Consider the following 131,689-nt stretch of genomic DNA (forward strand, 5'->3'; position numbering starts at 1 on the left):
ATAAGCAACCAAAATAGGAACTAAAGCAGGTTTCTTGCCACACAACCTTTCATCTTTGCTGCAATGAGATGGACTTTTAAGCTGGATGATAACTTATTTTGCATCAGTCTGGGGGTCCAGCCTAAAATGAAGAATAGAAAACACCTTTGGTGTTTCACAGAATCACAGAATTTCTAGGTTGGAAGAGATGATCTTGATCTTGAGGTGATCATCGAGTCCAACCTCTGATCTAACGCTAACAGTCCTCCACTAAACCATATCCCTAAGCTCTATGTAGGGCTCTATGTAAGCTCTTTGTAAGCTCTACATAGAGCTTAGGGATATGGTTTAGTGGAGGACTGTTAGACCTCCATGTAGAGCTTGGAGACCTCCTTGTAAGACCTCCATGTAGAGCATGGACCATGTAGAGCTTAGGGATATGGTTTAGTGGGGACTGTTAGCGTTAGGTCAGAGGTTGGACTCGATGATCTTGAGGTCTCTTCCGACCTAGAAATTCTGTGATTCTGTGATTCTGTGATTCTGTGATTCTACATCTAAACGTCTTTTAAAGACCTCCAGGGATGGTGACTCCACCACTTCCCTGGGCAGCCCATTCCAATGTCTTCCAACCCTTTCAGTAAAGAAGTTCCTCCTAACATCCAACCTAAAACTCCCCTAGCGCAACTTTAACCCCTTCCCCCTCGTCCTGTCACCAGGCACATGGGAGAACAGACCAACCCCCACCTCGCTACAGCCTCCTTTAAGGTACCTGTAGAGAGCAATAAGGTTGCCTTTGAGCCTCCTTTCCTCCAGGCTGAACAAGCCCAGCTCCCTCAGCTGCTCCTCGTAAGACTTGTTTTCCAGACCCCTCACCAGCTTTGTCGCCCTTCTCTGCACCCGCTCAAGCACCTCGATGTCCTTCTTGTAGCGAGGGGCCCAAAACTGAACACAGTACTCGAGGTGCGGCCTCACCAGAGCCGAGTACAGGGGGACGATCACTTCCCTAGCCCTGCTGGCCACACTGCTTCTTATACAAGCCAGGATGCTGTTGGCCGTCTTGGCCACCTGAGCACACTGCTGGCTCATATTCAGCCAACTATCAACCAATACTCCCAGGTCCTTCTCTGCCAGGCAGCTTTCCCAGTCTGTAGCTCTGCTTGGGGTTATTGCACCCCAGGTGCAGGACCCAGCACTTGGCCTTGTTGAACTTCATGCAGTTGACCTCAGCCCATTGGTCCAGCCTATCCAGATCCTCCTGCAGAGCCTTCCTACCCTCGAGCAGATCGACACACACACCTAACTTGGTGTCATCTGCACACTTACTGAGGGTGCACTCAATGAACTCATCCAGATCATTGATGAAGATATTAAAGAGGACCGGCCCCAGCACCGAGCCCTGGGGAACGCCACTAGTGACTGGCCTCCAACTGGATTTGACTCCATTCACCACGAGTGTCTCTGGTGCCTCTATTGCACCCATGCTCCAATCCTTCTGTTTCAGGAATTTGTCATGAAATATGTTAAAGAGTTAAAGACACCTTTGCACCTACAAGGATTTTGTCAATGACAAGCATAGAACTGATTATTACTTCAAAGTCTTTGAAGTCTCTCTTTTTTCTTTTTTCTTTCTTTTTTCTTTCTTTCTTTTTTTTTTTTTTTCTTTTTGACTATTAAGCTTGTTACTTAGACTTCTAAAATAGACTGACTAGACCTTACTGACTAAAAAAATCATTTTGACTCCAATGGAATTATTTTCCTTTGAATCAGTGCCACAGAATTGGTCTGGCATTAAGATCTGTGGAAATTCCAGATAGCACACTTATCTGTCCTCCCCTCCTGACAGCTACTAATACCATTTTCTTTTTCTAGAGGATCAGCAGTTTAACTTAGTAGGGCACAGCACTGGTTTCTGTAAGATGTGCATAAGCTACAGGATATTTAAAAACATAAAATAAACAATCCAAAACAAAACAAAAAACAAAACAATAAAAATGACCTTAACTTCAAATGACCTTAACAGTCACAAGAACAAATTTTCCCTGGGATATTCTAAAATAGTGTTCTTTTTTCTTTCTGTGGAGAAGTTACACATCCATCTTGACCAAATCATATCACTGCTAGGTTTCAAATTATGAACTTATATGGTTACAAATTTTCTGTCTCTGAATTGAAAATAAATGTAACATTGCATAGTTTTCAACTTCTGCTCTTACTACACCTTAAGAAACATTTTTAGGATTAAATATTGCATAACAAAATCATCCATGTCACCTGTCTGTGTAACACCCTCTGTGAATGACATGCTGCTGAACTCTTCCCCAGAGGAAACCAAATAGCCTATTTGCTTAGGAATCTCATATATGACTCAATCAGTGACTCCTCTGTGTTGTTCTCTTGACAATTCATTAATTCTAATTAGAAATAAAAGCCTAGAACAGCACACTGGCTCTGCTCAGTTGGTTTATTGATTCAAAAAAAATAAAACAATAACGAATAAAGGAATACATTTTTGTCATTTCTATAGACCCAAGAAACTTCATTGCTTCTAAGGGATGCTGCTCGGTATGGCTGTTCATTAACCCAGATTCAGTACTCTCTTTTCTAAGTTATTAATTTCCCCATTACTTAGGGTAACTGTTTGAAATAGCCCAAATGATTTGTGCTACCAGCCATGAGCACTCAGCCCAGACCTCGAGCTGGTTGTGGGTGACTAAAGTTTGAGGGTTACCAGCAGAATACTCCTCTGATCTCAGTTCAGTACAAGTTTAACATAAATAATAGAAACATTCTCGGACTATGACCTGTACTTCTGGTGTTTATTTTTAATGCAGAAAGAAGTTTGTTTTTTTTTTTTTTTCTGTGCATATCCAGGGAATTCAGAGAAAGTAACACTGAACTATTGAATGCTAGAAAGCAAAAGACAAATGTAAGTGTGAAAAATACTCAGCATACAGGAGATTTGTCAATCTCTAACTCAACTGAAAAGTTCAGTGAAATTCATCTTATTACTGAAAAGTCAGGAATCCGGGAGGGAAAAAAGAAGTATTAGTATGTCCCTTGTAACTAATTTATCTAGCTGAAAATAATAATGATGATGTTGTTATTTTGTCTTGAAAGCTTGGATACCAGCAGAAGATTTTGACTTCAAACAGTCTGAGAAATTGCATATTCAGAGCCAAGAATGGAGGAAGAAAAGTACTCCTACATGAACCCCTATTGGTTAGTGGTTTAGAGTTTGCTAAATCAGAATATATATATGTATATTCTTTTATATATATTTATACATATATATATATATATATATAATATATATTCTTATATATATTCTTTTAAAGTTAGTGCTATCCTGGTTTTTAATGTTAGCCATCTAAAACATTTCAAAGTGCATCAGTCAGGTGGGCTACCCATTAGGGGGTTGACCTAATCAACAAATGTCTATTGGTGCTATGACATCAGTCTGCCATGGCCACCAATATATTTTTAAATAGTGCCTACTTTAAAATGTGTAGCCCTGTTCTCTAAAGAGAAATTACACCTGTTCAGACAGCAGGTAGAGCAAAGAGTACATATGTATTCTCATAAGTAACAAATGATTGTAATTGTAACAAAAATGGGGCAATAAATAAATAAATAAATAAATAAAAGAAAAGACCTAAACTAGAAATAAGTTGTCAGGGCAACCAATTACTCTGCTTTGGGTTTGGGGCCTTGCACAGAAAGCAATGCAAATGGACAGGCACTGGGGAGAGTGGAAGGTTTCAGTCAACCTTCACACCAGGGACATTTTAGCTGGAGTGTGAAGGCTAAAACCAAGGAGCTGCAAGTTAGAAAATAAAAGTCATATGTTTACAGAAATGAAGGTCCAAACTAGACAGCCTTCAACCTTCAACACGGTAATTAATTGCTTCACAGTGCCCAAATTATAAAAACTTGGGGAGAGTATGTAATGGTGAAATAAAGTGCTCTAGCTTGGTGCATTTTTGTTAAAAGCCCCATCTCCAGAGTATTTTCAATTGATTGTAGAAAACACTGTAAGAAGCCAGAGGAGAGGGGAGTAAACTACTGCTGTAGTGCTGTTATCTTTTATCCTGTACCTACTGCAGCAGTTTTCATGCAGCTTCTTCCTTGCACCTGCCACACTGGTCCCCACACCAATTTTGTCACCAGGAGGTCACATTTCAATTTCCTTGCCTTTAGCCCCCAGCACATGTGCAAAAGCTCAGTAGTCCTGTGGGCATATCTCTAGCCTTCTGCACCTATCTCTGCATCTGGAAAACAAACGGATTGCAAGGCTTGGGAAATTGCATCAAAAAGGGCTGCACATTTCTTTTAGCCCTCAGACAGGACTCAGTGGCTCCCACCTTCCCAAAAGCTTTCTGAATGTGGTAGGAGCCTGGCTGGGTGCACTCCTCTATGTAGTGGAGGAAAAAGTTTCCTGTGTATTTGCTATTCAGGCTGTGCCTGTGGGAGTCCTGATAACAGATGTGAAGGAATGAGGGACACCTCCTTCCAAATGCCCCTATTGCCAAGGCCTTCGGGGCATCAGACCCTTCAGCACTCATGGTAAGCGTGTTGGACACATGCGTGCCTGCCCACCCAGGGACAGGACAGCTTGCGAGCCACAGTCACATCCTTCAGTTACATCAGCAAATATTGGTTTTGGGTGGGGAGAGAAATAAGAGATGTAATTCAGAGCCCTGGGGGAAGACAAAGTTTCCTGCTTTGCCACAGGGACTGTGCATGTGCTAGTCCAGCCCACAGCAAAGGCTCTGCCTGAAGGTGCACACAGCTCACAGCAGATCGCAGACCTGAATGGCAAAAAAAAGGGGAATGAGTATACACAGGAATTACATGATCTTTAAGGTCCCTTCCAACCCAAAGCATTCCATGATTAAGGAAAACACGGAGGGTTAATCAAGAATGGAAATCAAGATGGTTTATGTCTCTGATGGTCTGATTCTTGAACATTTACACATGCATGCACACCCCCCCCAAAAACAAAACAAAACAAAACAAAACAAAACAAAAAAAAACAAGCAAAACAAACAAACAAACAAAAAAGGGAGAGCAAGGGAAAAAAAATCTGGAAATGTGTTAATGTCATGACTTTTTATCCACGTGTATGAACATCAGCCCTTACTGAGCTTTGAGCTGAGGATCAGAAAAAATGCTGGTTGCTTGAGTTTTTTTTTGTTGGAAAGACAGGAACCTTGCATTGCACAGGAAACCCTCCCCCACTTGCTGGCTTGGCAAGAAGCAGAGATGCACAACCACAGAAGAGGGTAAACACATTTCTGAAAAGTCTCTTAATTAAAAAGAAGAGAAAAAAAAAAAGGATTGTATATTTCATCCACATGACACTGACACATTCAAATTTGTATTATATGACACATGCTTTGAATATGTACACAAGTGATAAGCATATTAATGAGTCAAGCTTTGACAGGAAAATATATTTCAAAGCTTGGATTTCTTTGACACAGAGTTATTCCACGCTAGAGATAATTAGTGCCGCCTGCTTTCCCCTTGCTCAGAGGAGAAATTTTTCCCTACTATAAAGATTAGTCAGAGCTCTTAAAAATCCTGTTCAGTTAAATCCAACTAGTAAAGAATGGTACAGCACATGTCAAACACCAGACAAAGAGAAAATCAAAATACAAAGTGATTAATTTAAGGAACCCTTTGAAAATCAAATCTGCATTTTGTTTTGAGTATGAAATAGCTCATCATGAATATTTATTTTGATGACTATTTTTACTATTTTTGCTAGACTATGAACTGCATCCAACGTTCACCTCTAAACAGAGATGAGAAAACCAGTTTGGAGAAAGATGTATCTGCAGCTCTGAGCACTCTCTGAATCCTTGCTTATTTACAGGATGAAACCCAGAGCCTGAACTTCAGCATCTATGGCAGGCTTTTTTAGTCCCTATAAAAACTAGATCCACATCTGTTCTTACATGGTGGCTCTTTTAATTACCAAGTGTTACTAGAAGAGTGTATGTTGCTGCAAAAAAGGGGGTTCACTGACCTTTCCACACAGTTGGACCTGTAATCTAGCTGGGGCTTCAGGGTGTGCTGTTTATAAATATGTCTTTAGAGGCTGAGGTGGGGTAGTACCAGCATCTGTTGTCTCCACTATAGTGGTGATGGAGGCGTCCCACGTTTAGCATGATTTTTCTCTATTGCAGCATTGTTGCTCAGGGTGACCACAACAGTGGAGGTCAGATATCTCATTCTGTTATTATTTTTGCAACTCCAGAATGATTGTCATAAGTTTTCTGGCTCATTTTCTGCCGTGCAGACTGGTGGGGCCTGCACTTGGGCTGTTGTGCAAAACCCAGACAGATTGTGACAGAAGACAAGCGCATGTCAGAAACATTTCTGCAGGTCCAGCTGGGAGTAGCTGCAGCTAGCAGAAACGATGTGGCAGAAAGCAGCAGCAAGCCAGGCAATCCTGTGGGAGGGCAAAAGGAGCTGGTCTTTCTCAGTAATTTTAAATCAAGATAACAAAACATATTTCTACAAACATGAGCACGGATTTAATTTACAAGCGGCAGTGATAAAATAAGTAGTTAGTACTTATTAAACTATCCATATCTTTATGATGTGACATCATCGTGTGCAATGGAGCAGTATCTGTTAGTCTGGAGAACACAGAGATGATATTACTTCATAACAAAATGATAGGGAGTTATGGTTTCTTTTATCAGACTTGATCCTCCATAATTATGAAACTTTGCTCATAATCTGAATATGCATAATGCCTTCCTTATTACAAGGTACAGCCTTTTTAGTCCCGTCCCTCCAACCCCCCCCTTTTTGTTTTAAATGGAAAATGAAAGAACAACCAGCATTATTTATTTATTTATTTTTCCCACAGTTGAAGCTTTCCTTTAGCATTTTATAATCTTGCAGCTATTTTCCATTTCTCTGATGGCTTTTCTTTCAGCTGTGTCCTATGGAATGGCTTCTCAAAGGAAAACCCAAGGTCTCCCACTGAAGTTGGCATCAGCCCAGACTGATCTTTCTCCTTCCCATGACTTCTCCCTCTTTTGTCTTTATAATGAATTTGCTAGTGTATCCCAGCCTCTCTGAGTAGTACAACAAAGTAAATGGAGCCAGGACTAATCTGTGAACAATGAGGGTCCCTCAAGGTCCCCATCCCTCATGCCAGGCCTTGTCACCAGCCCAACTGCCTCCCCAAAGTCTTCCTCCCACAGCAGAGAGCAAGCAGGCAGTACTAGCAGCTGCTGGCCACCATGTGCACATTTCTCTAAGCACCTCCTGCCTCTTTAAAACAGGCTGAAATAGAATCCCACGTTAGGTCACCAACAACTATAGTAATCTTTCAGGTTTGCTTCTATTTTTAAAGAGAAGTGTGACTTAACAGGAAATTATGGTAAAATTCTTTCACAGGACTGTTTGGGCTGTCAGGGATCTCAGCGGTCTCTGGTCTAGCCTCTGGCCTCTCAGCAGCCCCTGCCCCTGCACAACTGTCCTAATAGTGAAGAAACATTTTCAATGTGTCTCTATTTTCTCTCAAGCTCCCACTATGCATGGCTGGGAACAGCCCAGATCCCTCCTCTCAAGCAACCCCCACAGGTACCCAGAGGATTCTTCTTGTCAGGGGCCTTGATCTAGAGGTGGTTCAGGGAGTACAGAGAAGCCCTTCTCACAACCTCCTTTCATGCTACAGTATACTGTTGGCTCATTTTGACTTTGCTGTTTACCAGGACCCCAGGATCTTCCTTGCAGAGCTTCTATCCTGTCCCTGGACTACATCTTTGCCAAGGGCTCTTTCTTCCCAGGTGCAGGACTTTGCATTTGTCCCAGATGGATTTCATAATGTTCCCGTCAGCACATTCCTACCTCCAGTCCAGATGCCTCTGAATGGCAGACCTTCCCTTGAAGGTATTGGGTTGTGCACCCCCAATATGAGTTAATCTACAAAGTTGATGAAAGTGCACTCAATCAGCTTTGTTACCTGTCTCCAGGTAAGGTATAACATGTTACCATTTGAGCCCAATCATTCAGCAACTTTTTTTACACAGGTGTCTGTCCATCTAGACATTCACATTCTAATTTGGATGCAAGGCCATTGTGGGAGATAAGAGTTGAATGTCTTGCTAAAGTCAATCCTCACTGTTCTCACTTCACCTACAAGGCAGTTGGGTTACGCAGTCATTTACCAATGAGTTATCATTGGTAAATCTATGCTGGCTGTTCCCAGTCATCTCCTTCTTCATGTGACCAGAAATATGTTCCCAAATTAAATATGTTTAAAATATAACAAGCAACTCTGCCTTACACAAGAAGTAAATGCCTCTGCCTTTTTAGTAAAGCCTTCTAGGAATGCACAGGAGAAAATGGACCTGGACCTGGATAAAAGGGGTTAATAATCAAATCTTGGCAAAACACACATCAAGCAGTAGTGGCCCAAGAGGCAGAAGAACTGTAGCTTTAAATCACTTTTGAAGTATAGCACCTGGAGCGTCAACATCGTAAGCTGCGACCTCAGGAGAAGGGAAGAGCGCCATCTACTGAACCACAAGGCAGGTTTTCTTTTCTTTTCCGTTCTGTGGGTAGAGGTTGTTTATTGTCAAACCAGCACTTACTGGAGAGTTACTGGTCACTGGGTAAGTTACTTAACCTGCATTAACAATAGGCTGGTTCACATCTTGGAGAAGAAATGATTACATACCTCTCAAACCTTTAAGTCCCAGTAGCCAGAAAGAACATCTGAAACCTTTCTTGCTCCTATTATTAACTATATATTTATCTCATTAATCTATCTCATTAAACTTTAAAAAGTAGTTTAAAATAAAAACAAAGGATGTAGTAAAAATAAATAAAAGATCCTTTATTAAAATATAAACAAAGTATATAGTCAAAAATTATCCAAAATCCTATTGATAGTGAGTCAACCAGGAAACGAATCATTCAGGTTGACTTTCTTTCCTCTTACTGTAGTGTGCTCTTTTTCCCATCTCCAGTCCCTTTCTCCTAGAATAAAATAAGCCTCAGGTTTATATTTCTAGACTTTTTTTTTTTTTTTTTTTTTTTTTTTTTTTTTTTGGTCATGGTCTTTTTGATGTTATTTCTTGTGTTGGCTTTTTAAAGCACTTGCTAAATTTGCTTGTAATATGAGGCTACAGCAATCCACCATCCTCCTACACTGCAGTCTGTTCTAGCTTACACCGTACAAAAAATCCTTTGCTGTCACAGGGTGGGAACTGTACTCCGAGACTCCTAAAATAGATACAAAGGGAAAAGAAGAGCTACAAAGGAAAAATAGGAATACAATCTGAAAGCTCAGTTCTACTCTCAAGGCACACTGCATATTCAAACCACCATGTCGCTTAGCAAAATTGCCCTTTAGCTTTACAAGGAAACTCAAAGTCATCTCTCTGTTTTCATTTGGTTTCTGAAAGATCTATCCTTATCAGTGATCCCCTTCTAAACTTTAGCTAAATTACAAAGCACAGCTTTATGAGCTCTGGGAAAACGACTAACATGCAGTCATTTTATTTAAAAAATCTAGCTTGCATGTATTATTTCCATGGTGGAAAGTGTCAATCTCCATAACACAACCATTGCCAAAGACAGTATATTCACATAGAAAGCCCACCTCCATGCTTCCTTAGCTTCTGGTACACTTAGCATTTCACCAACTTTGCATTGTGACTTCTGATTCATTCAAATTATTATGCTAAAGGAGTCAATGTGTGATATCATAAAACTTTTTTTCCTTTCTTTTCCTGGAAGTAATTTCTAAATGAAATTTAAGAATTCCCAGATATAAATTGTATTAACTTTGGAAATATAAAACATATCAGCAACAAACAGCAGAACCACACCCAAATCCTACCTTTCAGAAATAACATTTATGTAATTTCTTTTACAGTTACAGAAACACACCAGATTAATTTATATAGACAAACCAAGAATAAAGCCAGCTGGACAGTTCAAGGATGGACTTTCCATTTCAAATAGTCCATTTCCAATAAATGGACTTTCCATTTCACAAAGATTGCCATAAAATCCAAACACACTTCTCACCCAAGGTAGAATAAACTTCAAGCAAGAAAATATCTCAATAAATGAATTTTCTGAAACCTAAAGTTATCAGTAATTTTATTGTTGATTTGTATATTTTTAAAAGTATATATATATACACACACACATATATATATTGTCTATGAAGTCCATAATATTCTACCAACAATAACACAAACACATTTTGAAAGAGGAAAATGAATTGATGGTGAATTGATGGTGAATCATTTCTATTCTTTTTGTTAAAATCAATGTAGTACAAAATACTATTAAGAAATTATCAACTTTTGACAGAGAAGCAACCCTCTCCAGAGCTGTCTGCAATTGTCGGTGATTTCCCTGGTCATGTCCTGTTGGGTACCACACATTTCTATAGTCCATCTTGCACACAGCAACTCAACTGGCAAAGTGACAGCAAATATGCACTTATTAGGAAAAGTCTTTGAGTGGACCAGCTCTCTGAGCTGATGCACAACACCTGTCCTTACTTATAAACTATTGCACGACGGTTCTAGTGTCACATTCTTCTCTAGATCAGATTGACAAAATTATTCTGTATACTGTGGCACATTGCTTATTTGCAGGATCGCTGGACGTTTTGAATCCCTGCAACTGCAGGTGCCTTTAGGCACTGGTACCATCTGGTCTCCCCAGCTCTCAGCTTGGCACATATTATTTTATTTTTGAAAGACTGAAGTATCAGGTCATGCCTCCGAGCTTCTTGGAAGGAAACGGTGATCTTTATGGGTTGTGATCTGCAGAAGGTCATAATGCACATGTAGACACCCCTCCTGCTTTGCCCTTCTGTAAAATCAGTGAACAAGCAGCAGTTCTACACAGAAATATTTCATGAGACAGTGAAAAGAGGTTTTTGTTTTGCTTTGGTTTTGTTTTTCAATAAAAAGATATGGAGGCAGAAGAATGTATAACCTGTGCTAGAATGTACTACCTATGATGGTTAATACATGAAACTGTTTCATTGCACTACATATGCATCCTTTGGTAAAAACAGTGACTATTAGGCTGCTACATCTTGCACATTAATCTCTGGGGAATAGTGATAAATGCAAGCCACTGAATTGAAAGGTGGAGATTTCCTGCTCATGAAATAACACTCTGGAATAGCTTAGGTCTATGAGATTACAAGGAACTTCTCCAGCTGGTGCAGGTGTAGATCCAGCAATTCTTACTGGAGCTTCAGAGAAGTAGAAGAAAATATTTTCGTAGGCCAAGGGTAGAAGAAGGCAAAGTTTGTTGTCTCAGCTTCCCATTCCTTTGGTAGTTCATCAGTTGTCTTTATTTCCTTGGGCTCATCTACAGCCTTTTGTTTATCAAATCCCAAAACATTCAAACTCTCGATAAACCATTGGTAGTCACGTGGGGGGCAAATGTTGTGTATCAGATTGACAGCTATGTAGCATTTTTCTCTGAATATACTTGAGGTTCTAATTTTACAACATTGCTTGGCTGAATGCCTAGAACTGAGTTCCACAGGGGATGTGAAGAGGTGGAGGAGAACAAGCAGGAAAAAGAAGAAGAAAGAAATATGGTCTCAGGTAAAGTAATTAATCTAACAATAGTTGGCTCTGGCCAGGCTAGGACAAAGCACAGGAGAAGAGGAGCATCCCTTGGCAATGCAGCCTGCTCTTTGAAGATGGGGTGAGCATGCCTGAGCTCTTGTGGAGAGTTTATTTAAGATAGTATATTTAACTTTATATCAAGTCTCTGTATGCTTTGTATTCCTGGAAGACCATTGTATTCTTTTGGAAAGCCCCTGTATCGCATTTAATCATTTGCTGATACAAGTAGGAGAAACTTTAGCAGAGATGGACTCTTGTGGTTACCACTGCTGAAACTCATAGCTAGAAGTGACCACCAGCTCCTAATCTAGGACTTGCCAAGTAGCCCAACTGCACCTCAGAGAAGGTGTAGGCCAAAGACCTGACACTTGGTTGATTCACTCAAAAACTAGGAAGGCACACGTGATATTTTGGTTTCCACAGAATGGGATACCTTTGATTCACTGAAACCAACCTCTCTGTTTTGGCGTCTGCACCAGCTTTCTTCACTCATGGGAAGTTAAGCAGATTTATTTCCCCTAAAAATTCAGTCTTGTTATAGTCTTCTGGATACCTATGAGGTGCCCCAATGCTCTTCATGCTTCAGGCTGAGTAAAACTACTGACTAGATGATGGGATCGAGGTAGCAACTTCAACACTGGGAAAGCTGAAACACACTGAAGTACAAGAAGAAAATTGATATGAACTAAACAAATTGGAGATACTTTTGGAATAAAAAGAAACAAATGCAGTTTAACAAGTGAAAAAATCTACACAAGGAAGAAATTGCCTGAGTACTGGATAGGGAACGTTGGATTAGCAGCTGACCAACAGAAAGCACATCATCCTAGAGCTGACTAACCACAAGTTAAAATGTTATCATCATTCCAGGGAAAAAAAAAAGAAAGGAACATCATTCTGGAATGTTAAAAAGTTGAGTGTTGAGTATATTATCCTAATACAATTCCTTTGCTTTACTCAACACTGGTGAGACACAACTGCAGAACCAAGTCCAATTTTGGTACTTCAGAAAAGCTATTGCTCAATGGGAGAAAATCCACCAAAGAGCAGTGTGAAATATAAAATAAAATTAAAATAAATAAATAAATAAATAAGCAGAAAGGATATGACACAAGTCTTCGTGTACTTCAAAATACAGCAGCTAGAACAAAGGCAATAATTTGCTCACAACATTCACTTTAGAGAAAGCAAATAGTAAACTGAAGACATGAAATCAACATTAAACAAAATATGAGGACTGTGAAGCTCTGAAGTTGATATGGTAATATTATATGCATATTTCTCATTCATATCTCTATTATATGTTCTTCTTTTACAGGTACTGTAGGTCTGTCTTGAAATTTCTTCTGCAGCATTACTTCCCATCTCTTCCACTGACAAGTGCATTGAAAAACTGATCATACAGCCAAAGGAAATGATCATCTGTTTCTGAGCAGTTAGTGTTGTCCTTCACTATATGACTAGGTGAAGTTACAGCACAGCAATGAAGTTCTTACAGTGAGATGATCACTTTCCTGTTCATGGGTACTGTTTTTAAGTTGTTAAATGTGTATCCACAGAGTAGGCAGACAGACACATATGGCATGTCACTGCTAATGTTGCTACTCTTCTTAAAGGTGATTGCCAGGAAGAATTCAGTGAGGTGAGTGATTTGCTTACTGTGAGGAAAAAAAAAAAAAAAAAAAAAAAAAGCTTTGAAAAGGAGGGAAATGCCTTCGCTATTATATCTCTTTGTGAAAAAGGCAGTGATTAGTCTTTGTGGGCAGAAGTGTATGCTAGGTCAGAATAGACAGAAGATGGAAATTGATAGGTGCAATGGCCACATTTTCTTTAGCATCCTCCCAGTCTGTTGTGACCTGCTTTGTTTTTAAACCTTGATTTAGCTGCAGCTGCTTTTCCTCACTGACAGTGGCTTAAAGAAACTGGATCCCTCTGTTACAATGAAGGAATTTACAAAACTGTCCTTGGTTGCCAGTGATCTGAAAATCATAACTATGCTAGAGCCATCATGGATGTTGCAGGATGACATGCCCCAAGATCATCCAGGATGGAGAGGCAATGCAGCATCTCACTCAATTGACTTGTGGCTCTGAGGATTGCAGGGGATGCAAAACCTCATCCTAGGTCCTGTGCTGAACATACAGCAGTCATTTGAGCTGGAAACATATCTTTCTGAGACTGACTTGCCTCAACCAAAGCCATGGATACACAGTTAGCCTGGTCTGTATTGGAGTCTGACTGCTTATGCACCAAATCATACCTTATAAAGTGAGATCTTTTATTGTGGGAAACCCTGCATTCCTACCTGTCCCCCACAATTAGAAACCTGGCTGGTCTGGGTAGGAAATGACCCACAGATTCTTCCCATAGTGATTTACAGCCTATATTCTGATTCCAAAAGCCCTGCCCGTGCTCAGGCACAGAGGAAACAAGGCAAGCTGAGGCAACACAGTTGGAGCAGTGTGCTGGCCTCAGAGGCACCAGCAGGGCCTTGCTGCTGGCAGCACTGTCAGCGAGGGCCCTCGTGGGTTTCACATTCTGCAGAATTTGCAAGTGAAGTGAAGTCATGACTTAATGTGACAGAAGAGAGCTGAATCTAAGGTGGTAACAGCACAAGTGATCCCAGAAATAATTTGTTTTCCTTCTAGGGAAGTAAAAATACCCTTTGTGAGGAAAGGATCTTTAAATGCCGTATTGTGTTTTGAGTACTCTGAAAGATGTAGATCTTCAGGAATGTCTTATGTGCAAAGGGGATAGCACCATCTGGTAAAGAAATGTGACTTTGCCATGAACACATCCCAACAGTACTTCAAAGTAGGAGGAGGTGGTTGCATTCAGCCAGCAAGCCAATCCTTAGAGCAAGCTTTTGTCCTCTTCATGCACTATGTGTAAGCCTTGCACAAAGCTGTGCATTACGAATAATAAAAGAAGTTTGGACTTTCTTATGACATCCAATTTGCAGATATACCACTGTGTTTTAATGGATACCAGCAAAGAGAAATCAGCATGAAATCTCAGTTTTGGAACATGATAGCTAAGATATACAATATATCAAATAAGATTTAAATGTTAATTTCTAACCTTACAAAGGAGTAAAGTGTGAAATAATAATGCTCTGTAGTACCATATGATATCTAGTCTCCAGCCATAGAGGATGACAGGGGAAAAATCTTTCAGCTTTGAAGATCAGGAAGACTCTCTACCCAGGACAAGTGCTACAGTTGTTCCTTTTACTAACAGGAGCAGGGGAGGGTCAGACTGGGTGTCAAGGAAAGGTTCTGCACCCAGAAGGTGGTCAGGCACTGGAACAGGCTCCCCAGGGCAGTGGTCATGGCACCAAGTCTGCCAGAGTTCAAGAAATATTTCGACAATGCTCTCAGATACAGGGGCTGATATTTGGGTGGTTTTGTGTGGAGCCAGGAGTAGGACTTGATGATCAAGGCAATGGCTTCAAGCTGCACCAGGGGAGGTTTAAACTGGTCATCAGGAAGAATTTCTTCACAGACAGTGTGGTCAAGCATTGTAACAGGCTGCTCAGGGAAGTGGTCAGGTCCCCGTTCCTAGAGATATTTAAGAGCTGTATGGGTGTGGTACTAGGGAACATGGCTTAGTTGATGGGATCTGGTAGGTGAGGTTGGTGGTTGGATGTTATGATCTTGAAGGCCTTTTCCAACCTGAATGATTCAATGGTTCTGTTATTTGTGTCCCTTCTAGCTCAGGATATTCTATGATGCTATGATTCTAAGTCCACGAGTCCTGATGAGATGCACCCAAGGGTATTAAGGGAGCTGGCTGATGTCATTGCAAGACCACTCTTGATAATAATTGAAAGATTATTGCAAGTGGGAGCAGTGCTTGAGGACTGGAGGAAAGCAGAAGTCACACTTATCTTCAAAGACAAGCCTTTATGTCCAGACTGGTTGAACATCTTCATTAAGGATCTGGATGAAGTATGCCAAAGGGTCTTGTGGCCATCTGGAGAGACCTCATCAAACTGGAGAAATAGGCTGACAGGAACCTCATGCAATTCAACAAGGTAAAGTGTGGAGTCCTACAAATGGGTAGGAATAACCCCAATCACTAGCACATGCTGGGAGCCACACATCTGTAAAGCAGTCTGTCAGAAAAGGACCTGGAAATCCTGGTAGACACCAAACTGAGCATAAGCCAGCAATGTGGCCTTGCAGCAAAGAAGGCCAGGAGTATCCTGGGCTGTATTAAGCAGAATGTTGCCAGCAGGAAGAGGAAGGCAATCCTTCTCCTCTACCCAGCACTGGTGAGGACACACTTGAAGTGCAGGGTCTACTATATGACTGTTTAAATGCCATCTGTATATGGTCCTGGGCATGGGGCTCTAACTTGCCCTGCGTGAGTAGGGGCTTCAGACCAGACGACATCCTAACTTCAAATATTCTATGATACTGTGATTCTCTAACTTGTATTAGGTAGGGAATAGTTATGTTGTGATGATATAGTGGGGAGCATAATTGAACCCTGAGGATATATAGAAAAAAATAAATAAAAATAAAGGGCAAATTAAAAAAAAATAATACAAACAAACATGCAATTCTACTCCTGTCCTCTGTGTAAGTCCCTATGAATATTTTTGAACTATTTCTTACAGACCAAAAGCCTTTTGTGCTACACATGGTTGAGGCAGAGCGGTAACCTGGGTTGGTTCTCACTAATAGCCCTTTTAAAAAGTATTTTCATGTAAAAGTGAAATAACTTATTAAATTATGTGTTTCAAAATCAGAATGTATACAGATGAAGATGGTCATACACTTGCCCAAGAGCTTGACTCTGATCTGCTTCTTGCTACAGTGAATACAATGTATTACAGACAAGTCTTTGATAAATCATGAAACACTTCATTACGGGTGAGATGGGTGTTACTATTCATTGTAGAATACTTGATTTAAGTATTGATTTCCTGTGCTTGTGTTTTCATGGAGTGCAAAACTCAAGCTGTTTCTTAAGAACAAAAGGCCACAAGGAGTTAAAAGATTTGCTGTTTTAAATTTCCACTAAAACCCGTGAAAGTCACTTGCACTTTCCAGAGTCTGGCCACTGGCAGATCTTCATTTTCCTTTCTGTTAATCCCTCAAACAGTGGCACTGAATCCTAAAAGAAGGATGCAACATGCATTGCCGAATGAACTTTGAACACAGTCTCTTTCACACAGATCATTAGCAGACATGAGAGATTCAATATTAATTTTCACCTAGCAGTAGAAGTACCAGAGCTGCAACTAACATGTGACATCTGAAGAAGTCTCAACTTTTAAACCATCAGCAACAGATTAGCCAAACATCCCCCCTTTTCTTCCATATCAGGAACATTAGCTCTGGATGGAATAATGATCGTAATTTTGGTAGCAGCTGGGACAATTACAGAAAATGAAGGCCACATCCCATCACTCCTAATTCCACAGTAGTGCCTGTTACTGTCAGTTGAAGGTTTCCCTTGATTTCAGAAGCTGAGTATCATCCAAAACTGATGAATAATTACAGCCTTTACTACTGTCCTCTACTCAGTGAAATGATTTAAACTGAAATCCCTGTGATCACTGTTTCATCTAAGGCTTCTGACCAAATGTCATCTGAAATGGCTAGGCAAAGAGCCAGGTTACCAAAGGTAGCATTTGGATGAAGCAATATGTCAGTCTGTATACAGAGAAATTAATTCAGATTGTCAGCTAACCATGTTTTTAATAATGTCCTCAGAGCACTTAGAGTCAAGTTGCTTTTTGAACACTCCCTTTGCCATTCTATCAAGTCATTCAAGTCACTTTTATTATTATTATTTTTTTAATATCTGGAAATGAGTCATATTTCTATTTATCTGGAAATAATGTGAAGGAGGTTAACATACTTGAATTAATGTATGAGATTTCCTCTTACTGACTCTGACCTCTAGAACCCTTTTCAGTTTTGTTTGGTGCACCTGCTCAATAACATTATTTTCAGTCACTGAGTTTCTGTCCAAACATCAAGCTGGATGAATCTAGGCTGCCCCTGCAGGTATCTCCATGGACTTCTGGGAAGGCTCAGGCCACGTTTTTTGTTGTTGTTACTTTTTTATTTTTTTACTTTTTTCACAGCAACATGGGTTAATGCAAACATGTACCTCATTCATATAGTCTGTTGTAAGTGCTTTTCAACCACTCTCTTTTTATCTCTGACGTTTCTGTTGAGAAATACATGTTCCGTCCCTTTCTTGAGTCATCAGTGTTAATCACATTTTTTTGGTAACGCATCTCTGAAAAAGAAACTCACAGATCTTCATGTTATTTCCTGTGGCAGAACATCTGTGGCCCACATAAAATAGTATAATCGTCGGGGAAAGAAAAGTCTGCAGTGAGAATGCGCCAGTTTGAATCACTGTCTGATTAGATGCATTCTCAGCCAAAGAGAACTGGGTTTGGAAACTGTGCAAAACTTTGATGACTGTAGCTCTCTTAAAATTATTTCGACATTTACTACTAGCTGATCTTCAAAGTATAAATAAAATATCAATGCATTTTAAGCAAATCCCTCTGGTCTTGACTCTGTTCTTTCTCTTTCCACCACACACATGCCCATCAAGATCTGGTGATGTCAGAAATACACTCTGTTTACACAACCAACTGAGCAGAACTGCTTGTGTTGCACTTGGGGGTTCATCTCCTCGGCAGGGCAAAAAGTCCCTGATGAAATCTCAGCAGGATGGAGCTCGAAAAGCCAGCTCATGCTAACAGGTCAAAACTCAAAAGCCAAGCTAACGATACTCAGACTCCACGTGTCTCTAAGATGGTCTTAGAGTGGTGTCCATACTGCACTGAGAGCAGCCCAAAATACCAACTGTGCTTGAGTCTGGGGAGGGTAATGGTGGCTGTCGTTGACATTAGATGTAGGAGATGTTTCAGCTAATGTCAAGGGAAGAGGATGTGATATATCTGGACAGGGACAAAAAATGCCACTAAATCTAAACAGAAAAACAAAGTAAGAAATCTGTTGGGCAATTATGTTGCACAGGGGAATCCTGGGTTCTCTTGTTGCAACATTGCTTCATACCTCCAATTTAAATTCCAAATCACAGAAATAGAGCAGATTTCTGAGGGCTGCATCCAGCTGAGCATCAATACCATCAACGGTGCACAGCATCTTTGTCACTGGTCTCAGGGCCTGATCTGTGAAACTTTTTTCTCCTTATGTCCAATCACAATTTTTCTTGTTGCATCTTGTGTTTGTTGCCTCTTGTGTTTGTGCACCTCTGAGTAGACCTTTTCTAATACATAAGGTTGATGAAGACCATCATTAGTTCCTCCCAAAGCCATATCTCCTCCTGGCTGAACAAACCCATTTCTCTCAGCCTCTCTGACACCACATGTTCATGTCTTCCTGTCCAACCCTTTCTTGGTGGCCTTTCTCTAGAGACCAGTGTATTGACATCTCTCCTGTAATAGGGAGGTCCAAAACTGGACACAGTGCTCTAGATGCAGTCTTACAAAATAGATTAGTTACTTCCATCAACATGGCTGTGGTTATTAGTATCTTCATCTAAGTTTCAGAAGAAAATATTTCATGGGTCAGAGCAGGTGCTTGTCTGGCTTCAGCTTCCTGTTTTCTGTGGGTGGGCACAGACACCAAAGCTCTCCTGTGACACCAAGTGTTAGGCTAGGTACTGTCCCATACCATATGTCTGCTCCTTACCAAACTTTTCCCCTCTACCAGCAGACCAAGGTGGGCAGTAACTGGTTATCTCACCCCTTCGTCTTAGGCCCCAGAGCCAGCAGTCACCATACCTGCTTCTTTCTGCAAGAGCTGGAAGCCTGACAAGGACCTAGTTTCAAAGTTCAGGAAAAAAAAAAAAAAAAAAAGGTGGTGGGAGAATGAAGTCTTTCATAAAATTTCCATAGGATTGTTGTCTGTAATACTAGTATTTTTAATCTGTTTGCACACAAGAGAAGGGTGAGGCAGCTGTACGAGTTCAACTAATTGAATGCTTGATGGGAAAACATGAAAGGTATCCTCTCAGTAATCTGCTTATTGAATTTGCATAAGAAAAACCTTCTAAGTAAAGAAATAATCCAGCTTTGCAGTTATCCCTCCATTATTACAGGCAGAAGACGCATGTAACCTCCTGATGGAAACCTGGATAAATCATATAGCCGTCTACTGCCTGCACTTTGCAGCTTCTGCTCCAAAGTTGAGCATGAGATAAAAGATACAATGTCAGTCCTTAAACATAGCTGAAGGATGTCCTGCCCTACCTGGATTTTGGTGCTAGGCATAGTTGGACCTCCTCCACATCCAGTCAGCTCGTGTGGTTCATGAGAAGGTGAGTCAAGACAATCTGCAGGTAAGAGGCTCTGTTAATGCACATGGCACTGATACAGACTCCTCCTCAGGCCCAGCAGAGCTGTAAGGGGTTTTAGCAGGGGTGCTCAGCTCAGAGGGCCCTGGAGGGACTGCTCTGTGAACTCATAATATCACCAGGAGATCTGTAGGCCTTGGCTGCCAAGGGAACAAGCAAATAGTGATGATGGAGGCCTTGAGAGGCCTGAGGGGCATCACAGCAGAGGTCCCAGGGATATAAGTAAAATTCAGTAGCAGACAAGTACAGCTGATGGAAAGGATGCAGCCTTAGCTGAACAGAACTGGTTTTAGAGCATGACAAAGGAAACAAAGAACTTATGTCAAACACATGTATCAAAAACATCCCTCTGTGGTGCAAACACAAAGTAGCTAACAGAAGATACTAAAACCTGGAAAAAAATCATACAGAAAGGGAGGAATGCTTTTGATATTATCATCCTTGTCATGGAGTCCATTCCTGATCAATGCCACTATTGACCTGCAGTTGGTCTCTCTCGCCTTCAGTAGAGACAATGATGCTTTTTAAATTGCCACTTTTACACTACATTGTCAGCAACTTGTATGTGAAGTATACATGTATTTACTCTATGCTTTTGTTGAGCAAATTAGAATTTTAATTCTTATTGATAGGTTGCAGCAGTATGTGTATACATATATGCATATGTGTTTGTGTGTTTTCTGCCACAAACTTTCATGTGCCAGGGTAATAGCTACTGCAGCATGGTCAGAGTAATCTCAGATGTGAGGGACTTGTGTGGGCTGAGGGAAGGCTGGTTTCAGTACTAGAAGGCAACCTTCTTGCTCCTGGTTATTACCTGGTAGGTAATTTGTAAGGAAAACATAAAATTAAATATAGTGCTGTTAGACATTGTGGTGTGGTATGCACTTTACATATATGGTATTCACTTTGAAAAGGAAGCATTTGTTTTCAGGACTGGCCTGAAAAATTCTGACTGATGCCTTGGTTCCAGAGGCTGGAACACCACAGCTTTTCCCCCCAACCTACAATGCAACATGATGTGACACTTTCTTTCCCTTTTCTTTCTACTTCCTCAGCATTGGGTTTGCCTTTACCTTGTTGGGGACAGTGGAAAGAAATAGCCAGGCTGCAGTGGAGATAGCAGAGACAAACCTGGTCAATGGCAGTGATAGAAAATACACTTCAGATAGAAGCAAATTTTACTAAGAGTACCACCCCATTTACTATACATCAAATACAGTCAACTAAAAATAATCCTTATTAAGTTTACATGTACTTCAAGCAGCTGTAGGGCCTTAGTCCCCAGGAGGAATTTGTCACTGTGCAAAGAGAAAACTAATGCATTTGTCTCACATCAGTACCTTCCCAATGGCCATGTCCACAGACCACTGAAGCCAGCAGACCAAGGGTTGCATTGCATCTCTGCACTGGGCCTCTGGCTACTGAAGTCTAAGCAGTCTGTTGGAAAAAAAGAACATCTGAGCCCCCTGAAAGCTGCTTTAATAAAATCTTTTTCAAAATCAGACCATCATATATACCACTTTCTAGTTTGCATTTGACATCTGCACTTCTCATCACCATGACAACGTAGTGATGTGACCTGTCACAGATTCTTATAAAAATTTATAGCAACGTATTTTATCAGCTTGTTAATTCTGAACTAAACCTTTCCAAACAAAGAGAACAGCAAGGCTTCTGTTTGCTAAACTGAAGTGCTAATGCACAGGGCTTCCAGGGTTCACAGTAACCAGAAGCCTGCAACACTTACAGATAAAATGATAATCAGTTTGAACTACTTTCCTTTCCAGGCAGAGAAGTGATGAGCTGTTTTTGCTTTCATTTTCCTTCTCTTTCACTCTATAAAATAATTGCTTTTAGTATTTAACTTTTTTTTCTTATATCAAAAACATTAAAAAGTACTACATGACAACGTGTTGGAAAATATGCATCAATTTAAAAGAAAAACATGCAATTAAATGATTAATAGATTTTAAATATGATTCAACTAGGATTACACAAGTTTTAAAGACTATGAGACAGATTATTCTTTTCCACCTTGAAGCACTATGTGTTATACAGTATAATTTAATGCTCATATTCTGTTTACTTATCTGTTGACTTATATTAAAAAGAGAGCCCATTCCACACAAGAAAACTGACTTCACAGATCAATTTAGCTACCCTCTTGTCCCTAGAATATGTGTTCTTAAAAAGCATCATTTCGACCTGCAAACTTCTTCAAATTTCTGGGCATTGGTGCTCCCTCCAGTAAGCTCCTCAGGTTCCTGCTTGCAGCACTGAAGCCCCACAAAGTCTTCTTCTGAGGGAGGTCACTCCCTCCCTTGTATGGGCCGTGCTGGGGCTGGTAGAGAGCATCCATCATCCTGACATATCTGAAGAATGAAATTGGTGCCATGGTTAGGATATTGTCTTCTTCACTGCCTTAACCACTTATTAGAGGGCTTACCTGAGACAGGAAGATTTGTATTATTCTCTTTGCTGTTTGCATGGTATTAGACTCCATCTCCAGAGGACTAATGGATAAGATAGCTGTGAGATATGCTGGTGTAAGGTTCCTCAAGCCTTGTGGTTCAAACTGCACCATTTTGCATGGGTAAGGAATGGTAAGATTCATTAGCTTGTCTAGATGTCACCTTTCTTACTTGCTGCATTTTATTAAACTAGTTATTAAATTATCCCTATGAATTTAATAAGGAAATAAATGGCCTAGAGAGAAGCATGACTGAAAATTAGACATTTCAATGTCCTGTTGACCTGAAATACTTGTAGGTACGTGCTTCCACTTAGCTAGGTTCTTACACAGAGATGTTCTTGAAAGTATGATGTTGCTGCTTTTCAAAAGGATTGTGGGAGCCACATGTCTGGATCAGATATGAAAGACCAGAAGAACTTCAGGATGGGTTTGACCTAAACTATTCCTTTAACAACCTTGAATCACCAGCCTTTGCAATGACGAGTTACATAAAACCTCAGCTGGGGAGCAGGGAAAATAGTCTTAAAATGTAGCCTGTCAATTCACAGAATTGCAGAAAAATTTAGGTTAGTAGGGCCTTCCGGAGATCATCTGGTCCAATCTCCTGCTGAGTGCTTAACTACTTTTAATGTATGATAACACTAGCACCAAGAAGATCCTAAGGCACACCTATTCTATACAGTGAACTATGGAGGTCTCCCAGTTGGTGCTGTAGTCAAATGGAGCAGCCACCCAACTTCAGCTGTGTTGGCCCAGACCTGAACCACTGGAGTGACACTTGGATTCTGCATTGTTCTGGCATTAACAATTAAAGCTTTAAAGCCCCACCTGGCTAGTCTGCACGAGTAGTACCTAGAACACCTTTGATATCCAAGCCCAGATTCCTTAAAAAGAGCTCTGCTTAGTCTTATCTCCAAATCATTTGAAATTGGTATTAAAGTGTTAAATTAGAATATAATTCTGAGCAAAAATGGATTTATATTCAAGATCAGTGCAGAAATAGTTGGGCTATCCAACTGCTTGGCTACAGCTGTTGTTTAGTAAACAGAATGCAAAACACCTAGTGGGTTTGACAGATGCAAGCCTCCAGCTATTCTGTTGTTCTTCCTTTTTTTTTTTTTTGGTTTTGTTTTGTGTTTCACCTTCAAAAATGTTGCAATACATCCTCAGTGCTGAGATTTTAACATGTGAACTTACATAGCATGCCAGTTAATACGCAGAAATCTTGAGATTTTAGCCAAATCATTCCCATTTCTGTCTGATGAAATACATGGACTAATGCTGAGCAGAACAGGCCAGGCCAGGCCAAGCCCTAGACTCAAGAAGACCAAAATCCTAAACCACACCTTATTTTCAGCCAAATCCCCATGCCTAGTATTTTCTATCAGGTTTTCCTGGCAGTGAAGAGTGAGCCAATAGCAAACTCTTGTCCCAGGGATTTAGATGAATTTTAGGCTTCTTAAATGTGAACCTGAACTGCTGAAGTGCAATCCCACTGATGTTCACAGGAGCCTTTCCATAGAGGTTAACCCAGTGGGCAAAGGAGACCTGATTGGAAATAGCCCTGACTACATGCTCTGAGCAGGAGGGCAGAGCAGATGGGACCTCGGGGCATCCCTTCCCACCCAAATTATTCTGTCATTTTCTGACTCTGTGATTCAAGACTCACAGAACCTGTCAGGCATGGGCCTTTAATCTTTGCTCCCTCATTGTTGTGATCTCACTCTCGATGTGTTGGAAATGCAAGTCATTTTTACTGTCCACCCATCCAATCGAATGATCTAGACAAGGTCAATGCTTTGTTTCCTTTGAATATGCTCAGTGGAATTAATCAGGAAATTTTGTATTTCTGCCCTTTTGTACAATGTTCCTGCAGAGAATCTCAGGATGTCAATTCAGATTTTTCTGAGAAAAAATTCCCTTTGTCAGGCACAGACTTGGAGCCTGATACAGACCTCATTTACTACAATACATTGGGTTCATCCTTAATTTCAGTGTCTGTTTGCCTGAGAACTTTCTGGACATAGTTTCAACACAGATATACTCAGAATGGTGCTGTGTTATCATTATGTTGTGGTTGAATGGCCATACATACTTAAATTAATAGCAAAACTCCCCCATTGACCTGAAGAGATGTAGGATTTTGCATCTTTTGCCTGTTATTTATTGTTGTTAGGAGTCTACTGAAAATAAATCATATCAGACTTGATGAAGCTGTCAGTTTTTGACATTGTCCATATGTGCATGCTCGAAAAAGCTGATACAGAAGTAAGCATCAATACAGAGGAAGTTGATACTCATTTCTCCCACGGCCTGTGCCATGAAGGAACCTCTCCTTCTGGAAGTGGTTGTGGTGCTTGTGATTCACGGGGCTCTCTCTTCAGAGCTATGGGCCTCACTGATCTGATGCAGACACACAAAGCTTCATGTGTGTCTCTTATCCATTCCCATCCTAAATTAATAAGACCTTAATTATAGGGCTAGGGGAACAGCAACTATTTTTGAACAAATTAAAATACTCCATCTTGTGCTTTGTGCTTTTTTCTAAGCAATTGTGTGTTGTTTTGTGTTTGTTTTTTTTTTTTTTCCCTCCTCATTAATGCTTTTCTCTGTGGATGCTAATGACTCACTCAGTAATGATGCCATTGCTTTTAGTTAATCACTGTGTTAGCAGTCACTGCTGGTGTCAAAGCAGAATGAAACCAATGTCATCATCCATCAAGTATAATTCACACAGTGAATGTTAAGCAGTAAAAGCATTTGCAGCAAAAGGTATGTCACAAGGTAGGTTTTTTGTTTTTACCTAGAAACTTTTCTGTTGCAACCACCATACAAAATTCATCATGAACTATTAATATTTGTTCACCATAAATAATAAATTCATCGGCATTTTCTTCTCATGTGCAAAGGGGAACAGTTACACAGTTGGAAAGGAGTCTAAATGAATCAAGTCCCCTATAAAAAAGAAAGGTAATGTACTTAGTTCAATAATTTATCTAAAGATTATATAGGGCATGCAATGAAATAGGTTACTGTAGAAAATTCTGAGGAATTGTGCATTTAAACATTGTTACTGCCAAACTGATGGCTGGAACTAGGGATCCTGGTCTTGATACTGTCAGTTTTTGACAACATTTTAGATATCTATGTTTACAATAATTTACATTTTGTAAAGAGCTTCAGTTCTTTATATTCATGTAAGAATCCAGAATAGAAGAACATCGGTTTCAGATAATAAGAGGCCAGGATAATGCACCTGCCAATTTTGAAAATTTTCTTCATCTATAGCAGAATATGGTGGGGATAACCTGCAGGTACTGCCTAGTCTTACTGTCAGGGTAGACAGAGAATTTGAAACAAAACCATCTGTTTTGCTTGTTATTACTTCTATAGATAGACTGGCAAGAAATCATTGAAAGCAGAGGACAAAAGGCGACTCAGATTCAGCACCAAAAGTACAGGGACATTCAGCATGAAGGAGAAAGTGCAAATAAATAGCAGCCAAAACACTGTTCTGGTGTTCCCCAAATGCTGTGCTACGCCCTTTGAGGGAAAAGAATAGCTGAAGGAGAAGGAAGAGGGACATTTGGGATGTCTGGGGAAGGAATCATTCCATTTGCAACCCGAGATCTGGGAAGTGCCTGGGAGGAAGGAATTTGTTCCTTTGAAAAGAGGCCATAAACAAAACAATTTGAGAAAACACCCATCATCATTTTCTCTTTGTAATATGTGCTCAGGAATTTCAGAGAAGTGCACTTCCAGTGTACTCACAAAGCCCACCAGGTATAAATACTGCCTGTCATGGTATTTTCCTTTTGTTGCATTTTCTGAGCCATTTAAAATCGATCCCTAAAATAAGAAAAGTAAATCCAGCATAAAAGAATCCTGCTTCTTATAACAGGCTGTGTCATTCATTTTAGATTCTGTTCACTTTGCCTCTGCAGATTTGCCATTCTGAATAGTGCTCATTACTGGTTGTTCCAGATTTTATTTTTGTTTTTATCCTCTGCTGCTGTATTTTGGACACTTTATATTAGATTTTTCAAATAAGTCTTCTCCCATTGAAATTTCCCTCTTGTTGACCTCAAACTGAAGAAATAAACAGAATGTCTATGAGTGAGGATACTGGACTGGAGGATAGAGAAATTTCTGAGGTTATTTTTCATTTCAATCAGTATCTCCTCTCAGAGTCTATGAAATGACTTGCATGAACTTCAGTAGTCTTCAGTCTGGGTCTTTACTGAACACCTGCCCTTACAATGATGAAGACAGATGCTATTTGGTTAGTAAAATGATAAAGAACTGTAGTGAAAATAAACCAAGTTCAACACCATTGAATGTTTCTCCTGAAAAAAAAAAAAAAAAAAAAAAAATGGTAATCTAACCTCTCAGCTTAGGAAGAATATCAGCTCGTCAACTTGAATTCATGTTTCCATTATTTTCAGTTGGATTGGAGTAGAAGGTACTAGGAAAGATTATATGAAGGTTCCCTTGAATTTGCTAAAACTATTAGTGGAAGTCACATTTTTTATTCAGTTTTATTTATGGCCCCTATACAGTATCGGATCAAACATGAAAAACATCGTTCATGAAAACACCCTTGTAGAACACAGGTGTATGAGACAAGATCTCAGGTTCACAGAGTAAACAATGCAAGCCATGTCCTCTGACACCTCCTCCAATCTGTAGCACAACGCCTTGCACAGTGAAGTGATTGTCATTCTATGAGACTTGATGCCGTTTAGATGTGCACCATTAACAAAACATAAAACAGTCTCACCAGCCAGACACTGATTCAACCAAAGTTAATGCAATAAAAGTTCCCAGCTTTTGTGGTATTTTCAACGGAAGGCACTAGAGAATTAAAGGTCTTCAGGAAAGAAGGCAACTTATGAAATCTTGCCCAAAACAAAAACAAAAACCAGCAAACAAACAAAAAATAACAAGAAGTTTTGTTCACTGTGGAGCTGCTGGAACAAGCAGAACCTTGTGACTGGCCTTTAAAAATGCGTATATATGGTTTCTGCAACAAGGTAAGTCTTACAAGTTATTGGGTCACTTTAGAATAGTTGAAAGAAAAAATATCCTTTAGAAAGAACAGCTACTATGTGGGTCGTATGAGACACATTTCCTGTCAATTCCTTTATTTTTACTCAGGCTTATTATTTACAGGAGAATTTGGGTCACTAAGGCTTTATTTCCCAAGCATGTTACACCTTTTCACACTCACAGTTCCACTTGATCTGCCTTTGCTGGATCTTATGAACAAATACGTGAAATTCTGCCTCTGTAAACCTGGGTGTGCATTAAGTGATTGGGTTTTCCAGTTCAAATGGGAATGACACTATCCAGGCATTTTGTGTCAGCTCCTATCCATCAGTAAAAGCATTATAGCTTTTCTTCACCACCTGACTCTGGTGCAGTCAATCAACTTCGCTCTCATTTAAGACAAAAAATGTGATCATTAGGACAATAACATAAAAGGTTCGTTCCTGTCTTTGGATTATGATAGCGTGACTGCTGAGGAATTCAAACTAGAAAATTCACAGCTATTTCACTGACGAGGTAGCTGCTTGTTGACATAATTTATTCTGTTTGTGATCTAAATTATTCAAGGATTAAAATAAGGCAGTTTCTTACACTTTTTTTTTTTTTTGCTTGTTTGTTTGTTTGTTTTTTTTTTAGTGCTGTTGCTGTCTTGTTTCTCTTTGCCAAAATCCAAACAAAGGACCCTTTTGAAAAAACACTCTATCACAGAGAATGCAGTATAACGAAAACTAGGCAGGCTTGAGTTGTTGACCTTGCTCTGATGAGGGAAATGAACAGAAACAATTGTCAAAAAAAAAAAAAAAAAAGTTTTGTGCAAACACATTTAGTAAAATAAAGTTTTCAGTGTGCTCTCCACTTGCATAGATCAGCAGTTGGTTGTCCCAAGGACACTTGCCACATTTGCAATTGTTCATGGCCCAGGAGGGAACACACTGATAAGGCACAAGACTAATGGGAAGAGTCAAGGTGAAGGCAGGGAGTGCAGAGAGGTATCGGGATCCAAAGAGACAGGGACTAAATCTGGGCTTTTTTGAAGGGTTTCAGAAAGGGTCAGACTAAATCAGGGGTTTAAAGGCACGGGTTTAAATCCACAGGTAGGCAGTAAGGACTACAGTAAGAGGCCTCCTCTAATCCTGGAAACAAACAGCTTTAATCAAGCCAAAACAAACATTATCCTTGCAGATGAAAACAACCTAAACAATTTGATGATTCATTCAACTAAAACAAAATATGTTGTGTGTAATTAAACTCCTTTCATCTTTTTTCGCTTAATTTTGCTTCCTCTCTATACCAAAAGCTGTTGTTTTGAATGAAGCATCAAACCATTTTAGTCCAACAGCATTAACATGAAGCATTTTGACGTTTCCAAAACAGGTCTCTTGGCTTCCTTCTCTCCTCTTCTTATGCTGGGCAGCAGAGAGTACTAGCAAAACTGACCTACATAAACAAGAGTTCTCTGAGGTGCATCTGAGGATGTACCAAAAGTGAAGCTAGGGATGCTATAGCACTGAGGATTATGTAAATGTATGCACATGATGTATAGATTTAGAGAGGAACTGGAAAGGATTCATTAATTGCTACTATACAGGAATACTACGAATGCAACTTTAAACATCAGATTCCTGAACTGTTGCTTATGAATGTAGAAAGGTTATGCTAAGGAAAGGAAGATGTTTTATTTTGCTGTTTCTTATGCTCTGGCTCCAAGTTACTGTTTTTATAGAGAGCATATAGCAGTCCTGGACAAGAGGAAGGAGAGAAAAACTTCATCTCAACTTCTCAAACTTCATCTCAAACTTCATCTTTTCATCTCAAGTCCAATATTAGTACATCTCAAAACATAAATAAAACCTAAAATTGTTATCTGCGTGTACTGCTATTCTGCATAGCAACACTGTGGAATGCATATTTTAAAGGTATTTCATATTTAACTGTAATTATTAAATCATTGACTCACCTTGAATTATTTAAGATTGCGTATTAAATATGTAAAAATTAAATTATTTAAATTCAAATATTACATTATTAAATATTATGTCAATGCTTCTAAGATTACAGCTTTCTTTTTTTTTTTTTTTTTTTTTTTTTTTTTTTTTTTTTTTCCCCCCCGATAGAATCTCACATTAAGAAATCTGATTTTGTTTCATCTGTTAGTGGGGAAAAAAGCACCTTTCCAACTTTTTCTGTTCTGGTGCCCTCTTGTATCCTGTTATGTTACCACAAGGTCCTCAAAATCCAGGAATTTCTCTGCACAGCAAGAAAACAGGGGAGTGCCTCTTGCCTTCCTTTCTGTCTCATTTGGAACCACACTTACAAAGAGACTGCCCTGCCCTGCCCTGCCCTGCCCTGCCCTCCCCTCACTTCCCCTCCCCTCCCTTCCTCTCCTTTTTTCTTTTCCTTCCTTCCTTCCTTCCTTCCTTCCTTCCTTCCTTCCTTCCTTCCTTCCTTCCTTCCTTCCTTCCTTCCTTCCTTCCTTCCTCCCTCCCTCCCTCCCTCTCTGTCTCTCTCTCTTTCTTTCTTTTTCTTTTTTTTTTCTTTCTTTTTTTCTTTTTCTTGTTTCTCGTTTCTTTTTTTTTTTATTTTTATTTTTTTTCTTTTCCATGTGATTTATGCCTTAATCAAAGAGCTTGTGAATCCCCCACTGTGCTATGGCACAGAGTTTTAGGAGTTGGAAAAATGATAATAGCCTTTCCCTCGCTGACAAATAATGAAGGAACATCACTGTTCTTTATTGCTATAATAAAACCAAGAAAACAACTGATGAGTATAAAATCTTGCATGTGATACACTTTCTTATCTTTAGTGTAAGGTGCACATTTGTGTCATAATTTTATTACTGTTTGATACATGCTTTCTGACTTTCCTCCTTTGTAAATGAGTTGTTTGAGTTAACTCCAGACTTGCATTTTTTTACTTTCATGGCCTTGTTTTGTTTTTCTCATATTTACTCTAATGCACAAAATTACAATTCTGCATATTACTGAATACCTTGCAACACTTCTGCTTTGCTAAAATCAATTCCAAATGGTTTTGGTGCACTACCACATCAAGGTCTAGAAGCTGAGAATAGCTCAGTTGGAAAGGACCTACAAAGATCATCCAGTCCAACTACCTGACCACTTCAGGGCTAACCAGAAGCTAAAGCATATTATTGAGGCCGTAATTCCAAATGCTTCTTGAACACTGACAGGCATGGGGCATCAACCACCTCCCTAGGAAGCCTGTTCCAGTGTGTGACCACCTCACGGTAAAGACATTTTCCCTCAGGCCCAGTGTGACCCTCCCCTGGCACAGCTCTGTGCCGTTCCCACACACCCTGACACCGGTGACCATGGAGCAGAGACCAGCACCTGCCCTGTGCCTCCCCTCCTTGGGAAGCTGCAAAAGCCACGAGGTCGCCTCCTGGCCTCCTCTTCTCCAGAGAGGACAAACCCAGTGCCCTTAAGCTCTCCTCACAGGACATGCCTTCCAGCCCTGTAACCAGCTTTGTTGCCCTCCCCTGGACACTTTCAAGTATCTTAGCATCCGTTCTATATCGTGGAGCCCAGAACCACTCACAATATCCAGAGTGAGGCCATACCTTAACTAAATACAGTGGAAAAATCACCTCTTTTGACTAGCTGGCTGTGTTGTGTTTAATGCACAGCTTTCTTGTGGCTACGGCACTAGTCCCTGTAAACACACTGTGCCTGGATGAATGATCTTCAGAACATACAGAAGTAAAACAGCACTAAAATGCCATCTATCATCTGCTGAGCATTTATGTGACAAGGGCACAGCACTGTGAAAGATGATCTATTCTGAAGCAGAGCATGCATCCAGTTCCAGTCTTTTTAACTATTCTTGGTGACGTAAAAGCCAGCTCCCTTGGAAGTCAATAACTTTTATTGAAGTAGCAGCACTGTAATTATGACAAAGGATGTGATACTAGTATAAATCCCTGTTTTCTGACAATCCCTTACACCCCAAAAATTTATGAGAGTTGAAGTTGTAAGACCTGGTAGCAGTAACCTTGCCCAGGCTCTGCTGCATTCGACCAACGATCTTTTCCTTCTGAATACTGAGACAAATGGTAGGAATATATTTGCAACAAAAGAGGGATAAGGAAAAGAAGAGGATGACTAACATGATATGAGAAAGTTTCTCTGCAGCAGAGTTTCTGAAACAACAAACTCCCACCAATATTTGTTCTGGAACAAGTGGTCTGGTAACAGCAAGATGAGATGGCGATTTGTAAGCACTGAGGAAGTCAAGTACCACTTCACGCCATCAGAAGAGAGGTTTTTCAGGTCACTGTGGTCTTGCATATTTGCATGTGAGAAAAATATGAGCTCTAGCTGCCTAAATGGCTTACTGTCGTTGATATGACTACCACTTCTGTTTCGCACTTACAGGTGCACAAATGAGATATATTAATCTGGCCTGGTGAAGGCAATGAGATTAGCTGCTGTGCACAAAGTTAAGCACACTGCTGAAAGCTTAGCATCTGCATTGGTAAAACTGCAGTAATTGGATTTACACACACTTCTCAGTAAAAGCCCAGGTTCCCCATTTCTTGGTAGAATGCTGTTTTTTGCATGCCTGGGAGAAAAAAAAAAAAAAAAAAAAAAAGAAAAGGAAGGGGAAGGGGAAAGTGAAAAGGAAGGGGAAGGAGACAGGAAAGGTGCATGTACCAGTGTTATCTCTTGAAACGGTAACTAAGTGCCTAAGTTTGCTTTCTTTTCCCAGGCCTAGCTGAGAAATACTTGCTCAGAAAAACAAAACAAAACAAAACAAACAAACAAAAAAAAAACCCACAGTGCATGGTGAAGACTTGTACCTCTGGTACCACTGGTACCTTTGAGGTCCAGAGGAAGAAATCAGTGTTTCTTCTGCAGTGTTTCTTCTATATAATGTATTTAAGATGAGAAAACAAGAAGTATTGTTTTTATTATCCACAGAAGTGTATGGATAGGAAAGGAAACTAGCTGTGCACTCAAGCGTGGGTCAGTGGCAGCAGCCACCATCGCCCTGTTCTCAGGTGGAGCGGTGCTGAGCCACAGCCCCCGTGCTCACAGCAAAGCACTGCTCTCATCTGCCCTGCCCACCAGACTCCTCTCAGCCTCAGGGGTTGTTGTTTGTGGCAAAAACACCTGGATATACAACTAAGCAAACAATGACAGGGTCCAATGCTTTCCTCTTTCACAGCTGTGACGTTACTTTACCACTTCATAAGGTGGAAAAGCTTAAAAACACCCCGGCCCACCTCATGGAAAGGCAAGCAGAAAACACACTGCAAGGTGGAAAAGCTGAACGAGGGGCACCAGATGTGTTATGGATGTGTCATGGAGCTACATGCACTGACACGCTGGCCTGGTTAAAAGACACAGCTCTGCTTACAAACAAGGTCCTAGTTCTCTGCTGGACTAACACTTTCTCGCAGTGTCAAATTGAGAGGCTTGACTGAGTTACTGCAGGGACAAATTTAAACATTTGGCTGTAGGGGGGTTGTCAGCAGGCTTCCCATACCTTTTCTAATTATTTTTTTTTTTTTGTCCTCCTTCTGTAGATGTCCTTCCTTCCAAGACAAACAACTTCAGAGTAAAAGAAGCACCATGTGCTCCTCTGACTGAAGGAGGTTCTGTCAGGAAGCATCACCTACTTGAATAAACAAAATGTGTGTAGAACAGCTTGTAAAAAACTGATTTATAGCATCAAAATGGTTTTGCTCCTTGAATGCTTATGAATCTGCCTGAGACGTCATTATCTACACTTCTTTCTCTGGTTGAAACAAAATCCACCTGTGCCTTTAATAATTCTGTATTTTTACCTGAGATACCCAAATTGTGGATAGATTTAGCACAGAGCATTATTAAACTATTAATTCAGATCCTACAGATGCTGACCAAACAATTGGAATTTTTCTGTAAAGCACAGAAACTGGGTCAGCTGCTGATGACAGCGACAAAGGCAACAGTGTAATAGCCAAACGAGCTTGGGAACCCTGCAGAAGATGAAGCAGACAGGACCAGGCTTGTGGGAAAGGATGCTCTTTTATCATCTTTCCTGTGATTCCCCCATGGCAATCCCCCAGCCCTGTTTGTCCCTCACATGTACATAAGGGTGCTCTACAGCCCAACAGGGAGGCAGAGAAGCCTTATTGGCTATATTTTACTGATGGATACTAACAGCAGAGTGAATCTCAGAGTTTTGTTTCAGGTTACTTGGGCAGGCCGTGACAGAGAAGAATAAATATGAATTCCTGCAGTCCCTTCTTGGACCTCAACCACTAGCCCCTCGTTCCTTTGTAGTTTGCCAGCATTTCATATTTTAATGTTCCAAATACTCCCACTCTGCAATGTTTTATTCTAATCCTTTTTTAATGCTGTCCTACTTTCCTGTCTTCTAGCTTGTCTAATTTCAGGGAGAAAGACAGACAACTGATGCCAAGGAAACCTATAAATCACTTTATATAATTCATAACACTACTGAAAAATCAGTTTGGGATTTATGTCACTGCAAATGAAATAAGCTATTTGCAAGTTTCCTTTTATAATTTATTAAGCAAATTGAAAACGTTCTTTAAAACAAGCTTTGTCAGCTTGTCATCTAACTGAGCAAAAGAAATAGTTTTCTGATGGATCATATAAATTGGATTTTTATGGAGTCCCAGCTGTTTCAAAGGGCTTTCTTTTCTCTGACAGGTCGACACCGCGTGCCACTCCAGCACCACGACACATGCTCAAGCGTGGTCTCTATTTTTCATTCACACAACAATGGTGAGGGCTGTACCCGTGGTTTGGGATACAGCACTGGAAAAGCCTTCCATGTGATAACAGCTTGAATGTACTACATACACTTACATATGTTTCTAATGTAAATAAGGCCTAGCTGAGGAACGTGTATGTAAAAATCTGTTTCACAGCTTGCAGTACTGCAGGCTCTGCTTGCACACTGGCTAGAAACGTTATCAAGCCAACATCTTCTTGAATATTGACTTCACATACAAAGAGAAAAATAGAATGCAATTATAGCATCCTGTTATTTTCATTTTGGCTGCAGTGCTTATTTTCAAGGGAAGAAAGCAGTGGCCCAAGCTGCCTCTGGAACACGCAAAAGCACCATCAGTAAGCTTCATCAAACTCTTTGCAGGCTGGGAGGTGGGAATGTTGCCACAGCTGTGGAAAATAAAATGACACAGTGGCATCCCTTTGCCAGTGGCAAAAATCCTATGCATGCCCTTGTGTTCAAGTGACTGGGGAAAAAACAGATCTATCAAATCTGTGTGGCAAATATGTTTCAGTGCATTCTTCCAGAATTCCCAATGGTTTTTTTAGATTTCCTCTTAAAATAATACTAAGAAATAAGTGAACAGACATCTTACTTTCTTGATTAACATGATTTCTTCTGTTCTCTTTAAAGATTAAGTCCCATGTTCATCAACAGCAATGAGAGCTGGAGCACGGAGAAGTCAAAGAAATGCCAGTATGGGAACTGCAGAAAACCAAGAACTTATGGCTCAGTGGTTCACGATGGGGTCACCTTAGCATGTGGTTTGCTGGGTGTGGGAGGAGAAAGCTGGGGGATGGAGGAGCCCTGAGCTGCCCTGGGAAGGTGCCGTGCATCCCTGCTCTGCACAGCCCTGCCTGTACACACTTTTAAAGCGAATGACCTGACCTACAGTAAAATGCAACCGTTGTAAAAGGAAAAGAAAAAAGAAATCATAAATAGGAACATGAGATAGGACTTATTTTGTGAAAGCTTTGTCCTTCAAAGATGCCCAAGAGGTGCTGACTAGTATTGTATGTCATGGGGATGAATTTCTCAAAAACTGCATAAATGGAATTTTAGTCATACAAAGGTCTGCAAATTAACAGTCTAAAAAACCCAAGTAAAATAATTACTTTGCAATAGACTCAAGGACAAGGAAGCCAAGACTGCTGCTGCTGTTTGTGCATTTGCTTTTTCCCGTGGGTGGAAAGAACGCCAAATCTCCTTGCTTCACCTCTGCCCTACGTGAGGGAAGGCTGGTTTCTGCTGAGAAGACAGGTGAGAAGCTGCTGTCCAAAGGCAAAGACCTGCCCTATTTGGTGCCGCTCCCTAAGTGCCAAGAAGCATGACTAAACAAGCATCAAGCTGAATCCGTCACCTGCAGTAGTTAAGAGCTCCATTTTCAAGGGAACAGATGAACAGCATCTCTGGCTTTTGTCAGACTGACACAGAAACGCTTCTGCCTAGAGCACGCAAGTCTGTGAATCGTGAAGTTGCTGCTGTCTGTGACCTTCCCTCACGTCTGGGAGGCAGTAACTGTAAGGATGGCTCTCCTTGATGGACAGGGAACCTTGACTTAGCTGAGCCTGCAATCAAATAGGATCCCCTCACAGCTGGGGGCTTAGAGCACCATAGGCGTGTGTAAGCTCCCAGGAAGCATTTATAGGGGCAAATCCAATAAAAAGCAGCAGCTTGATTACAGTCTATCCCCACACATTTCAGGAGAAAAAAAATAAATTAGGAGGAGCCCATTTATCGTAAAAACAACTCACTCCTATCAAATCTCACAATAGATGCATATCACCAAGTCCCACGTCAATCCCTGAGTGAAACTAATGAGGGGAAGGGCCAGATCTGAAGAGCACTACACTGTACAAGAGCACATACATAGCTTATGCACAACATAAATACATGGGAAGGGAAGGTAAAATTTTGCTTTTGATTAAAATGTTTAGAAAAATGCAGAAACAAAACAGTGTCTCTCTGTCCACAGCTACCAGCTGATACAGAAGAAACAGGAGGGCTGGAACAAAGGCACAGTGAAAACCAAGAACATTCACCACCTTTCGGAGCTGGAGAGGGTACTGCAGGTTACTGCATGATCATTTTATTCAAATGTTGACTCACTACTGTAAGATTACTCTCAGCAGTAGGCATGATGGAGGTAAACCCATCTCGGGGAGAATCAGAGGGGTAGGTAAACTAACAGAGCAAAAATTTGCAGTGATCTTACCCTGTTTTGGTGCACCTTCAGAAAACATTGCACAATTTCAGGTACAGCCCACAAATACTAAGATAATCTGAACGGTCTTAGTGCTAAAATCCAAATCAAATATACTGATCTCCCTTATTGCTTACATTTTGATGTGCTTAAATACACAAATCTCTTATCAACTCTGGTAACAGTTGCATGCATCAAGTGATTGACTTTAAAATAAAACTAATCCTTTATTCTTATCATAACAACGTGTATTATTGTTTTGATTTCATTAATCCTCTTCCAGGTTCTCTCTGTACAATCACATCAATTAAGAGGGAGAAGCATGTAGCTTTAAGCCTTCTAGATGTGTTTGGAAGATTTTGCGAATCCCACAGCTCTAGCAAGTCCTTAAGCAAACTTGGTTACAAAAAAAAAAAAAAAAAAAACACAAACAAACCATATTTTAAACATTTAGGACAAGAGGACAATATGGCTTCTAAGTTGTTAAATCTTGGATAAAAATGTTGGTAACTCCAAAGATCTGAGTATTCATGATGCCGTGATGCATTACACACACAACGATGAGATTTTCTGAAGAAGTCTCCCTCTGGTGGTTAAAGAGGGAATGCAAACTTTTTTGAACAATCTCCACTGACTCAACCAGCTACATACATCGCTCAAGTCTCCTAAATAAACATTCTCTATAAAAGTCAGATGAAGTTTAAATGCTTAAAAGAACACCCGGGGTCCACATCAAGCTAAAAATCTATTTCAATATGAAGTGAGACAATTCAGGAAAATGCCTGCAGTATTAAAGATAATTCAGTCATAACATGACTACCTGAATAGCCAGGTAACGTGCTGTTCTGCAGGCCTTTGTTTGTGTGCTCCAAAAAATTGTTTAGGAAGAGAACCACTATTAATACAGTTTCACTGACAACAGTACCTTTCAAAGCCACCATCAGAATCTGCTGTGAAAGCCTGTGGGAATGCCTCTATGGATAGGATTGTCCCCACTGGAGTTTTGGAGACCAGTTGTGTTCACCTCTTTATCAAAACGAAAATAACTTGACTGGAATGGAACACAACATGTTTTAGACCAAACATGTAGTATGTGATAAGCAAACATGTTTTTATATCAGACAAATTAATTGAAAAGCACTCACAGTTTTTTCTTACTTAAATTACACTTAGCAGAATTTGGGATCCAAGCATACAATCCAAATGATGGCAGTTTCCAGCAATGCAGGTTTGCTGTCCCTTTTTGACAGTCTTCATAACCAACCAACCAAAAAACACTTCTACTCATAGAGTCAACAACTCCTTTTCATAACTATCACATTTTTAGAAAAAGGCATACATCAGAGAAAGAAATCAGACTCTGAAATGGGTGGAAATTGGTACTATTGTGAAGCTGATAAACTTAGGCCATGGAAATATACTTGCTATGGTATCCTTATTTTTAAACACAAAATTTATGAAAAACAAATAAACACTACTACTACAGTCAAAAAAGGTTGCTTTTTTTGGTTGTTTTGTTTTTAATTAAAAAAAAATTGACAAACGAGTATTTACAAGGCATTTAGTCTTTCAATTCTCTTATCAAAACTCTCAGAACACAGTACACAGAAAAAACTTAAAGTCGAATATTATACAAATCTAAAATATAAGATATCGATATTAATAAAATTCATACGATTGACCTGATAAAAATTACATCATTTCCCAAATAGGAAAGATAAAATAACAACCAGCATAGCTTTAACTGAATGTGCAGACTTTCATAATAAATTCATTAGACAGCCTCTGGGTAGTAATCTAACAGTCTAGTAATTGATGCTAGATCAAACCCACTGCTCATTTGTTGAACGTAAACTGTACATATAAAATTTACAGATATTTTCAAAAGCTCATAACATCCTCCCAAAGACTGAGAATAATTGAGCCAATGCAACTGATGCAATCTTTTTTTCTAGGAGATTTTCTGTATAACAACTTATTTTGTCTGCCCAAAAGATGAGAATAATTTAAGTTTTGTTGGACAAAAAAATACAAACTTCTAATAATGCAGAGGCCAAATTTATAAAGGCTGTTTTTCCTACCAGGCTACATGTGTTGAGTGTCCTTTCATTTCATAGACAAATAAAAGGAAAAATCCAGGTGACTCTGATCAGGTTAGGGAGCAGGAATACCATGAACTCTTCAGAAATCCATGTACTTGCATGCAGAGAAAGTTTACTCAGTGCTTTCAAGGAAAGGTAACATATACCTTATTTAGTGTCTGACATAAATAGGCAGGAAAACTGGTGTGCATACAGTTGGACAACTTCATTATGGAAAAGAAAATGAAGCAGAAATTTGCACACAGTTCTCTTTTCCTTTTACACAGCATACCAGATTGCAGATCAGATGATGCTTCACCTTGACTTCTAGAAGGAAACCATCACACCAAGGCTGACCTAACACTTCACTTCACTGTGTAACTGGCAAAGCAACATTAACAGGCACTTGGCTAGGCTGTGGTGCTGGTGAGCCATTACTAAGAGGTTGCTGTGGAACAGCTGCTGGCTCCATTTTGCTGATGTGCGTTATGAAACGTAACCGAAGTTTCAAAGCTGGTCTTAAATTACAAATTATTTTCTCAACCTGTAAAATGAAATAATAATAATAATAAATAATAATAAAGGCAAATGCATTTGGTAAAATAGAAGTATTTTGACCACTGTACCTGACCATTACATACGCACAACTAAAAAAGGAAAAAGATACAATAAATCATGTAAATCACATAACGTTCTATTCACCATGTTAACTTACAGACCTCTCCTGACAACTAACCTTATTACACCGCTCCTTGGTGTAATAGCTGTCAGCAACGCTTTGCAAACGATTAACACAAATCACTTTAAGGAAGCCCACACCGTTATAAAATAAACTAGCTGAATTACTTTTCCACCAACTATGGCTACATTCTTGTTTCTGTCATAAGACAAGTTATATTAGCTGAATCAGAAACTAAGGAAAAACTTAAAAGCTATGGACTGAAGTGAGAAAAAGCTATATAAACTTTTGGTTGTTTGACAGCTTTGTTTCTACTGGTTATTAAATAATAGTACTTAAAAAGTTTTCAAGCTGCAATCTGAAGTTTCACACTACAGAAAATCTAGAAATCTGAGATACTCAGCCTACTGTGTCTAAAAGGTTTTACCTGTATAAAAATATACCAACTCCCCAGTTTGCATACAGAGAGCCCAGTCAACAATTAAGCATTTTTTAATGCTACATACAAAAACCACTCCTAAAAATATTAATTTGCCATAAGGAAAAAGGATAATTAAGTATCATTATCGACTGTTTACTTACTTGGTCTTTCACACTGTCACCTGTAAACATATACTTCATATGATACAAGAAATCACAGATAGGATCCATGTAGTTCAGGTGCGAGCTGTACTGATCAGCATTCAGGAGCATTTCATAAAATGCCACTCCAATCTGTCTCCACAGACACAAAAAACACCCGAAATCAAAACAGGTTTTTAAGTGATTTAGAACAGAAACAGTTCAACAGTGTAATAAATATACTGCTTTTTAAGTACCTGTGATTCCTAACTGCTTATTTCTTGCAAAGACAAATGGGCAAGTCTAACCAATCCCATTATGCTTGTCTAAATGATTCTTTTTTCCAAAGCTAACTTTCAGCGAGTGTAGTTAGTGATGGTATTTTGGTACGTTACATAACTAATGCTTGAACATCACTGCCTGCAATATGCTTTGAATAAGTGCCTACAAAACTTGAGAAAGTAGATGCTAATAAATCTTGTGTTAAACTTGTTATAGGTATTTGAGTCTTCTAGAGAGAAGACTCTACAGATTACTGTTTTAGCTTGTACCTAGACTTCAGCTAGGTCTTTGGCAAATGCATACAGTGCACTTTAATGGTTTAAGCATTCTCCACAGAGAGATGAATTCTCTACAACTAGAATGCTTCCATATACTTAATAAAGGAGGCATTGTGTGCAAACCTATGTAAGACTGACCATTTAAAAATGGTAATGTGAAATCTGAACTTTGTGACTTGTCATTTTAGTCACACAACAGCTGCTGCCTACTCTGAAGGGAGTAACTCATCATGATATTCTGACACTGAAATCAGTTCCTTGCAAAGGAAAAGTAGTAGTATAGGAATTTTAAGAAACTTAAAAAGCTATCATCTTTCCATCTTTTCTTGTATTTTGGTTCAATGCAGAGAAAAAAAGACAAAAACCCTTCCTTCCTGAGGGAGGAACAAACTCATCGAAGCAGTATTTACTAGCTATTTACAGTATTACACAGGAGCCTATAAAAAGATACTGCTCCACACCTAAACAGCATTTTCTATTGCCCTCCAGTACTTAAGGACTATTTCATGGAAAAAAAAATAAAAATTGGTGTGACTTTTATTGTAGCTATAAGAAAATGAGAAAAAAAAGAGAAAAGAATAAAAAATGATTTGTGGATTCCCAGAATGGATCACAGAATCGTTTAGGTTGGAAGAGACCTCAAAGACCATCTAGTCCAACCTTTAAATGATGATGATGTATGTATTTTTTTGTTTCATGCTTCTAAAATATACTTAAAGAATCAGAAAATGGCACAGCTCAGTAGGAAAACTGAAGGAAATATGTAAAGAAATATACAGAAACACTATGATATGATTATTCAACCGATACAGCTCCTTACAGTATCCCGTATTCACAATACATCCAGAAACATAGGAACAACAGTTCAAAGCTCACTGTTTATGCCTTCCTACATTTTGTGACTTGTTCACAAAACAATGTATGTAAACTGAACAGTTTATTACAAAATGAGGGAAAATATTGCAGCAGCAGATCTAATAGGAACCTAAGAAGATTTAAATTGAAATCCCCAGCATAGACATGGGTAATTTGGGATGAAAAACAATTAGTAGTGGTGGTAAACCTTTATATTATGTTGATCAAACTCTAGAAAGAGATGAGATGCATACTTGCCATACAGGCTTAGCAGATATTTGCTGTCAGCACAAATATGTAAAGACACATTTCCCATGTTTAGCTTATCTTTCTCTAAAGGACTCTGCTACCTGCAGTTATTTAGGTCATCTGGCAGCTGGCCAACTCCATCTCTTTTCTCCCTTTCTTCCCCCCAATGATATCAGTGTAAGAAACTGCTTGTGGAACATTCTCACAGTACGTAATTCTTACTTACCTTCTTTAACCCGCATAGAAGCTTTTTAAAAAAAACACACTAAGTCTGGTGCACATTTTGCATGCAGTTTGAAAGCCAAAGCAAACGTCACTTAAAAAAAAAAAAAAGTGCTGGGTGTTTCATCCTGAACCAAACAGACAGGGTTTCAGTTAACAAGGTAGCTGAATAGCAACTCAGCAATTCAGATCCTTAAAACCCGTTTTATTTGTATAGAATTCAATTCTAAATGTTTATAAGAAAGATCTCTGTCGCATTCTACTCTTTAATGTAACTGAAAAGCAAAAATAACATACACTGTATAAAGTAATCCAAGAGCTACACTTTACCTCTATCATGCATCGTGTCCTCTCCTGCTGGAACCGTTGAAGAAAAGGACCAACAAGATGGTAAACGTAGAGTAACTGGAACTCAGTTTTCACTATGGGTATCAATACTTCTGTGAGGAACCTGTAATATTTTAAGATACATCCTGTTTGAATTGCACTTTTTCTCCCCCTGGCCCAAATTTTAACTAAAACATAGGATTCTCTCTCGCAGATCTGAGTCTTCATTTTAGAAATTACAATGTACTTCAGAAAATACTAGCTATTTCAGTGAAGGTGTAGAACGTTTCCAGACATTATCACGAGACTAGAACCTTGTCTCAAGGAGACAATCCCACCTGAGCTTAGCAGAACGCCATGTACAGCGAGAAAGCTTTGCTCTGAAGTTTTAACACCGATTTTAAATCAACGCTCACAAATGATTGACAGGAATACATCATGCTACCTTCACTTTTATGTCCAGTATATTACAACTTGGTATTTGTAAATGACATCTGCTAATTCTGTCATTAACACAGCACTGCGGAAAGTCTCATCAACTTCTGGTACTTTTTACTTGCTTTAATGACTAAGTGGACCACTATTGCATCCTTCAGTCAGTAAAGCATCTCAGCTGGCAGCCATAGGGTACTTGCCAGAATAAAGGACACACTTGCCAATTACAGTTGATGCTTTAAGACTACTCTACAATCAGTGCCTTTAAGAAAAGCTGAACATGAAAGGAACAAACAAAAGCATAAAAGCTAATCAAAATTTAAAAAGGCAGATGAAAGGCAATCACACTCTAGATGAGAGCTCTGAAACTTAACAGACACAAGAGTCATGTCAGGGGAATAGGGAGCTGGAATAAACCTTAAGATTTATCAGGTGGGTTTTGGTGCTGCCCCCTAGATATGTGCTTGTATAAATACTACCAGTACAGCTTTGTTATCTACAATATGCATGGAGTAAGACAAATCATCAAGTATCATAGCACTTACTTAGGAATAAGAGACAGCTGTCCAATGCTAGAATGATGCCAGACAGCATGTGCCAAAGCCAAAGTGTAGCTACAACCCATCTCAGAATAAGATTGGTGACATGCTGTGAAGTCAAACAGCTGGAACGGGTAACCAACCCACTCTGTCTCTGATGTCAGGCTGGGACTGTTGATGACACTCACAATGCGATCATGGAGAACAATCCAGTATGGCTCCTGGAAAAACAAAAAGCCTGAATTCCTTCTGAAGGGAACGCCATCTAAGATAACGCTCCTCATCTTTTCTCTACCATTATCATATTTCTAAGATGCTTTCAACTACATGGCAGTTTATAAATACGTCTGACAAACCTGAAAATTAAGAAGCACAATACAGAATACATCTTTGTTAGTGGATGTGACACATTAAAGGGTGTGGCATTATCAAGATGTATCTTACGAACTTGGTTATTTAGAAAGCTAATGTAAAGAGCTCCAAAAGAAACAGGGCAGAGATTAAAAGAGACCAAGAATTTTCTGAGTAGGGTACAAAGGAAGGGTACAAATGTCAGAGAATATAGATGAAGGTGCAAGGAGAAGACACAGGAGAAACACGTATCAAAAAAAAAATAAAAATAAGGACATAATTAATGTTGTCTTTCTTCCAAGGAAAGGAACCATTTTGCTGGACAGAAGTCCTCGTGAAAATAACTGTTGCACATATAAACAACATGTAAACAAGATCAAAATTATCCAGACATTCCTGGTCAGATACCGTTTATATTCAGGAGATCAACATTTCTACTGAAACATGATCTCTAATACCGCATATACTTGCTTTTGCAGTCTTAGGCACATCTTATTTACATGATTTAAGAGATACAGGATGTGCAAGTGTAAGCATTTATAAAAAACACTAGATTTGCATCAGAAGTCTTATGAAAATTCTCATCTTCATAGCTCCAGTCTATAATTAATATTATAGATGTGGAAATTAAATATGTTTTAAATAGGAGTGATTCACTTTTTTCCCCCTGACTCAAAACAAAATAAAAAAACAGAAAGCCTGTTCACTTTTTCCATGCTGGGTAAGTAGAAAAAGATGTTTTTCTAACATGGAAGTAGCCTTCAGAATGGCTCTGCACAATCTACAGATGTTGGCTGTCACATTGCAAACTACAAAAAAAAATTACAACATGTTCCAGGAAGATGCTAATCTCTACATGGAAAAAAGATTATTATTTTTTTTTTTATTTAAAAGTACAACATATCGACTTACTGGTAAGGCTGTGATAATTAGTCCAATAGCATTCATCCAAGCTGTGATATTCTCTCTTGGCACCAGGGGCTGACTACAGAGAAAAAGAAAACTCAGTCTCAGAAATTCACAATTGCAGTTTGTGCTTTTCACGTACCTAGAACAAGGTGTACTTATACAAAGAAAATTTCTCACGAAGTTGAGAGAACTATACAAACATATGCAGCTATGTAGGAGAGCTAACAGACAATATTAATACCACTACGATGCCAATAGCAAAGTTTTATTCAGACATGATTTTGCTTTTGTATCACGTTTTCTTCAAATACTGTAATCACACTGTGATTGCTACAAACAGACTCGAGCGCTTAAAGGCTACTTGTCCCTTTGTTGACTATTTCCCTCCATATGCCACAAACAAAGCTAACAATAATACATTACTAAGCTGAATAAGGCTAAAAAAAATCATTTCAGTTTATCATTGCTTATCAAAGATGACATCTGAGTCACTGAAAGAATACTAGGTCCTTCCTTTCACTTTAGTTCTTTTCATGGTGACTGAGCTAGGAATCAAGAAACAGAACTATGGGTCAAGCTTAATGCATCCTTACAGAACACCAGCCTTGGTACACTACACCGTTTTAAAGTATCTCTGATTTTACACTAGCATCTCAAGGATCTGGAATCCTGCCAAGGCTTCCTGTCCCTTTCTCTGCATATCAACTTTTTTCCTCCTACACCAGCTGAAAGGACAACAGCCTTTTTCTAGTCTTTGTGCTGCTGAACCCACTGGATAATTCATTAGCTAGTGCAAGGTCTTCCCTCCATCTTTTCATCATGCTGAATCAACGGTTCCTGAAGTACACACAATCCACAACAGTACAGGAATCCAACACACCATTTTTCTGCTTGACCCCTATAGCTTTGTTTGTCCTCCAAAAACACCTAATTAAAAATGTTATTATTTATACTTAAAAAATATAAAAATCAATGAAAACGAGTATCACAAACTACCTTAGCAATCTCAATAAATTACAGAAAACAGTTTCAGAGATGCAACATACCTCTTCAGCACAACATTCAACAGTGCATTGCCCACATCCTTTCCTGGAACTGCCAAGGCCATGAGCTCAACACAGGTAACATGAAGAGCATGGGCAGCTGGGTTTGGAAACTCATTGAATCTCCAGTCACAATTTGGAAACGGACCAGGTGATTTTCCTGCCATAGGTGACAATGATTAAGGAAAAAAAGCTTCCCCGACAAAGATTTGTGTAAGCAGCATGGTATTTAAAAATATAGCTATATGACACATACACATAGTTGAGTTGAAGTGAAAGACAAGCTACTGAGAACTAATAAAATAACCACAGTTCATAAAAAAAGACATCTGGCCAAGAGCATCAATATAAGTCACTGAAGATTGCACAAATACATAGTTACAGATGCATTACACACATGGTCATGCAGAGGATAAATTTCCCTGATTAAGAGGTGGAACAAAACAACACCAACCATCTCATTCACCATCTGCTTCCATGACAAGATGAAAATAACAAGAATTTTCTACTCTGCATAATCTGAAACCATTAATTTGCTTCAGTATATGATCTAGCAGAACTCCAGGGTGACAGTTTATGCAAAGTGAGCACCTGCTTAGTCTGAAAATACTCTGCTTTCACAAGGAATGCTAGCTCATCTGAGCTACATACAGAAAAGATCTCCCACCACACTGTTGACATTTGCATAAAAGCAGGGTTTTATATATTTTTAGCTTTCTTTAGATAGAGTAAACTTCTTCCAAGTTACACATAAAGGAACGGCAGGTTTGGGAAGATAAGTGAAGGAAGAGACACGACACCCAGAAAACTGGCCAACTTCCATAAAGCTAACCCAGAAAGAGAAGGTGTCTAGCACTGTTCTCTAGAACATAGCTGCACGGGTTCACCAGTTATTTCCACAGGAATTTAAATCAACTGCGATCATAACCATAAAAAGTAAAAAGCAACAATTAAAAAAATTTAGGTTTGTGTTAAAGATATAATTTCTAGTTCTTCCCACCTAAAAAACAGATTGTCAGCAGTAGCTAACAGCACGTACACTGACTTTCACCTATATATATTCAGCTATATACATGCCTAAATGTGGCACTGCTTACAACATATTTTCTTAGTGATACTGGTAATGGCACTAGAAAAAAAATGATCTTATGTTCTACATTGTTCTTCAAACAATCATGCTTTATGTCAAGCTGATTTTATGACACAATTACAATTCAATTTAGAATGCACTAAGTATTTTGAAATAATGGAATAAATAGTGAAGTTTTTTATAAAGTTGTAGTCTATATCATTTTCACCATATTTTTCAAGCTGCTTTTACTAGGAGAGCACACTCCCTACACAAAATAAGAAAGAAATACTGAAGAAACATATTACAACTTTGTTTTCATCTTCTAAATAATGCTTGTAATTAAAAGGTATTGCTCTGTACTGGTCAAAAGGACCACTGAATATACATACATATTTAATCATCTCCAGTCAGTTCTATATCTGCTTAACTGGTTTACTGCTTTGACATTCTTCACACCTTTAGAAACAAATGCATACAGTTAAAATATGCTGAAGTAACCTAATATGAATTTAGGCTGAACAGATGGAAATTGAACTTTACATTTTGATGAAATGAAGCTAGGAGATGCTGGCACAGCTTATTTCATGCACAGTTTAAGAAGGATATTGTCTACTAGTCTCCCAATGAGTTTGCAATAGTAAATGTCATCAGGAATCCATGGATTATCTTCTCGGGCATTCATAGCACATTTGAGATAAGTATCACTTAAACACCAGCCCAGTGGGCGATTATCTTTGAGAGAGCCAATAATGGCATGAACAAGCTTTCTCTTGAGGTTTGTGCGCTCTCTGAGATGCCTCTCGTAATAGTGAAGAGTGTTGTACAGGTAAGTCACAGGACGGTCTGCCAAGAAGAAAAAGTGAACAGGATGCAGCGTTACATTTCTGGTGGCAAAGTTAAAATCAAGAGTTCCCTGAGACTAAATTGCAGTATTTCAAAATAGCGTATTTAGAATGGATTCATGTTCTTTATTTCACTATACAACATTGATTCTCTTTTGTCTTCCATTTATACATGGGTAGATGGGTAGAGGTCAATCACAGAACGTCAATATTAACATAATCATCTATCCGACATTAATCCACTAAATCACCTCTTCATATAAAAGGTATTAAATAGGAAGACTCCAGGTATGAAATCACAGTAAAAGAATATTGTAAAATGTCTGGCCATAACATAGCTATGTCATCTACACAAAACTTACTGTAACAGTGCAGTAAAAAGCATATTAAAAAGTCAGGTTAAATTATTTCACCTTAAAACAAAATGGAGGAATTTTTGTTTGTTTCTGATTTTTGTCTGTTTCAATGTTGGTAACAGAAAGATTGTTAAGACACAAATCCAAGTACTCACTACTAGAAGGGAGTGAAAGGGAAAGGTGTTAAGCATGCACTAGCAAAAGCTACCAGAATAAAAGCAAGTTCACTATTTGTAGGCTGAAATACACTAACCAGGGAACACACTTCTTTATGGAAATGTGCATAGGGCTCACAGAATAGGAAAGGATTAAACATCACTGTGCTAGCAGATTAAAATTATGAATGAAGGCAATGAAAGAGAAAGAACAGAATTGTCACAATTGGAATAAAAAGTCTGCATTCCCAGATAACTTACCATGAAATTTGTATAAACCTCCCAGATGATCCAATAAAGTTTCTAGTGACTTAGACACTGGAAGCAGTTCCAGAAATCTATGGATTACAATGTCAAACACTGGCAGAAAGCGCAGGCATACATTTCCAAAATAAATTGGTAGGTACTGTGGCTGAATCTGAACTGGGGGATTGACTTGCTCTGCCAAGCCTTCAAAATACAGCTTTTCAGGGTATTTCTGAAGGGAAGAAATCCAACAAAATTAAAAGCTCTTTCTTTAAAAGCACTGCATTAAATATTCAGAATAGACATTGCTTTAAAAAGACACTTCATAACCCTTATCATCATACATGAATGTAATAAGAGGCTACCAGCGTAAATCTCACTGAAGAAAATTTATCTCTGAGTGAAATTAAATAGTGGTTATGACTCCTACATACAACTCCTTCAGGAAAAAAAAAATATACAAAGTTTCACCACCACTTGAAGGGGCATAAAGGAGCATTAAGGAAACCAATGCAAAGCTGAAAGCAGGCAGTGACTGTGTTTTCCCTGTCAAGTGGTTTAAGAGAACATCTAGGGGAATCAGCACTACCAGAAGTTTCTGCATTATGTACTAAGTCAGAACACTAATAACATGTATAATATGCGTGTAATTACTCCCTGGGAAACTGCAACCTTAGGCATTCATAACACCAGGGGAGCTTGGTATGCAGACTCTAAGAGATATAGGAGCGAAGGTGGAGTGGAGTGAAGACACCATAACCAGGCTCTGTGCTAGCACTGCAGGGATGGGGAACATGAGAACAGATATCTTTTCCCTGATGCACAGGACATCTATTCTGAGTAAATTTTTAATTATTTTTAAAATAATTAAAATTAATTATTTTTATTTTTTTTAAATAATTTTTAAAATTATTGGATTTAGATTAACAAGTTTCTAACCAACCCTTCAGATGCTTCCATCTTTAGATATCATTGCATTATAATTTTAACATTATTACATAAACATAGCATTGTTTTTTTTAAATACTAGTCTAAATAAATTAATACTTATCAACTAACTCCAAGAATCTACAGAACTGTCCTGTAATTTACAGGAAAAAAGACTTTTTAGCTGATCTGAACTCCATAGCATAGTATTACAACAAAAGGATTTTATTAGCTTTGATACCTTGTGATAACTCATATGCTTAGTATGCCAGTCATTCTGCAGCCAGTGCTCTGGGGAATTCTCCTTCACAAAATCACTCACTCTGTTTCTGAAATCGTTAGGCTTGAGTAAGAGTAACTGAATTATGAAGTAACAGACTTGAGCTTCATTTCCTTCATGACTACGCATAGCCTTTAAACAAAAAGGATCAGAAAACGTGGAATTAGAGTTGATATCAGTGTCTGCTTTAGAACCTTTAATCATTGGCTAGCCTATGGAGCTGCACATTACATACATGTAGATTTACACACAAATTCACGTGATCTCTCAACTGTATTTTTGGAGTGAAGACACACAATAGAGGTAGTTTTCACAGGAGATGACAGAACCTAACAATCACATTTTCTATTCAACAGGCAAAAAGTCTCAAAAAATTCCCAGTGAAAGTATGTTACTATGAATTCTAGTTCTCTTTAGGCTGTCAATTCTCTTCTTGAAATTATCCAATTAACGATAGCGAATCTAAAATTTCTTCAAACTTCTGGCCACTAACATGCTTGGACTAAAGTTTTAAAACCCAATTTAATTTCCTCTGGGTAAATTCTGCTTTTCTTTATTTTACAGAATAACCTGGAAAGTCAGAGAATGCTATTTCTCCCCTATTTTTCTACATGAAAAAGGTTGGGTTCCAAGCAAAAATAGAAAAACTCTAATGGCTACAAGACTTCACGTTTGTTTCCACACCATAGCATAACAACAATAACATACATTAATATTAACTCAATGGTTGCCGTTAAATAACCAAGAAAATCTTCCCCCGAAGATTCAGAGAACTGTATGACTGAGTTCTATGTTGCTTACAGAACTAATCTACTGTTTTACTTGATTTTGGGGTTGGCAAATAGTCAATACATAAAACCAATGCATTTTTTAAAAAGATTGCTCCCATAAATGTGACGAATAATGCAAGGATCAACTTCTGTGAAACCTCTCACATCCTTTCTTTTAAGGCAATACTTACCAAACACAGTATCAGTCTATCCAGTGTTACAATGTTGTATTTCCATACCATATCATTCAGAATCTCAATGCATTTATTAAGCTGCTGGCCTCCTGCTGAGGTAGAGAATTCATACACCAAGAAATCTGCAAATGTCCTGACATGTGCCACTAGAGCTCTAGCCCCAATTCTTTCTAGTACTCTGTTGTGGAAGAAGAAAAGAAGTCTCTCTAACAAGGATACTTGCACAGATTATAAAAGCAACCAATGTTAGTATTCTTAATACGTTTTTAACCGATCTATTTTACAAGAACGAGTGGGTTTTATAAAAATGTTTGCTTAAAAAAAAAAACAAAAACAACACCTTACCTTATTAAATAAAAACAACACAAGCCCCATCCCATAAGCAAGGAATTCCTAAGTCCGGATGCATTAGCATAGAAGAAATGTGTCAAGTTCAACAGTTTCAACAGTTCTTACCTGTAGCATTCTGCTCAGAATACATGCTCTAGTTATGCATTTTTCTGCACTTAACCGATAAAGTTACACAACTCTTTGCATGATCTTCTGCAACACATTTCTATTTTCCTGCTCTGTGTGCTTTTAATATAACCTTAACATTAGAATACTGCTATTTTTTGATTGCATGGATGAGTAACATATGCTATTATATATGTTCATTGTTTCAACAGACCTAATGGTGACTGAAAAAGAATAATCTTACTTTTCAGGACTAGAGCTGATGCTGGTACTACAGAGAACAAGTCAAAAAATTGTAGACCTACGTATATAATTTTCATCTTAATTTATATATATAGCTTTTATTAGTGTATAAAGGCTAAGTAAATTTCTGAATTCAAACACCTCACATCCTTGCCTACACCTCTCTTACCAGGATGAACATATAGACCACTGTATACAAAAAAAAAAAAAAAAATCAGCTAGGAGGTGTATTCAACCTTAAACAACGTAAAATTATTATTATATACCAATATGTAGGCTCCACTTCTTTTTTTCCCCCCCATGTTCCAAATTAATAAAAAAAGTACAAATCAAGCTGCAATGCACAGGGCCCATGTCCTCAGAACTGAAAACATTGTTGTAACAGCTTTGAAATTGCACAGCTTTTAAGCTCACCTGTAGCCAATTTGATTAATGTGATCCGTCTCTAACAGCATCTTCCATAGAAGACAAAGGAAAAGTGGGGGTGAACCTTGCACAGAAAAGTGAGTGATTATACCATTCTCATTGGTCATCGACTTCCACTTCCGATATTCTTCTTCCACATTCTTCTTCAAGTTAAAACGGCTTTCCTGAGGTACATTATTCTGTTTGAAGAATACCTGAAATAAAAGTAGATTTTGGTGTGACTGAGAGCCTAAAACAAAACATTGCACAGGTCAACCTTAACGTGATTTAGTAGGTTTTAAGTTTCTACTTCCTTGTACAATAAAAACCTACTAGACAGGGTTGTTGCCTCACTGTGACACCACAGCAACTGTTTTATCTATAAGTCACTTTACAAATTGCCACAAGAGAAGAAGCTTCTCCATTATTTTTTTTGTTTTGAAAGATCTGATTTACCTTGCACGGGTACTAACTGCTTGCCAAACCTGGCCTTAGAGTACAGGAAAAGCTAACGCATTTCTGAAGATCAGCATTACAATCATGCTGTTTCTTTAGTGACTTGAGAAGAAGAGCTTATGGACAGGAGAAGAATCTCACCAACAAGCAAATGGCAAAGAGAATAAGTATTGCCACTTATAAAATCATCAGTTTGAAACCATTACCTGCAGTGGAGCTGGAAAACAGCTTAGTGTATGTGATGCCCAGTTATGCGGAGTAAAACTCATGATAGTCTGCAATATATCCTTGCACCAAGTTCCCTGAATTGAATCAGAGCCTGTGAAAAAGTCTACAAAATGGATTGATGGCATTAGCATTTCATACACACATAGAAAATAATTATTTCTTACATGTATTTCTTCTGTAAGAAAAGGCATTAGGCCTCTGCTAGTTCAACAGGGTTCCCCTTTTGATAAACTTCTCCTACCCCCTTCTTCTGAACCTTACATATTTTGTAGAACAAGATATTTTATGCTATTTAAAGTAATGAAATTATTTTTAGGCTTTGAGCTAGAAATAAAGCAAGCGATTTTAAGATTTTATATTTAATTTCCTGTAATGACAGCAAGACATGCTTTTGCTAATTAAGTCATTAGAATTAATTTTAAAAAATCCTGAGTAAATTAGCGATGGAAAAATTGCTAGATGCGACTCTGTATTTCTTTAAATATTCTTCAGCAGTACCTTTCTCAGTTAAGCTCTGGAAAAAAACACAACTCATCTTCCTCCAGCCCCAGTGCTGACTCAACATTAAAGATTGAACAAAGGTAAAATAACAAAACCCTTTCCCTTTCAAATTTCCTCCACCAGCTTTTGTGAAATCAGTTGTTCTAATTCTCCACCGAGTCTCCAGATTTAAACCGTACTTTTCCCATTTAAACAAATGAGCTAGAGAAAATATCCCTCTCCAAGCTATCAAAAACCTGACCACTGTCACTGCAAATTAATAACATATTAAAATACCAGTGAAAAGCTTCTGCCCCTTCCCTTTCCCATGAAAGGGAATCCAAAACATGCATTACTTTGTCTTAAAGGTAAGCTATATAGGTGGTGGCTTCTGAATGAGCAACATACTTGTTCTCAACATTCTGTGATTTTTTTTTCCTTAAATGGCACATATTTAATCAATCCAAACATTTAATAATGAAAGGGAAAACAAGACAGAGAGAAGAACCTGGTCACACTATATCTTTGCATAAAAAACAGCTCTTAACATCTGATTTCTGTTATAAATAGCAGCCCCTTCCCTAAAAACAATTTTATTTTCATTTAAAAAATAAAATATATGCTTTTTTTTTTTTTTTTAAAAAAAAAAAAAAAAGGGGGGGGGGGGTATGTTTTTGACCGTACCATTTCTGGGATATTCTGTTAAATGGTATTTAGAGAAGAAGCTTGACTTTACTATTCAGTTAGATTTTATCTCGAAGTACCATTATTACCTGTCACATGTGTTGCCCTTGCTAGAGTTAAGATCAAAGCCCTGTTGAGTTCTTCTGATTCTGCTGAAAGAACTGTTTTGGGATCGCTGAGGAATCGTGTGAACTGTGGTTGGACTTCCGAGCTGCCCAAAGCTGTGATCAGCCTTAGAGCAGTACTCTCAACACTGAAAGAAGAAAACAGCCTAGTTAGCAAAGAGTGCTTATACTACTGCTTCGAAGATACCAGAAATATATGCTCTTCCACCAGTTTCTGCTTCATATAATACAGAAGCATCTGTTTTGAAAGTAATGTTCTCAACTTTCTGACAAAATTCTCCACCACACTCCCACCCTGTTTAATAAATTCATCAACCATTTAAGTACTTTCTTTTCAAATAAAGCTCTCAAACTTTGATTTAGTGAAAATTCCAGATACAGAGCCCCTGTAAAAGACTCTTGAGTCTCTCCAATTTAGAGTTCCCCCTTCTGTTATCTTTTGAATGTCTTCATCTAAACATGTAATATATGGAAAAAAAATACATATATACTCAAGAACAGAGCAAAAAACCCTGAATAAGTCATGGAAAATTGCAAAGCTATCACCTTGAAGCAGACAGCAGTAAATCATACTTATTAAAGAAATGAAGAAGTACTGCTTTTAATGAGAAGCACTTTATCTTCCAGCACTCTAATTGAGAGTGCTTTTCACACCAGATAGTTTGAAGCAGTTTAAGAGACTTTTACAGCATTGTCTTTGAAATGCCAAAGCCATATATTAGTTTACTCCTATCTAGTTACATGCTATGCATGCTTATGCAGTCTGATTAACGATCAGGTTTTTTATTTTCCAACTAACAAGACAAAACAGTACTCAGGTGAATAAAAAAAAAAAGGTCTTGACTGAAGGAGAAATTTATCTTCACTTGTTCTCTTCATTCTTAGTAAAGAATAAGCAACTGAGCAATTTGAACTTGGACTGAGAAATTAGTTTAATTATATTTCCTTGATGTGAACCAATAATAATGAGGTTGCTCTCTCTTCCTCCATGCCTCCCCCCTAGAAGTATCCTTCTGTAACAATAAATGGACTTCAAAAAAAACAAACAATTAAACCCCGCATTCAGCATACAAACTGTATCTCGGTCTGCAGCTTAACCTTTAAGAAATACAAAAATTAAAATGTCACTTTAACAGTAAGTTAGACTCAAAGCTTTTCCCTAGGATTACCTGTGTATTAACTCTACAGCTTCAACTACTAATTCCATCTTTCCTGTATGCAGATTAGCCATTGTTTTACTGTGTGATTATACTGATGGAAGACGTGCCATTTTTTGATCCATTCAGATTCACATAAAACCACCACAGCTTTTTGCTAACTCCTTTACAGATGCAGGATGAATGAGATTATTTCTTTGATCTGACTAAAAATAAACTATACTAACGAATTAAATGGAACAAATTTAATTCTTGTAATGGAATTACACATCTTCTACAGGAGTAAGCAAGCACAGTCCCCTCGGGCAGACAAATTAATCACCGTGACTGCAAGAAGCAAGCATTGCCCTTTTCCTCCAGTGCAAGAAGTTCAACAGTTTTCTGACACTTCCTGACATGATGGTGCTGGTGCACATTACTGTGTGACAGGAACCTACCACACCTGTGACACTTCTGCCATGTCTGTGCGAGGGAGGCTGCCTCGTGCAACTCTGCAGAGTAGTACTGCTAACATCTAACTGCATCTCTGAAACACGACCTGCTGAGGTTCCACAAAACACCACATTCACAGAAGTAAGACTGGGAAGTATTTGCATCCAATTTCAAACAGTTCTTACACAACTTTCAACACAGGTTGAAGAAGCAATCGGAGATAACGATTAAACATGGTAACCATCACTTACCACAGATGAAGCTGGTTCTGATTAGTCTGCGGCACAGCAGCCAAGGAATGAAGATGGCTGAGCAGCTGGACTCTGTAATGAGGCTGGATGTGATGCATGCGATAGCTAAACATTTCTAGCAGAGTGTGCAAAATTCCCCATGCGTGAGATTTGAACACTGTTGGCAGGAGCTGACCTTATGAAAAAGAGTTTGTAAAGTTAAGTTTTCTAAGTGATTACACTTCAAAAAACAACTACAGAGTATACTGTAGATCATTATATTTATTTGCAAGTTAGATTTTTTTTTGAATCTCCAAACAGCAGATGTGCAAGCACTGCTTTAAGAGGCTGTAAACATGCAGAGCTCAATCTTGTGGCTGAACATATACAGCAGACATCTGAATTATTTTATGAAGTGAAATTAAATATCATTTCTGAACAATTTCATACCTTTACTTAAGATTTTCCGTTAAGCTTTTTTTTGGCTTTTTATTTTTCTTTATACAAGACAGCTTGACTAGGAAGGTCCTGATAGTACAAGTTATGATATAAAGGGACTGCAGCACTCTCATCTGAAATTTACTGCAGCACTAGGGTAACTATTAGTTTTTCTTTGTTTGTTTTTTAATATTAAGACAATTTACACATGTATTCATGATGTTGCATCGTTAGATTTTGATATGGCCTCCAGTTCCTACTGAAAGAAAATGCTACTGAACTAAAAGATGGAAGGGGGGAAGAAAAACTTTCTTACTGATAAAGCCTTTGATGCCCAAGGACTCTATTTCCATATAAACCAACAAGCGACTGTAGGTTTCCACGAGAGCAGGAGCCAAGGCCACGCTAGATTTTGCATGAGCCAACTTAATTACCCTTGTAGCTATGCTATGAATCAAACTGAAGAAAGAAAGAAAATGTTTTTTGATCAAAATCAAGTACTTGAAAGTTAAGAAGTTTATTATGTAAGTCAACAAATCTAAACGTGACATTTTCAGACACAGAAAAGTTGTCCTGATGATAATTACATAAGCATTAACAGGTTAAAAAAAAGACAACTCATTGCATACTGTACCTCATTTTTGCATGAACTGTGAGTGAGTCCAAGAGGTTCATTGGCAATGGGGTAATAGACCCTGATGCCATGCAATTAGTCCCTGGAAGAGATATCCTCATGTTGCCATTGCCATAAATAGTCTCTACCAGGACACCCATTGGTAAAGTGAAACACTCTGAATTGGTTGAATAAGCATTACACAACAAGGCAATCTTGTAGTCATTCATCTGTAAACTCTTATTTCTTAAGCTCTGTTGCAAAAACCTGCATGCCAAAGACAGATTATGTATTAAGTAGGAAGAAGCAAGAAGAAAAATACACACACATTCCAACATTAGAGCCACAATATCCACAGCTCAAAAATCAAATATAAAATAGCATGAAAAAATAAAATGCTTATCAATTGCATCACATCAAATAACTAGATTTTATGTCATAGTTAGTTTCACCGTTTAGTAAAAACAGTTCAAGATACATTTTCTTCTGTCACCTTAAGAGAAAAATTACACTTTAAAACACACTTTTCCAGACAAAACGTACCCCAGTGTACTGCTTATACACACTTTCCAACCCACAACATAATAAAACAAGGTAGTTAATTTGCTTTCCAATTCTCTATTGGTAGAAAAGATTTATCACTCTTAGACATAAAACAATTTCCTTTAAAGTATAACAGCATTGCACTTTTTAATGAGGTATTTTGACTTTGAGATTTTAGTGCTTTTATCCTTTGATAACCCTTATCCCATCAGCATTCCATCACAAAATACATTTTGAATACAGACCTGAAGGGTCCTATTTCATTATCTCTAGAAACAAATCAAAGTTTAACACACACACACAAAAAAAACCAAAACCAACAACAAAAACAAACGCACACACTCAAAACAAACAAACAAAACTCACTCATGGTGAAGTTTAAGAGAATGAGGAATGGGAATCTGTAACTTGGAGTTGTCACTATGGGCCTTCCGATTCAGATGAATCCAAATGCAGGTCATTGCAAAAGCATGAGTCGACTGGGGTTTGTTAATGTCAGGTACAGGAATACACTACAGAAAGAACAAGCGAATGTGACACGTTGGTTGTATTAATGTACACAAAACCAGCTTAGATAGCCAGTATTCTCAAGGTTAAGTTTTTCTTCTTCACTCGCAACACCACAAGCAACATATTTAAAGGTTATATAGCAAACTATCTAATGCCTCAGCACCACAAGTGAGATGGCAGCAATGCATAATCAAGAAGAGAGTAAGACAGGCCCTCTTAAGAGCAACGGCCTTTGACAACATTTAGAAAATGCTCAGAAACGCCCTAAGCCCACAAACACTTGAAACAAACATAACTCAAAGCCCATTAACTACATTAAAGTAACCAGTCCTGTCACTCTTCTCAGAGTTTATGCTGATAAAAGCCACTCTGAGGTCATGCAACAAATTGTACTACAGAATTTCTGCCAGTCAAAACCAACCTAGGAGGAGAAAAAAATGCTGCACTTAACCCTTATCAGTTTGGTACGCCACACATTTGTGCTAATGCGTCTACTGACCTCAAATAAAAGGCACTGTAAGAGCAAACAATGAAGATGTTTTGAGAAAAATGCTGCCATGGTGAAGTTTAAATACTTCCTCTAACTCCCCTGTCTTAAGAACCTTCATTCTAGAGGAATGCACCAACCGTGACTAAGATTTGATTTACAACCACAGAAGGAACCATTAATACAAAATGAATTTAAAGTGTCATGTTCATTTTCTTGCTCCTGGAATCGTCTGATAACATATTATTCTGTTATAGGACAGACATAGCAATGAAATTCCATAACATTATTCCTTAATAGTATCCCGAGTGTGGAAACAATCCCCTCCTCAAAACCTTAGTCTGAACTATTTCAGGCAAAACATGAGTTAGGAGGTTTTTTTGTTTTGTTTTTTTCTTTTGACTACAAAAACACTGTCCAAGTGTGGCTATTGAAAAAATATAGCTAGGAAATACTGAATTTTTTGATTTAATTTCAAAACTTCTGTAACTATGCAGCACACTGCTGCAACACTAACTCAACAACAATAGCAGTACCTATGTATGGAACTGTCATGTTGAATAATAATTACAAATTCAAACAATTTCATAGACAAGACTTACTTCTTTCTCAGGATAAAGGAGGTCAAAAAGCTTCATAACGGGGAGGAAGTCAGCCAGAGCATTCTTCTGGATACTGCCAGAGATGAACTGCAGTAGCACCCACATCAGATGGTCTCTCCCTTTAATGAGACCGCGGCCTGCCAACTGTCAAAAACACTCAGTAACAGACAAATACTGAATGCAGAAGAAAAAACACTGTAAAGATTCCCATGAAAGTAGAAAAGCAGGCTGTAATAGTTTCAATTTTCAGAGATTATTGGACATTTAATAGCAGGTCATAGACAGAAATTATAGAATCATAGAAATACACGTCGTGTTTTCAGAAAGCTGGCAAACGGATGCATTAGTCATAACAGAGAAACAGACTGTGAGGGCCACAAAGGTTAACTGTAGGATTTAAAATGTATTTAGCTCTCCAGTATCATTGTTTTGAAAAAATCAGCAACTCTTAAATGTTGACCTTAAGCTGTCACTTGTGGCCTTGTAGCCAAAAGGAATATCACCAACAATAGCAGAAGGCCATAGGTTTTATATTAACTATTTAGAAAGTTTCTGAACCCAAATAACTTGGACTCGCTTCATCTGGACTCTCTGGGCCTGCCTGAGTGTATTTTTATTGTAATTTGTTAAGTTTGTTTGATACAGCAATAACAAATCCTCTATCAACCTATACTCTTACCTAGCTTGATTTTCAGCTTTGATCTGTACAGTTTTGTGGCATAGAACCTATTGTTTTAATAACACTGACTTGCTTTACCGAAGGTTCATTGACAGTCATCATAGGAAAACAATTGAATTTTAGGGCTACCAAAAAGGGTAGGGAAAAAAGTATCCTCCCCATGTAAAACATACTACATATAGTAAATTTGGATATACACGGAACCATGGACAAAGATGGAGCACGCTAGAAATTTTATCTAAATAGCCACAAACTAATCTTATAGCGAGAAGAAAGAACACTCTCTTCGTATCATGAACACCATATTTCTCCCAGCTGAGAGCTCAGGATGCTGCTGGCTTACTGAAACCCTTTCTAGCCTTTTTAAATGGAAGACTGGCAGCAGCACCTTCAGGATTCAGAAAGGAGTCGGTAAATACCAGGAAGTGTATCACTTTTAACAATATTACTATTAGGAAGTAACAATAACTATAGACTGTAATTACTAATGTCACTGTAATTGGACAAATGATCTTTGATTAAATCGCTCTGATTAGATTGGTTAAACAAACAAACTAAAAATTCTTGCATTCATTTACAAGGCATGTTTCTTTAGCTCTCTTTAGCTTTAGCTTTCTTTAGCACAGGCTGTTTGCTCTGCTAGAAGCTTTGATGTATATTGGATGCAGCAGTACAGTACTCAGACCTTCTAAATTATGCCAGTTTATCTCCCAGCTCTAGCTACTAACACTTTTTGAGTTGAAATATAATACAATACCCCATAACTGAATAAACTGAAAACAGACCTACCTAACAACAACGTAACTTGAGAGTTTGACTTGTTTCTACAGGGCACAATAATAAAAAGAATTGATCGTTACCCATAAGGTACTTCTTGGGAGAGGTAGCAGGGGCGAGGATTATTTCTATTTTTATTTTAATTATTATTAAATCTCTCTTACCAACTGGAAGGGATACAAACAATTTACCTTTTGATGGAGTGACAGGACCATATGAGGAAAACTTGCAAACTGAAAGAGCACAAAGAAAATGAGCTGGCTGGAGAGATGCTGCCACAGAAGCTGACTGGTTCCACCATCGTCAAACTTCTCTTCAGTCTCAGACCGTTCCATGGCATACACCACAAGATCCACCAACTGGTCCTCCAGCACAGGGCAGCGCTGCTTGTGCTGTAAGGCAGAGATCAGATACAGTATTCCAAAAGTCTTACCATTAACTTCAGGGCTTGTACAGTTGCAGTTATAGTACAGTACTTTGACAGAAGGCTGGGAAGCATGAAATGAAGTCTGAACTTAAGTTAAGGATAAGCCACTGTATTAAAGCTGCACTATGTTACAGGTCACGATGATTTTTAGGTAATTCCCTACTCAGTTCCATAACACAGATCACCAGTGCACCGAAAAAAATAAAATTTCCCTGTATTTTAAAGAAATTCATGCCCAATGTTATTTTGCTGATCTTGCACTTACAGAAAATTTCTTCTTTTAACACAGTTTTTGTTCTTTTTCCCTTTCCTCGTAAAGTACGTTTCAAAAGCAGAAAGCACCATAAAGGAAAAAATACCAATTATACTGACAAAACCAGAGGAAGCATCCCAATACACAGTACAGGTGTTTCATGACCATTCCTTCTCTTTCGCACCCTCAGTTTGGGCTCACCTACAATTAGCAGCAGAATGAACTGGTCAGTACCCCTAAAATTACAAGTCCTACTGACACAGCACCACATGGTACAAGGCAAGGTCAAGAAGACTTGAAAGCTAATCTGATGTAAACAGTGTGTTCTATATACTGTGCATAGAACAGCAATTGTGTATTACAATGATGAACACTTTACTTGTTGGATTTAGACTGCCACAATCTCCACGGCAAGGTAAGCAATCAGACAAATCATTTAAAATAACACACCTTCTCTAATGACCTTCAACAACAATCAAGTACGGAAGGCATTACACATTCAGATCTGTATGTTAGCACTGATGTACATAAGCCAGCCCCACTACCAGCTTGGAACTCAGGTCACAAATATTAAATTTAAGTATAAACGTCAAGTGCAACAACCTTGTATTACTCCGTATTTGTATAGCTAGTGCTACAAGCTGCTATTACTAAAAACAGAAAGCTGCGTGGAATTTAACTTACTTCAGACAATGCTAGAACTATGGAACTAATCTAATCTCAGCTTGTTTCATTACAATCTCTCTTCAGTCAGGAATGGTCACGTTTCTATTTATTTTTACATCTGATGCCTGTAACATAATGCAGCCTTAAAGAAAACATTATTACTTTAAATGATACAAAAGAAAAGGAACTGAGCTGCTCAAATACTAAATCATGAAAATGCAAGGTCCCTTTCTAGAGGCAAAAAGGCATATGTAAAAAAAATTTTTAAAAAGTTACCCAAATATTCATAAAATAGTTTAGATGAGTTTAGATGCCTTAGATGAGTTCTTTGACTTACTAGCCAGGCAGCCTAAAAACACCTTTTAATTAATAAAGTAAGAAATAATAAAAGGAAAGAGAGATGCTCAAAGGGGATGCTTGTTCTAACTTTCATCAATGGTAGTCTTTTGCAACAACAAAAAAAGAAAATATTGTCTTAAATTGAACATAAAATGCAAGAACGGGAAAAGCTGGCATAATGTAGTGAACAGCATCCCCTGTTGCATGCTCTTTGCCAGCTCCAAACTGCAGAAAGCTCCAATTCTAGCTGTGCTTTCTCAAAGCATGCTTAACACAAACCTCTAACTAGAATAGAAAGCACCGGTTACTGTTTCACCTTCTCTTCCAGTACACAATGCCAATGCCATTGCCACAGATCAACCACGCTACAGGTTTACAGAGAGCAATGTTAACATCATCAGTTGAGAACACTTTGGTTTTGTTTCGTCGTGTTTTTGTTCTTGTTATCCCCTCCTCCCCCGGCCCCCCTCCCTCACCAAGCAACTAATTATGAAGCAGAGCAGGGTGCAACAGACAAGACTACAGACTAGTTTATAATCCAGCATGCAAAACTACTACGTACAGGGCTTGAAATTTAATAGTTTGCTAAGCACTGGGTTAATGTCCAAAAGCCTAATCATGTTAGGCTATATTAATTTAGGATAAAGTTATTGAAAGAATACAACAGGAAAATATTACTGTTAAAAGGAAAGCCAGAATTTCCAGTAGGAATTTTCAGTATTCTCAATAATTCTAAGACTGGGAAAGGTTTAGGAGCCAGGAAACTAGTAAAATAAATTCATCCTTTTATTGCTTCACAACATTCTGTGATAAACAAAGCAGTATTTATTATTCTATCTTCTTTAATTAGTTTTCTGGCATTTTTTTTTCTGTATTTTCAGTGAACATATTTAAGCAGAAATTTTCTAACTATGAGTTTTGGAGCACTCAAATAAAATACTGCACTTGCCTATGTCTTCGCAGGATTGGGGTCTTATTTTATTAACTACTCATAACTGAAAGAGAACTTCTCTACGTATTGAGACATGGATAAAGATACAGGTAAGGGCCGATTTTCCTCAAAAACAAACAGGAATTTGTGTTTCAAAATTAAAAACAAATAAAAACTGATTTGGGATTTTGGAAGTATTTTTATATATGGAAAAATACAGCAGTAAAAACAACTATGTTTTGGTCTTTAAAAATAAGAAGTAAGATAACCAAGTTACAAAAATGTGAATAAACACTCTCCATTTCACTCCTGACAATAACCTTTAAATATCTGACAAATACATAACATCACTGAAAATATTATTAAATGATGAAGAGATACAGGAAAAAAAAAGTACTACCAGGACAATTCGATACTAAAATTTCTCTCAAGACCAGCCCTCTAATGGACCAGTGGTACCTTTTTGTAGCAGAGCAAAGCTTCAGTTGTCTTTTTTTTTTTTTTGTTAAGAGATTTCCCTAAAACAGAATTATTTTAAGAAGTCGGTAAGGCTAGCTGCAGGTCATTATTGTTTCAAGTATTTTAAGAAATACCATTTAGCTTGAAAATATTTAGTAAATAATGGATTCAGTAGACAGAATCCTGCTGAGCAACAGGTACCTTCAGAAGTCAAATTCAAAGTGCGTAATTTAAATGGCTAAAGTAATTCATACAAAACAGAACTACAGCCCCCTCTCACTTCCATTTTCCACAACTGCATGCTACCAAGACTCAAAACAAGCCCCTACAGTTTGTTTTTATTACACCTGATTCTATTCCTAGCTAGTTCTGTGAGTATTCTGACGTTTTTCTCATTAAAAATGGTGTAAGATTCAACAAGGGAAGTGCTCTCAAGCCTTCCCAACACAGAGACAATCAGAAATGTATCAAAAAAAAAAAAAAAAAAAAAAAAGAAGCAATCACACCCCTTAGTTTAAGTACTTTGCCATGCTAACACTGATAATACCAGGAAGTCCCCAACATCAATATATAATACTTCAAAAATACAAGGGACAGTCAGTTTTTGAGTTATGTCATTCCTTCCACTTGATATTTTAATTCTACTTCCACGATGACAAACATCAAATAAACAACTTCCTTAAGCAAACTGTTCTGGTCTGTCGCTAGGGGAGATTACAACTACACATCCACCTGAACACAGCACAGTACATATCATCTCATAGTCAAAGCTGCAGATCACCACAGGCTATTTGCAAAATCACTAATACAGTATGTCCTAATTAAACGTTTGTATAACATTATAGAAACAAGACACCTGAAAAATTACCTCTTTTTTCAAAGTTTCCCCAACTAAAATCAAAGCTTACATTAAGCTTAAGTAAATTTCATTTTTTAGAGGACTGCTGCACAATCCAGATTAATTATTCAAGGATTCAATTATTCTAAAAGGACGTTTTTCATGTAAATCTGTATGTACAGAGAAGGTAATAATATAAAGCAAAATGTTCAAATGCAATTTCATGATTGTCTTAAGACATTACTAAAGTTTGATTCAAAGAAGCACGTGTTTTTAAGTACTCCCTTAAATATGATCCCTAAACTGAATCTTAATTTGGCAATGTAAGATGCTAAGCTTTTAAGCATTTTCCAAGAAAAAAAAAAAGCAAACAAACAAAAAACTCCCCTAAAACCCAAACCCACACAGATTGTTAAATACCTCAACAAAATTATTCAAAATGTAAGTAAGTATTGGGAGTACTACCCATGTATATGAAGAGACATGATAAGATACAATTTAAAACTCTCCTTCCTATAAACCAATTCACACAGGTAGAAAAGAAAATACTACCACACACAGAATTATACACTAGCAGAAAAGAAAAGCCAACCCCACAGTCCAACAGAAGGAATATTCTGAAGTCTGTATTACCGCATCTGGACTTAAAGCCATACATAGACTTGGTAAAAGTATAAAAAAGCTCATAAAAATCCCACATCAAAACTTAAATTCCTGAAAGGAAGATATGAATGCATAAACATACCAAATTTTACCTTCTTGTTTCTCTCTGCAAGGTTAGCGGACAGCTGGATATGTATTTTCTACACAACTCAGAGACGGTTTGAGTGAACATTTTTCTAACACACATCTGCTTAGTTAAGACTGAACCAGAGAATTTCATTGTTCGTCTTCAAGAATATTCGAGAACTAGGGCAAATTTCCGATCTGCTGAACCATACCTAGTTTGTGATGCCAAAAGATTCAAATGAAGGCTCCAATCCTGCAACTGGATCTGTGTGAATAGTTGACAGGGCATACAAGCAGCTTCATATAAATAAAAAGGAATGCCTGATCATCACTTCGAGGTGTTTCCGTATTCATTTTTGAAACAAACTTGGAACTATTTGCATTGCTAAGCATCTTTTATTACAGTGACAATCAACGTATAGAGGTTAGTTCAGTTCTACGTATAAAATACAAAATTATCAGCCATTTTACTGAAAACACCAACGCAGTAACACAACTTGTGAAAAGCACACTTTTTTTTTTTTTTTTTATCGGCTGGATACATTAACAAATTCAGCTATAACATTAATTTGTACCTAAAAAGTGATTAAAATTGTAATGTTTTCCACAGCTTTAAACAGAATATATCAATGTCTCAGTAGAACATATAGTATTCCTGTTCTATACCACTACACCACCCTACTCTCAATTTGCACTTTTGAATCACAGCAGCCTAAACATCCTTACGCTGGTGTAGTTGTAGCAGCACAGCTATAGTTCATGTTCTGTCAGCATTTCCTTTATAAGCTACATTCTTCAAGTTTGTTCCTTGGCCATAAAATTTCATGCCAGGTTGAAACTTTGTGTAGAAATTCATACGCTACTGACCAAGTTTTAAAAAGTATACTTTAATATATTTAATTAATTCAATTGAATTTCCATCAACTATATTTATAGGATGGAAAAATAAGACTAAATAAACAGCATTTTTAATGTTGACATTTTTTGACTCTAAGGCACAGACCACAAACAGTTAGAATAAAATGGGCTTAATATTTTTTTCCTGTAGTCTTGTATGATTTACCAGCTACAATATACATACAAGAAGAGTTTAAATTATTATCTAAATGTAGACACAGGAAAAGACCCAAAATACAAATACTACTCGCCTGAACACTAAACCTAGCAGCTCATTTCTGAAGTTTAACATTTCAGCTGCTTTAAGAGTCTCAAATACAGAAGACTGTGGTATACAACAGTATAGTACTGTTTGCCAAGATGTAGGAATTCGTGCATTCAAAAACATTGTCTCAATCCAGAAAGAGCATGGGAGCATTGCTGTATTTCACTTAAAATAGAAAGTATACACAAGGTTTCAGAATCATGTAAATTTTATAGTCAAGTTAAAAATCTGAAAAAAGTTTCTTAAATGGAAACACTGACACAACCTTCACTATAGTATTGCAAACAGCAACGCCATTTTATAAAGCTTGAAATGTTGTTTGTGGTTTTTTGTTGTTGTTGGTTTTTTTTTTAAATAGGAGAGGAATTATTATTGTAACAAGGGATCAACTGTAAATATAGTAGTGTATTTCAAATTTTGAACAAAGTCTACTTGGTTGATTTGCTCAGGCTTGCCCTTTTTTTTTTTTTTTTTTAATCAAACAAACAAAAACAAACAAAACCCCACAGGTAGTCCAAATTTTAAGGAACTACTTATCACACTACTGTGTTTTACCTAGCTTGAAAAATATTATAATTGCCTGTTGGGAAGTTTGTTACAGAGGCTTCCTAATGCTTTTTTTTTTTTTTTTTTTATATATTAACAAGGATTGTATTTACAGCTTTGTAATTTCACAGTTGAGTGCAGTGGATGTTTTGCCACCTGCATAAGGAAAAAAGTCTTGAATTAAGAGTCTCTCTTCATCTGAAAATTCCAGCAATAAAAGTACTTATGACTGGTAAAGGTAATGGTAGCAGTCCATTCCAATCAAAATCTTAGGACCAAAGGACCACTGACTGCCAGCGTATTATGCTCTCTCTCTCATATCTGGAGAGATTTGTATTGACAATTTGCCCTTGTCTAATGGTCCTGCCAATTTCAAGCCCTGACTGTACATGTATTCTCTAACTGGAATCAGTGGCTACAAAGCGGCCAGCGTATCGTTAGTCACAATACAACAGTAAGGTTGTGAACATACCTGAGCAATGTTCAAGGTCTAGAGCATTGGAGGATGGGCAGGACAAGACAGGACAGAACAAAAATAAAGGAAGAAAAAAAGAAAAGACAAAACAGTGACTATGAGGCCAGCCTCAAGGATCCCCAAGCCAGACTAAGCCCTCCCATTCTAATGTATAAAAAGAAAAAACATAATAAAACAAAACCCAGCGTTCCACTATTGTAGTACTGTAACATGCCAATACAACAAAATACAACATTTTGAAAACTAAAAACAGGAACAAGAACCGTTTTTTATTTTTTGAGCTAGCAGTCTCCTACTGTCTGTCAAAGGTGTACTTGAGGCTGGCCTTATAGGAAAAAAAAGCAATGCAAAAAAAAATCATATTTTAAATCTCTACTTTTCAATTTAACATTCGTAAAGCAATATCCAAATGATAGGAACAACAGTGTCCAATTAACCTAATATGATCTCATTAAAAAATAAAATAAAAATAAAATAGTAAAAATAATTAAAAAAAAATCACTCTCTGGACCTAAACTGTTTTGCTTAGTTAGCTATAGCAAAGAAAAGAGAAAAAGAATAGTGCAGATTCTATGCAGAATTAAACCATGTGTTACAGCACAGTACAGTACCTGCTTATTCAGACCTAGCATATTGCAGACCATATCCCTTGAATACGGTTGCTCCAGCACATAGCGCAGCAAAGCAGTCTGCGGCTCAAACAGATCCTTCAAAAAAAAAAAGCAAACATATACAAACATATATTGCCTCAAGATGACGTTTAATACTACTATTTAACTGAGTTAACAATGTAACAAGTGTTTTACCTATGATCTACTTATGCAAATCTTTTTTGCTCTGATACCCAACAGAAAGAAGGAAATAACTGCAACTGTTTAGAACTCTTTAGAGATGTTATGGGGACTAGATAGAAATATATTGTTTAAAACCAGTAACAGGGTGTCATGCTTTCTGAAAACAGCCTTGGAAAACTGCGAGCAGGACTCTGGAAGACCATCAAGAACTGAAAGGAAGCTAGGTAAGGCAGCTGAGGAAGCACATGACCAAGATCCATAAAAATCACAAGTGACACAAAGAAAGCAGATATGGAACTGCTCACTGTATCTTCCAACATCTGAATCACTTCAAAGAAAAAAAGTTATTTGAAGCATGATTCAAAACAAATAGAAGGCAACGGCTCACGCAACAAAGCTGAAAGGTAAAACTCCTTGTCAAAAGGGTACTGAGGATGCTAACAGTTTACATGGGCTCAAGAGAAGACTGAACAAGTATTGGGAAAAGAAATGGTTATTAAATATAGAATCCAAGCTTGCCTCAGGAAACCCCTAAACTTAAAATAGCTGTGGACTGTGAACAGCATGCGACATTAGATCTTCTATATCCTTCCTTAGAGGCCTAGGTTATTTGGGATGGGATACCTTGGATTTTTGTCCCGTTCATTTACATTGTTAACTTCTTTCAGTACACCACTCTTTCACACTCCAGAGTTCTAACTTCAAATAAGCTAACTTCTATTTACGTTTGAATTGCAAATGTATCTTTCCCATGGAATAACAAAGAACATAGAAAAGAAGAAATCACCTTCCCATTCTCTTTATCTCCTCACTGCTAAACTATTTTTCAATCAATTCTCTGCTCCCACTTGCTCCCAGAAGCACACACCAACAAAGAACATGAAACAAATTTTTCTTCAGCCTCCTGGGCAGCAGTTACACTACATGCTACTTTAAAGTTCCTCCACGTACAGTTTGAGATCATTGAAATAGATAACACAGGGAAAACATCTACAACTGCAATGCTAGCCTAGCTGACCAATAGGAAATTCACAGTTGAATTTTTTTTCCCCCAACAATATAAAACCTTTGCATTTCTGGAACATAAAGAGGCTTAAGATGCTTAATAAGGCATACCTTGTCATATGGTAAGAGACCTTTCAAAGGAAAACGAAGGGTTGTAGGATCCAGCTTCCACGAGTTACACATGGCACCTGAGTTATTTACCACAGGAAGAAGACTACAGCGACCTACATGCAATGAAACATCATGAATTCTACAACAGTGAAATTGGCCTATCATTAATCATTCTGATCCAAAAAGTAGCCTCAGCCACTTTTATGCTCTCCTTACATTTCCATTGTTTATAGCTTTTTACCATAGGATTGCTTCAAGCTGATTTTATTTTCCCCAACAGAAAGTTCAACTTCTCAACTAACAAAGTATCTAAGGAGTTAAATCCCCTTCTATTCAGATTGGGTACCCTGAAAATTAAAGTATTTGCAAGTATTTATCTAAAAGAAACACTAATTCCCATGGGGGAAAATCACAGTACTTCATACTGTATGCCAAACCACAAAAAAAAGAAAAAAAAAAGAAAGAAAAAAAAAAGAAAAAAAAGAAAAAAAAAAGAAAAAAAAGAAAAAAAAAAGAAAAAAAAAGAAAAAAAAAGAAAAAAAAAGAAAAAAAGAAAAAAAAAGAAAAAAGTGCTTCACAAATTGTCAGTTTTATTTCATCTATAGAGAAGCAATCTCTGTGCCCAAAGACCTTTCAGTTTACCCAAAGACTGTTCTAATGCCATTGCTTGGCCTACGGATTAACTTTTAGGACACTGGTCCTTCCAACAAAAATGGTATTACTAGTTTAAGCATGTAAGCTCTTCTTTTCCCTTTTCCTTTTCCTATTCTTTTCCCCTATGGATGAAAAAATCCTGTGGGCAGGCTTCCATTCAAGATGATGTTAGTCAAATACAAGTGTCTGTGCTCCTCCTGCAGTTGCAGGAAACGTAGTCAACTAAGTCAGTGTAGGCCAGCGTGATTCAGCTGATTGCACACCAAGAGTTTTTGTAGGATAAATTTAGACTCATTAGATAGTATAGGATAGAGCCTTGGATATATTTCAATTGTTTAACCATATTTATAATATAATTTATATATATATATTATATATATAATAATTTTATATTTATAACATAATTGTTTAACCAAGCATCTGACTTGAGCCCCTAGTGCATCTGTGCGTAACCATCTAAATTTAGGTGCCCCACCTTTGACCTCAATCTCATTCTCAGTTCAAATTCCATAACTTCTGCTGTCCAGACCAATCATAACACAAGAAGTATAAATACTTTTATCTTCTCCTCAATTTATACATGTAAAATGTATACGCTTTGTATATACAAATATATACGCTTTGTATATACAAATATATACAAATATATATGCTTTGTATATACATGTAAAATGTATTTGCTTTGGAATCAAAATGCTTGGGGATATTATGATTTTACACTCTTAATCTCTTCATTCTTTAAGTTCAGTTGCAACAACACTTGCTAAGAGCTAAGAAACAATGCAACTGTCGTAAAGTTACTTAATTCTCAAAGCAAACAGAAGACATCTTTATCTTTTTAAAGAAAACCACAACCTGCATCACAATTAAAACAGCAAACTTTTGTTCTCCTCTGAATTAGAAAGTTCACAGAGAACTTTGCCACAATAGGGATGAAACTGAGCAGCTACAAAAGCTCCAATGCAAATTGAAATCAGAAAATATTCTAAAACTAACATACCAGCCGGTAGATCTGTTTTATCTCAAAATCCTTAAATGCAGAAACACTATGATTTTCTTAAGGTCTACTGTAGATACAAACTACACAGCCATGTAACAAGAAGTACACTTCTGCTATCAACTTGAATGCTTTTGACCTCATCAATATCAATTTTCCCCTTCAAAGCAAAAACTGGAGAAGCAAGTCTGAAAATAAACTAACAAAAAGAAAGATACTACACGAGACATAAGCTCTGAATCATTTTGCTTAGATGAATATATGCCCCAAAAGGTTATATAAAACAAAATATTTAGTGAATACAAGTCATTCTCTTACCACAAATGGAATTTATTCTTGCTGTGGGTCTGAAGGTATCCACAAAATCCGATACTAAATTACCTAGTAACTGGGTGAGAAAAGATATGCAATATCAATTGCATATATTGATACAGATTATTTAAGACTAAAAAAAAAAGTTCATGCATTTTAGTTAAATACACAGAAATCTACTAAAAATAGCTATCTCCCTACACATTTCAAGAAGTCAGAAAAATACTCCAGAAATTAGAAACCATAAAAAGAAAAATGTAACCTTGTAAAGTGGAAGGAAGCACTCTTCTCACTTTACACTTGAATAAGAGCAATAATAACTGTTAATAACATTATAATAATGGTTTCTTTTACATATACCACATTATTTCAGTGTATGCTATTTAGGAACAAAGATTTTAAGACAAAATAAACTTCAGAATTTCTGTTTATCTCTGGATAACAATACCACAACAATAAAGCACCATATTTTTTTATTTCCAGATCAATATTACATTCTTTATAGAAACAATGACCATTTTTATTGCATGACATTTATCACAGAACTGAATTTAAACACACAAAACCATCTCAGTCAGCAATTTAAAGTGCTTTTTTTCTTTCTCACTACAGAAAGAGCACAATCTGGTTGGTAAGCATGACCTGTGTATCCAAACGTATTCAACAAACCCAACTCAATGCATCAAGACTTTTGAACACCAAGCTAGAGGTCAAAACTATGCCATCAACTTCATGCAAGAACACAGGGATCTGCTGATCCCATCACAACAAGCCTACACCTTTAATTGACATACCTAAACACAGAATTTGCCATTAAATAAAAGATCCTAAATCTTCGCTTTAAATTTGTTAAGCAAAAAAAAAAAGAAAAAGAGAGAGAGACACGATGTTTTGTTTTTTTGTTTTCCGTAAAACAAAACTCTAGATTACATGATTTTATATCTTGTCATTACCCAGTGGGGAAGTTTTCCTTCAGGATACAGCTTTCTGATTTCTGTAACTGCAAAGTAGGCAGGTAACAAACATGCATTTCTTTCCAAAATGTAGGCTACCACCTATAAGTAGAAGAATGTATCAGCGTTAAAAAAAGTTGGGATAAGATAGACAAAGGTATGGCCTGTCTACTAGTCTGGGACAATCCATAAAAATAAATACTAGCAAGATTAAAATACTTTTTCTTAAGTTGTACCCTGATAGTTCATTAGATTAAAATCTGCTTTTAATTGTACTAGTGTAAGTTAGGCTGTTTAAGCTCAAGTAAAACCATGCCTTTATGCCTGCCTATAAAAGGTTGAAAACTACTAGTATTTTCACTAACTAAGAAAAAAGAAAGTAGTTAATCTCAACATTTTATCTCATACAACTTACTTCAGTAAGTCAAACATGAGGTCTGACTTTTCCTTTAGGGATTTTAGTGCACAACAGCATCCCCAAAAAGCTCCTCGTATGAGGTACAAAACACAGTAACAGAAAACAACAGGTCTTTGCTGTTGATCTGTATCAACTCTGATAGCTAGAGTGGCTCTATTTGAAAGACTGATGTGACATCATGTAAAATTGAGATAACTACCTCTCTTGCTGCTAAAAGCTGCTGCACAACAGCTGAGCTCACAGTGTTTGGAATTGTTAAGATTTTCTCTAGGATTACTTTCAACAGATCACGCACACCCTAAAAGAAAGCACACAAAATTAATGTTCCAGGATATTTTTCATTTCAGGCAGATAAATTACACAGTGAATATGACCAGACAGCATCTTCAGTGAAATCAGATGGTTTTTGCTAAGTGCCAGCAGACAGAGTGCTAGAGAAAATGTGAACACTAATGGCATTAAACCTCTTATGGGACTTCTCAATCTCGGCATACCCCAGGTAAAAAAAATAACTGCTGAAATCTTGATGTGCATCCACAGATACCCAACATATGACGTCTTGTGCAGACTGCCCAACGTACAATGTTGTGCCTTATGGGTTTGCTCTAACACACCCACCAACATTTGTGAAGTGGTCTTCTTCTGAGAGATGTGCATGGTTTTCTGCTCCTTTTGTTGGAGTCGGACCATGCCAAAGACTCAGAGTTGCTTTTCCTACGTAGCAACAGGGGGCAGAGCAAATGCAAGAACTTTAGCCTTACTGCTTGATAGCATTACTTTTCTGCATGTACCACTTATGCAACTGCATTAGGGATATTTAGGAAGATTGTGTGCTAGAAAAGAGAGTAGGAGAAGTTGCATATCTGTACAGAATTATCTATTAACATAAAGCTCAGTTACGAAAAAGCATTAAAACAGGCCTCACTCAGTTACCTTTTTCTTTCATTAACAAAGCACACTTTGAAACAATGGAGTTCACCAGCACAAAAGCATAAAAGCAAAGCCATAAAGCAATACATCTTCTCACAAAGAAAGGAATGGGAGGGGGGGGGGAAATACCTTGTAGTCTACACCTCCAATAATTTTCCGGACCAATTTAAATGTTAAGGCCCATAGCTGTGTCCTTTCCCACTCCAGCGTATCGGAGTTTATCAGAGATTCACAAACCATCCTAGCAGAAGAAGATAATGCAAAAATGAATGTCGGATTATGAGCATGTATGTGCTCTCACATTCTTTAATAACACTCTCACAGAGCACCCTGCAATACTGCAGCTTTCAAGTATCCTATTTATTGACTCACTGTGGCTTAACTTACCTGGGTGGCAAGAGTCCAGTTTCAACTGCCATTGCTAAACAGTCATAAAGAAAAGAAATTCTTTTAGGACTGTGCTGGCTATGAATGAATCTTACAATCCACTGGACACATTGTTCATGGGATTCCTGAAAAAACAGCAAAGGGGAGAAACAATGTATTTATGGGTAGTGAAACAAACCATAACATTCATATAATCTCCTATCATGAAGAACTGAAACTGGCAGGAGATGAGAATGAAATTTAAAGCGTTTTTAGTCCAGTTGTCCAACATTCAGTTTTCCCTACAAGTCATTTGATACAATGTTGGAAACAGTTCCCATTGAAGTCTCATCTCATACCCGAAACTGATTTCTATAGTCAACTTTGTTTTTCACATACTTTCAGCACAGAAGAGAATAAAGTAGAACTGTTTTATACTGTTCTTCTCGTATCATTTATAATCAAATTGACTGAAAATGAAGTAGATCTCCCGTTACAAGAAGAATGCCTAGAGGTATCCAACTATTAAAAGGTCATTTTTGAGCATAAACATTATTTTCATTTCGTTTTAATTATTCAATTCTACAAAAAAAAAAAAAAAAGTTATTTTTGAACAGTTACTACTTTAACTTGGTTATCTTTATTAGAAATGCACAACTTTTGCTGAACAACTAATCTTACTAATGTAAAATCTAATGTAATCGTAAAATGTAATCTTACTAATGTAATCTTACTAATGTAAAAGCTGATCTTTTTCTTGCATAGTCTTCCTATATTCTTTACTGGGCCATACCTGAAATCAGATTCTGAATAACTGGAAACACACCTTATAGCTTCAGTGTTTGTCTGCTAGACAAGGTTTTACTACATGGGCAGGAAAAAAAAAAAATAAATATATATATATATATATAGAAGCAACAAATTAAATGTTAACCTGGGAAAGACTGCTCCAGAACTGTCTAAAAGCACCCAGGCAGCTGATCAGTTTGGTTCTCTCGTCTTCAGGAGTGTCCATAAACATACTAATGCAAATGAGAAAATTGGTTATTAGCACTACAACAGTGAAAGAGTACAAGTAGAAAAATGCATTTACACAGAAAGTCACAAACAAAAAATCTAACATTGCACTCACCCAGGAAAAGCTTCTTCAATTACCTCCGTTTTCTGCAAGAGAAAAGCCCCAGGTGAGCTGCTGTGACAAGGTTTTCCAAGGGTGCCTAACCAGCAGGACACAGCGCTAAGGAGGGCTCTAATGGGACTGTATCAGAGGGGGATGCATTTCTTCTGTTACCACAGAATCATCTAAGCTGGAAGATCACCGAGCTCAATCTCTGACCTAACACTAACAAGTCCTCCACTAAACCGTATCACTAAGCTCTACATCTAAACGTCTTTTAAGGACCTCCAGGGATGGTGACTCCACCACTTCCCTGGGCAGCCTATTATGCTAGGCTCTTTCTTAGCTTATGTCCCAAAGTTGTAGAAATCGTTTAATTCTGTAACAGCAGCTCTCCTCCCACACTCCAAGAAATCCTTCTAGTATTTCTGAATCCTGCTAAGCTTTTTGTCCCATTCCTGTTTCACGACACTTGGCTACACAAATCAATTGGATACACAGTCACTGCTCCACCTGAGTTTAAGTCCATTGCTTTTAAAATTCCATGAAGCGATCATACGGCCTTGCAGTAGATTATCTATGAATACCCAGTTTATCTTTTTAAAGCTTTTTTTTTTTTTTTCCTTAAATGCCATTATGCCCAACTGCAACGCCTAGAAATGCCCCTGGATGCAACTCTCGGCCTTCTCCAGCTGCTACACAAGGCCTGACGCCCGCCTGTTCCTCACAGCACCGCGAGGCGGGTTCACTGCTGCCCACGAGATCGGTAACAGCAGCAGCGAGAGCGCCAGCCCGGCATCTCCTCAGCCACAGCTGCGGGAACGCAACGAGGCCGTTTCTGCCACACAAAGGGGCCGGCGAGGCGCGGGCACACACCACGCCACGAACCACCCCGGGCCGCCATTCCCCACGGGGAGGAGGGGGGGGGGGGCTCCGCCGCTGCCCTGCCCTGCCCTGGCCGGCGCCCCCGTCCCCCCCGGCCTCACCACCACCTCCTCGAAGATGCTCTGCAGCTGCGTCTCCATGGGCGCCATGGGCAGCGCCATGGCCCCGCCGCCCCCGCGGGCCCGCCGCAGCCCCCGCCGGAAGGTCCCGGCCGCTGCCGTCCCCCTCCCGCCCCGGGAAGCGGCTGCGCGGCTCCGGCGTTCCGCCGCCTCTGCGTTCCGGGCGGGGAGGGAGGGAGGGGAGGGAGAAAAGGGAGAGAAGAGTTTATTTATTTTAAACCTAATCTGACTTTATAACTAGAGTTCTGCGCCACGCAGTTTGCCCCAAATGCCACACCCAATGTTGAGTTTTAAAAGTGGATCGTAAGATGGTCTTGAGGTCCCTAATGCATGTAGGTCCCAAGAGTGATTTATCTCATACGTGGTGCCTTTCCCGCTGTGGATTTGCACAGCAAGGGCTAGCAGAGGATGGCTGCCAGGGGTGGCCCCTGGGAGCAGAGCCCAGCCAGCTCCAAAAGGGACCCGCTGCTGGCCAGAACTGAGCCAGAGAGTGATGTTGGGCGGGCCTCTGGGAGAGCAGATTGAAGGAAGGGAAAAAATATAATAATAACTGCTGCACAACAGCAGCTGGGAGAGAGGAGTGGGAACCAGCCCTGCAGACCCCCAGGTCCATGCAGCAGGAGGGCAAGAGGTGCTCCAGGCACACAGCAGCAGTTCCCCTGCGGGCTGTGCAGGGAGAGGCCCCTGGTGGAGCAGGCTGTCCCCCTGCAGCCCATGGGTCCCACATGGAGCAGATCTCCACGCTGCAGCCAGTGGAGAGGAGCCCCCGGTGAAGCAGGGGGTCCGGGGGGAGCTGCCGCCCACCCGTGGGGGACCCGTGCTGGAGCAGTTTGCTCCTGGGGATGGACCCCGTGGGACGGAGCTGTGTGGGAGCAGTGCTTGAAGAGCTGCTGCCTGTGGGCAGCCCCCACAGGCTGAGTTGGGGAAGGACGGCATCCCCTGGGAGGGACCCCATGGGGAGCAGGGGCAGGGAGGGACCGTGAGGGAGCAGCAGAGATGAAGTGCCAGAGACTGGAGCCCCCATTCTCCTGTGCCACTTGAGGGGAGGAGGTGGAAGAGGGTGGATGGGGGGAAGATCTTTGGAGCTTGCTTTAGTGTCTTACTGCTCTACTCTGTTAACAATAAGCAGCAAAGGATATTATTCTCCCACACAGAGTCTGTTTCACCTGTGATAGTAATTGGTTAGTGATTTCCCTGTCTTTATCTCAGCCCCATTTTTTTTATATCATATTTTCTGCCCATGTTGTATTGAGGAAAGGGAGCAGGAGGACCATGTGGTGGAGTTTAGCTGACCATCAATGTGAAACCACCATATTTGTCTAACCAGATCTAATTTTAATAAAACTGAACTACATATGAGCTTACCTATAGCAGAGAACCTGGTCCCTGAGGTAGAGCTGAGGTCCAAGTCAGGGCCATTACACAGGCAAATCAGGTCTAAGTAAAGGTCGTCGTGCCTTCTGTAAGGGACCCAAGTGTCAAAGAGGAAGAACAGTACAAGTCTTAAGGGCTGGGATTGCACCTAGTTGTCTCTGCCAAGGAATGAGGCCATGGCAGATTCCATGTGTTTAGTAAAAAGGAGCTGTAAGCCTGACCAAACAAGGAAGGAAAGAAACGTTTGCATGAGAAAGAAATGACCCTGAAATTCCAGTGACAGAAAAGGAAATGCACCTTACAAAATGACTTTAAATATATAAAAGAGCAAGCAAACATTTTGACAAGCAACAATATATATGAGAAACAATTTGCAACCAATAACATAGGTTTGGGTGAGGATCTCAGTGAAGCAGCATTTTTATTCACGATTGCAATAGCAGGCATCCTGCAAGCAGGAGCCCACAGCAGAAGTGTATCATAACCTTATATCCCCTATTACCCAACACTTGATTCCTCCACTGTTTCCTCACTGGCTGAGTACTACAGCTTCACAACCTACTTGATGCTTGTTACTACACCATATATGTACAATTTTATTTGACCAACCTGTAATTTCTCATTTTTCCCCTTTTTTCTTCTTCTCTCATTACTGGAAGGGCCCATGATCTTTTGTTTGTTTGTTTGTTTTGTTTTTGCTGATTCCACAACTGCTTGTCTTGTTTTTTGTAGCCATCCTCCTTATTTTGGGGCAGTGGGACCTTCCACTGTCCCCTTATCTGCCTAACATACCTCTCACTGATGTGCCTGCGCAATCACTTTTGAATATGCAAGGTTAGTGGTATTTTCTATTGCAAAAACACAGCTTTAATTCTCACAATTGTTATACAAGGACAGCAAACAAGTTCTATCTTCTTGTTTTGCTCTGCTTGTGCATGCAGCTTTACTTTACCTATTAAACTGACTCTAGCTCAGCCCCTGAGTTTTCTTTTTCTTCTACCCCTAGAGTTTTCTCCTCCATCCCTCTGGGAGGGAGGGACTGAGTGGCTGGGTGGGGCTTGGCTGCCTACAGAGGTTAACCCACCAGAGTGCTTTTTGGCACCCAACTTGGGGCCAGTGGCGCTCAAGATAACAACAGATTTGATTTATAAGCTGCCAGATTTATAGCTGTTACACTGTTTAGCTATTCATTGGCAGGTTTCTGTGCTTGCCACAGGTCTTGCTTGCTTTTTTGTATTAGAGTCTAGTGCTTGCTAGCGGCTGCTATTTGCTGCACTTAGCATCATGTTTTGCTGTGCTTGGGAACATTTTGATAACAGCAAAGGCCACGTCCCTGGACTGGCAAATTGCCAGGGCTTTGCTGTTTTTTCCTGTGCTGCTGACTGGACAGGCTGCAATTGCAGCGTCTCAAGTCAGAGGGACTTGTGCCTTCCACGTACGTCCACACTGCAACACTACCTCTACAGGAATCGCAACCCTTGGTTAGGAGCAGGGGTGAGGGTGAGGAGTCCATTGCAAAGTTAAGTCTGATAGTCTGGTCCAAAGGGACGAAGGGTGAAGACTGGTATGGATAGACCCTTAAGCTGTAACCCATGATTTGAGTTGCGTGTTGTAGGAAGTACTGCAGCAGGAACCACTCAAACCGATGAAGAATGAGCTTCCCAAAAAGCCACGCAAGTGCAGCAGTGACCCCACCTGAGCTGGCTTTGGCACCCAGTAACATCACACTATCTCTCCTCTCCTGTGACCACCATAACAGATGGAACCCAAGTCATGAAGATTATGTCCATGGACATTTCAGGAACATTTTACAAAGGTGAACCGCAGACTAAGAGAATGATATCTGTGTATATATCAAAGGATGGGCAGGGACGTGGTGGTTAAATGAAGAAGTATTATATAGTGTGGGACATAAGCATAATGTAAATGGCATATAATAAGGTGTGGAGATCGTGTTGGTTTGGGCTGGCTGGGATGGAGCTAATTTTCTTCATACCCACTCATATGGTTCTAGGTTTTGGATTTGTTTTTTATAATAAATGTTATAAATTTATTTTAAATTATGACTCATGTGGTACTCAACTTTAGAATTGGATAAGCATTTGATTAGTTACAGTTGGTAATGATTCAAGAATCCTGGTTCTCAATCCTGGTAGGCTATGAAGGCTATACATTTCCATAACAAACAGGCCTCCCATTAACCACCAAATTGAATGAGGAATACATTTCCAATTGTGTTTAATTTTTATTTCTATTGAATTTGATTTGGCTGTATACCATTTGTCTTTAATGAGTGCATCTACCACTACTGGGAAAAAAAAAAAAAAAAAAAAAAAGTGTAGCAGACTGAAAGAAGTCTATGACAAAAAATGGATTGAAATTAAATGGGAGGAATCCCCTGGTGCTAAATAAGGGAAGGGAACTCAAAACATAGATGTAACACAGAGCAGAAGGTAACCATCTACTTAGGTATTGGTTTTGTTTAAGGTATTTAACAGAATCGCAAATACTTTCTTTGAAGTCAAGAAATACTCTGGATGACAGGCAAATAGTTGAGTACTCAAATTTGTGTAGTTTTTGCAAGTTATTGCTTAGCAACATATTATTCCTAATCTGCAGTTTATCTAATGCCATCTTTATCTTGAAATGTGGCAGAACAGTTCTCTCTACATGAGAGAACTTTTCAGCCTTTGACCTTGCTGAGTAGTTTTCCTGCTTACTTTGGCTTCCTGCAAACCTATCACCAATGTAAAAGCTAAAACCTCATTAAAAACCTTTGAGCAAAGTACACACACACACTTGAAGCAAAAGCAGCCTCTTAGCTGCAGCTAACCCAGCTGGGGAGCCAAAGGAGCACAGCATACACACAGCTGAGAGGCAGACCTCAGCAAAATGAATCGTCACGATGAACTAGACATGCATGAAGGCAGACGTTTGGATGATGTGATGTTACAACCATCACAGTATGTGAAGAAAAAAACACTCCAGAAATACAAGATAATCTGTGCTGTAAGTAGGCACTGTTCTTCAGGGCTGCTACTCTTTTTTTTTTCCTTTCAGAACTGTAGAAACTTTACAATTTTCAAATCTGCAGGCTTTTTACTAGTTTTGTTGTATTAATGTAATGATTCAAGGTAGCTTGGTAATTGATACCTAAAGTTCTATAGCACTAAGGCACTAATTTCTCTGGCAGATTTCTAAAGTTCTTGTGGTACTTATCCAGCAGTTTAACACTGTCAAATATATATATATATATATATATATATATGCATATATGTTTATATATATATTTCCTGGCAAGTAATTAGACTTCTTCTTTTGCTATGATAAACTGACAGATCTTTTGCACAGCAAAGACAGTGCTTCAGTATGTTATTTTATTAATTTGTTTGTGGCCAATGTATCCCCAGTTCCTTTTTGCTTATTCTTTTGTGTCTTTGGATTTGTCATTAATAAAAAGAGTATGTAGGCAATGCATTGATGAAAAACACTCCCGAAGCAAGGTATCGGAAAAGATGAATGAACCATTTCATCCCGTATTGTCATTCTCACATCTCAAATGCCGTGTCAACTCTTTCCTTCTTCCCCAGGGCTTTAAGAGTCATTCAGCTACCTTGTAGATAAGAATGCGTTTTTTTTTTGTTGTTGTTGTTGTTTTTCCCTACATTTTTGAAATCTTTTGTTAGAACTGATACACATTTTAGGTTTCTGCTTCTGACCATAAATGAAACAAATATTAAAGGTGTATATATATTTATATATACATGTACATATATGTGTATGTGTGTGTTTATACAAGCTCTCGCATCTAGAATTGGAATTTACTGAAAATGACAGGATGACAGGTACTGATTTTCAAAAGACTAAAAACTTAATTTTGAAAACAGCTCTATGAAAAAGAGAGGCAGGTTGTGATATTCTTCAGCGTTATGTCATCAGAACAATTTCACATAATGCAAGTTCCTATTTAATGCTGCATTATGCAAGTATTGCATAAAATATAGGAGAAATATTGGAAATGGAGAAAAAAAAAAGAGAAGTGAAAATAACAGACATTGTTTTCCTTAAGTCATCAGTAAAAATAATTTAATCGAGACAGAGTGTAAGAAGAATGCTTAATCAGGAAGGAAAGTAAACAGTACTTTCCAAAGGTACTTAGAAGAGTAAACTGAGAAGTTTAAGTATCATAAAACATTTGTTTTTCCAAATGCAATGGTTTTCAAATGCTTGCCTTTATAAGAAACAAAATCTCAGTATTGGAGGTGTCAGCTGTTAATATTCTACACCACTGATTTATGCTTTTGAGAAACTACATGAAACTACTACTATTTGCTTGGTAAGTTTTTTCCTGAAAGATCAGGTGGAGAATTGTGTACTCAGTGAGTAGTAACACTACCTAGAAGGTCCACACTATCAGAGGAGAGTCAGAGAATATGCATTAGGGACAACTGTTTTATGAATAAGAAGCCCTAGTCATGAATTTAGACATAGAAGTTAGCAGTAGAAAGTCTGAGGATTTGAACAGGTGCTACTGATGTTATTTTACCTTAAGGATCACTGTCCCAAAATCAAGGGCCTTTGTGTAAATTTGGTAATAAAATGCAATACGTTGTGTCTATACCTTTTAAACATGAGTTTTTGGTTTTTACTTCAGCTCTCTAATGACTTACAGCAGTGAGAACATTTAGTTGCTGTAGTAGCTATCCTTTAAACTTAGTATTATCTGTTTACTTCAATTACAAATACAAATTTGTAATTATAAACTGTAAGTTTGTAAGTAAATGGAGGGTAAAATGGAGAGTGAACTTTTAGATGAAGGTTGCAAGCCCTGGGGATTGATCTCGTCTGTGCTCAGGAAACAAAACCAATTACAGTACACTGGAAGAATTGTGCTCCCGGTCCAGAAAGAGGCAGGTGTTCTAGCCCAGATGCGACTGCTAATTCTCAGTCCTGCTTGACTGGATGTGACATTAAACCTTCACATCTGGGGTCTCCCTTTAAGAGACTCTTCTGCCACTTTGGTCAATCCTACCAATTCGTGCTTTTCCCACCAGTCTCTTTTACCCATTTCTCTCACCGATTCCATTTCCATTCCTACTGCTGGGGTGTTTCTCCTGTCCGAAAACAAGGGAGTGAGCAGCAGGGAGCAAGTAAGGTTGATCTTCCCAGTCTTCAGGTAGGAATGATGTGCATTTAGGCTGTGTCCTGGAGTGGAGCTGCAAAGTGTACACCCACCCCTCACCTGAGAACAGGGCAGCACTCTCTGCTGCTGCCACTTGGTGAAATGTTGGGGCAAGATGGGCAGTAACGAAGAACCCAGGGTGCTTCCCTAGAGGCTCTATTACAGTAATGCAAAGTATGAGGGTAAGCTGCTCTTATTTCTACTCTGTTTTGAATCTCGATGTTTGCTAGTGCCTGATGGTTGCCAGAAGTGGCGGGAAACAGAATTAGGCTTTGAAACAAAAGCAGGAAGTAAGCTGGATTGTTTTATGGTTCTTTTCTCTGACATTTTCCTTTCTGTTACTGCCTTAGTAAAAAATGGATATGCTGCAATATAGAGGGTTGTCATTTTTCACTGTGCCTTTTAGCCAGCACATCTAGAGTGTCTGTTAAGCTGATGAAGGTTTCCTCAGCTCTTTCCCAGTCTTCCAACCATTATACGACTTTCTATTATGTGTTTTCCTTGGGCTGCTTGTTCATTTCCAGTTTTCTCTAACCTCACTAATACAATGTCTTACTCATTAAAAGAAACTGGCTAGTGGATGAAAACTTGACACGTGCAGCCTCAGTCCAGCCGAGTTTTTTAAAAAAACCCTGTGGGCATTTTAGGAAAGTACAGAATCTATAAAACAGGCTTTGGAGTTGAGAAAGGTGGGGATTTCCTTCTCTTTACAAAGCTTAAGAATTTGCAAAACAGGTGAATACAGTCATTGCTTTCTACTATCTTTTCCCTATCAAAGAATTCCTTGGTTACAAGATAGGACCAGCCATAGGTTAAAAGTGCAGTATTTAGGCGTTGCCTTACAAACAGTTCACAAGATTATTATTTCTGTGCCTCCCATGCCATATAGTTAATTCCTAATAAATGTAACAGTTTATCACAATTATGAACTTTAATTTTTGTGTATTTGTGTGACAGTTTCTGCTAGTTGCTTTGGTAGTTGTGTCGCTGGGACTAGGTTTGGGACTTGGACTAAACCGTGGAGCCCAGGAGCAAGGTATGTTTATGATACTTCCAGTATAATTAAGCTACATCTGCTAAAGGCCTTCAGCAAACCCTCTTTTATAAAGTATAAATGTTCTGTGACAACCTGCCATCTAAGAAAATAAAGTTCTTGCATTTTTCAAGTTGGATTGTATAAAATCTGTACACATAATTATACCTAAAAACATATGCTAAACCACTGAACGTCTTGCTTCTCAATCTAGAAGTGTTAAACCTAGTTCACAACAGCTTTGGAATTTTTATCTTGATAATATTTTTAGAAAATTTGAGATAGGACATTCTTATTATATATAAGACATTGCAATTATTTCAGCAACATGTATTGTAGAAGAGATGTCATTGGGCCACATTCATGATTCATAGTTCAGGTGCATTTGGCATAGTTCAGGTGGCTAAAACTGATCATGAATTTTCTGTGAAATTGTCAATTTCTGTAAATCTGTGGTAAAAAAAAAAAAAAAAAAGTATAATGCTTTGAATTTGTGGAATATTATTTTTTAATTTGAAAAAATGGAATAGCATGTTGATGTCAGGGTCAATCAGGATCAGAACAAATAAACATCACATGGTGAGTTATAACACCTCACTTAGAATCAAAACAATAATAATCTCATACTGGAGGCATTCAAGGAAGCACGGTATCTTTCTCACTCCTAATCAATATATATCAAACGTATGTACCTACATCAACTCTTTACTTGTTCAGTCCTAGCAGGATGAAACAGAGTTATAATTACTGTTTGATGGCATGTGTTGTATTACAACTTTCTGTGTAAAATAGGGAGATACCTACCACATGAGTCTTTAATGACATTTACCTGAGGAACTTGATCATAGTTGTGGAAAGTGAATGGAAGGTGAAAGATGGCACTGAAAGAAAATTTTTGTGTCTCTGACTGCAAATGTTGCAGAGCAATCCTAAAAAGGGACTGCCAAACTTTATTTGCTACCTTTATAACCAGATCTACTTAAGAAAGATGAAGTAACATTGTGAAGTATGAAGCAACGTACTAACTTAACAGAACTCACACAGTTTTGTAAATATTGTGAAGAAATTAGAGGTATGGATTGCAGATTGTACAAACAATTCTGTTTCAGAAAAAGAAAAAGTTTCATATTTCTTCTGACAAAGACTCACCATGTATATTCTATATCATTTTAACTCAGATAGACTATCTGAACAACTTGATTGTTCTAAAGCCAATGGATAGAGGGAAAATTAAATAAAATACTTTAGAGACTAAAAATGAAGAAAAAATGATTGCATATGTTTATAAACATCTGTGAAAAATCACAGCTTTTCCTTAGCAGAACATGGCCTAGATATGGAATGCAACCTTTTATTACATGTTTCCATTTGTATTTTTCTTTTCACAGATTCATTTTTGCTCATTACATATTTGTTATTCTAATTATTTGCCTAGCTTTCTTGAATGAATGATTATTGGTATTGTATGCACATAAAGAGCAAAGTACAGCCTGTGAACTTTCTACATGTGAAACAAGCTGACTAATGTGAAGAAAAAAAAAAAAAAAAGCAATCTTAGCTCATAGCTCCATATCCATACATAGTGAATATTAAAGCCTGATTTTTGTAGGCAGTCCACCTTGCAGAAGCGTGAACCGTTTGGAAAGCATAATAGGATACCCATCGCAATATAACTGTGGCTAGATGGGAACACTAGGAATGTAGGTGCTCAGGCTGGTTCAGACCGTACTTCTACAGTACAGAGACTGCAGACACAAGGCTCACTGTGGTTTGTGTGGAGCTGCAGGTGATGTTTGGAGAGTTGGAGTTGCCCTTGGATGTCCCAGAGGCAGGGAGCAAGAGCTGAAGGTATCAGAGCTGTGGTGAGGAACTGCATTTCTCCATTTCCTGTGCAGGGCCCTTTATGTGGTCCCTTTTATTTCTTTGGGTCAAAACCATCAAACCTGCAGTTTTTTAAGGCACTTCTTGATGATTAGGTGGGAGAGATGTGGTCAGGCCAAGGAGTGCACCAATAAGCCCTGCCCAGCGCTCTGGGCCTCCCCCCACCACCCGGGACCCAGGGCACCATTTCAGCCTGGGGACTGTCAGCCCTGGCCCAGATGAGGCTGCTGCAGAGCCCTCAGGGAGCCCCTGACCCACACCCAGGGTGGGTGTTGCTCTTCTCTTAGCATCCTGAATCCAGAAACAAGCAGAGGAGACACCAGTGGGAGGGTGGGATACCTGGGCATTGCCTCTCTGGGGAGAAGTGCAGCAGAAACAGCTATGCCAGAAGTCCCGGGTGAGCACACGAAAAATAAAACCCAGGACCTTCAGCATCCAGAGGACCTCTTATGACTCTCATGTTGCTTGGTCTAACCTGTGCACTAGCGGCTGCAGTGGAAAATGATTTGGGAAATTGGTTTGGAAAATTAATCACCTTTCTTTACATGTCCATGATCCATTCATCTGATGTGGCTGGGACAGGACTGTTTTGCAGCCTGGTCATTGAGATCCCTTTCCTTCTCTTTGCAGTCAGCTGCAGACACAAATGTGATGAGCCCTATCGGAAAGAGGTGGCAGGCTGTCAGTGTGACAGTGGGTGCAAAGAGCGTCAAGACTGCTGCTGGGATTATGAAGATGCCTGTGTGGAGCCAAGTATGGTCTTGAGCAGTCCGTGCTCATTGGTTTCCATTCTGTTCTGTTTTATTGCATAGTACTAATTGGAAAAAGATCAGTTCTTGTATTTACACTGATATACAGAAGGCCCTCTTGCCATGCTGGGAAAAGGTTTTGGGCTTTGCTATGCCATATATTGACTTGGGGAGGGAGGAAGCCAGTGGTGTTGAGTTTCAGGTTGTTAGACTGCCTAGCATGAAACCTTTCCACCTCTTTCTCAAATTATATCCTCATCTTTTTTCTTATGAAGAGACATGCTTTTTAGGCAAAAATATTAATTGAAGCAATTTTTATGGACTTCATGTATAGCACAGTGCAATGCAGTAGTGCACAGCACAGCAGCACAGAACAGCCAACTCTTTTGAAGATAACCAGAGCATTTGTAGTGCACGTTTCCTGGTCCAGATGAAGTTATGGACGAGTGTGAATGAAATGACAGGTTTTCTTTGACTAGGGGTCTGAAACAATGCCTGTGCACCAGAACTTTTTGTCCTTTTGAAAATTAATGGGAGTTCCTGTAAAGTATATCGTTGACCTTATGTAGGCTTGGGGATTACTTGTGAATTAATGGAATCAGAGGATTGCAATGTTCTTCCCGGAAATTTATTTCCGCTTTGAGTCCAGATTCTTCTCCAGTTAGTCCCTATGCTGTCTTGGCAGCAGTTCAGTTTTTCTTCATCCTTATCACTTTCTGCCTGCTTTTGCCCTTAGACCCTTAGATCCCTTAGATCTTTTCCTATCTGCTGGGAATTAAGCACAAGAGAAAGGAAAAAAAAAAAAAAAAAAAAAAAAAAAGATCTCTTGCCTTCTTTCATATTAATTAATTTATTTATTTATGAAGGGTGGAAGGCATTGAACAAGATGACTTTGGTAACATCATTCTAAAATGAATTATTCTATGATTTGATGTTACCATTCAACGGCAGCAACATGTTATGTGTTTCTATGCGTTAAATGTGTTGAATTTTCCTCTTACATGAAACTTTTAAAGTAAATCAAGTAGGACATATAAATACTTGTTTAACAAAAGCTTTATAGTAATCTTTTTCTTACATTTTTCAGCCCGATCTTGGAGATGCACTAATTTCCGTTGTGGTGAGAAAAGGCTACCTGGAAGTTACTGTTCTTGTTCTGATGACTGTTTGCAGAATAAAGACTGCTGTGTAAATTACAACAGCATTTGCAAAGGTAAATCAGAAGTCAGAAGGATTTTATGTAAATGTTCCTGTGAAATAAATGTTTGCTCAAACATTAGAAATATAAAGGTCGATACATTTGTTTCTCAAGGTTAGATTCTTATAGTTACATCTTGGAAGATGAAGATGTTTTGAGGTGAAGCTTTTGGTGTTTTTGACTAGGAAGAAGAAGATTTCTGGAGAGAAGTGTGAGAACTGTCATTCATAAGAAAGAGTGTTCTGAATACTGCAGCAGTATCCCGAATGTGGTTTTTGTGTTTGTGTTTTTTTTTTGTTTGTTTTTTCCAAAAAATAGTTGGAGACATGGTTCCAGCTTCAAATTCCATGGAATCTGAAGTACTTATAGTAGTAGTAATGAGCCCTAATTAAAACTTTCCCTTTCTTTTTAATAGAAATTAATTTATAGAATGAGTTTCGTATGTTTTACTTATTTTGAATGTTGTTCATACTTAATTGTTTTATACAGACTCTGTCTAAACATAACATCATTAGTAAAATCAGATTACAGATATGATATCTGAAGAGTATACTGGTGACTTAAAACATGTTATCTGTTATTAGAACTCCTGTATATTGTGAGGTGGCTGAGATTGAAGTCAAGTTCTGCAATATTATATTTGTCACCTAAATGCAAATGGAAGCTAAAAACAGTCAAGAGTTTGGCTAGATGCTAATTTGTTTGAGCAGAGAGTACTGACCTAATTAAGATCAGTGTACATCCCCACCTCTGGCTGCTTATTAGGATAGGAGTTTTCTGTGGTAAGCCAAGAACTCTAACAGCCACTGCTTCTTCTCTTTTCTTTCTTTCTTTTTTTCCTTCCTTTCATGATTTTCTTACTTCTTCTTTTATTTCCCTTATTTCTTCCAAAGGGATGGGCAGATCATTATCATAAATGAGTGAATGTGAAATGTGAAGCAGGTGTAGGTTCAAGGGAGAACAGAAAGACCTGGAAGTCAGAAGCTGTGGCCAACAAGGGAAGACTGAAGGAGTTTGGATTCTTTACGGGGGGGGGGGGGGGGGGGGGGGGGGGGGAATTAAAACAAAAGCTAAAGGAAGTCCTGGCAGCCATCACTAAGTGTATAAGTGGAATTTGCAGAAAAAGAAGGAAGTATTCCCGTGTGGATCCTGGATACAGTTAAATGTTACTCATTTAGAGCCAGATAAAAATTAGGCTAAGCTTTCATAGTCATTTCTCCTCCATTGTATTTACTTGTTTGGGTAGTATGTGTGTTCTGTTTTTAGCTTACAGCTGTAAGCATTAGTCCTTTCAGTGTCTAAAGGCCTAATAGCTTGTGCAAAATAATATATAAAGCTATTTTTAGACCTACTTTTCTATAATTCTGTATTGAAACAAAAAGTCTCAGAAAGAGCTCTAAAAAGGTCAACCAAGAAACTTCTTTGTTGTACAATTTGTTGTTTGTATTACTTTGTGATGCTAACTCAGTATTTTATTTTGTCATTTTAGGTGAAACACCTTGGGTAGAAGAACCATGTACACCACTTGAAACTCCTCAGTGTCCAGCTGGGTAGGATAAAGTTTCTCTTTCCCTTTCCTTTCCTTTCCTTTCCTTTCCTTTCCTTTCCTTTCCTTTCCTTTCCTTTCCTTTCCTTTCCTTTCCTTTCCTTTCCTTTCCTTTCCTTTCCTTTCCTTTCCTTTCCTTTCCTTTCCTTTCCTTTCCTTTCCTTTCCTTTCCTTTCCTTTCCTTTCCTTTCCTTTCCTTTCCTTTCCTTTCCTTTCCTTTCCTTTCCTTTCCTTTCCTTTCCTTTCCTTTCCTTTCCATGCTTCACTCAGCCACAGTAGGTCTTTAAGAGATTTTTATAATTACTGAGAATAAGATGCCTGCCTAAAGAATATATTTTCTATAGAAATAGATTATGGCTAGCAACATTTTGTTTTTCTAGAGCCTATGTAATTTTGTTGCACATCCATTTATCATTTACAGCTCAGAGCAGAGTACAGGAGTTCAAATCCAGATTACAAGTCAGTTTCCAAATATCTGGAAAAATTGTTAGAGTTAATTTATGTACCACAAATTGTTCATAGTCCATTTTATGTTATTAGTATAGTATCTCTGATAATTCAGTCTTGACGTTCTATGAGCTTATGCAGGCTACGATAACTTGGAATTTATGATGGCAATTCTTTATCTGAAAGATTTATTCATTTATTTATTTTTACTCAAAGAACATATGAGAAGAAAGGTTAATTAAAAAAGAAGATATGAAAGTAGTGCTATGTCTGCAATATCTGGAACATGGAAATTCTGATGACCACCTGTAGTTATTTTATAAAGATATTTTATATCTACAGGCAGATGTTATAGGTATAGGATAGGCAGAAACGTAGTTTAAAAGTTGTTCTCAAGATAAAATGAATTATTTTTCGGCTCAGTCTCAGTATCTGTCAGGTTATTATTATGATATCTACTTTACTGCCGAATTATACTTAATTATAACAATTATACCTTTAGTAGTGCAGCCTCTTTCTAAAGTTCATGGGTTCCTGCATGGACCTCCAAGCATAGGTACAAAGATACGTACTTCTTAGGTTAACAAATAACTTATGGAGTTCACAGATATTCATAGGCTAGAATTTAGACATTAGTGGAGGAAGAAGGCTTCTTTAAATGCTGTAAACAACACAGCTATATAAAGCTCCATTTTGTTTCAAACTTTAATCAGGAAGCTATTTTATGCAAAATGTTTGTATACAAACTCTTGATGACAGTGTACTTTAGTGTTTTGGAAAGACTATGGTGAATGAGAAACAAACTGGGATAGTTTGTTTTATTTTTTGTGATATTGTGTGATATGAATATATAACTTTATTTTTATAGTCATCACTCAAAGTATTACTCCAAAAAATTCTTCAGTCACATGTTAGTAACTGCATTTAATCAATAGTAGTTCTTTTCAAATGTTTTCCAGGTTTATGTATTGAACCATTTCTACAAATTACAAATAATTGGTTCTATTTTTATTTATTTTAGATATCACATATAATGAGACTTATTTCAAATTACATTTTTCATTCAATTGTAAGCTTTATTTTTTCTAAGGAAACAGTGAAATACATAATGATGGTTAACAAAAAGACCGAATTGCAAAACTAGATAACTTGATCCCACTGATTTTTTCTTTGTGTTACAAGTAAAATGCTGTAGCTAGCATTTTATCTCCTAATGCATTTTTTTTTCTTCATCAGTCCTTTTAGATTGGTTAAAAAAAACCATGTCTAATAACTTGGAAGGTTTTTTTTCACATGTAGCACTTCCCAATTAGAACATTTACAACAATAATCTAAACACTGTTCTACAGATCAATTTCAATTTGCACACATGTTATCATACCTTCCATATAAATACATATCTGAGGCTTTTGATCCTTGTTCGCTTACTTTAAATCTTACCTATGGCATGATAGCAGCTGCATTCTTTTCTTAGCTTTGTGTGCAGTGTGTCAGTGGACTTGAGGTAAGAAAGCTTTCTTTACCTCAATGAGAGAGCTAACTTGAAAGATAAAATCCACAGAGAACCTGGACTGCCCACTGATGTCTTCACAAAGCAAATGTGGTAAGGTAAACAGCACAAACCTGGCAGTGCAGAGAGATTACTCTTTCCAGCCCAGAGGCCAACTGATCTTAGCTGCCTGCTGGGTGATTGCTGTACTTTTACAGTCTTGTGCAGGTGCCCTGAAAGATTTTTAAGGTGTGTAAAGAGAGAAGAGACAGAATTCAACACTACTATGTCCAGAAGTGCTTTGGCTGTTCTGTACTCTGGGCTTGAATTTGGATGATAGTCTGTAGATTTATATTTGTGATTAAAAGATGAAAAAGAACCAAACAATTTATTTTCATGGGTTGTATATATAATGAGTAGCTTGTATTTTATGTCTCCAGTGGTTTCTTTTTCATGAGTATTGTGTGTTTGTACTTGAGCTATTTGTTTATCTCTCACTGTGACTTTAATTCTTGGAATCATGTGGGAGTTCTGGATACTGTTTTTAGAAATAGAATTTGTTTTGTTGTTAAAGACTTTAACAAGTCAATAACTCTTCAAACTCCTTAATGATCAAGAAGTTGTATTTTCCTACAGGTTTGATGTGCCACCACTTATTCTTTTTTCAATGGATGGTTTTAGAGCAGAATACTTGCAAACTTGGGGTTCGTTGCTGCCAAATATTGAAAAACTCAGTAAGTTACCACAAGTGCTTTGACTGTTTTCTTTAAAAATTTGCATGCAACCTCTGTACTTAGTCCTTTTTGCTGCTACATTGTTCACATGTTGCTCAACAATACGAAGATCCCAAATCAGGTCTCCCTTATCAGTTGTATACTTATATTATTCCATATTCTGCATTAATTCTTGTATTTGAGTGCACAGCAAACAAGACTCTTTTTTAAGAAGGCCATTAATATTGGCCTGCAGTGTTTTATTAAATAACTAGTTTGAAATGTACATTCAAATACAGTTTAAGGCTGAAAAATAGTTCCAGCAAAGGATTTCATACATTTTCTGTACTCCAGTAAAAATTCTATTAGGTAACGAGATCTTAATTAAAGTATAATACTAAAAAAAATGCATTAGGTTATTGGAAAGTATCCCTCAAAGGTGCACTTTTCCAAGTCAGATATTTTAACGTATTAAAAAGGAGCTGAATATTTAAGAGAATGACAGTGAATATTCTTATCTTAGACTTAAATATAATGTAATTTACATGTTGGTATAAATTAACGTATTGATGTAATTGCAGTAAGGTTCAAGCAACTGTTTCTAGGTATTTCTTTAGCTTGTGCTGTAGAGGGCTCTGAAAATTGAAAACCATTAGTGCACACTTTGTATTCAAATTTCCTGAATATTTTAGGAAACTCTCAAGATGCTTTGTACCTGGACAAAATCTCTGTGAATTTATTCATTTCTTCTCAGCAGTAATAGTCTAAATTGACAGTGTTTGTGTCTGTTCTGAATATATTATGTTCTGCTTACTGAATAGTAAACAATCTTGTTTGTGGATTACAAAGGATATCCAGGGGCCTGAACTAAAAACAATGTGCAAATGACTTCTTGTGCAAATATTTTATTCTTTGCTGTCTTTCTGACAATGGAAGGAATTTGAATCAGTGAAGAAATCATGCATGAAGAAGTCAGTGTTCAATTCCAGTCTTTTGAAAGAGGTGAAAAGGAAATGCCAATTTGACTTAAGGCATGAAAACCATGCTAGGTGTATGTTTCCAAGAAATCCCTGTAAACAAGATCAGTTCTAATTCAATACCTGTGGTCAGCTTTAATATTTACTTATACACACTCATGCTTATATTTCTCAGTAATCTACTGTGGGTAAGAAAGGGAATTTCCTTTCTTTGCAAAAGGAAGACTTTAAAGCTGATTTGTACCATAAAATATTTTCCTCTCTAGGACTCCATTAACCTAGCATTTTCAATACAGCTAATCAAGCAAGTTGGTACAGAATATATATTATGAAAGTAACTCCTTTACTGTTCAAGACAAATCTGTAAAAAAATTCTTCTGATTTTCTCATTTGTCAATTATTCAGTCCCTCTTTAAACATTCTTTATAAGCCTTTTTTTTTCTGAACAACACTAGAACAGTTTTGTTGAGTACCAGGCTTTCAATTGGTTAGCTGAACTTGTTCAGTTAAAAAATTATAGTATTTAATGGAAATGCTTTAAATCAACTAATAAATTGTGCTTCTGTGTGAATCAAATAATCAGCTGACTACAGATTAATACAGAGTTGTTTTTCCACATGACATATTAAAAATGGCATTAAGGCATCTTAGAGTCTTCACGGCTTTTATTTTGTGGATAAATAAGTTGAATTGCAGTGCATTTAGCTATTACATATGTTCAGCTGTGGTAAGTGCCTTTGAAAATTAATTGCTGAAATGTGGCACAATAGTTGGAGAGAAAGAATCAAAGAGTCGTCTGCGTTGGAAAAGACCCATAAGCTCATCAATTCTAATGATCACCTTATGTCCATCACTGCCAAGTCCACTACTAAACCATTTCCCTAAGCTCCACATCCACTCGTCTCTTAAATACCACCATGGATGGCAGCTCCACCACTTCTCCAAGCAGCCTAATACAATGCCAGTCTTTCCGTGAAGAAATTCTTCCTAAAATTTAATCTAAACCTCCCCAACACAACCTGAGTATGTTTCCTTGCGTCCTACCACTTGTCACCTAAGAAAAGAGAATGACACCCATCTTGCTACAAACTCCTGTGCCTTCAAGTTTTCATTCTTGAAGCATGTCCAGCCTTCCTAGGCACTTGGGATGAGATTCAGTCCAGAGCAGGGCACCTATATTTAGATATGTTCTTGGAGATGTCTATATATAAGATATCTACATGTCCATTGTAGTAAGTGCATTTATGGTTAATACAGTCTGTGCAGTATGGTGCAAGTGCCTAGAGAGCATGTCAGTTCAGCCTACAGAGGGTGCCACAGGACTGGGTGGGTTTCAGCGTCTAGGTCAGGGCACAGGTCTCCCATTGATCTTACATCAAAACTGCTGGCTTCTTGTGTATGTCTTGGATATCTGAGGGTATCTAAAATGGCATTGGACTCCAGTGCTGTTGCAAATGAGTCTTTCTGTTCACCAGACAACTCTGCAGATTGTCCTGCCTGAGCTGACCTGAGGCTTCAGTCTGGTTACATAAATATGTATGTCCAGTACCAGGGTGATGTGAAGTATGAGAGACATCATCTACTTAGGTTGGCAGACCAGATGCAGGAGCAGCACATGGAGACTGGGCAGAATCATTAAAGATGCCTCAAATGACCTCAAGCATATAGGGTTCAGGCAGCTGAATTGATTGTCCTGTGTTCGATGGCAATCGAGTGTAGGCCTAGCTCACAAGGAAACACCAGAATGTTTGTGTCTTATTTTTGGGTCAAATTTCCTGTCTAATACAATAGCAACTGGACAACTGAGCAGCTGACTGTGGTGATGTTTTTTTGTTTTGTTTGTTTGTTTGTTTGTTTTTTTTGTTTGTTTGTTTTTGCTTGTTTGTTTGTTTGTTTTTGCTTTTAAGACTTAGTTTTCAATTAAAAAAAAAAAAAAGGAAGGAAACATATTAATTCTGTAATCTGTTGCAGAAACATGTGGCACACATTCAAAATACATGAGAGCTGCTTACCCTACAAAAACTTTTCCAAACCACTATACTATTGTCACAGTAAGTGAGAATTTGTTATTTATACTTTTCTTTATCTATATGACACAGAAAAGATTTTGTGGTACCAAGGAATTAACTAATCTTTTTGTGGAACATAGGAACTTAGGCTATAGAAGTGATATATAAAGAGACATGCTGAGATAGTACATGCAGCATTGTAGAAGGAAAGAGGCATACCTACGTGTTTATGTAGGTATGTCATCTGATTCTGGCCTATGAACCTGTTATTCCTGATCTTTGTCAGTCTAATTGGATAGGGGTGAATAGGGGTGAGGGCGCTGCCGTTTGATGAGTGTCTGTGTTAGGATGGGTTTGGCAGCTGATACATAACCATGTGACATATCTGATACTTAATCTATAGCATATCAGCTTTTAATGGGGTTGTGGAGAAAACAGAGAAACTGAAAGAGAACTTGCAAGGCACGTTGAATTTACTGGAAGTAATCTGATGAACTATGTGAGATAGGAAATGTATTCTGTTTCTGTGATAAAACAGCCATAAAATAATTGCAATACTTGCAACATAGTTTAGGTTTCATTTGATTTTAAGATTTATAGTTTTATGTTTGTTTGTTTTCATTTTGCAGGGATTGTATCCAGAATCTCATGGTATTATTGATAACAACATTTATGATGTAGACTTGAACAAACACTTCTCACTTTCAGGGACTGAAAAATTCCAGCCTGAGTGGTGGGAGGGACAGCCGGTAGGTTTACCTTCCATTCATAGTGTTCCTCTATGTCTAAGGGATCATGTGTCATATTATAAAACAAAACAAAAAGAGAATAAAATGCAAAGTTGTGTGATGTACTTGCAGTACATACTAAATGTCCTTTAGGGTTCATATTATAGGCTGCCTACAAAACAGTTTTCTTTCTGAAGGTAAAAGAACTCTTAAAATGTTGACTCAGAGACTTTAAGAATTCTCTTAATGGGACAGTTTCTGAAAAATCCTTAAATATTTTGGTTGTTATCGGAATGGTATTCTTGCCACAGGAAACCTTAGTAAATTTTTGATAGGGTTTTATTTTGTAGGTTGTATTTGCTTGTTTGGTTGGTTAGTTAGTTTTTGACAATTAGCTAAACAATGAAATTTGCAAATCTATTTCCAAAGTATATCCATTTAAAAATACACTTATAAAGTCCAGGCATATAAAAACAAGGAATAGGATAGCAAGAAACTTCATTTCCATCTAAAGGAATGCTTCTGTGTAAAATGTGGCTCATTTCATCAAGAAAACCTACCTCTTGATTGTATCTGTGGTTATAGCTAATATTATAAATTTACTAGAAATACCAAGTAGTACAAAAATAGAAAAAAATTATTTACATGTGTAGTATATGCTTAATGTATATGTTTAACATACATATATATTTAATTATATACACACATACAGATTACATATTTATATATATATGTGTGTAGTCGTGTTTATAGTATACCCAAGTATACAAATTTTGGTGCTGTTGTTTTCTGAAGGATTCAGTAGGGACCACAACTGCACTCTTTAGAATGAAGAGAAATATACCCTATAATAATAAAATTATATAACTAGAAACCATATCTTCCATCTTTATGATTCATTCCACTGGATCCACATATCCATTCTGCAGGATATGTCATTGGGAAAAAGGACACACTACCTGTTGGCAGCTATGGAAATACCTGTATGATTTTTTTTTCCTGAGAATTCCCAAGAAACTGCAGCATACTCACTCCCATGCTACCAATGTTTCTTCAGAATGTGTACACAGAAAACAAACTTCAAATCTGATACATTTGTTAGGCAACATGATTTGTTAGATACATGATGTATGAAAGAAGAAAGAAATGTATACCTGCAGCCCATATTTCTGATCCAATCATGTATTTTGATTCTGGTGATCTGAGGCCCTCCAGTTGTGTAAATGCAATAAAATAATTTGTTTATATCTTTATCCATAGATGTGGCTGACAGCAATGTACCAAGGTTTGAAAGCAGGAACATTCTTTTGGCCAGGCTCTGATGTTCCCATTAATGGTACATACCCGGACTTGTACAATATCTACAACAAGTAAGTTTTTATAAGGCTTGTGGAAAATGCCCCTAAATTACTCCAAAAATACAAATTGTCATATAAAAGTTGAAGGAATTAAATACCTAAATAACTTACTTTAATAATTACAATTTTAAACAACAGTCTGAGTGGCAAGTGCCATATCACATAGTCCTGTGTTTGCCATGGAACTGCCATTAATAGTTAAAAATTTCAAATCCATTTAGGTGATTCACAATAAGAAAGACAAAAAGTACTGTATGTTCTCCTCTCCTAGATGGTTTTGAAAGTTTCAGCCAAGTGCAAACCACCAATTTCCCACTGAGAAGGCATCCCGTAAATAGTAGCCACCTACAAGCTATACCAAAGACTACCATAGTTTCACACATAAAGTCTAAAATCTACACATAATGACTAACTCTTTGAAAGTACTTGTACTTGATAATAAGTTTTCACATAACCTATGCCTTAACTAACTTGGAAACACTGGCAAAAGGTTATAGAAGGCAGGAACTAACTGAAGAAAGGACACTGCATAGGGAAGCTACTGAAGGAAGATGACCTTTAGACCGAGTAATTTTTCATCTTTTGGAAGGCATTGGTATTAGCAATTATTTTTTTTTTAATTTTTATTTTTTGTGATTTCAGTAAATCTCTCATGGTTCTGTACATTTACAAAGCTATTCTAAAGTTAGTATATAATTGTAAGGCTGTATTGATAACAAATTACTTATTACTGGTATCTTACTAAGATATGTCATTCTTGAAATACAATACATTGACTTTATTATGTTACTAGAGTAATATAGTAACATAGTAACTAGGTGGACTCTCTCTGTACTTATATTCCTTGGAATTGGGAGGGCAAATCAGAAAGGGCTTGGTGACATATCTTTTTGTTTGTTTCAGTTCAGTTGCATATGAAGAGAGAATTTCAGGAATACTGAAATGGCTTGATTATAACAAATCTGAAAGGTAAGATCCTAGTGGTTTGTAAGAGTACAGCTTGGAATGGTTGTAATACTTTGCAGATGAACTTTCTATTAGTGTTTCTGAAACATGGAATCTCCCATGTTTTGCCATCTCAGATGAGAATTTGCTGAACATGACCTTGTAGTATAAGTATAGTTAATGATTTTCAACATAAGATTGTGGATGCAATGTACCTGAATGGAATGTACTGTTTTTTAAGTTTTCCTTTATTGTTTTGTCTTATGCCCTAGGTGAAACATGTAACATTCAGTTTCTAGGCTGAGTGTAGGATTTTGTAGGAAAGGTCTTACACAAGAAAGGTTAAATATCTGAAAGTAATTGCAGACAGTAATTCAGAATGAAAAGCAGATGTCTGTACTGGTTGTGGTAGTGTGGATATTACTATGTTTGCATGTATCAGAGAATGACAAAGTAGAAGACTTTTACATCTTCTAAATGACACAAGATTCTGAATACTGTAGTGATCTAGGACTGTAACTTGGCAGTTAGATGCCCAATAGATTTGTATCTGTTGCAGTTGTTTAAATGAAATAATGACAGATTAAGTATCATTTGTGTGTGTTTTTAAATAGAATTTTAGATTACCATGCTGATCTTTGTAACATGTAAACAAGTGAAATCTTTTATATGATGATTTGTTACCAAAGTCCTCATATTTGCAGTTAGGAGACACTTTCTAGAGCCTCACCACTTGAGCAGGATAAGGTCATTTTAGTGGTAGTTTCATTTTTGTCTCAAGGAACAGCTTGCTTTGTTCTCTAAGATCCTGAGGTTTTACTGAGTGATTTCTTTAAAGACACTGGATACTGTTTCTTAAAATGTAATTCCAAATAAAATAGTCCACGTTGATTAATTACAAAAGTCAGAGGAAGGTAGATGATTATAGTCACTGTTTTTGCTTTTTCTTTTTTTCTTAAGGTTAGAGGAAATTACTTAAAATTATATTTGTATTTCCTTTTGTTTCAAATGAGGTTTTGTTTTTTCAATGCTGTCTCCAAATTTTCATAATATTTCCTTTTTATTTATTTGTAACTTGAGGCCTGATTTCTACACTTTGTATGTTGAAGAACCAGATTCTTCTGGCCATTCATTTGGACCAGTTAGTGCTGGCGTAAGTAGTTTTTGTGTTTTTCCTAGACTAAATATCACTAAAAATGGTGCCGTACTATAAACTTATCTGATTTATAAACTTGGAAAGTATACTAGATCAAAAATTACCATGACTGTTTTCTGAGTTTTCATTAAGTTAGGCTCTTGCTTGTGGCTGAGCCCTTAGTTATGATCAGCAGTGTGTGTGAGCCAAAGGAGCCGTAATACAAATGGACTGGCAGAAAATCATTTCTGTTCATAGTGTTACAAATAGTATTAAGTTTAAAGTTGAGTGCATTTAGACAAAACTTCAATTTTATTGACAAGTGATATTTGGAAGCATGTGGCCTAGGAAATTCTCAGAATTGTCTCTTATATATTCATTAACTCTACTTCAGTGTTTGTTAATTTGTATTATTTCCTTTTTATCTGCATGCATGAAAAATGTTCAATCTTTAAGGAGAGACCCAACACATCAGGCTTATCATATCAGCTCCTTCCTAGATTGGTCTTGTGTAATAGCTTTGAAAATGATCTTCCACAGAAGGCTTTCTTGTAGTGGACAAGAACAGAAAAACTGTTCTTTGTAGGACAGTTTTAGGCTCCCTGACTGGAAAGTGAATTCCATTTCTCTTTGTGCACAAAGGGCTTAAAACCCCTTTACTGTATGCATAATTGTATATTTGTGCATTGTCCTTGCATGCAAGATTGTTGAGAGAGTGCAGGTAGGGGAACAAGTAGGGTGCAATTCCTCAGACTCAGTAAAGCGTTGTCCTTTCTGTTTGCTCTTTGAAGGAGACAGTAAGTCAGCTATGCCATTTAGGAAAGAGCCATTCTTTGTGAAGATCTGCAGGGTGGGTTGTGATGGATTTCTCCCATATTACTTCAGTGGTGGTGTGGTTCTCCAAACTGCTCCAGCATGGGTCCCCCACGGGTGGGCAGCAGCTGCCCCCAGACCCCCTGCTCCTGTGTGGGCTCCTCTCCACTGGCTGCAGCTCCGGCCCGGGGCCTGCTCCTGTGGGGGCTCTCCATGGGCTGCAGCCTCCTCCAGGCCACATCCACCTGCTCCACTGTGGGCTCCTCCATGGGCTGCAGCGTGGAGATCTGCTCCATGTGGGACCCATGGGCTGCAGGGGGACAGCCTCCCCCTGGTGTCCCCTGGGGGACACCAGGGGCCTCTCCATGGGCCACAGGGAAACTGCTGCTGTGGTACCTGGAGCACCTCCTGCTGCACAGACCTGGGGGTCTGCAGGGCTGGTTCTCACTCCTCTCTCCCAGCTGCTGTTGCACAGCAGTTTTTTCCCTTTCTTAAATCTGCTCTCGCAGAGGTGCAGACATCTCTTATTGGCTCGGCTCTGGCCAGCAGCAGGTCCCTTTGGAGCCATCTGAAACTGGCCCTTATCTAACATAAGGCAGCTGCTGAATTCTTCTCGCAGAGGCCACCCCTGCAGACCCCCACTACCAAAACCTTGCCATGTAAATTCAGTACACATAGTCAGTGATTTTCTGTAGGAAGCTTGAAGGAACTCTGTATTGGAGAAGGGCACCATGTTTCCTTAGATGCTATAGTTAACAAGTGTTTGTAAATGTTTTTGAAATGCTGCTTGTTATTAATACAACGACATTCTCATGCTACAATGACAGTTTAATTGTCATTGTCATTAATTTTCATAAATGTCAAAGACATTTAATATTATAAATCTTATATTTTATATAAATTGGGGGTAAGGAAAAATTATCTGAATGTGTTACATTTTTATTTTAATAAACATATTTTAAAGCTTAAGTAATAGAAAAAAAATCTAATGTGAGTCTTTAAAATGTACTTAGTGTAGCAAATTCTGTGGTAGAGTATTGGAATTTTGCACATCTTTACTCTAATGGTGATGGTAAATTGCACTGGAGCAGAAGAAATAAAGGAGCAATATGAACAGCATGAAAGCTGACAGAAAAACTTGCTTTTTTCAGACTTTGATTTAAGTGATAACTTGATTAAGTGATAACTTGAAATCAGCAACAAAGGAAAGTTCTAATGAACCTTGTTTCTCTCACAGGTAATCAAAGCCTTACAGCTAGCAGATCAAACACTAGGAATGCTAATGGAGGGACTTAAACAGAGAAACCTGCACAATTGTGTAAATCTCATTGTTTTAGCTGATCATGGTAATGTATATAATTTTGTTTTTCAACGTAAACTTCACTGAGTCATTGCTTTCTTTCTCTTCTAATATGTGTGCTTACTAGTTTTAATCAATTTTATAAATCACTTTATGGTATCTTGAAATGTAACTGTTTCTGTATTGTTCTCTAGGGATGGATAAGACCTACTGCAGCCAATTAGAATACATGACTGATTACTTCGAGAAGGTTAATTTCTACATATATGCTGGGCCTGCAGCTCGCATTCGAGCAAGCAATGTTCCTCAGGACTATTATACTTGTAAGTGTGGACCAATCCTGGGATTGCACAAGCACTATAACAGGAAATAAACAAACAAAACTTTCTGTATCAGGGAAAAGAAGGGAGAGAGGTAAACCATGGAAGAGCTCTATTCAGGGAGTTTAGAGAATTCATAAAGTATTCTAAAAGGCATAATTATAGCAGATTTTAATTAAAAGCTGGAATCCTATTGTACTTTCTTTTGATCTTTTCTAATTGTATTTATATTTATAGACACAGCATTTATACAACCTGAAGCAGACTTTCCTTGGCTTAAGTAACAGACTAAGTCAGATAGGAACAGAGTAACAAAGTATACTGAGGAGTCCAGAGGAGCGAATAATGATGTTTATTATGTGTTTTATTTTCTATATAATTGTTGACTTATTTCTTCTAATGGTCTTACTCTTTCTGAAAGAATTTTCCTTCTGTAAAGTGCTCTGATTTGTATTTTAGAAAGCTAATGTCAAAAGACTGAAGTTACTCTTCTAAAACATGGAAGGTGAAAATGCTAAAACAGACTGGATTCTTTGTGACTGCTGCTGGAATTGGAATACTAGACAAGCGGTCCAGGTCCAATTCAATGTAAAGAACATTCTATTTCAAACTGAGGTTTGTAGGGAGAAAAAAAAAAATGGTTTTCATGATTTATCAGCTTTAGGTGTAGGCAGTCATTACCATAGCTTTTCAACAGTCTTTCTTGATGTACCCAAAGTACCAGGTATTGTCACAGGCTATCATGTATACAGGCAGTTATTCTTGGAACATAGCATTCCTATCCATGGAAGGTTATGTTACCATAATCTTCACAAGCTAACAAAGAAATTTAATTTTACAGGGAAAAAGTGTGTTGAAATTTTTCTAGCAAGGGTTTGGACCTTCAACGATTTTAATGTATGCTGATTGATCTTTTCTTTTTAACAGTTGACTCAGAAGGAATTGTTAAAAACCTCACAGTGAGTAAATATTTTAATATTTTTTCCTTGTAGTTCCTCTTAATAGGAATCTGACCAAAAAACATAGTTTGTAAAAAACTGAGATTATAGTGCCGGTTTAAATAGTGTATTGTAGTGTACCACAGGAGGTAGTTCTAGAAGTTGTTCAAAAATAGTACACAAATGAGTGCTGTGCTGTATTTCTGTTCAAAGCGAAGAAGTTTTCTGAGCTTCACTTTGAAATGGAAGAAATAGCTGACTTCAGATGGAGAAAGTAAGGTATATCTTCATTATAGAACAGAATACAACACAGTGGTGCTTTAAATAATAGACATCCTGTTAGCTCTGTATCACAAGGGCTGCACCCAGGCTAGGTTAAAGCAAATTTTCCATGCAACAGATTTTGACATTGTGGAGTACATTGCCACAGGGTTTTGTAGAGGCTTACTATATAAATAAGAAGGGAAGATTTTAGATGACTTTAAGAAGGACAGGCCTGTAAGGGCTGTTAAACATGATGCACAAGTAAGCCTAGAGGAAGCTGAACAAGTACAAGAAAGAATATTAATTTAATACTTGACTTGTTTGTATATGCTTTCTTTATACTTCAGTATCTGGTTCTGGCTACTGTTGGAAACAGAGTACTGGGCAAGACGGACCTTTGGCATGAGGAAGTATGGCTTTTTCAGGATCTTTTATGGCATATGACTTGAGTACTTGCAGGACTTCTAGGTATGCTGCACTACCACTGGTCTCCATAGTGATAGTTTTGCCATACTTTGTGGGTGTAGCACTTGAGAGCAGGTCCAAGCTTGCCTGTGTCTCCTGTGTAGGCCGTTGCTCCTTCTAGGTGCACTCTGTGGCAGCTGAGTGCTGAAGGATGCAACCAAATGAGTGCAGGATGGAGTGCAAAACATAGGAAGACCAAGACAGTTTCTTTTACTGAAAGGTGATGAGGTAGAACACTGCATATTTTTCTTTATAGTCTTAAGATAGGTAATTCACTGTTGTTTTTGTTTGTTTGTTTGTTCACTTGTTTATTTTAATCAAATTTACATTAACTTGTTATATATGTGGTGTGCAAACTAGCATCCTTGCAGGAAGCTTGATTTTTGTATTTCTTTAAATTTATAATTCACAGTGAATTAAAGATATAAACTGCTCACTCTCTCTGTATTGCCATAATTTTCCTTTATTTCCTTTAATGCCAATTTGTTTCTATTCTGTGACTAGTCCTAGTCCAAGCAGTGGACAGATGTTCTGATACTTCTAGACTGTGTATTTACTCAGCTTGGAAAAGTGCTAGGCTATCTCAGCTGAGTGTATTTCCAATAAACCACCACTGGAGGTCTTCCTGTAACCTCTTGAATAACTCATCTGTGCCATACAACACGTAGCTTTTGCCAGCCACCCGAAGTTCAGAGAGCGGTGAAATTCCTGTTTAAATTCTTATTGATTCTGAATACCTAAGAACATGTCCTTTGTTCCAGCATCCAAAGCAGACGTGAGAGTAGAATATCAGGGGCTGGGAATAGAGGAAGAAGCTTTTTCAGTATTACATCTTCTACCCCATTGTATGATGCGGAGCCTGTCATACCTGTCATAAGAGCATTAGGGTGAAGGCAATAGCAGTTTCTGCATGTTCTCTACCCTACTTGAAACTGCTACTGGTAATAGTTACAAGGTGAGATGCAACATCTCTGTATTGCAGGAATAATCTGGATTGAGACTTCCTTTCCCCCATCTATTCATAGATAGTTACATCCCGTGTTTTGTCTCTTTCAGGTTGTTAGAAGAAGGGTTTGGGGCAGAGAAGGAAATTGTGGATTGTATGTTAATTAGGTCGATTTCTTCTATTTTTTTCCCTTTATTAGAGTATCTTCTGCAGAATGATCTCCTCTCCTGAGCTAGCAAACCCACTGAATCCTTATTTGTTTTTCACTGTGCTTCTTAGATGACTATCAAGGGACATTTTACTCTCATTTCATACATGAATGTAATTCTGTGCATAGTGTAGAGTTCTAGGGCTCAAAGGTGAAGATGTCAGATCAGACTCCAAGTATGCTATAGCTTGTGTGCTGCCTGTGTGATAAAACAGGCCCTCTTCTCTGGCTTAATCTGCTTTCTAGCAGCAATTCCCTCAACATTTTAGCTGTTCTGTGTTGTCCCAGATTTCTAAATGGGATCAACACCTCTGAAACATTGCTGTGGTGGTTGCTGGCTGGTGGAGTGGCTCCTGATAACCATATGCAGTTAAATTATTGCAGCATGTTGTATGGTTTCCATTAGTGTCTTGATGGCAAACTGTAGAGAGTACCAAAGAACATGGTATGCCTGTTAATATAGCAGTTAAAATAGTAAATGTGGATGTCAGAGCTAAGGTCTGTAGCTAATAGCGGAGCACTAGACATCTACATGTTCAATCTTGCAACTAAAACTCTAGACAGTACTATGTTATGTATATTTGGTTTTCTTTGTTGCTTATTGAATGGTAAAGTAATAGAAGATGACAGAAAATCATGAACTACCTAGGAACTTTCTCTTGTAGTTTGTGAACTTACATATGAGATGCCAGTGACACTAGTATGAATGTACAGAGTAAACATTACTACTAAATGTCTTTCAGCCTTAGCAGTGCTTTTACCACAATATTGGTAAGGTTACTATAATTCCATTGCCTCTTGGGCTGAAAATGAGATAGGCAGGGTTATTGGAGAAGCTCTCTACAAACTGTTTGTGATAATACTCAATGATGGATTTATTTTTGATACTGCACAAATCTGACTGGGCCCTTTCTTGTTGTGCAGTGCAAAAGATCCCCTCAGCACTTCAAGCCTTATCTGACACCTAACCTGCCAAAACGGTTCCATTATGCTAACAACATTCGTATTGACAAAGTTCATCTTCTGGTGGATCGACAGTGGCTGGCTGTAAGGTACCATCATGTTTGTGACTTTTTTCCTTTTCATTTCATTCATTGATGCCTCCTTTCTTGTTTTGTAAGACTTGCAGTGTTACATTTATTTTTTTTTTTTCAAGTGTAAAAATGAATAATGTAAGCTAAGAATGCATTTTAGTATGATTGAAATCTTAAGTCTAGTCAAAGAAGTCTTGTACTCCAGAACAAATTTTTACAGAAAAAACAACAGCAGTGGCAACAACAAAAAAGCTATTTAAAAAAAAAGTCTCAAAAATAATGCAGTTAAAAGTGTTACGCAAATCCTTCCTAGTATCTAGACCTTTTCCTGGTGTCAAGGTCATCCTCTCACTGTTCTTCTGGGCCCTTATGACTTCAGTCTGCTGTCCAGAAATTGGCATTATTATCCTTCATCAGTAGGAATATGATGCTGATGTTTCTTTTTCTTCACTCTGAGGTCATTTTTATATGTATGCTAACACACTTCTATAACTTCGTCATTCTTCACTGGTCTCCAAGTCAACACTACATCTCATTCTACTGTGTATAGTGTACTTTACATGTGTTAAATACTTGTTCCTGTTCTCTTTTTTACTTCTACATATGACTATATTAGTTTCCAGATCTACATGTCTTTGATAACTCACCAAAACACTGGTGAGTTGTTTGTAGCCTTGGGGTCTCCAGAGGCCAGCTTGGGCAAGTCTGTAGTCATCTCATGTCTGTAGTCTTCTGTGCTATGCTCCGTGTCTCCCCTTTTCAAGGTCCTCTGCTACTGTACCAGGTCAGTTTTTCTCCACACTACATCATTATCTCAGAACTGTAAATATCTCATTCTACACAGAATAACTAATTTTTGCTGCTGTCTATATAAAAAACTATGTAAAATTCAGGACAATGTTGGTGGTGTAAGTAGCAATACTGTATTTCTGAGATACAGGGCTACAATAGCAAAACTATGATCTGACTTGGAATTTCAAGGCTATTCAAATACTAGAAAATGCCTGATCAGTACATAACTTGATTGTTTATTTTGGTGCAACCAAATAATTGTCCTGAACCTAAAAAGAAATGCCCAGTGAAAAATATCACATTCATTTTTTCTTTTTAGCTGTGCTTGAGTGTTCTTGTGCCTTTGAAAACAGGGTACATAGGTCTTACAAGTATGTGTTGAATAAATAAAAGATGACTATGTCCTTATCTTTCCAGGTATCTCAGCAACAGTTAAATTAATACAAGCATTAGTCACCATAAGTCAGAGTATTTTGGCATGTTAATAATTCTATAACCCCTTCCCACATGCACATCTCTCCTTCAAGATCACCCTTTTAAGATACATGATGAGATTGCACTCTCTTGTAAGGCAAAATCCCTTGCAGTCTTATTCCACAGAAGATAACAGATAAATTTTCCTATTATGGCTTTTATATTAAGTTGCTGATACCAAGGAATATAACTGAAGAATTCTTCCTAAGAAGATTACACTGTTGTGAAAGTTCTTGCTGAGTAAAAGCCTCAGTCAAAAACAGGCATTTATTCAATTTATTTTGAAAACATTGATTCACTGTACACTCCATAGTTGTCTAGAATACATTTTGTTTCTGTCGATAGCAAACTGTGGTATAAGATGGAGAGTTCTTCATAAACATGAACACAGGATGAGCAAAAAGCAGTACAATATTATTTCAGAGTCAGTTCTGAGGATGTTGTTAAGAGTGCAGTGATTTAGGATGACTCTTACTATCTGCCTCTATTTTTGACGTTTTAATTCAGTGTGTGTGATGGTTTCTTCTTAGGGACAACAGTTACACATTTTGTGATGGAGGTAACCATGGCTATGACAATGAATTTAAAAGTATGGAGGTAAGATGATTTCTGTTCAAGTCTTGTGTCTTCTCATGAAGAAAATCAGAATGTGGTAGACGAACCAGGAGAATATATAGTAGTTTTAGCCTTGTGCTTTTTCTTACCTGTCATCCAGACATGTAAACTGTGAACATGTATAGGATTCACATATTGGTATTGCCTTTCATCAGTGTGTACAAGTCCAGCTACTTTGGGATCCTGTAGTAAAACTTGTCATGGCTCACCTTAACTCCATGGAACCAGTAAATCAAGCATACTGTGTTCAGATGTGGAACACTAAGTTCTTTCCTTTTCTACTGAAGCAATGACTGAAAAATCTCCATAAGCTCTGGGAATCCAATTGAACATCTGAAGGCCTGTGTGCTCAAATAAACTAAATCTTATTTTCTCTGCTTGTCTTACAAGCCTTAGGCATGTCATCAGGGCAAAAAGATCATTAATATAGCCTGTATATTAATATAGCCTATTTTGAAATTTTGTCTCTTTCATGTCCTGTAACAGGTCTATTTAGAAGTCTTGAGCTTTTGAGCTCAAGAAGATATGTATTATCCATGTACTTTCTGTGATGTGAACCTTTAAGTAAGGTCAAGTACACCTCTACTAGTCCCATATCCTGTGCCTAATAATGAGATTCTTCCAGGTCTTCACAACTGTATTAAAACCACATGTCAATATACTGATCAGAATTGCACTCAGTGTTTGTGTTGGAAAAAAAAATAAATTCTGCTTGATGTAGAGACATTAATCATAGATAATCTTATGCTGCTGGCACAACGACTGATTAAAAATATTTCTTTATAAAGTAGTAATATGTCTTAATATTGTCTTCAAAAATATATTAAAAATTCCTTTTCTATTGTGAGAACATAAGAATATTATTGTAGAACAGATTGTTGTCCTGTTTAGTCATGTTTCCTGCCATCTCATGGGAGAGAGCTCAGACGTCTTGTGAAGCAGTAGAAACTGATGTGGGACTGTAGGTAGTATCAGTGTTCCGTTAAAATGCTTACAGATCCCAGCAAGGGATGTCCAGTACTAAATTGTACTGTTGGCGTTACTGACTTAGGTCTCAGCAAAGCTTGAGATGGGTCTCCCCAGTTCCCTAATGCTGGCTGTTGCCACAGCAATCGGCTCCTAAGTTATCCAAAGATTTTTGAGAATGCAAAAAAAATACAAAACCAAACCTTATATTTCTGGCTCAATATTAGCATTTAAATAGGATCTGTGAGTGCCAAAACTCTGTGTTTATTGAAGTTGTTACCAACTTTTGCAATGAAAATATAAAAATGTGTGAATTTGAAACACAACAAGCAATAATTTTCCTAAGTATGTGTCAAAATATTAAAAAAAAGATAAAATATTTTTTCTTAAAATTATATGTAATGGGCAAAATTTGCCTATTTTATCAGAGTAATCCTGTATTGTAACTTATGACAGTGATAAGACTATTTTGGTCCAGTGTCCCCATTTGCATGAAATACAACTGAATTGTTTTTTTAATTTGGGTTCCTTTAAATAGAATTTTTTTTTCCAATCTAGGCTATATTCCTAGGATATGGCCCAAGTTTTAAAGACAAAACAGAAGTGGATCCTTTTGAAAACATCGAGGTTTACAACCTTATGTGTGGTGAGTAGAAACAATCTAGTACTTAAGGTGATAAACCAGCAGTGCTTTCAAATACCAGTGTTGTGTGAGAAAAAGAAGAGTAACGAAAAGTTTGGTGAATTCATTCAAAAGCTAGTTTTTTTCTCATACAATATGGAAGCCATGCTGTTTTGCTTACTATAAGGTGCTGAAAGATTAACTGCCAGAAATTATTCTGCTTTGGAGGTTGTTACTGACTGCAAAAGAAGTCCACTAAAGAACCATGGAGAAGTGCTCCTGCCATGTGGGCTTGCTGTCGAAGTGGTGTCTGTAGAATCATTTGGGGATCATAGAATCATGGAATCATAGAATATCCCAAGTTGGAAGGGACCCATAAGGATCATGAAGCCCAACTCCTGATAAGATAAGAACCTTTTAGAGAGTTACAACTCTTGCTCATAGCTTCAGATGAACCATAGCAGCCATGACAGTAAGCAATTAGGAAGTATGTTCTTCAGAAAATATGGATTAAAATGCAATAAACTAGTATGATTACTAGAGTGAGTCCAGAGGAAGGCTACTAAAATGATTAGGGGTCTGGAGCAGCTGTTGTATGAGGATGGACTGAGAGCTGGGCCTGTTAAACCTGGAAAAAGAGAAGACTGAGGGGAGATTTCATCAATGTGTATAAATATCTGAAGGGAGGTTCTCAAGAGGATGGAACCAGACCCTTTTCAGTTGTGCCCAGAGATGAGAGGCAGCGGGAAGCACAGGAAGTTCTATCTGAGTATGAGAGGACACTTCTTTACTGTGAGGCTGACAGAGCACTGGCACAGGTTGCCCAGAGAGGCTGTGGAGTCTCCTTCTCTGGAGATATTCAAAACGCACCTGGATGCCATCCTGTGCAATGTGCTCTAGGTGATTCTGTTGGCAGGAGGGTTGGACTAGATGATCTTCAGAGGTCCCTTCCAACCTCAACAGTTCTTTGATTTTGTGACTTGCAAACAAGTTTGTACTCTGCATAAAATCATTTAATCTCAGGAATGTTATGGCAATGTATAAAACTGCATGAACAGTACTCAAGTACATAGATTACCGAATTTTGATGTAGTGAAAGAAGATATCAATGAACCTTTGAAACTGGAAAATTGCAAGATAGTGATAGTTAACTTAATGGTTTAAATAATTGAATAAGCTGTTTGTTCTACATTTAGAAAAAATGCACAGAAAATGCATATTGGTGGAAAGAGAGTCTATTTAAAATGCTATTCTAGTCTTAAAATAGCTTTAAAAATGATTTAAAATTTCAAAATTTCTAACAGATCTGCTACGTATTACACCAGCACCAAACAACGGAACACATGGCAGCTTAAACCACCTGTTAAAAAAACCTTTTTACAATCCTTCACATGCAAAAGAGGAATCATCTCCTTTATCATGTCCGGTTTCCGATCTGATTCCTGCAGATGAATTGGGATGCACATGCAATAACGTAAGTAGGAACTTTTGAAATCTTTCAATCATCCTTTTCAAGTGTGTTCTCTTTTCTTTGATTTTCCTAAACACCTGATTCATTCTGAAGGATTCTCTGATATTTTACAGATCACAGATCCTTCAGTAGTAAACATGAGGTTAAATCTCACCACAGATGAAAGTAAGTAAAAAGAAATGAAAGGGACAGCAATATTTTTAAATCTATGCCTGTTTTATATTTTAAGTTACTGGTTTCAATGGGAATTTTTGCAATGTTAATTGCAATTTGAAGTGAAGTAGGTGAGCCAAGTCAGAACCATAACTGTTTTTCTTGTTTCTCTGCATTTCTTTAAAAGATACTAATTGATACTTTTGTAGTGGCATTTATGCACAAGAACTAGATCTGAATCCCATTAAAATCTTGAGAAAAACCACAGAGTTTTCAGTGGAAAGCCTGAGTACTTCTGAACTATATGGCATATCTGTTTTTTGCTATCTTGCAACCGTATGTTTGTCTTTGATGAAAAATTCTCATACTACCATGTTTTTCTATAAGGTTTCTGGAAATTTTATGAAACATTTCAATGTTTGCTAGCCTAATAGCTCTCTTTCCACTGGAAAAATGAATTCAAAAGATTTATATTCATAAGAAATTGCAAAGAAATGAGAATTTTCATGTCTGATGTCATATCATGTTGACCCGCTACGTTAAACAAAATGAAAACTATTTTCTACATTTCTTTATTCCACTTAGAAGCTAAGAGCTTAAATAAATACATGCTTGTGTTTCTTGTCAGTTCTGTCTCTATTTGTTAATGCTTTAATTTACATTTTGCTTTGTGTTTTTTCTCTGCTGGCTTAAACCTTTGTGTCATCAGAAATGTTATAGAAGAATGAATCAATCATTTTTTCTTAAATTATAGTAAACAATGCAACCTCATACCATTTGCCATATGGGAGACCCAAAGTTCTTCAGAAGAACAGCATTTATTGCCTCCTTCCCCATTATCAGTATGTGAGTGGATACAGCCATGATATCTGGATGCCACTGTGGACTGCATACACTGTGAATAAGCCTGTAAGTTATCAAATATTTGTATCATTCTTAAATGTCAAATACAGTGGACTGAAAATATTGTGCGTTCATTAGGAATACTGGTTAAGAACAGGTGGATATTATATGACCGAGGCCTTTATTTCTGAAAAGGAAAAAGTATCTATGACATCTGTCAAATTTTAAGAATCTAAAAATGTGTTTAAATAAGTGGGAATGGCCATATGTTAGGGACACAAAAGATATAAAAGAAGTTCGTTCTGTTAAGCCCGTTCTTTAAAAGAGATAAAGTGTCAAAGTTGCTCCAACTTGCCTGTCAATTCCTGAGCAAAAAAAGGTCTGTGATTTCCAAAACAGAAACTTTTAAGTTTTTCAATGATTATCATAGTCTTTATCCTATTAACAAACCTTTATACAACTCCACAAGACAATTTGTACTAATGCATGTGTTTTGCTTATTTGTTCTCTATTACGTTATATAATTTATGAAATACCATTACATCTGAATGAAATTCTGAGAGTTCAAGGGTATACAACCCTAGAAAAATCTGAGCTCCTGGGGTCTGTAAGCTAGTGGACATTCACGAGCTTAATCCACTGTATAATTTGACCCTTCTTCTAAATTGCTATGAGGAAACAACTTTTACACTTCAACTTTTAGTTTTCTCTCTGAAGAGAATGGTGTTAATGATATCTACATGATTTCTTATTTTATCTGTACACATATCTACACACATATGGGGAAATTATTCTAAACAAATATATGCTGCTAGAATGTTTGAATTTCAGAAAGTTTTAGTCTATGCTTTATACTAATTTTTCGTAATCTGGGTGGAAGATCATAAATCCAACCCTAACAAGGCTTAAAATGTAATGAAAAAAATGTCAATTTCAACAAAGATTATTTTTACCTCATTGTTTTTGGTGATCTGCTCTTACAGCCTGGTATGAAAGTGCAATACCATACTGAAAACCAGTTAATTGTGGGCAGATTTTTCTTCTGAATTTGCGTATTTACAAAATCCCACCAGAACTGAGGTCTTTTTAGTATTTCAACAACAGCAGCAAAAAGCTCAGAAAATCAAGTTACTTTTCAATCATTTTCTTTTGTTGAAAACCAAATTCTCAGTTGGAAAAGTTCTTGCCCAATGTAACATCTAAGTCAACACAAATACATATGTGAGAGTTTCTGGTAGTGATTTATGCAACGTTGTGGGAAGTGGTGAATGATTAAGACAGAAGTATTAGAGTGTATAGCTCACAGCAGACTAATGCAATTATGTATGTTTCCTGTAGAAAGAATAGGAAAGAATAAATTTTCTCTCTAGTACTCTTGGAAGCACAGTGATGAAAGGTTGTAAGTTTAAGTCAGCTCAGTTACTAACATACCTTACGCAGTAAGCTGACATCACAATTTTTGTTTAATCACAACATGTAACACTTGAGGAAAAGCTTCGCAAGTTGTGACAGCAGTGCAAGGACAGAAGGCTACAGCTACTACCTTTGACTGTGAACTTTGGCTACAATACATGGGAATGGCAGAAGACTGCAATTTCTACATAATTTTAATGTCTCTTACGTTATTTATGTTTCCAATAAAGCCTGTGCAGAGATTTATACGATTTGCAAGATGGGGTATTTTTTGACAGTAGATAGCTATAAAGAAGGGTTTAAATCCTAAAACAAGTGGTACAGGCTGAAGTTCTGCTGGTTTTGTGGGATTTAGAAGTTTTGAAACTGGGCTGGCTGATGAAGCCAGCACACTTGCACACTTGCACTTGATACAGAATCTGGGATATCATGAATAATATATAGTTACAGATTTTAAATAAATGATGTCAGACTTTAAGTTGCTTAGTATTCTCAGTCAAAAAAATATATATATATTGAAGGATTTTTTTTTTTGAGGCTTTATACTTATCTGCCAGGGAAGAAGGCAGATTTTTCTTGCAAAAAGATTTTCCTCCACCTGTCCACAGACAGCTGCGGAGTGTGGAATATCTTTGCTGTATATAATCATTTGTGAATTCACTTTTTACAGTGGAACTGCAGTTTTATTTGCCATTCTGAGCTTTCAAGAGGTTTCCTATGTAGAAATCTGGAGCATTTTTTGAGGTTAAAGAAAATTACATGCAAGCATTTTTAAGTTTACTATAAAAATGTATTAAAATGTATAATAATCTAATATATTTTATGATGAAAACTGCAATGATACATGTCTAAGTCACTGGGGTTTTTGGAACTACAGCTCAGTGCGCTAGAATAATGGAAGTTTTGTTTTGTGTGGTTTGGCATTTTTTCTTCTTGATTACTGAAAAAAGATTCCTGGAAGTGGCTGAAGTTGACATGTCAGACCACAGCAGATGCTCAAGTCTGTCATGTAATGCAAATGTCTCATGCTTCTCAATGTTAATTATGAATTAGTCAAAAGACAAAAACTTGCATCAGAAAAGGTAATGCATGGTGTGGTATGCCATGCTATTTTTTTACAGTTGTAACTGCATTCTTTACGACTCATTATGTTTTTTTTGAACTCAAAGACAAGGAGCCAAACAGCTAAACCTGGCCTGATTCTGAAATTTTGAGAAGGTGGTTATCAGTGTCAAGACCTCATTTCTTAATAAATCAGCCCTTCCAACAGCTTCTTTGAGAATCTTTCTATTCTTATCGAAAGAATACCTATTTAAAAATAGCTAAGTTCTCTCTTTTGAGGAAGAGGAATGAAGAGAGGTAGTAGAGTGAATATATTAGTTTACAGAGCATCAGAAATAAGGCTTGCAATCTTGGGTTTCACTAACTGTTGATCTCATTGTACTAAAAGGTGACATAGGTACCCATTCTCATCTCTTGGCAGGTTTTGATATTATTTACCACCTGACTTGTAGATCTTTGAAGAAGCAAGCTGAAATATTTTTGAGTGGTTGCTTTTTCAATATTTTGAGAGTTCATATGGTGTTCATTATGAATTCTCATTTCTTCAGTTGAATTTTCTCCGGTGTTGCCCAATGTAAACAGCCATGAGCAATTTATATCTCCTGAATGTATGAGAGTGTTTCAGAAAATACAGGATGTATGATGTAGTACATACATGAGACAACTCTAAACCGCTGTCTTCCTGCCTTGGCACCTGTATTACAGCTCATATTATATAGATAGCTTCAAGTAGGAGCTATCAGACATCATATATTAGCCTAGACATCAGGAAGAGGTTCTTCAGTGAGGGGGTGGTTAATCAATTATACAGCATAATTATTAAGTTAGTTTCTTCTGGGTGAACCTGATCTGTTAACCCTGCCTTACTGATTTCAACACTAGAAAGGACAAATTACAGAAGTGAATTGAGTGTCAGTTTTGTATTGGGATTTACGTTTGCTTAACAATGACAGTTTATCTTCTCAGATGGCAAAAACAGCCTTCTGTATTTTATATTTCATTGCATGAGGTATATGTATTTTCCATTAATATTTAACCTGACTGTGATATGAGCATCTTTAAAATTCACATGAAAGTAAGTAAAGAAATTAAATCAAGAATTGTGAAGAGGCATGAGAGGAACTTACTTTCCACTTTTTTTTTTTTTTTTCTGCTTGGTTTAAACAAATCAAAAGCTACAATGTGCTAAAATTCGATTTGGACGTTTAACTTTTTCATGTAAAGATGTAAAAATTAAATATGTTCCATTCTTACCAAAATGAAAATAAATAACATGTAAATAAGTATGAAAAAAGAAAGTGTAGTTAAATACAGAAACACACATTCTCATGTTTTATTTAATGCTATTGTATAATATAAGGCTATAGAAACAATTACACTAATCAGAATCACTTTTGGCCAGGTATTAGCTAGTGAGTAATGCTAACATTACTCAGCTGAAGTTAGTGAAGCTAGCCAGTAAAATGTGCTGAATTTTCCCTAATTTACTTAACTTTAACTCTTCAGAGGCACAGACTGTTATTATTGAGATAGTATTCTCAGATGCTAAGGTGTAGTGTTATTGCCACCTTTTTATATAAACTGGTTTGCAGGAGGATGTGAAATCATGTTTGTATTTCCAGAAGTTTGTAAAGGGGAAGAATGAGACAGAGTTGTCACCTGTTTTTGCCTAAGGTATAACCTTATTTTTCCTAATACAGTTTTAATCCTTATCCTGCATAAGGATTTCACTGAATACCTGCAAACAGAAGTAGAGAAAAAATACTTGACAGAGTGCATCAGTGTCCATTAGTTTCATTGGCCTGATTCATTATGAAAACAGGAGAAAATTCAATGAAGACCATTCTAGAAAGTTAAAAACATACAGAGCATTATGTTAGCCACAGCCGTGGGTGTAATACTTTTTTTTCCCTTTTCACAGGAAAGCACATCTTCTCTTCCTCCCACTGGTTCAGACTGTCTGCGGGCTGATGTTAGAATCCCGGTTGCTCATAGCCAAAATTGTTCCGACTACCCAGAAGGGCTGAACTTGACATATGGTTTCCTCTATCCTCCCAGTGAGCATGATTCTTTTTATAGCTGGAGCATAGAAAGTCTTAATCAGCTGGATGTGGGTTTATGTTTAAACATATACCCAAACACCAAAACAAACTTCTTTGGATCAGCATGTTGGGCAGAAAAAGGTTTCCAGTGTTTGTAGACTGACCAAAAAATGGACAACTGCTACTTGTATCTAAATATTTTCAGCTTAGAACATTTACGTTTTTCTTTAGAAAATGGAGTAACTTGACTGTGATGAAAACTGACGGAAAGATGTAAAAGGATTTGAATGAAGAGCTCCCCCTATTCCTCTGTATGAATATTCCTTTTCTATTGACAAATTTGATAATGACTGTATTGAACAGGTTGTAGAAACAAATTTGGAGATACTAGTTTTGGAGGAGGATCATACACTGATGCTCAAATATCAGCTTCAGTTGCAAATGGATAGGAATCAGATATGCACAGAGCCTTTTTTAATCATACCACAAAGGTACAACACAATTTAATATATTTTGGAAGATACTTTATTATCTGGGGAGCTTGCTTCATAGAGAGATGAAATCAAAAGAAAACACATCTCATGAAAGTGGAGTAACCTGGAAATTACAACAGGTGATAAATACAGTGACTTTATGCTCTAATAGTTCCTTTCCAGTCTACTCTGTGAACGAATAAATGAAAATTATTCACATTACATGTGAAAAACAAAACAAAAGAAAACAAAAATCCTGTCATTGGTATTTGATGTAATTATGACAGAAAATTTCTATCTAGCCCATATAGTTCAGACATAACTTTGTCTTTGTATATGGCTTCATGTGTTGTGTTCTGACTTCTGTGGAGTAGCAGAAAATTTAAATGTTAAGAAATGTAAAGTGATTTAATTACATGTACCTAAAATTTATAGTGACAAGTGTATCAAATAGGTCTTTGTATAGCATTTCACTAATATATACTTTGTTCTTTTATATAGACTTCAGTTCATCCACTCTTGAACAGTATGATGCCTTACTCACCAGCAATACTGTTCCCATGTATGAAGCTTTCAGAGGTAGGATGCAAGATTTTGACTATTTTTGATTAATTTTCTGTAATTAATATTGTAGATTTGATATAGCTATGACAAGGACTTAAAAGCATTAAGTCATGGCCTTCAGTACATCCAGATCTCATGCAAATATATTTAAATCTTTTTAAAAATAGATGTATGAAATTTTACAATACACTTACATGAAATAATTTTTTTAATGTGTGTAGTCCTCTGCTTAGGTGTATGTAACATGAAATGCTAGCTATGGAACTTGTAGAACAATATCCCGATGGGGAAAAGCTTGAGGTGAAGGAACATGGCACATTTTCTTTTCTTTTGCAATATCTCAAGGGAAGACAGGACAAAGTTTGTAAACAGTGCCCTGATAACCTGATGTTTCATCAAAAAGAACCTCAAAACAGATAATGTAGAATATTTCTTTCAGGCAGATATTTCTATCATACAAGTACAGTAAGCTACGTTAACCCTTTCCAACTAACTTGACTGGCATTTGTTTATAATCATTGATCAGGATTTATACAAATGCCTATTGTCCTGTTTTGCTTTTAGGTTTATACTCATTCTCATAGACAAAGAATAGAAAGAGAAATTACTGAAGTAAATGATCTGGGCTGAGGCTGGAGCAATCCCAAGCACAAATACAGGCTGGGCAGAGAATGGATTGAGAGCAGCCCTGAGGAGAAGGACAAGGAGGAGGTGGTGGATGAGAAGCTTGACATGAGCTGGCAACGTGCGCTTGCAGCCCAGAAAGCTAACTGTGTCCTGGGCAGTGTGGTCAGCAAGTCAAGGGAGGTGGTTCTGCCTCTCTGCTCTGCTCTTGTGAGACCCCACCTGGAGCACTGCATTCAGCTCTGGGGCCCCCAGCACAAGAACATGGAAGTATTAGAATGAGTCTTCCATCCTTGGAAGTGTTCAGGGCCAGGTTGCATGGGTCTTTGAGCAACCTGGTCTAGTGGAAGTTATCCCTGCCTATGGCAGGAGGGTTGGAACTTTGCCTTTGATGAGATGGCCTTTGAGGTCCCTTCCAATCCAAATCATTCTATGATTCTATGATGTAACTGCTTTTCTAATACATTCAGACATCATTTATTCATTCACTCATCATATAAAAAATAGAGATCCGGAAAACCTAAGTTGCCTTATTCTTCCAAGTAAATCAAAGACATTATGGAAAATCCAGTGTTCCAAGGAAAACTACAAGAGATTTAAACTTACAAAAAGTTACTATAGGCCATAAACAAGAATAAATCTATAGGGGGTACCTCCCAGCCCTCTGAACCCATGTTTTCTTTTTTTTTTTTCCCCTTGATAACTGCAAATATTCAAATAGTCTTACTAGATTGTAACCTACAAATTATATTTGCCCAAATAACATTTTTGAAATAAGACATTGCCTAGTGATATTTGACATGAGTTTTATAGAGTTAGGCTAACTCTCAGGTGGTAAATATTCCTTTCTCAAAGCCATTATCTTGGATTCTACTAATTGGCACAATTTTGGGTGCTAGCCCAAAGCCAGAAATAAATGGCCTTTCAGCTTTATAATTATCCATTTGAAGACAAAGGTACAATGAATTATATCCAGTAGTGCAATGGAGCTTGCAAGAGGTATAATAGCATTTACTATTACCCTTTGAATGGTGAATGACAGTCTGTACTTTCTGATGAAATCCAAACTGTGTGTCAGGAGTTGATTTTACAGGCAGTTTAGTTTGGATTTTTTTTTCTTATCTATCTGTAACCAAAAAAAAAAAAAAAAAAAAAAAAAAAAAAAAAAAAAGACCAGCTATTCTTTTTCTTTTGTGCAGAAATAACCCCAATTTAAAGTTAAATCTGCTTGTATTTTTTTTTTTTTTAAATTGCAGACATATGGGACTATTTCCATAATGTGCTTCTTCAGAAGTATGCCAGAGAAAGGAATGGAGTAAATGTTATCAGTGGACCAGTATTTGATTACAATTATGATGGCCATTTTGACACTCCTGATGAAATTACACAGTAAGTACACAGAAAAGCCAAAGGTCAAGGTCTGGACTATTTCCCACTGTCCCCAAATAAGCCTTTTAATCAGAGAGAATGAAAAAACAAGTGTCAAGGAGAACTGAGTCTTCCCCTTCTAATGATACATCCACTGTTACTCATACAATGGCAATTTCTCTTGTAAACAGGTACAATACTGTAAAAATTGAAGTTCCAGTAAAGAGAAAAAGGCTTTGCAGTTACATGTGTAACGATGTACATATGCACAGATACTGACCAGTAATTTACTTCCTAAGTTTATGCTTAGACTTTTTGTCCTCTGTAGTGGAAATACTGGAAGAATAAATGACATCTTAATATATGGAGGATGTGCTTAAGTGCAGTTTTCTTGCTTTTATGTTTGTGCCCACTCAGCTATTTGTTGTTTCTCCCTGTTTTCTCAAACTTTGTTTTAGCAAAGATCAGTTTTGCATGTTCAATGCATTCATGTAGCCGGGTATGTAATGTGTAACATTCCTGAGAGGTACATGTACTTTTGGCTTTCATAAAACGGAATTCCATAAAAGAGAAACATAAAAGATAAAGACCAAGTATTACTAGGGAGTAGTGAAAGTAGAAGGGAAAAGACCAAAAACCAAACCAAACAAACAGACAAAATAACCCAAAGCAGAATATGCAAACAACTTGGGTTGTTCCAAATATAGGGAAAATACCTTTTAACAGTAAGGCCACTTACGTAGTAGAAAAATGCTTGGAAATCTGCACTGCTGAATCTGTCTTTGGAGATGTTTTATTCAAGGCTAGACTTAATACCACATCTGTCAAAAATGGTTTGAGAATGGGAAAATCAACCCTGCCACGAAGTAGGAGGGTGGAAGGGAGGAGGGACTGGAACTTCCTTCCAAGCAGAATGCCATAATGCGCAGTCAACCGCATAATTGTGTCTACAGTTTTGAACAAGCATGTTCCATTCAGCATGTTATTCAGTCACAGTAAGCAGAACAATGATTTCACTGACAGTGTTTGGTTAAATTTTGAAGAAATACAGCAAATTTGGGAAGCTCCTCATAAGTTTATACACAGAAGTGGCCATGCTAACAGAATAACTAGTAAATGGAGGAAAAGACATTTTGAATTAGGTATCCTAAACTGGTGGCATATAGCCACAATTCATCATTCTGGCATTTCTTGTTGACAAGAATCAGATGCTGATCTTCTTTTCTCTCTTCTGCTCATTTACATGTGGTTGAAATTCTTAATGTAATAAAGGGCACATATGATGCTCTATCATGCCCCATCCAGATGTAGAGGTCTCTGAGTCTGACAAAGCAGTGTTGAGCACATAAGCAATCCTGTAATTTTCAGTGGGACTGCTTGTAGCAAAAGAATTAGTCCATGCATGTTTGGCTATTCAAGAAACAGATATTGGGACTCTGAATCCCCCAAGCTGTTTATTTCAATCATAAGAAAAGTAGAAGTCATATAACAGTGAAAGATCTGTACTGAGATTAATTCTATAAAATACTAGTGGTATGGTTTTTACAGTTGATATCCAGATAAATATCTTAACTAATGTTTGTTTTATAGGCATGTAAACAACACACAAATCCCTATCCCAACCCATTACTTTGTGGTTCTGACTAGCTGCAAGAACATATCCTATACTCCCCTGAACTGTACAGGCTCTTTGGATGTTCTGTCTTTTATCATTCCTCATCAACCTGACAACACTGAAAGCTGTGCTGTAAGTATAGTTTTATGTTTCCATGTGCAAATAAGCTTTGTGAACTGATTCCCAGTGTGATACAGTTATCTGGAGAATCATTAGATGTCTAAGATATTTAGACTAGTATTAAGGTAAATTCATTCCCAGTAGCTGAGCATGAGTTGAGAGATAATGAAGACTAGGAGAGCAAGAAGCTCCAGGAGAAGCAGCAGGTACCAAACCAGCTGATTGGAAGCAAGTGAAAAGAATAAACGAGGGTTTGATAAGAGGACTTGGAAATAGTGTCACCTGACAGGTTAGTGAAAAGGGCTGAGAAAAGCAGAACAAACAAGTTTGATGAAATATCTGTATGGAAGTCTGCAAGATAAATTTACTCCAGAGGTATCAAAGGTTTGTTACTCTCTTCAGTGGAATTCCTTCAGTCCTTTGTTCCATGTTTGTCAGAAATTAGACAGCAGGCATTTAGATGGATCATTCTGCAGTTGAAATTCACAGTTAACAATCAGAAATACATACTTTAATTAAAGAAGACATACATGTACATATATGCTTTCCACTAAGAGTGCAACTCTCACATTTTGTAGCAAACAATAAAAATAAATTAGTGGAGTATAACTTGTATTGATAAACCAATGATTGGAATATATCTATTCCATAAGCCCTGAGAGGCAGAAGGTTCCTTAGCTCAGTGTCTCTATTAGTCTTCCCACACAAAAGTATAGCTGTACAGACTTGAACTAGCCTTCGAAGCAATGTAATAGTGTTTATTTAATTAGTGATTTTGAACTCATAACTCCAGACGGGTACAAGCTTATTGCTTAGAAAGCACTTGGGTATCTCCACTTCTTTGTTGTTGTCATCTCAGAGTTGACTGAATGCACAAAATAAATAATATTTATGAATTAGCCTTTATACTCTAGCAATTAATCTGTTGTTTCTAAAGATTAGCAAAAAAACCTCAATATTGTTGCACTCCGTAATTTTCATTGTGTACTGTGGTAACATAAATTCAGTGAACTATAGCGTCAGAAGAATATATTGGTAACAGAAAAGCACATTATCATCTGTTTGCATAAAAACTTTGCAGGTAAATAATTCAGCATATTTGATTGTGCTTATATTGCATTGATTAGAGCTTGTATTTCCATTTTTTCCTTGTCTATCTAGCAATTATTATTACTCTCCAACAATCAAGGCTAAGCTGCTGTAAAAACTTTGTTCAGGTTCTCATATACCTGTTTTTTGGCTAGCCTGAGTACTGTAGTTAATTTGTACAGTAACTAAACTATCCTGACTTGGTTGTTTAAAATAAGACTCACATGCACTTTGTAGTTAAAAGCCATATTTGCCATTTCAGCATAATTTTGCTTCTTTGTTACTCTGGAAGTGGTGAGAGGGGACATCCCTTTGCCTCTATGTAAGTGAGATCTGTAAAAGCAAGGCTGCGAAGATGTCTAGGAAAACCTGAAAAAAAGTTTTACAAACTGAAGGCCTTTAATGCCATAAAAGGCACTTTCTTGTGTGGTGGTTGTGTTAGACAATGACCAGTGTTTGAACATTGTTCTTGTTTCTTTTGGCAGGAAAATAGGTTGCCTTCTGAATGGGTTGAAGAAAGAGTTCAGGCTCATTCGGCACGTGTTCGTGATGTGGAGCTGCTAACTGGGCTTGACTTTTACCAGGAAAGACAGGAATCCGTCTCTGAGATCTTACAGCTAAAGACATATTTACCAACATTTGAGACTGAAATTAACTGACTTTGTGTTTAAAAAGTGGTATTTGGAAGAAAGAAAATCAAAGTGATTTCCTTGCTAAATAATGCAGGAAAAATTACTACAGCTCCTCATTAAGAAAATACACAATACACAACTACTTTTGTTTTCAGATTCCTGTTCTTCAGTCAAGTGTTTTGTATAAACTAAATAAAAATTATCTTAATTTACTTAAATTGTCATTGCTAAGCCAATTTTCTAAATTGAGAATATTTTAATGCAAATGGTTTGGGGAAAAACAAACAAACAAACAAAACCTGTAACAGGAACATGTTTCGTAGTAGAGAACTCGGAACTGTAAGCTGTATAGAAACTTTCTACAATAGAGCTGGAAAGTGAAACATTTTGAAAGGACTGTGTGTGCTTTTCCCCTTGTGTTTATCAGTGAGGTTAAGGTTATCTAACACCAGTATGCCCTGGAATGTCCTGAATTCCTCTTTCTTATCCAATTCACATGGAAACTCCTATGTACTTAAAAAAAAATATTCACTCACATAGAATCTGTATATAGTGGACTTGTCTGCTATGACCATCCATTGTCTTTTCCACTTGAGTTAATTCATTATACTAGTAACAACTGAAGTGAAATTAGAGTCAATGAGTAATCTGTGTTCCGTACAGTTCAGAAACCTTAATGCATTCTGAACAAGAAGAGGTGAAAGAAACACTCTGGACAGAAGGATTTTGTCAGGATATTTACCTGTATTTGCAATGATTCATGAATCTGGCAACTCCAAAATATTTGTGTTTATTTTGAAATAGTTAAACCTGAGATTAGAGGATGAAATTAGTGGTAATATGCAAAAAATGGTCAGTGTTACCTTCCGTAGTGACTTTATACACAAAAAATCTCTCAAACTGCACTGTACACAAATGACTGCTGAGAGCAGGTCAGTAGGACAAGGCAGTGGAAATTCCCCAATTCTGCTATTACGGAAATACTATGTGTTAATTGAGTGTTGAGCTGATTTTCTCCACTAAAAGTGCTATTAAATACAGGTATGAATAACAGCAGACAATTGACCATTTGGCTAGTTTGTAGGCACAGTGGGGAGTTTTGAAGAAACATGTTAGAGTGTTTCAATTTTTAACTAATTGTAAACTGAAGAAGATATGTCTCTTTAAAAGGAAGTCTTAAAAACTTGTAGAAAAAAATTACTTTTCCACATCTTAGGTGAGCTGTTTATTCACATATACTCCAAGCATAGTTTAGCAATATTTATCATACATCAAGATGTGGGACCAAGGTATCACACATGGCAGGTACTAGACTTAAATAGCTGCAAAATTAATTCACTGTCCTTCTTCACAAACTTATCTGGAATTCCTCTTTATTCAAATGTCTACCACCCCTCTCCTCCTTCCCTAAACCCACCCCACTCCACCCTGCTGATATACGTTGCCCCTTCTGTATGAACACCCCTGCCTCTCAGGCTGACAAAAAAATGTATTTCTCATTAAGTATTGTGTAGCATCTAATACAAGAGGATCTTGATCACATATACGGGTTTTAAACAAACTTCTGTGTGAACGGAGACTGAAATTGCAGTTATTCTAAAAAAGCAAATTTGAAAGTGTTTTTGCCAGGGTTGTTTTGCCATTGCTTCTGGCAGTATTGTTTTCCCTCTTCTTCTCCCCCAAGACTGTTACATCCATCAGTGAGTTGATCTTGTGGTTTCACAGAACTCCTTGAAACTGTTGCATGCTTTGTGATTTACAGGAAAAAACATGGGAATTGTTCCCCCCTCCACACACACTAAGTGGAAGGGACTAGGGAGCCCAGTCATCAATTGATTTAAAACATGTCTGGATTTAGGACTGGTTTGGTGGAAAATTCCCCTTTCCCAGTTACATGAACCAATGTCTGCATTAGAGATTGGGAGAACTTTTAGTCTTGTCTTGTATGTAATGTATGATATACAAAACATCTTACTAAAGAGGACACTTGCAGCAAACATCATTTTTAGAATACTCCCATTTATTTCTGTGCCTGGGGAATTCAGAATAGAGTAAGTAGGCAAAATATCATCTTGATATGTTCAGTATGAACTCTAGTGCAAAAAGTGCTCAAACCTGTAACCTCAGATAGGTACCTAGCAGTGAATGTGTCTGAAACTCTTCCAGTAAATTAGCAAGAGTTTTTAGGTTACTATTAATAATCTTTTATTCTAGATAACTTATAGATATACCATGCCACACTGATTATTATAAGAAATCTGGATTTTATGACTCATAATGACTTCAAAGAGCTTTAAATCAGGTTGATAGAATCATGATTAGGGGTTGGATTTGGCCCTGTTTAACCCCCTTGCATCACATAATCAGAGCTGAAAATTTATTTATTTATTTATTAAATACAATCTTCCGCCATTTCACATGAAATATTAAATACAGTCTTCTGCCACTTCATACAAAAACACTCCATACTGTGTGTATAGGGTTGCATTACCAGTAAGGGTATAGCCTGAAGTTTCTATTAGTTCCCTAAGATGTTTTTATGGATCTTCTGCTTGTTGAAAGAGAATAACTTCTCAATATGCATAGAGGTGGGAATGAAGAGCTGCCTCAAATGCCTCAAACAGTATTCATAGGCCACTAAAGCTAGAAACTTCAACACAGTCATTTGAACAATCTAAATATATACATATTAATTCAAATAAAATTAAATTTACCATTTCAGCTGCTTACATTTCAAGACTCTCAACAATGGTTGTGTTACTCAATTCTAGACAGCATTACAAATGCAAAGAATACTTTTCTTCATTAAAATTATCAAATAAATTAAATTTCTGATATATAAAACAGAGTAGAAGAGGAATATATTCCATATTGCACTTCAGGCAGTGAAACTACATGCAACATTGTCAGAAGTCTACTTAGGACATGCTCTTAGGGCACGCTATGGAAAGCAGGACAAAATAGTGTTCTCCAGAATGAATGTATACAACTGATATTTTTAACTCAGAAATGCTTACCAATGCAAACACAGAAACAGTACAAGGTACAACAAATTGACAATAACATAATAAAACCATCTTATAGTAAATATTTACTTTACTCTTAGAAACATTCTCCTCCTTTGATAAACACTCTGAAGTGTTGTGAGAACTAAGAAATAATGTTGATTCTGAAAGGTTAAAGCTTGTCCTCTTTTCTAGGGGATGTACATATAACTTTCCAAAAAATGACAAGTCCTTTTTTTCTGTGTTTGTCAGCCAGTTTTGGGAGACCTAAGTATCAAGCTGGAGTGAAATAGATATAAATCAATCTACTGACTATAAAAACAGATGAGTCCTGGCTCTCATAGCCAATTTACGTGTGAGAATTCAAAATATAAATTCTGTAAAATATGATTTTCCTTTGTCCACTATTGAAACAGAAACTGAACACACCTGTAGCCATTGAAAATCTGAACTCAGGGGGATCTGGTTGTTTCCCTCTCTTCTGTTGACCTTTTTTCAGTATTAGAAACAATCTGTAAGTAAATATAGAAATTTGGCACTATCTATAGCTAGTCTTGTTCCTGCATAAAGGCAAGGTAATATGGGAGAGAACAAGTGAGGAAAACACAGCCCCAGAAAATCCTGCAGCCAGAGCAAGGAAAAGCCTAAGAACATTTATTTAACAAGTGCTACCACATTTCCCTTTGTACCACACCCTGGCCCTCAGAGACTGTCACCATGTAAAAACACACTTATTTTCTTTTCTCCTTTAATATTTATTACAAACACTGTTCGCTTTTTGTCAGTACCTCACTGAAGGCTACCTTCAAATGAGTGTAGACATTTAAATGGCACAGAACACTTTTGCCACTGAATTCTGTGCCAATACACTGGCACAGAATACTGTGCCCATTCTGTGCCAATACATTGGCACAGAATACTCCTGACTCATTTCTTGGACATTCTTCCTCTAGGAGAATAGGATCAATGGATATAGACAGGGCTGATTTTCACCTCCCATGGTGATTCTGCAACGTTTGCACGTGAGGCATTGGAACAGGCTGCCCAGGGAAGTGGTGGAGTCACCGTCCCTGGAAGTCTTCAAAAGACGTTTAGATGTAGAGCTTAGGGATATGGTTTAGTGGGGACTGCTAGCGTTAGGTCAGAGGTTGGACTCGATGATCTTGAGGTCTCTTCCAACCTAGAAATTCTGTGATTCTGTGATTCTGTGATAAGATAGTAGGATTTTTCATATTCAAAATGTGCAAACATGTTTTCTAACTGTACAGTTTCTATGCATTGCAGAGTCCCTGCCTGTGGTTGAATTGCTGTCCATAAGGAGTCAGGTAAAATTGTTGTGCATCCTGACCTGATGTCTTGGGAGAAGAGGAGGCACCTGCCTCTTCTCAATCAAGCCACACTTCCCTTCCCAAGGACCTTTTCCCTGGAGATTGCTGGGATGACTTTCCTTCCCAAAGTCTGGGAATAGCAGAAAGTCTGAATCCTTCTCAGTCCCTTTGGGCAGAAATCAAAGAACATGACAGCCCTCAGAGGGATGAGAAGGGAGGGGAGGAGCATGAGTTGGGATCAGTCGTGGTTACAATTTAGGGCAGCTTCGGATTTGGGATTACCCAGACATGAAGCTGGGGTGTCTTTTGCCAAGGATCCAAATTACTTTTGGGTGTATGTTAAGGAGACATGGCAAGTGATGTGCCAGATCAGAAACTGCCCACTGACCAGGAAGCCCTTAAGGAACGAAGCTTGGTGACAGCCTGCTTAGTCTGCAATGGTTAAAGCTAGCAGGAGAGCAAATGCTTTCCGAGCCCAGCTGCAAGGAGGGCAGGTCTCCAGGCCCTACTCCATGCAAGAGAAATGTGCGTGGGAAGAAGAGGACTCCTGCTTTTCAGAGGCTCTCCAAGGAAAAGCAAACTTGCTGAGCTTTGTTTGGTGTCTGGCTTGCACCAAGTCAGATTTCCAGCTAGCATGGGGACCAGCTCACCTGACACACGCGTGTGCAGCACTAGGGACTGCAGAGAACCTTGCTACGAGCTGAGGGGCAGGATGGTCTCTTCCGAGCATGTGGCGGGCACAACCTTTCCTTCAGGGAAAGCAGAGGCTGAAGTAACATAGGTAGTTGGTGGTGAGGAACTCATTTCTCTGGCTGATTGTGCCTCAACACCAGATGTTGTTTACTGTTATGATGACAGCAGGAGATGATTGAGAAATCACTCTTACACGCATCATGGTGGGACACGTGAATTTCGGCTACGTTGTGACTTCAGCAGGATCAACAGTTCACAAACAGATATATACCAACAATACCAACTCCAGCTGTGCATGTAAGGTACAAAAAAGATGACCGAGGCGTTTTAAATAATTTTCATGACTGCTTGTAGGGCTGTGTGGCTGAAAGAGAAATGAGCTATGGGTTCAGGTCCTCACTTTGATGGGAGCACTTTAAGCAAATGCTCTTTCATTGCCTTGAAAGCAAAACTTCCCAGCTTTTTTCCTAATTCTACCCCTTAACAACTTGATTTTTTCTCAGCAGGTTCCAGGCAGGACAAGCACAATAGTTCAGGAGGATCTGAGTGCCTGTAAGGACCACTTACAGGGTAAGGTGGAATAAAAAGTTGAAAAGAGCTGTAACTGGAAGGTTAGATTTGATGCATTTTCTAGGTCATTGCAAACATAGCAGATCTAAATATGCCACTCTGGGGAATCAGAGGGTCACAGAGCTGCTGAAGCTGGAAGGCACCTCTGTGGAGGATCTAGTCCAACCCCCCTACCCACAGCAAGGTTGTTCAGGTTCAAGGTTGTTCAACCACAACAAGTTGTTCAGGTCTGTGTCCCATCAGGTATCTATCTCCAGTGATGCATACCCTATAACCTCTCTGGAGAAGCAATTCCATCTTTCAAGTAAAAGTTTTTTTTCTCATGTTTAAGTTGAATTTTCTGTATTTCAGTTTGTTTCTTGTCCTGGCACTGGGCATGAAAGAAGAGAGCCTGATTCTGTCCTGTTTATACTTTCTCTTCAGTAAGACATTGATGAGATCTTCTCTGAGCCTCCTCTTCTCTAGGCTGAACTGTTCCAGCTCTCTCAGCTTTTCTTCACAGGAGAGATGCTCCAGATCCTTGGTTATCTTCATGGCCCTTTGCTGCACTCTTTCCAGTATGCCCATATCACTCTTATACTGGGGAGCCCAGCACTCCAGCATCAGCCTCACCAGTGCTGGATAGAGGGGAAGGATCTCCTATCCACCTGCTGGCAATAATTCACCTAATGCAACCCAGGTTGCCTGTTGACCTTCTTGGTCCCAAGGGCACATTGCTGACTCATGTTGAACTTGGCATCCACCACCAGAGAGAAGCTGTATTCCAGATTGTCTGCTCCAGCATGAGTTGGTACCTGGGGTTGTTCCTCCCTCAGCTCAGAGCTTTGTACTTCTCTGTGTAGAACTTCATGAGTTTTGTGTCAGCCCATTTCTCCAGCCTGTCAAGGTCCCTCTGGATGGCAGCATGACTCTCTGACATATCCCAGTTTTGTTTTGTAGACTTGTTGAGGGTTCTGCCTCTGATATTCAGGTAATTAAAGATGTAAAATGGTATTAGGCCCAGTATCTGTCCCTGGAGTACACCACTTGTGACTACCCAGCAATGGGAATGCCTCAAAAATTGCAAGACTTATCATCACACTTCTTAGGATGTCTTTCGAAGCCAGTGATGTTATTTATTTTTATGAAATTTTCGTAGTGGCCAAATATAAGCCTGTTCGCATACTGTGTACAGCATAAAAGTTTTCTCAAGGTCCTGCATTTCAGATGCACCAGACTTTTTTGTACGAGAAGTTTAATCCTTAGTACAGATGGAAGCTGTGTCAGTCAGCTATAAATATAAAGCGCTCAATTTGTTCAACCAAAAACTTTTCCTAATAACTACAGGAACTATCAATCTCTCTGTCCTTCTCCTTCTCACATATGCAGGACATGACACAGAACTCCCTCTCAGATCTCAGGAATGATATTCAGCTCTCAAGGCAGTGAAAGAGTGTGGACGGGGAATGGCAGAGAAAAAAACATTTTGTGAAGCAGTGTTCTTTTTGCTTTGCAGGCAAGCCAATAAATGTAATTTCCATCTATTCAGCTGTTATATTTTGTGGTTGTTGGTTTTTTTTTTTTTTTTTTCATTTTTTTTTCCATTGCTTTTTGTTTTCAAAAGAAAAGCTGACAGATCCATGTCTACGTGTCTAACTAACAAAACTACATCTGTGAATACCATTTCTATCCTCTCAAGAACATTTGAAGGATATTCCCATCAGCCAAGTATTGCAAAAGTGCTTCAGAAATCACAGTTGTTCTTAATTTCTCCTTATAAATTTCTCCTCTCTTTTAGGCAATTGGATGCCTTTTCTATATCTGTGAGCACATTTTTTATGCAGCAGCAGGTTGCAAAGAGATTAGTTTGCAGCCCTCTTTTCCAAAGTTCCTTAAGGCATGTTGTCTTCATCTTTGCATCTGACCAGTTCATATATATATATATATATATATTTACTTATTTATTTATTTTTTTTTTCAGATTATGGATGCTGGATATTTCCCTAGCATCATTAAACTTTTCAAATCAGTCTCCAGTTACAAGGAGGAAGAAGGGAAGAAAAAAAAAAAAGCCATCTGAATGTAGGAAAAAAAAAAAAAAGAAAGAAAGAAAAACAGAAAAAAGGGATATTAAGATTATTCAAGCTTTTGTTCCTTAGCAGTTTTGAAAGCTTAACTGCAGTCTCATGGGAAAGGTAAGTTCAAGCTGTTGCTTACTCAAATTCTTTCCACAGACTGAGAAATCCTGTCTCATTTCCTTTCCACAGTTATGAGTTAGATCACAGTTTATGTGGTGAGTTAATCTTATGAGCAGTGTATAATTTTAGTTGCACATGCTAAGGAAAAGCAGATGATATGTTCTAGTACCTATTTTAGTAAATGAAATAAGTTAAAATGAAATAAAGCATTGCCAACAGCTTTCAGGCTCTGCCTGGATTATCAGACAGGCTTCTGGCAGCTTGGCAGCAGTTGATTGCCTGTAATCCCGATTCCTGAAGGCACCGTTGCATGGACTGACAGCAAACAGGCCACTGTCTGGTTGGGAGATGAGTGGGAATCTTTCAGAAAGAAGTGGTAATGTTTTCCTAGGAGACTGTGGGTTGTGGAGGGCACAAGGACTGGACAGTTACCCTTCTCTGTAGTCCACCCACATTAGGTATGATTAGGTGAGATGCAACCACACCAGTTTCCTTCGTATACTGTTTCACTGGCTGTATCTGCTGTCCAGCATCATCTGTACTTTTTCCCCATGGTTACTGCTCATCATTTTTATTACTCCAAGGTGTATCTTCTCTTCCTAGCCCCAGTCATGTTTCTCCCCTGCAGCTTTGACTCAATGTGGTCTTCGGGTTCTCCAGTTGTTACCTCTTATGGTTAAAGAAGCTCCCATTCCTTTCCCCAATTTGTCTCTCAGCATTTGGGCCAACTGTTCGTGTGCCAGCCAAATTCCTTCAATAATTAATTCAGAATGAAGCCAACATGTGAACCACCTCCATGTTCTATCTTTGGGACTCTGACTGCTGCCCCCCCCATGCTTTCTCAGACCAGAAATCATGCTGCTTTTGTAACTCAGGACTTTAAGAGAGCTTAGTGTAAAAGTGATTAATCCAGTCCTTAAAAACAGATGGCTTCTGCCAAAGGAATAAAATGAGCTATAAGAAGTCCAGAAATAAGCATTTTCAACAACAAAAGGCTTTGACATTGTATAACATGTCTGTCATTATAACTGTTCTCAGAGGTACTGATTTCATATAGTATACTGATGTAAAGACCATTAGAGAGAAAATTTCTGTTAATCTGAATGACTTGTGGGTGATTACTTACAAGTAAACACCATTGTATCAGATATATTATTAAGGGTTACAGAAGTAATATAGAATTTATTTAAAATGTTCCTCACATGTAAAATGTTGAAGAGGAATAATCCAATGGAAATGTTGCCAGTGTTACTCCTAGATGTTCTAATTATTAAAAGCTACCAAATGCTACAAAGGCCATGTGAAAGCTTTCTAGAAATAAAAATAAAAATAGAATAAATGATCTCTGTGTCTCGTATAAAGACAATCTGTGTATATTTCAAAGTAACAGGCAGAAATTGTTATGTACTGTTAGTGCAGTTATGGAAGTTCCCTTTTTTACTCATGAACAACCCAATACGTGCATGAATAGATTGTTGTAATATTGTTGGACAAGTTTGCTGATGGATTGCTTGAAAAATCTCATCCAGTGAAACACAACTGATAAGTGATATAAAGGTCAAAAGGAAGTTGTTGAACTGTTTGATTTCTGGAATATATCAGGAACGTTATACAATCTGCTGTGAGCAAGATTATATTTCTTCATGAGAGTTGCTCTTTTATTTTCTATAATGTGTTTATGTACTGTAATTAATGCAACATCACTGCAGAGAAAAATAACACTGACAAACTTTGGATGTTCTAAGGTTTTTGTTTTATGAATCACCGAATCCACAGTCTACTTGTTGTCTGACAAAGCTGTACAGCATTTTGTACAGCTACAGCATAGGATAATGATATATGGGACATGATACACCAGTATGTTGTTTATGCTCAGGGACTTTCCTGTGTGACATTTTGGATTGTTTATTGAGGTTTGAGGTTAAGCTGAAGAAAACAATGATTTTCTCTTGGTCTCTGATAATCCATCTGCTATTTGACTGCAAAGTGTCATTTGTGAATTGCTTTCAACTTTTACATACCACTTTTCAAACAAACAAGGTGTTCAATGTGCATTGGTGTTTATCCCAAGCACAAATACAGACTGGATGGAAAATGATTGAGAGCAGCCCTGAGGAGAAGGACCCGGATGTGTTGGTTGATAAGAAGCTCAGCACAGGCCGGCAATGTCCGCTTGCAGCCCAGAAAGCCAACCATACCCTGGGCTGTATCAAAAGCAACATGGCCAGCAGGGTGAGAGAGAAGATTCTCCATCTCTGTTCTGCTCTCATGAGACCCCAGCTGGTGGACTACGTTCAGTTCTGGGGCCCCCAGCACAAGAAGGACATGGATGTATTAAAATGAGTCCAGAGGAGCGCCATGAGGATGATCAAGGGGCTGGAGCACCTCTCCTATAAAGACAAGCTGAGGGAGTTGGGGTTGTTCAGCCTGGAGAAGAGAAGGCTCCAGTGAGAACTCACAGTGGCCTTCCAGTACCTAAAGGGGGCCTGCAGGAAGTCTGGGGAGGGACTCTTTCTCAGGAGGTGTGGTGACAGGACAAGGAGTAATGGTTTTAAACTAAAAGAGGGTAGATTTAGATTAGATATAAGAAAGAAATTAATCACTCAGAGGGTGGTGAGGCCTTGGCACAGGTTGCCCAGAGAAGCTGTGGATGCCCCACTCCTGGAAGTGTTCAAAGGCAGGTTGGATGGAGCTTTGGGCTGCCTGGTCTAGTGGAAAGTGTCACTGCCAAGGGCAGGAGGATTGGAACTGAATGGTCTTTAAGGTCCCT

The 131,689-nt window shown here is 37.9% G+C and overlaps 2 protein-coding genes across 4 annotated transcripts; one reads left to right on the forward strand and one right to left on the reverse strand.

The window, feature by feature from the left end:
- Window positions 1–37,968: 37,968 nt before the first annotated feature.
- On the reverse strand, window positions 37,969–75,262 carry MED23 (mediator complex subunit 23). Of its 3 annotated transcripts, none has more exons than XM_084512822.1 (30): window positions 75,139–75,262; window positions 74,168–74,199; window positions 73,970–74,057; window positions 73,057–73,181; window positions 72,799–72,910; window positions 71,939–72,037; window positions 71,322–71,423; window positions 70,375–70,444; window positions 68,406–68,518; window positions 67,107–67,202; window positions 66,493–66,510; window positions 59,862–60,062; window positions 58,215–58,358; window positions 56,982–57,127; window positions 56,094–56,339; window positions 55,776–55,918; window positions 55,043–55,217; window positions 53,167–53,330; window positions 51,892–52,016; window positions 51,239–51,444; window positions 50,123–50,303; window positions 49,123–49,293; window positions 47,970–48,186; window positions 46,962–47,198; window positions 45,287–45,452; window positions 44,244–44,316; window positions 42,987–43,201; window positions 42,010–42,130; window positions 39,815–39,946; window positions 37,969–39,097 (listed from the first exon to the last, which is right to left on the reverse strand). In XM_084512822.1, exons 1-30 carry the CDS (start codon window positions 75,196–75,198, stop codon window positions 38,924–38,926), a joined length of 4,152 nt encoding a protein of 1,383 aa, XP_084368948.1. In that variant the 5' UTR covers window positions 75,199–75,262; the 3' UTR covers window positions 37,969–38,923. The 3 variants fall into 3 exon arrangements, with proteins under 3 accessions (XP_084368948.1, XP_084368949.1, XP_084368950.1); XM_084512823.1 differs by having other exon boundaries at window positions 75,145–75,233; XM_084512824.1 differs by lacking the exon at window positions 66,493–66,510.
- Window positions 75,263–79,316: 4,054 nt separating this feature from the next.
- On the forward strand, window positions 79,317–121,358 carry ENPP3 (ectonucleotide pyrophosphatase/phosphodiesterase 3). Its single transcript, XM_084512840.1, has 25 exons — window positions 79,317–79,539; window positions 82,670–82,748; window positions 85,257–85,379; window positions 86,463–86,588; window positions 88,063–88,123; window positions 90,692–90,789; window positions 93,717–93,796; window positions 94,384–94,503; window positions 95,743–95,852; window positions 96,744–96,809; window positions 97,866–97,938; window positions 99,971–100,079; window positions 100,228–100,356; window positions 101,281–101,312; window positions 104,099–104,226; window positions 106,005–106,071; window positions 107,614–107,701; window positions 108,982–109,151; window positions 109,262–109,313; window positions 110,056–110,210; window positions 114,541–114,676; window positions 115,636–115,713; window positions 117,579–117,711; window positions 119,281–119,437; window positions 121,000–121,358. The coding sequence occupies exons 1-25, from the start codon at window positions 79,423–79,425 to the stop codon at window positions 121,171–121,173; spliced, it is 2,661 nt and encodes an 886-aa protein (XP_084368966.1). The 5' UTR covers window positions 79,317–79,422; the 3' UTR covers window positions 121,174–121,358.
- The last annotated feature ends 10,331 nt before the right edge of the window (window positions 121,359–131,689 follow it).

This window comes from Aythya ferina (genome assembly GCF_964211825.1).
Source record: "Aythya ferina genome assembly, chromosome: 3".
NCBI lineage: Eukaryota > Metazoa > Chordata > Aves > Anseriformes > Anatidae > Aythya > Aythya ferina.

Bases quoted from the DNA above. Each gene is read 5' to 3' on its own strand.
- MED23 (XM_084512822.1), bottom strand. From the start codon at position 75,198: ATGGCGCTGCCCATGGCGCCCATGGAGACGCAGCTGCAGAGCATCTTC. The intron at 70,445-71,321 runs GTAATGACAAGA...TTTCTCACCCAG, and splicing joins AAGGAAAACTTCCCCACTGG to TTACTAGGTAATTTAGTATC. The intron at 56,340-56,981 runs GTGAGTTTTGTT...TTTGGCATGCAG, and splicing joins TCTCTTAAACTTCACCATGA to GTTTTTGCAACAGAGCTTAA.
- ENPP3 (XM_084512840.1), top strand. From the start codon at position 79,423: ATGAATCGTCACGATGAACTAGACATGCATGAAGGCAGACGTTTGGAT. The intron at 90,790-93,716 runs GTAAGTTACCAC...AATCTGTTGCAG, and splicing joins GCCAAATATTGAAAAACTCA to AAACATGTGGCACACATTCA. The intron at 101,313-104,098 runs GTGAGTAAATAT...CTTGTTGTGCAG, and splicing joins GAATTGTTAAAAACCTCACA to TGCAAAAGATCCCCTCAGCA.